Source organism: Oncorhynchus gorbuscha, linkage group LG15 (assembly GCF_021184085.1).
Source record: "Oncorhynchus gorbuscha isolate QuinsamMale2020 ecotype Even-year linkage group LG15, OgorEven_v1.0, whole genome shotgun sequence".
NCBI classification, from domain to species: Eukaryota; Metazoa; Chordata; class Actinopteri; order Salmoniformes; family Salmonidae; genus Oncorhynchus; species Oncorhynchus gorbuscha.
The window spans coordinates 53,088,757-53,232,935 of record NC_060187.1 but is presented as its reverse complement, the minus strand read 5'-3'; the positions used below and the strand labels follow the sequence as shown (position 1 = coordinate 53,232,935).

General features: G+C 43.1%; 2 protein-coding genes and 1 long non-coding RNA gene across 7 annotated transcripts in view; 2 read left to right on the top strand and 1 right to left on the bottom strand.

The window, feature by feature from the left end:
• Positions 1-549, top strand: part of LOC123997615 (alpha-N-acetylgalactosaminidase-like) — a 4,561-nt gene extending 4,012 nt beyond the window's left edge. The window contains exon 9 of the mRNA XM_046302022.1: positions 1-549. This exon is cut by the window's left edge and continues 22 nt beyond it. Coding sequence (XP_046157978.1) covers positions 1-203 — 203 coding nt within the window. The 3' untranslated portion in view covers positions 204-549.
• Positions 550-36,519: 35,970 nt separating this feature from the next.
• LOC123998229 lies at positions 36,520-105,022 on the top strand. Its single transcript, XR_006832237.1, has 3 exons — positions 36,520-36,677; positions 90,762-90,991; positions 104,983-105,022. It is a non-coding gene; the product is annotated as an uncharacterized LOC123998229 (long non-coding RNA).
• A 14,526-nt stretch (positions 105,023-119,548) lies between these two features.
• Positions 119,549-138,023, bottom strand: LOC123997489 (vascular endothelial growth factor A-A-like). 5 transcript variants are annotated; one of them, XM_046301780.1, is made up of 7 exons: positions 137,351-138,023; positions 136,082-136,124; positions 131,387-131,583; positions 130,738-130,814; positions 130,196-130,228; positions 124,158-124,289; positions 119,549-121,203 (listed from the first exon to the last, which is right to left on the bottom strand). In XM_046301780.1, the coding sequence occupies exons 1-7, from the start codon at positions 137,417-137,419 to the stop codon at positions 121,182-121,184; spliced, it is 573 nt and encodes a 190-aa protein (XP_046157736.1). In that variant the 5' UTR covers positions 137,420-138,023; the 3' UTR covers positions 119,549-121,181. The 5 variants fall into 5 exon arrangements, 3 of the variants coding, with proteins under 3 accessions (XP_046157736.1, XP_046157737.1, XP_046157735.1); XR_006832124.1 differs by lacking the exon at positions 119,549-121,203 and adding an exon at positions 125,528-125,801 and having other exon boundaries at positions 124,153-124,289; XR_006832123.1 differs by lacking the exon at positions 119,549-121,203 and adding an exon at positions 125,537-125,801 and having other exon boundaries at positions 124,153-124,289.
• Between the last annotated feature and the right edge of the window lie 6,156 nt (positions 138,024-144,179).

The following is a 144,179-nucleotide window of genomic DNA, read 5'->3' as shown; positions in this document are numbered from 1 at the left end:
AAACATTGAGTGGACTGTCTGCCACCACAGAGTTCACCGTCTCCATCAACCCCTCAGGAGTCGTCATGTGGTACGTCTATCCCAAAATGCACTACGAGCATCCGCAGGATGATGGTAGATACCCCTACATCCGACAGAAATACAGGATGTCCTCCTCGCTCCGCTTCCACAAGCCGAGGGTTGTGCCTCCTAGTCTGCTCTGAGGGGACTTGAAGTAAGCGAGCAGGAGGGCGAATCTGTTGTTTTAAGAAGTCCTCCATAAATCCAGATCCAATCAAAGATATTTGAATCAGGAAGAATATTGATATTTATTTTTGCGCTGTTGTGTTTAACCCATATGTAATCTTGGTAACTCAGAACTTAAATTGTGCGCCAGCTACTTGGTTAAGGTCTTGGGATAGACGAAAGAGAAAAGATACTAGAACCAGTGGCGGAAACAGGTCGGCAGCTTCATCAACGTCTCTGTCTGCAACATTTTATGTTATGTGGTCTGCCCACGAGAGATTAAACCATGTGTAATGTTTGAACATTTATAAAAAGTAGATTTTGTATTTTGTTGTGTGACTTTATTCTAACAGGAAGGAGCGGTTCATATCTTGCCTACGTTTAAAAAATAATAATAATAAGAAGAAAGTGGTGCAATAAGGTGCAGAATTGAGACTGCATAGAGTAAGAAGATGAACCAAACATGCCATTTAAGACTTCAATGTTTGCACTTTCAGTCATGCAATGGTGCATATGGTTTGGAGCTGTGTCAAAAGAGGAAGTGTGCCCATAGCAGTCATTCCCCCTTTCCACCACTGAGTGGCAGTGTAGACAGCTGTCCACAACAACCATTAGTGGGTTTCCTTTACCCTTGAAACACCAGCATGTCTATATCACAGTAGATTAGGTTGCACAAGGAAATGAGGTGTTGTGCTCCAGATTAGGCCAGGCATGTTTATTTGGTGATGGGATAAACTGCTGGTGATGTCTCAGTATGGAGAGATGAGATTGCTTCCCAGTCAATGCCGGTCTGATAGGGCTTCTGGATAAGCAATACGGTGTGTCTTGTTGTTGGTATAACCTCTAGGTAGGTATGCCTTATGTCAGTTCTGTGAAGGTGGCACACATGCACACACACACATCTACCCGGTATAGCCAGAAGAGGAAGGGCCACCCCTCTGAGATGGGTTTGATTAAACATGATCAAACCTGCACATCAAATCACATGAACATATGCACATGTTATGCAAGGGACACCAATTCACTTATCTATACCTCTGAGGCTCTCACACACAGACATGTTATACCAAAACATCACACATCCTTACTCATCTCCAGTCCACATACAAAAACTATTTAGCCTGTTCCTCTCTCTTCCAAATGGTCCTCTTCTTTCCTTCCCCTGGCCTCCCTCTGTTTCGGGCGAACATGTAAGGAGGGACTATCAAGGCTGGCAGGAGTCCTGACATCCTCTCCTGGTACAGAGCATCTCTGTCCACAGTGCTTTGTCTGTGTAATTTTGTGTATGTTATTTTCCATGTGCCCATAGCAGAACAAAATGTTTCACTGTGGGTGCATGAGTGTGTCTCATGTCATGCCATGTCGTTATGTTCCATTCTGTCTATATGACACTGAAATTAGCAGGTTTATGTGTTGGCTGTGCTACACTGCAGTCCAGATCTCAGAGAAGGCCTTCAAACTGTCCTCTATACATTATCACAGACGTTATCCTAAATTCTAGAGGCAAGCCGTGTTTTTGGGCAGTAATAAGCAATTTAACCACTTTACCCATACCCTAAGCCTAAACCTAGCCGTAACCTTAATCCTAATTGTAACAGAATTCTTGTGCCTCATTTTGAGCTAATTTCAGTCACTTCCAGGTCTGCAATAATGGTGAACGGGAGAGGTGGCAGGAGGAAGAGGCAAACTAGCCAACCAGAGCTCAGATCTTAGCATGTTGTGGCAAGTTTGTAAGTCTACTCTATGTTTTACCTCCATATATTCCTCCATTTGCCCTCCATTCCTCCACAGAAATCCTCCTGAACTCTCATACTGTCCTCCATACATTACCACAGAAATCCTCCTGAACTTGGAAGAAAGTCACAACAGCCAGGTCACACAGCAAATGCCTCTCAGTAGGACAGCGTCTCCCGGGCTGCTGTGCAGTAATGGCATCCACTGCTAGCCCCATCCGCAGCCCCACGCATCCCCAGTGCTCAGCCCGGTCTTTATTGTGTCGTAAAACAGGAGGCATGCGGTGCCCAGGTCTCATAGAGGATGTCACATTGGTGTTCCTATGCAGCCCTGTGATGTGGGCTCTATGGATGCTCAGTTCTCATATACAGTTATCAGCCTGTCGCACAGCAGTATTAGATCTTTGAGGTCCTCGTGGAACCGAATTAAAACCAGAAAGAAGGAGAACTCTAAATTGCGTCATCCAGTGGTCACGTGGCCAACAAAATGGGCTCACGTACAAGAGACACATGCAACAATTACAGTGCTGCATTCAGAAGCTTTTGGATTCATAATTAGATCATGTGTTTTGCTGATATAGGATGGAAAGAGTGAGCATAATATGCGGTAGGGGACTATGTGAACTGCTTTGTTTTGGTGAAATGGGCCGGTCCCTCCTGCTCCATCTATGACAGCGAACAGATGAAGGGGCCGATTGTCATTCTGTTGCGGAACCCATCGGAGCTTGGCAAGGGCAGCTGCTCCACAAACTCTGTGGTCGACTTTGACTTTGAGGTACCCATTGTATTTGGTGTCATCTGTTCATCTGAGTTCAATGTTTCCGAAATGCTGTATTGTAAATGTCATCAAGGGAAGCAATGATACACCATACACACATACACATGCTCAGCCACGCACGCACACACACACACGCACGCACACACACACACACACACACACACACACACACACACACACACACACACACACACACACACACACACACACACACACACACACACACACACACACACACACACACACACACACACACACACACACACACACACACACACACACACACACACACACACACACACAATGACACTGGTGATGTTTGTCATGTGTCTGATTAGGGCCCATGTGGGAATCAAACCCCTCCGCACTCTTCCGATGTCCGGAATCTCGTCTCACAAATCCAACACTTGCCCCATTGTTACACTGTCTCATTAGGCTAGTGTAGAGAGAGAGAGAGAATTGTGGTGAGCGAGACAGGCTGGTATTGAGAAATGTATCCCTGACTGTACTCACGTAGACACTGTCTCTCTTTCTTCCTCTGACTCTCTCTCTCTCCTCTCTATTTCTCTCTTACTCTTTCTCCCACTTTCTCTCTCACTCTCTCCACCATCCTCACCTGCTGCATTGCTGTGAGGAGATGGCTTTATCCTGCACACTGCTTCCTTTGAAGAAAAGCCTCTCTTTCTTTCCTCTGTCTGTTTCTTCCTCAGGGAGCTGCAGGTGGATGAAATAGGCCATGCCCGTTAAGAGAGGAATGGTTGAAAAGTGAGAGTGACTGATAGAGCTGAAGCAGCCCACAGTCACATCACAATGATGGCTGACATGGTGGAAAAGATATACAAAAATAGCCCGCTATCCCAACCACCATTTTCTAGCCACAACACAGCACCTGATGTAAACACCTACATCATAGCACCTACAATCACAGAGGAGTCATTTTGCACTTTTCAAATATAGCCTAGTCTTCCAAAGCAGCTGAGTCAGACTAGAAACCACATATATAATTTGAAGAGAGATGAGCCAGTCTAGTTGTCTCCTCACATCTCCACCCCATCTTCTTGTCCGGCTGCTTCTTCCCACAGATATCTGACACCTCGGCGGTTCTCAGCCTTATTGTGGCGTCCTGGCCTGCTTTCATTTATGGCCTCTGAAGGGAAGTCATCTGTTCAAATAAACCTGGAGACTGTTCTGCAAATAGGATTCAGGTGTTTCTTAAACGTTCTGTTTAAATAAAAAATGGAATTCGTACAGGCTGCTAGGTAAACCTGCTGCTGTTTAAGCTGTGGTCACTGAAAAGGGGTGCGTGGGTGTGTTTATGTGTGCCCCGTGTGTACCTGTGAGTGTGCGTGCATGTGCTAAATGACAGCCTTAAGTAGTTTAGAAGAGTGGGTGCTTTTCATAAGGCAATATTCCCTAGGGGAAATAAAAATGCCAGGGTAGAGCGCATCCCTAAAACCCCAAAGCATTCAAATGTATAATCTCTTGTAGCTTGACCCCACTGCTCTTCTACCCTGTTTCCTCTTGGCCTACATCCAATTTTAATATAAGCCAAAGACAATACTCTGTACAGTGCTCTCCATTGTGAATTATACTTCTCCTCTCATGTGGTTTAAAATATTTCTAAAGATTTCTTTTACTAGGCAAGTCAGTTAAGAACAAATTCTCATTTTCAATGATGGCCTAGGAACAGTGGGTTAAATGCCTGTTCAGTAGCAGAACTAACAGATTTGTACCCTGGCAGCTCGGGGATTACAAACTTGCAACCTTTACGGTTACTAGTCCAACACTCTAACCACTAGGCTACCCTCCCACCCCGCAGAATGCTGGGCTAAGACCTTTATGGAACCAAATTCCACAGATTACATACATGAGGGAAAATGTCTTCCAACTGTGTGATCTCAAGTTATTTTTCTGAAGAGATCCATAGAGCATATCCATTGAAAACCCAGGTCAGTGCATATATCCTTTGAGGTTGTAGTACAGAGAACGTCCTATAGGGCGCAGTGTTGCTTGGTCAACAGGGAGGTTGGAAAAGCAAAATCGATGAGGAGACTAGACCCAAACCCATGTGCCTTTTATGAGAAGGACATTGTGTTAGTGCAATGCTATTTGTTTTAGTGCTCATGCATTGTATGGCCGCTCTAATGCTTTTCTGCCTCTGTGTGCGCTTTGGGCTTGAATACTGATTACTGGATCACTGTATTCTGATCCCAAAACTTCTTGCGGGAGATTAACCTGGGTGATCTTCGCATCGGCACTAATCCAGCCCATCATTATGACTTACTGCCCTTAATACGGCCTCCGCACCTTCCATCCCCTCTGCTCTCTCACCCCACTGACCACAGTCTGAGGGCAGGGTAGGGATGTGCCAGGGATGGGGCCATGGGTCACACTCACCATGAAAAAATAGTACCAGCAAGATGAAAGAATCTCACGCTTGTTTCCTAGAACCCAGTGCTGTGGGGCTGACATACAACTTAACATACAGTTTCACGCAGGCTTACATGGGATCTAATACTGACCCCACTGCTCTTCTACACTGTTTCCCCTCATATCTGTCTCCTCTTGGCCTACAGTCAAGTCTATCCCTGTCAATAAAACAATACAAATACCTAAGGAGAGTAGATTTCCACTACCACTCTCCTTTAAAATAAAAAGTTGACAGAAGCTGTTCTTGTGGCCTGGTTGTTGGCATTTACGTGTTTAGATATTGACGTCATGCTGGAGGTGTTGTGGAATTTCTGGTTCCTATTTTGTGACAAATGCTTGCCAAGACTCCGGGTCCCTCACCATTATGACCAGGCCTGGTGGCACTGGTGCCACCCTGTCCTGGCACTAGAGCCACTGCAAATGGGATCCAGTGACGCAGATTGACACTCTGGACCCGACTGCCGGCACGTACAACCAAACCAATTAACAACCTCAAATGACCCATTATATAATCAATTGCAACACACAATACAGTCCTCCCGCTGAGGTGGACCAAACTCAATCACACAGCCACAATAAATACCATGTAATAACTCCATTACATTTAACCTCTGGTGAAGCAGGATGTCACTCTGTGGGTGGCCTGGATATCCTTGAGCTGCTGGCAGTGGCAGTGGTTGGAGGAAGTAGTTGATCATATACACATCAGCATACAGTCCAGTAAGTATTCTCTGTTTTTATGAATGGGTCTCTGGGTTTGCCCAGCAGTGGCTGCTCTTGACCTGTGAGGACAGACTTGGTTAACCCTCGCACCACTCCACCCCACCCACCCCCCCCCCCTCTCTTTCACACCCCAGCCAATCCTAATCCCTGGGCTTGTGCCCAGGTGTATACATGGCCGGCTGCACGTTGCAGCAGTTTAAGTCCCTTGGTGGCAGAGGGCCAGCCTGTCAGCTGCCTTCTGGCAGGAGAGAGTAGGTCAAAGTCAGAGCCACCTGCCAGTAACCAGCTCAGAGAGCAGCAGGCTAGAAAATCAAACCACACAGAACCTGCTTGGTAACCCTAGCCTAGAGCATGCTAACAAAGTAGGGCATACAGTAGCATGCTAGCAAAGTAACATAGCACATGCCAGCAAAGCATCATAATGTAGATCAGGCGGCATAGAGTGCACTAGGCAAACATGTCCACATTGGCACGATGTGGGTCCAATGTGGGCTGAAATATTGGCCCATGTAGGCTGCAAACATTGGTTGTTGCTATCCTACATATATTGTTTTACATAATATGCACGTATTTATAGTACATTTGGAATGTATTCATACCCCTAGACTTCTTTATCATGTCTCCTCCCCTTCAATGGATCATAGTTTTCACCTGGATTCACCTGGTCAGTCTATGTCACGGGAAAGAGCAGGTGTCCTTAATGTTCTGTACACTCAGTGTATATGCAGTGCATTCGGGAAGTATTCAGACCCCTTTACTTTTCTCACATTTTGTTACCCTACAGCCTTATTCTAAAATGAATTCAATATTTTTTTCTCAACAATCTACACACAATACCCCATAATGATGAAGTAAAACAGTTTTCTGGAAATGTTTGCAAACCTTTGCTATGAGACTCAAAATTGAGCTCAGGTGCATCCTGTTTTCATTGTTTATCCTTGAGATGTTTCTACAACTTGATTGGAGTCCACCTGTGGTAAATTCAATTGATTGGGCATGATTTGGAAAGACGCAAACCTGTCGATATAAGGTCCCACAGTTGACAGTGCAATCAGAACAAAAACCAAGCCATGAGGTCGAAGGAATTGTCTGTAGATCTCCGAGACAGGATTGTGTCGAGGCACAGATCTGGCGAAGGGTACCAAAAAATGTCTTCAGCATTGAAGGTCCCCAAGAACACAGTGGCCTCCATCACTCTTAAATGGAATAAGTTTGAAACCACCAAGACTCCGCCAATATTTCTACAGCTGGCCACCCGGCCAAACTGAGCAATCGGGGGCGAAGGGACTTGGTCAGGGAGGTGACCAAGAATCCGATGGTCACTCTGACAGAGCTCCAGGGGTCATCTTTGGAGATGGGAAAACCTTCCAGAAGGACAACCATCTCTGCAGCACTCCACCAATCAGGCCTTTATGGTAGACTGGCCAAACAGAAGCCCCTCCTCAGTAAAAGGCGCATGATAGCCCGCTTGGAATTTGCCAAAAGGCACCTAAATTCTATGGTCTGATGAAACCAAGATTGAAATCTTTGGCCTGAGTGCCAAGCATCACGTCTGGAGGAAACCTGGCACCATCCCTATGGTGAAGCATGGTAGTGGCAGCATGCTGTGGGGATGTTTTTCAGTGGCAGGGACTGGGAGACTAGTCAGGATCGAGACAAAGATTAACGGAGCAAAGTACAGAGAGAATTTGATGAAAACCTGCTCCAGAGCGCACAGAAACTCAGACTGTGGTGAACGTTCACCCTCCAACAGGACAATGACCCTAAGCACGGTATGGGATAGCCCATGTTGGGCTTGGTGTGGGCTGGCCTGTGTTGTTGTTGTAGGCCAACCCATGTTGGACTGGTGTGGTGGTGGCCCGTGTTGGGTTGGTGTGGGCTAGCCTATGTTGGGTTGGTGTAGGCTAGCCTGTGTTGGGTTGGTGTGGGTAGCCTGCCAGGCAGGTAGAGACAGCAAGGGCGGTTCGTTGCTCCAGAGCCTTTCCGTTCACACACCCCGGCCAGACTACACTCAATCATATGACCCACTGAAGATATGAGTCTTCAGTAAAGATTTAAAGGTTGAGACCGAGTTTGCGTCTCTCATATGGGTAGGCAGACCATTCCATAAAAATGGAGCTCTATAGGTGAAAGCCCTGCCTCCAGCTGTTTGCTTAGAAATTCTAGGGACAATTAGGAGGCCTGGGTCTTGTGACCGTAGTGTACGTGTAGGTATGTACGGCAGGACCAAATCAGAGAGATAGGTAGGAGCAAGCCCATGTAATGCTTTGTAGGTTTGCAGTAAAAACTTGAAATCAGCCCTTGCCTTGACAGGAAGCCAGTGTAGGGAGGCTAGCACTGGAGTAATATGATCAAATTTTGGGGTTCTAGTCAGGATTCTAGCAGCCGTATTTAGCACTAACTGAAATAAATTTAGTGCTTTATCCGGGTAGCCGGAAAGTAGAGCATTGCAGTAGTCTAACCTAGAAGTAACAAAAGCATGGATTAGCCTGTGTTGGGCTGGTGTAGGCTAGCCCATGTTGGCCTGATGGGGGATTGGTGTGGGCTAACCCATGTCGGGCTGGTATGGGATTGTTGTGATCGTAGGAGCCCACTGTTGGGCAAATGTGGAATTGCTGTGGGCTAGCCCATGCCCACCATGTACTCCTGTGAGCCTACAAAGTAAATTAATGAATGGTTGAATGTTTGAATGGTGAAATGCTGCAATTGCTTCCACTTCTTTAGATCCAATCGTTATTTTGTCACGTCATCCCTAAGAGCATAATAATGGGTTGGCCAGCCCACACCAAGCCCAACAAGGGCTAGTCCATGCCCACCATGCCCACTCACAACGGGCCAATGGGGTTATGTTTGCTGGGTGGCCTATACTAGCAAAGCAGCATAGATCATAATAGCAATGCAGCATAGAGCAAGCTAACGAGCAGTGCACATTTGAGTTTTGTCTCATATCTGGTTATTATTATGCTCTTAGGGATGACGTGACAAAATAACGATTGGATCTAAAGAAGTGGAAGCAATTGCAGCATTTCACCATTCAAACATTCAACCATTCATAACATTACTTTGTAGGCTCACAGGAGTACATACAGTATGTTGATATGCTGCTTGGAAGTTAAAGTACGGCTATGGAACAGACCTTGAACTTACTGTATTATGTCATCCACCGTCAGACTGAGACTGGGACATCAGGTTCCAGCTGGCAATGAAGGAAGGGTGTGGACATGAAGGGCCGATAGTTGCGGCTTCCAGATTTCACACTGAATTCCCATGACCAGGAAGTAAGGTGATGTGACACAATAAGGAATCCGAAAGAACTGGAGCAAAAATAATTTTGATGATGACCAGACAATCAGATTGTACACTTATGGTTTCTGGGCTAGTGTGTCCTAGGTCAGAGTAGTGGGCGTACTTTTGTGCACAGAGTCCGGGGTAGACTTTTGGGGAGAGGGGGTGCGAGGCCTATTAGTCCAGAGGACGTGCAGTGCTGCACTGCTGCCACCCGAAATATTGTACGCTTCATGCTCCACCTAGCTTCAATACCACAATCATCCCCTTGTTTAGTAGAAATGTTCAGTGGTCAGCTTCTACAGGGGCTTTCCTTATCAATCACTTCATACTTTGCAATGCTTCGCAAATACATTGTAGGTACAGTACCAGTCAAAAGTTCGGACACACATACTCATTTAAGAGTCTTTCGTTAATTTGACTATTTTCTACATTGTACGAAAATAGTGAAGACATCAAAACTATGAAATAACACATATGGAATCATGTAGTAACCAGGAAAGTGTAAACAAATCCAGATATATTTTATATTTCAGATTATTCAAAGTAACCATTGGTACGATGACAGCTTTGCACACTCTTGGCATTCTCTCGAAAAGCTTAATGAGGTAGTCACCTGGAAGGCATTTCAATTAACAGGTGTGCCTTGTCAAAAGTTAATTTGTGCAATTTCTTTCTTTCTTAATGCATTTGAGCCAATCAGTTGTGTTGTGACAAGGTAGTGGTGGTATACAGAAGATAGCCCTATTTGGTAAAAGACCAAGTACATATTACGGCAAGAACCGCTCAAAGAAAGAAATTACAGTCCATCATTACTTTAAGACATGAAGGTCAGTCAATCTGGAAAATTTCAAGAACTTTGAAAGTTTCTTCATGTGCAGTCGCTTAAACTATCAAGCGCTATGATGTAACTGGCTTTCATGAGGAACGCCACAGGAAAGGAAGACCCAGAGATACCTTTGCTGCAGAGGATACGTTCTTTAGAGTTAACTGCACCTCATATTGCAGCCCAAATAAATGCTTCAGAGAGCTCAAGTAACAGACACATCTCATCGTCAACTGTTCAGAGGGGACTGCGTGAATCAGGCCTTCATGGTCAAATTTCTGCAAAGAAACCACTACTAAAGGACACCAATAATAAGAAGAGACTTGGTTGGGCCAAGACACACAGGAAATGGACATTAGACTGGTGGAAATCTGTCCAAATTTGAGATTTCTGGTTCCAACCGCCGAGTCTTTGTGAGACACAGAGTAGGTGAATGGATGTGTGGTTCCCACAATGAAGCATGGAGGAGGAGGTGTGTTGGTGTGGGGGTGCTTTGCTGGTGACACTGTCTGTGATTTATTTAGAATTCAAGGCACTCTTAACCAGTATGGCTACCACAGCATTCTGCAGCAATATGCCATCACATCTGGTTTGCGCTGAGTAGGACAATCATTTATTTTTCAACAGGAAAATGACCCAAAACACACCTCCAGGCTGTGTAAGGGCTATTCGACCAAGGAGGGTGATGGAGTGCTGCATCTGTATGTATCTACAATGAGTGTACAAAACATTAGGAACACCTTCCTCATATTGCGGTGCACCCTCTTTTGACCTCAGAACAGCCTCAATTCATCTGGGCATGGATTTTGCATTGTAGATTTGTGGTAGTAGGGTAGTGGCCTGAAGGCACACACTTAATGTGTTGTGAAAAGTTTCATGAAATGTGATGTCATATTTTGTATTTTATATAACTGCCTTCCTGGGACCCCTGTAACATTGCCTTGGCAGCAGCTATAGGGATCCATAATGTGGATCCATAATAAATACAAGGTGTCGAAAGCATTCCACAGGGATGCTGGCTAATGTTGAATGCTTCCCACAGTTGTCAAGTTGGCTTGATGTCCTTTGGGTGGTGGACCATTCTTGATACACAAGGGAAACTATTGCTAGCATGAAAAACCCAGCAGCTTTGCAGCTCTTGACACTCTCAAACTGATGTGCCTGGCACCTTCCATCATACCCCATTCAAATGCACTTATTTTGTCTGGCCCATTCAGCCTCTGAATGGCACACATACACAATCCATGTCTCAATGTTCTCAAGGCTTCAAAACCATTCTTTAACCTGTCTCTTCCCCTTCATCTACACTGATTGAGGTGACATCAATAAGGGATCATAGCTTACACATGGATTCACCTGGTCCTTCTGTCATGTTCCTAATATTTTATACACTCAGTGTAATTCACATCCCAAATGGTAGAATGAAGTCAAAATAAGGAATACAGCTTTAAGGTTACCTTCTCCCCAAGCTGCCTCCACTACTGTTCCTCTCTCTCTCCTCTCACTCCCCTCTCTTTTTTCTCTCTCTGTCCTCTCCACAGCTTGATAAGATTATCCTCCTGGTCGAGGCTGGTTTATACTTCCAACCTGTAATGGGCTCCCATAACACTAATGAAAACTGCTTTGTCACACTGCCCTCGCCACTGCTGGCTGATATGACCAAACTGTTGTGTGCACCCTCGTCACTGATCATTGTTAGAGTAGAATAGACCTACAGTAACTGTATACTGTTATCTCTGCTCATGGCTCTGCCAACAGCCATAAAGTATCTATGGGCAACCTATCTATGACTTATTTTAAATGACGTTATAGTGAATGGAGTTACAAACTCATCGGAATCCTGAACTGTTAATTTGATCACCGATATTGGATGTGATTCCTATTTGCTAGCCAGGATGATTGATACTGGTAAATTGATAATGGTAAGAGTGTTGAAAAACAGCTTCTATCTCGAGGCCATCAGACTGTTAAATAGCCATCACTAGCACATTAGAGGCTGCTGCCTATATACATAGACCTGAAATCAGTGGCCACTTTAATAAATGGAACACTAGTCACTTTAATGGTGTTTACATATCTTGCATTACTCATCTCATATGTATATGCTGTATTCTATACTATGCTACATTATCTTAGTCTATGCCACTCTGACATTACTCGTCCTTATATTCTTAATTCCATTCCTTTACTTAGATTTGTGTGTATTGGGTATGTGTTGTGACATTGTTAGATATTACTTGTTAGATATTACTGAACTGTCGGAGCTAGAAACACAATCATTTCGCTACACCTGCAATAACATCTGCTAAACACGTGTATGTGACCAATAACGTTTGATTTGATTTGAGTCTAATGCCATGAACATCAATTATGCCATGCCCAATGCCATCAGAGTGCTGATGCTAATGCTGTGAGAGGACAGTGGACTTGGCCGCTCATATCATATATTTAAAAGAGTCAGTGGCTATGATTCCTATTCCCTGGCAGTGCAAACCTCCTTGGTAGTAGTGGTAAATTGATGGGTTGTCAGAGTTGTGTGTATAGGTGGCAGGGAAGTCAGGCACAGGAGAGTCAAACAGACCGTAAATGGAGTCTTTTAATAAGTCCACTTAACATGCTCCAACACGTACATACATAAACGAACATGGGTACGAGGACCCATCATGCACCTATACAACATAAAACAATCTCTGACAAAGACATGAGGGGAAACAGAGGATTAAATATGGGATTGAAAACAGGTGTGTGGGAAGACAAGACTCTTAACTCTCAAACTGATGTGCCTGGCACCTTCCATCATACCCCATTCAAATGCACTTATTTTGTCTGGCCCATTCAGCCTCTGAATGGCACACAAACACAATCCATGTCTCAATGTTCTCAAGGCTTCAAAACCATTCTTTAACCTGTCTCTTCCCCTTCATCTACACTGATTGAGGTGACATCAATAAGGGATCATAGCTTACACATGGATTCACCTGGTCCGTCTGTCATGTTCCTAATATTTGGATCAATGATGGCTAGAAGGCCGGTGACGTCGACCGCCGAGCACCGCCCGAACAAGGAGAGGCAACGACTTTGGCAGAAGTCATGACATGGGTGGAGAGGACGGTTCAAATTCAGGTCCAGACAAGAGTCCCTATGTCAGAGGAATTACATAGGAATCAACTATAAAGTGCCAAATGATATCAGAGTGCTGATCACAGAGTTCTGATGCTAGTGCTGTAAGGTTCAGTGGAATGACGGTCGACTCGGATGCTCAGGTCCCTAGTGATTGCCCCCTCAGGTCATCACAGTGATGAATCATTCTAACAGAGCTTTGCCACGTTGACATTTGTGTCCTACTGCAGCTTTTACGTGTGTGTGTTTATCAAGTTATACTGTAGCGTTTATACATCTTTGATGCATCCAGTAAAAAGAACAGCTGATGTGATAAGAACATCTGATGCTAAACGGCTGCATACCAAATGGCATGTGTGGGGCCCGATGTGTGTGTGTGTGCATATGTTGAGTGTGCGTATATACGTGTGAGTGTGATTTAATGCTTCCACATTGCTTCTGTCACAGGCCACACACATACCTCTCCTGACTCATCACTTCTCCTTTTCGTGTAGAGGTCAAGTGACCTTACTGACGTCCGTCTGTCTGACGCCCAGTGACCACAAGTGCCACTGTAAAACAGGAACTAATCTAAAAGACGTCAGGGATCAACCACTATTCATAAAGAACAAGTGAGATCATACCAATAAAATGTCTCATACACTTCCTAAAGGCATCCTAGCTACATTGAACATGTTCAGAATAGAAAATGGGAGAAAAGAAAGATCCCAGTGAGCATTATTGTTTCCTCTCAGTCAATTCACTCATTGTAAGGGTTATGTCATCAGCCTTCCCCAGGGAGCAGCAATTATTTCAGGGGCACAATGACTTCACTTTGAGCTCAGAGATAAAGAGGGAATCCACTATACATCATAAACCCCTCTTTTAGGAATGGGTATACGCTTGTGGATTGACTCATGTTTACAGGGGCTTCCGAGTGGTGCAGGGGTCTAAAGGCTCTGCATCTCAGTGCCAGAGGCGTCACCACAGACCCTGGTTAAATTCCAGGCTGTATCACAACCGGCTGTGATTGGGAGTCCCATAGGGCGGTGCACAATTGGCCCAGTGTCATTCTGGTTAGGGTTTGACCGAGGTAGGCCATCATTGTAAATAATCATTTGTTCTGAATTAACTGTCTTGCCTAGTTAAATAAAGGTTCAATAAAAAAAACAGCCAAAGGTCTTGGTTGACTTGATGGCTGTCATAGAAACAAAAGGACAGAGGCCAACGCTTCTCACAATAATATAGTCAATATTGGAAAGTTGGCCGTTCTGCCAAATGGGAGACAGTCCACTTTACAGACCGAGATAAACAGTTACCAATTAAGCTATGGTCACACACAGAAACAAATACTGTAAAACAGTTACATACATCAAACAGTTGATGTATACAGTATAATGAGGGGAACAAAAAGGCATTTTTGGCTCCTGGTTATGTGATCTTTTTTGTCTGAACGCTGACATGGTTCCTCTTGTTTATAAGACGGATTTAAACATTCTAAAATACAGCAATGTCATTGAAAAAGCGCGTTTGATATTTGTGTGATATTTAGCTACACATTTGTAAACTAATTCACAGACACTTACACACTCACTCAAATATGCACGTGAATGTCCTCGTTCACCACAATTGTATTTGCAACGCGAGATTGTCGTGCTTTGGCGCTTGGATACCAAGATACTGACAAGTGTTGATCACTTTTCAACTTTTCACCTGAGCGTCCCTGTTGCTTGAAAGGTCAGCAGACATGGTAACAAGTCCAGTTGACACACAAAAAGGTCATCAGTTAATGAGAAGTTTGATTCTAATTGGTCAACCTTCCCCAATAGTGGCAGTTGGAAAGGTCAGTGATTGGTTAAGAGGAGAAGTATAACACAAAGAGAATTAAACCTCCTGTAACTGTGGCAGGCTGGGATGCAGGGCAGAATATTGTTCGGCGAGAGACCCTTTGGATACCCTCTAGTGTCACATAGTGCAGGGGTCAAAGACCAAACATTGTCCTAACCCTCTATCAACCCCCCAGCTCACATTTCTGGCAGGGCTCTGAGATCAAGGCCAATGGTTTAAAGGCAGAGGATATCAACTTCATGAGGACTGATATGGGTGATAAATGACTGGAGAGGGAAACAAGCTCTGTTTTCCTCCATGCTCCCAGTCACGGGATTGAGAACCATTATGACCACCTTTTAATGATCGCATTATTAGGGGTCAGCAGGATGGCCTCTGAGACCCGAGGGGTTGGAGATTTTAGATTGCTGATTTGTACATGTGTAAATAAATACTAACACAACCTAACTTTCAAACACATACACACTATAGCTCATGAATTCATGTTGACATAATAGAGAATGTGTGCACAAACACCATTACGAATTATCTTTACGATGTCTCACACTTGACTCTCCTAAAGCCTAAAGTTCAAGGCCAGGCATGACCAGAACATGACCTGGGCAGTGTTGACAGTCAGAACTAGCAGAAATGCTGAAAATGCCCAGGCAGGATCAGGAGAGCCTGTCCGAAGTAAGCACATGAACACCTATGATATGCACCACCATCTATACTATAGCAGACATAATGTGGCTCAAAGGTTAGACATAAGAGGGGTCAAGGACCCTCAAGCCAGGATAAGAGGCTTAAGAGTCATTCAAAATCAGGGAAGCTCACAGTCTGATCCACTGGTCCTAAGGCTGCACGATAGGGCCATAAAATCTAATTGCCATTTTTGTACCAAATTCTGCCAATGCGATTTTACTTGTGATTATAGATAAAAACCCTTGGGTAAACTGTTGGAATCATAGAAATTGAATGATCATTCTAATTTCATAGTTGGAATACAGTGGGCACTTGGAATGCAGTTTTGTTCGTCATGCCAAACAAAACTGCATTCCAAGTGTTCACAGTATTCAAACTACTGTATTATGTAAGAAACAAAGTGGAAAGCTGCGTCGTTCTTATTTGGAAAAATCTGTTCAGCATCGTTCACAGCCTCTTAAGCTTTAGCCCCGCCCATCTTTTTAAGGTGTGATCCGAATGTACTAACAACAGCAGTCAAGCACCCAAGCTAAATTGCTAGCTACTTCCAGACATCTATGTGAGAGAACAGCTCACTGAACATTACTCACCCTAGCAGAGCTGGTTAGGCTCCAGAGCGTTGATGACTGTGCAGTCAGATTGTTCATTCGTTACTGACACCGGCCATATTCAACAGGTGTTGATCATTCATAAGTTATTCTATGCTCTCTGGCAGAGATCACAACTTATTTATCTCATGATCACAACATAACAAAAGTTGTTTTGTCGAGATCACAAGATATCAAAAGTACCACTTATCATCCATTCATTTGTTCAGATGCACAATAACCACTTAATCAAGGAGCCCTGTGGCTGCGTTGATTGCAATGCGGGGCATTTAAGCCCTGAATGATACCTGACAGCCTGTTCACCCACTCTGTAAATGTAAATATTATCCATAAAACATGAAGTGTCTTTTACAATTATACACATATCAGTTATGCAAGATAACAACCAGAATAGATAACAAGCTAGCTGGCTAGCTAAGAAAACTACCTAGCTAACTAGCTAGCTAGCTCGCTCACAAGACTAGCCAAGCTAGCTACGTTGATGCTCGCATGCGATTGGCTGTGGTCATGTCAGGCATCTTTCAAGGCTTAAATGTGTCACCTCTGCTTCCGCTCCCCCGGTGCTTGAGGGCGCCAGGCTGCCCTGCATCACGCACTCCTTCCATCCATTAAGCACACCTGCCTTCCCTCGTCACGCGCATCAGTGATATTGGACTCAACTGGACCCACTCATCATCTGTTTATTTCCTCCCCTATATTTGTTAGTTCCCTTGCTCTGTTCCCCGCTGCTGCATTGATTGTCTTTTGTTTGTGTTACCTGTTTTCTGACGCTGTTCCTGTCTCGTTCCATGTCCGTTCTACATTAAATGTTTTATGCCCCGTACCTGCTTCATCTCTCCAGCGTCAACTCATGTGACAGAATGCAGCAGAAGCCATCACACAAAGCATCGGGTAGTACTGGCGTTCCGGTTGGTATGGTGGCATCGGCTCTGGGTCGCCAACGACGGAACCGGGGGTGCCTAGCCAGCTCGTCGGGCTTCCACGCCCTAGCTGGCTCGAGAGGTTTCCTTGCATCGGTTGGTTCGATGGCTTCCCATCCCACGTCACACTCCACCAGATCTTCGGACTCCCTCTCTGCAGCGGGATCGACAGGCGTCTTGCCTCAGTCGGATCGTTGGGCTTCCACGCCCCAACCGGCTTGCCCAGTGCCCATGTCTCGGCCGGTTTGCCCAGGTGGGAAGCTGGGTGAAGCCCCTAGAGGGGTGGTATTGTCACGTCTGCTCCCGCTCTCCCCCCCGGCGCTGTATCTAGTTTTGTCCCGTGAAATAAATATTGTGGATCTAAATGTTTTTCTTCATAATCCTGGACTTTCGGGCCACCATTTTATTATGTTTGCAATCACAACAATTAATCTGCTCAGACCACAACCAAGGATGATCATAAGCTGTGTTATAATTTTCTAACAACCCAAAGATTCCTAGATGCCCTCCCAGACTACCGCCACCTACCCAAGGACGTTAACCACCTATCCGAGGATCTAAATGTAACCTTGCGTAATACCCTAGATCAGGGCTTCCCAACCATCTTCCTGGAGATCTACTGTCCTGTAGGTTTTCAGTCCAACCCTAATTTTGCATAAATTCTGATTCAGCTAGTTAAGGTCTTGTTGAGCAGCTAATTAGTAGAACTTGGTGTGTTAAACTAGGGTTGGACTGAAACCCACAAGACGGTAGATCTCCAGGAAGAGGGTTGGGCAGTCCTGCCCTAGATGCAGTCGCACCTCGAAAAACAAAAAACCTTTGTCACAAGAAAGTAGCTCCCTGGAACACAGAAAATATCCGAGCCCTGAAGCAAGCTTCCAGGAAATTGGAAAGGAAATGTCGCTCCACCAAACTGGAAGACTTCCGACTAGCTTGGAAAGACAGTCCCGCGCAATATCGAAGAGCCCTCACTGCTGCTAATTTAGCCTACTTTTCCAACCTAATTGAGGAGAATTAAAACAATCCCACATTTATTTTGATACTGTTGCAAAGCCAACTAAAAAGCAGCATTCCCCAAGTGGGTATGGCCTAATGATTATTAGAAAGCAAATTACGGACTCCTCCTTTACTCTGGGTATTTCTTCAAAACTCAGTTGTTCTGAGTTTGCACAGAACTGCCACAAGCTAGGATCAATGGAGACACTCAAGTTTTCTCCTCATAAGGATACCCCTGTTTTACTGCCCCTTCTGGAGGAATTGGGTACCCATATAAAACAGGATACATTTTTGTCAAAAGTTGCTAATATATGCATATAAAAAAATATTATCGAATAGAAAACACTCTAAAGCTTCTAAAACCGTTTAAATTTTGTCTCTATGTAAAGCAGAAGTGTCAGGGCATGCATTCTCCCAAAATCTCTCTTGTCATGGAAAAAGTTGCCCCAACTTTGACGTCATCTTAAACGCACTTCCCAAACAGTTAGTAGCTCTGAGAACAGTTCCTACGTGTTCAGCGCGAAGCCTGCTTTCTATGGGGCTTGTCATTGTGTGAATCGTGCGCTCACGAGACGTTGAGCGTGCCGAAAGGTCTCGGTCACGCCAAAAAAAAGTGCACCTCTATGCGCGCTCTGCACATTTTCTCTCTTTTCTTCAGGATCAATGACAAGACGTGTGTGTTTCGCTTCGTCCTCACAATTGCTGTACACCTTTATAACATGTTAAAGCTTAATTATGAACATAGTTTGACAAGTTTGCTCGACATATAATATATAATTTCGACGTTTTGGTGCGCATCTACTTGAATTTAGCCTACATTTTGACCGAAATTAGGCTATTTTGAGAACCGAAAGACGCATACTTGAAAACTAAAGGCTGTCTTTGGTAAGTATAATTCCTTCCAGGTCTTTTGATGGAAGAACAGCAAAGGTAAGGGAATATTTATGTGTTAATTTTGGGTTTCTGTCGACTCCAAGATAGAGGAGTCATTATGCTAATGTGGGAGCGCCGACTCCCTATTATAGCCTAGTAAACGCAAACTGTAACGTTAAAAATAAATGTAATACAGCGATTGCATTTAGAATAAGTGTATCTACCTATACATATGTAAAACATGCATATTTAGTCAAAGTTTCCTTGTTAGCTGACGTTATCTGCCGGAGCTATTTAATTTCTCCTGACATTTTAGTAGCATTTTTTGAACGATGCATCATTGTAAACAGAGATTTATGGATATATATAGCATATTATTGAAAAAAAATGAATGTACTGTGTAACATGTTATATTACTGTCATCTGATGAAGATTTCAAAAGGTTAGTGAAATGATTTTTTTTTTAATCCTGCGTTTGTTGATTGCATATTTTTTCCTACTTGGCTATGCTAATGAGCTATGTCTGCGGTGGTGGTTTGACATAAATATGTGCTATGTTTTCGCCGTAAAACATTTTAGAAATCTGACTTGCTGGGTAGATAAACAACTTGTTTATCTTTCATTTGAGCTATTTTCCTTGTTAATGTGTGGAGGTTAAATATTTTTTGGAATATTTCTTGCGTTCCCTGCGCCACATTCCAGCTGGGGGGGTGGGGGCCCGTTCCCAAATGGGAACTGGTGTCTCCAACAGGATCCTGTATCTCTTGACACATTCATGAAAATAGTCATGCCTTTTAAACCTTCCAGCTGTCTACTGGACCCTATTCCAATTAAACTACTAAAATAGCTACTTCCTGTGTTTGGCACTCCTATGTTGAACATAATATATGGCTCTCTATCCTCTGGATGTGGACCAAACTCACTAAAAGTGTCAGTAATAAAGCCTCTCCTGAAAAAGCCAAACCTTGACCCAGAATTCTTTAACTATTGGCCCATGATGAATCTCCCATTCCTCTTGAACTAGAACTCACTGCCTTCCTGAAGACAAATAATGTGTATGAAACGCTCCAATCTGGTTTTAGACCACATCATAGTACTAAGACTGCACTCGGGAAGGTGGTAAATTACATTTGAATGATGTCAGACCAAGGCTCTGCATCTGTCCTCGTGGTACTAGACCGTAGTGCCGCTTTTGATACCATCGATCACAACATTCTTTTGGATAGAGTGAAAACCCTAACTGATCTACAAGGACAAGTTCTTGCCTGGTTTAGATCTTATCTATCAGAAAGATATCAGTTTGTCTCTGTAGATGGTTTGTTCTCTGACAAATCAATGGTAAGTTTGTGTCCCTCAAGGTTCTGTTTTTGGACTACCTTTTTTTCACTATATATTCTAACTCTTGGTGATGTCACTTTCACTGCTATGTGGACGACACACAGCTGTACAATTCGATGAAACATGGTGAAGCCCGAAAATTGCCTATCCTGGAAGCCTGTGTTTCAGACATCAGGAAGAGATGATAGTTCTAGGTCCCAAGAAACAAAGAGATCTGCTGCTTGATCTGACAATTCATCTTGAGGGTTGTACAGTCGTCTCAAATAAAACTGTGAAGGACCTCATGTTACTCTGGACTCTGATCTCTCTTTTGACTAACATATCAAGAATATTTCAAGGGCAGCTTTTTTTCATCTTCGTAACGTTGCAAAAATCTAAAACTGTTCCAAAATGATGCAGAAAAACTAATCCATGCTTTGTCACTTTTTAAATTAGACTACTACAAGGCTCTACTCTCTGGCTACCTGCTAAATGACTTAAATGTAAATGTAAATGTAATAAAGCACCAAATAAACTTCAGTTAGTGCTAAATACGGCTGCTAGAATCTTGACTAGAACCTCAAAAATGTATCACATTGCTCCAGTACTAGCCTCTGGCTGGCTTCATCTTAAGGCTCGGGCTGAATTCAAGGTTTTACTGCTAACCTACAAAGCATTACATGGACTTGCTCATATCTCTCAGATTTGATCCTGCTGTACATACAGTGGGGCAAAAAAGTATTTAGTCAGCCACCAATTGTGCAAGTTCTCCCACTTAAAAAGATGAGAGAGGCTTGTATTTTTTTTAATCTTAGGTACACTTCAACTATGACAGACAAAATGAGAAAAAAAATCCAGAAAATCACATTGTAGGATTTTTAATGAATTTATTTGCAAATTATGGTGGAAAATAAGTATTTGGTCAATAATAAAGTTTATCTCAATACTTTGTTCTATACCCTTTGTTGGCAATGACAGAGGTCAAACATTTTCTGTAAGTCTTCACAAGGTTTTCACACACTGTTGCTGGTATTTTGGCCCATTCCTCTATGCAGATCTCCTCTAGAGCAGTGATGTTTTGGGGCTGTTGCTGGGCAACACGGACTTTCAACTCTCAAAGAAAATTACAGGCCTCTCTCATCTTTTTAAGTGGGAGAACTTGCACAATTGGTGGCTGACTAAATATTTTTTGCCCCACTGTGCCTACATGTACACTACGGTCACAAGATGCAGGCCTCCTTATTGCCCCTAGAATTTTTAAGCAAACAGCTGGATACAGGGTTTTCTCCTATAGAGCAGACTTTTTCTTGAATGGTCTGCCTATCCATGTGAAAGTCTAATTGAGTATAGTCTGGCCCAGGGGTGCGAGAGTGAGCGGCAAGGCACAGGAGTGACGAAACGCCCCTGCTGTCTCTGCCTGGCCGGCTCCCCTCTCTCCACTGGGATTCTCTGCCTCTGACCTTATTACGGGGGCTGAGTCACTGGCTTACTGGTGCTCTTCCATGACATCCCTAGGAGGGTTGTGTCACGTCATGCCTGGCTTTTTCCAATATACTTGACTTGAGTGGGTTGAGTCACTGACGTGATCTTCCTGTTCGGTTTTGCACACCCTTGGGTTTGTGTGGTGGAGGAGATCTTCATGGGCAATACTTAGCCTTGTCTCAGGGTAGTAAGTTGGTGGTCTGTTGATATCCCTCTAGTTGTGTGGGGCCTGTGATTTGGGAAAGTATGTGGGGTTACAGTATATCCAATTCTCCTGTCTTATCTGGCATCCTGTGTGAAATTACTGTAAATAGTATGTGCCAAGAGCATTAGTGCCAGTGAGGTCGGGCACTGATTTTGGGCGATTAGGTCTGGCCTGCAGTCTGCGTTCCAATTCATCAGAGGGCTCTGTGCAGGCCAGTCAAGTTCCTCCACACCGATCATGACAAACCAGTTCTGTATGGACCTCACTTTGTTCACGGGGGCATTGTCATACTGTAACAGGAAAGTGCCTTCCCCAAACTGTTGCCACAGAGTTGGAAGCACAGAATCATCTAGAATGTCATTGTATGCTGTAGCGTTAATATTTCCTTTCACCACGATAAACAGCCCCAGACCATTAATCCTCCCCCACCAAACTTTACAGTTGGCACTATGCCTTGGCGCAGGTAGCGTTCTCCTGGGATCCGCCAAACCCAGATTCGTCAGATCTTTGTTCGTCTGCTCGGACATGGAAACCCATCTCATGAAGCTGCTGACGAACAGTTATTTTGCTGACATTGCTTCCAGAGTCAGTTTGGAAGTTTGGAACTGGGTGTTGCAACCGAGGACAGACTATTATTACGCACTATGCGCTTTAGCACTCAGTGATCCTGTTCTGTGAGCGTGTGAGCTTGTGTGGCCAACCACTTCGCAGCTGAACTGTTATTGCTCCTAGATGTTCGCACGTCACAATAACAGCACTCACAGTTGACTGGGGCAGCTCTAGCAGGGCAGAAATTTGATGAACTTACTTGTTGGAAAGGTGGCATCCTATAACGGTGCCACATTGAAAGTCACTGAGCTCTTCAGTAATCATATTCCACTGCAAATATTTGACTATGGAGATTACATGGCTGTGTGCTCGATTTTATACACCTGTCAGCAACAGGTGTGGCAGAAATAGCCAAATCCATTCATTTGAAGGGATGTACACATACTTTCATATATACAGTGTATATACAGTGCATTCGGAAAGTATTCAGACCCCTTGACTTTTTCCACATTTTGTTATGTTACAGCCTTATTCTAAAATGTATTAAATTGTTTTTTTCTCTCCCCATCAATCTACACACAATACCCAGTGGTCTAAAGTACATAAGTAAAAAAAAATACTTAAGTTGTTTTTCTGAGAATCTATACGTTACTATTTATATTTTTGACTACTTTTACTTCACAACATTCCTATAGATAGTTATGTACTTTTTACTCCATACATTTCCCTGACACCCAAAAGTACTAGTTAGAATTTGAATGCTTAGCAGTAAAGGAAAAAGTTCAAATTCACACACTTATCAATAGAACGTCCCTGGTCATCCCTACTGCCTGGTGGACTCACTAAACATGAATGCTTCCTTTGTAAATTATGTCTGAGTGTTGGAGTGTTCCCATGGCTGTCAAAAAAAGTAATAACAGAACAGCGCAAACTGGCTCTAACCAGAATAGAAAGAGGAGTGGGAGGCCCCGGTGCACAACTGAGCAAGAGGACAAGTACGTTGGAGTGTCTACTTTGAGAAATTGGAGACCTCACAAGTCCTCAACTGGCAGCTTCATCTCAATGTCAACAGTGAAGAGGCGACTCCGGGATGCTGGCCTGTTCCTCTGTCCAGTGTCTGTTCTTTTGCCCATCTTAATATTTTATTCTTATTGACCAGTCTGAGACATGGCTTTTTCTTTGCAAGGCCACGATCCCGGAGTAATACACAGCATTGTACGAGATTTTCAGTTTCTTGGCAGTTTATCACATGGAATAGCCTTCATTTCTCAGAACAAGAATTGACTGATGAGTTTCAGAAGAAAGTTCTTTGTTTCTGGCCATTTTGAGCATGTAATCGAACCCACAAATGCTGATGCTCCAGATACTCAACTAGTCTAAAGAAGGCCAGTTTTATTGCTTCTTTAATCAGAACAACAGTTTTAAGCTGAGCTAACACAATTGAAAAAGGGGTTTCTAATGATCAATTAGCCTTTTAAAATGAAAAACTTGGATTAGCTAACACAACGTGCCTTTGGAAAACAGGAGTGATGGTTGCTGATAATGGGCCTGTGTACGCCTATGTAGATATTCCATAAAACAAATTGGCTGTTTCCAGCTACAATAGTCATTTACAACATGAACAATGTCTACACTGTATTTCTGATAATTGTGACGTTATTTTAATGGACAAAAAAAATTGCTTTTCTTTCAAAACAAGGACATTTCTAAGTGACCCCAAACTTTTGAACAGTAGTGTATATCTTTTTTTTATTTCATTATACATTTGCAAACATTTCGAAAAACCTATTTTTGCTTAGTCATTATGGGGTACTGTGTGTAGATTGATGTGGAAAAAGTTAAGGGTCTGAATATTTTCCAAATGCACTTAAGATAAAGATTTCCCCTGATATTGACTATTTTCGCCCAGTGCACGTTCTCCAATAGAACGGAGGGTAGAGGCAGTTTATCCACTCTACAGTGTAGTCTCGTCAGGTATGCCGCACGCCAACCTCGAAAAAGGAAGAGACTCATTGAAGTACAAATCCCCATCCAAATCAAGGTTAGTGATCACTGTTCTGATGTCCAGAAGCTCTTTTCGGTCACATGAAATTATGCCGGAAACATTATGTAGAAGAAAAGTTAAGACCAGCCCAAAATAACCACACAAAATAGCACAATTGGTCAGCCCCATTCTAGATACCATCTTGCAGAAGGGCAGCGTCTAACTAGATATGTGAGAAGGTGGTGTCTATCCATAACTGAAACTCCAAACCCACCTACAATTCAACCCGAGTCAAATTCTGCCTCTATACAAGTAATTTACTTTACATTTAGAGCTAGATTCAATCGGTAGCGTGGAAGATCTGCGTTGCAGCCCGATTGACATTTAAAGGCACCTTTACCGCGGAGACTGCATTCACGATAAACTCTGCATATGTTGGCTCAATCGGAAATTACTTTTAAATGTCAACTGCGCTTACAACACAGATCTTCCGACCCTACGGATTGAATCGAACCCTTAGTTTAGTATTTACTTTATCTATGTTACATATTTTCGGAAAACTGTACATCAAACCTTTATTTCAAACTATGTCTATCTAGTGTTTCACTTAACGTGTGGAATCTGACTGTAGAATGTAATGAATGAATGAGGTAGTCAGACCTTTATTCTATTCTCTGTCTAAACACCTAAACTGGCAAACAAGAGGCCTCTACTAACCCTTTTTTAATGTTAGAAATGAACATATTTAAAAATGTTGTATTTTCCTCATGAACCAAAAAGTTAACACAAACTCAGATGTTTACCATGATTTGAACCTGAGTCACACTGAGGATGAGGTTGAATCATGAGATCATGAGACGGAGCAGATGACACAACAAGACGTCTTGACTTGCAGGTGGTCATGTTATGTATGTCCCACATGATTTTAGACAAATGGGGGAAAAAATGGGGGAAAACTTTGACAAGTTCAGAAATGTCAAATCATTTTCTGATCATTCAGTTTTCCATTCATGTTTGCCGTTTCTCTCCAGACACTTGATAAGGGAACTGCAGCGATCTGCTCTGGCAAATTATAGAGGCTGTTTAGCGGAAGAAATAGCTCTGAAAGGGAACATTTCAAGGTTGTTGAAAAATTATTGATGCGATTCTGCTCACTGAGGAATTCAGCCTTGAGGTTATCCCATCTATGGTGTATAACACATTGGTCACCCCATGTTCCACTGGAAAGATTGAGAATAAGTCCGTTTGAGAAAAGATTTCTGCTTTTAAACTTAATTTCTAGGCTAATGGGCTCAACTTGAAGAACAAATGTTAGATACGATCTGTACTAACAAACTCATGCCGAATAAGTTCTTATGTGGATTTCATTCGATTTAGGGAAATTTGATCGAATATTCAATTGAAGTCAGAAGTTTACATACACTTGGGTTGGAGTCATTAAAACTTTCAACCACTCCGCAAATTTCTTGGTAACAAACTATAGTTTTGGCAAGTCGGTAGGGACATCTACTTTGTGCATGACACAAGTAATTTTTCAAACAATTGTTTACAGACAGATTATTTCACTTATAATTCACTGCATCACAATTCCAGTGGGTCAGAAGTTTACATTCACTAAATTGACTTTGCCTTTAAACAGCTTGAAAAATTCCAGGAAATGATGTCATGGCTTTAGAAGCTTCTGATAGGCTAACTTACATAATTTGAGTCAATTGGAGGTGTACCTGTGGATGTATTTCAAGGCCTACCTTCAAACTCAGTGCCTCTGCTTGACATTATGGGAAAATCAAAAAAAATCCAAACGCCTGAAGGTACAACGTTCATCTGTACAAACAATAGTATGCAAGTATAAACACCATGGGACCACGCAGCCGTCATACCGCTCAGGAAGGAGACACGTACTGTCTCCTAGAGATGAACGTACTTTGGTGCGAAAAGTGCAAATCAATCCCAGAACAACAGCAAAGGACCCTGTGAAGATTCTGGAGGAAACAGGTACAAAATAATCTATATCCAAAGTAAAATGAGTCCTATTTCGACATAACCTGAAAGGCTACTCAGCAAGGAAGAAGCCACTGCAGCAAAACCGCCACAGCCACACAAAAAAGCCAGACTATGGTTGCAACTGCACACGGGGACAAAGATTGTACTGTTTGGAGAAATGTCCTCTGGTCTGATGAAAGAAAAATAGAAGTGTTTGGCCATGATGACCATCGTTATGTTTGGAGGAAAAAGGGGGAGGCTTGCAAGCCGAAGAACACTATCCCAACTGTGAAGCACGGGGGTGGCAGCATCATGTTGTGGGGGTGCTTTGCTGAAGGAGGGAGTGGTGCACTTCACAAACTAGATGGCATCATGAGGAAGAAAACTTATGTGGATATATTGAAGCAACATCTCAAGACATCAGTCAGGAAGTTATAGAAAATGTGTGGGCAGAACTGAAAAAGTGTGTGCGAGTAAGGAGGCCTACAAACCTGACTCAGTTACACCTGCTCTGTCAGGAGGAATGGGCTAAAATTCACCCAACTTATTGTGGGAAGGTTGTAGAATGCTACCTGAAACATTTGACAAGTTAAACAATATAAAGGCAATGCCACCAAGGACTAATTGAGTGTATGCAAACTTCTGACCTACTGGGAATGTCATGAAAGAAATAAAAGCTGAAATAAATCATTCTCTCTACTATTATTATGAAATTTCACATTCTTAAAATAAAGTTGTGATAAACTGACAGGGAATTTTTACGATGATTAACTTGTCAGGAATTGTGAAAAACGGAGTTTAAATGTATTTGGCTAAGGTGTATGTAAACTTCCGACTTCAACTGTATCTCTTATTCTCACTCTCTCTCTTTGTGCTCTCTCTGCTTTCTCCTCTGTGAAACTGAAGCAAAGCTTCACTGTATCTGTGTGAATGGTTTGTCAGTTATTTGGACGAAACTCTAGCCTGTGCTGGATTACCTGCTGATGAAATTGTGTTCATACTCCAAAATCCTGTAGACGACCCCCACATGCACAGGATCTCTGGACAATTACCCCCCCCCCCCATCCTTTATCCCTCTGACCTCCCTGTCTGGACTGTAAACTCACTCATATCATTGGGATTCGACTCTCCTCCAGTTGCTGCTCGTTTTCTCACAAGCCCACTGAAAAGTCTTATTAGTTATCTTATATACATACATAATTCACACCAACCATATTATCTGTCTGGAGGTGAAGTTTTATGTATGTTTCTTCTTAGAGACTGAATGAAGGCTTTGTGTTTCTCATCATGGCTCTGTCGTTGTAGTATTGTCAGCCAACTCCCAAGAGAGCTTTGTTGCCATGCTGTCCTTAGATATGACAATATGTTATTGTACATAGTTTTTTCTTTAGCCACTGTAAGGGCCATGATTGGAGTGAAACAATATAACAGTGGTTTTCAATGAGTTCTGGTTATTTGCCAGTGTTCCATTGCATGTCGCGACATTGCACTGATGAATCTGTCCAACTAGAACATTGACTCTGGTTCTGGAGCAGACCAAACACCTTAACCAGACTGGTCACAGCAACAGAGAATACTTCTTTACAGCATTCATATGATGGGGTTAAACCTGCTATGTGTGTCATCAATTAAATCAATTAAGTAAGGTTCTAAAGGTAAATCCTTCTTTTTTTCCCAGAGTGAGTTAACCTCGGGACCAGTAGGAGGAGCTGTGGTCCCACTGAATGTTGTTGCTGTAGTCACCATAGTTCCCACTGCTATGCACTTAGTTGTGACCCTCGAGGGAATGGACAAAATAGGCTCTATGACTGTAATGAAATGCTGCATGACACCAACCAATCCATAGGAACTTCTTAAAGAAAGTAGGTCAGTCTGATCGTAAAATGTAGGTGCCACCTGGATTCTTTTGTAATTGTACAGGTCCATTCGGAAAGCATTCAGACCCCTTCATATTTTCAACAGTTTGTTACATTATTCTAAAACTTATTACACTTATTCTAAAATTGATTATATTGTTTTGTTCCCTCATCAATCTACACACAATACCCCAAAATGACAAATCAATAAAGGCAATTTAGACATTTTTTACAAATGTATTAAAAATAAAAAATATAATATCACATTTACATAAGTATTCAGACCCTTTACTCAGTACTTTGTTGAAGCACCTTTAGCAGTGATTACAGCCTCGAGTCTTCTTCGGTATGATGCTACAAGCTTGCCACACCTGTATTTGGGGAGTTTCTCCCATTCTTCTCTGCAGATCCTCTCAAGCTCTGTCAGGTTGGATGAGAGTGTTGCTGCACACCTATATTCAGGTCTCTCCAGAGATGTTAGATCGAGTTCAAGTCCGGGCTCTGTCTGGGCCACTCAAGGACATTCAGAGACTTGTCCCGAAGCCACTCCTACATTGTCTTGACTGTGTGCTTAGGGTCTTTGTCCTGTTGGAAGGTGAACCTTCGCTCCCGTTTGCTGTGAATGCACTTTCAACTGTGGGACCTTTTATAGACAGGTGTGTGTCTTTCCAAATCATGTCCAATCAATTGAATTTACCACAGGTGGACTCCAATCAAGTTGTAGAAACATCTCAGGGATGATCAGTGGAAACAGGATGCACCTGAGCTCAATATAGAGTCTCATGGCAAAGGGTCTGAATACTTATGTAAATAAGTTCAAGTTTTTTTTAAATGATAAATTAGCAAGAAAATTTAAAATCTTGTTTTCGCTTTGTCATCATGGAGTATTGTGTGTAGATTGATGAGGATTTTTTTTATTTAATCTATTTTAGAATAAGGCTGTGATGTAACAAAATGTGTAAAAAGTCAAAGGGTCTGAATACTTTCCGAATGCACTGTATATGAAAAACCAATATGGGACTTAGTATTGCACTGTTGGCGGACATATCTTGTAAGGTAGATTTGGATGTTTTCCGGGATACCACTGTTAATGGCCAATGATGTTATTGTCAGTGCTTTTAAATAACAGCCATAATGATCAGGTGCTGATAGGACTTTTAACTCAGGTCCTATTTAAAGGTCAGAGCCTCTGCCCCACAAGGGCTCTATCTGTGCACTGGGTCATTGGTTTCCACAGAAGCGAGAAAACGATGCCAATGGAGGGGTGCCAATTGTAGTGTCCACATTTTAGCCTCATGAGATAAATATCATATGCATTGTGTTATAATGTATGCACTAATTCATAGAATGGCTTAATTTGCCCATTCATTAAAATAGTGACCTTGTAGAAATATTATTTTCGGGCACATACACATAGGGGAGTTGGTTGTCACACTTTTGACTAATTAGTGTATTTCTCAGTACCAGTATATCTTACAAGACTATTTTCAATATTAGGAGAAGAAGATCTGAGGTTGAAATAGGGACCCTTTAAATCCTCATATATAATTCCAATATCGAGTTATAAGCCATTAAACACATTCTGTCAACTTAAGACAACCAGCCCCATCCCCTGTCTATTCCACAAATTACCACCGACTAAATCTTTAATGTTAAAATGCTTATTTACAGTTTCATCTGACTGTGCAATCCACTGTCTCATCAGCACAGCCAGGCAATTTATGAACTTGACCTCCATTATAAAAAGCATCTAGACATTATCTCACATTTCTTTAGACTAACATTTCGTTTTTGACAGTGGACATTTGCATAAACCTTGCTGTCTGTCTCTCCGACATTTGCAACCTCGCTTCAATATTCAAATTCAATCTCCAGCTGTCGCATAGTAATTAATGTGTCGCGAGTCGGGACGAGACAGACAGGCAGACAGCTTTTCTCAGCCAGTCAAAATCACGAATCAGCATCCTTTTTATGGATACAGTGCATTCGGAAAGTATTCAGACCAATTGACTTTTCCACATTTTGTTACGTTATAGACTTATTCTAAAATTGATGAAATTGTTTCCCCCCCTCCTCATCAGTCTACACACAATACCCCGTAATGACAGAGCAAAAAGAGGTTTTGAGACATTTTTGCAAATTTCTTTTAAAAGAATTTAAGAAAAGAAATATTACATTTACATACGTATTCAGACCCTTTACTCAATACTTTGTTGGAGCACATTTGGCAGGGAGTATAGCCTTGAGTCTTCTTGAGTAAGACGCTACAAGCTTGGCACACCTGTATCTCTCCAGAGATGTTCGATCGGGTTCAAGGACATTCAGCGACTTGTCCCAAAGCCACTCCTGCATTGTCTTGGCTGTGGGCTAAGGGTCGTTGTCCTGTTGGATGGTGAACCTTCACTCCAGTCTGAGGTCCTGAGCACTCTGGAGCAGGTTTTCATCAATGATCTCTCTGTACATTGCTCTGTTCATCTTTCCTCAAGCCTAACTAGTCTCCCAGTCCCTTTAGCTGAAAAATATCCCCAAAGGATGATGCTGTCAACACCATGCTTCACCGTAGGGATGGTGCCAGGTTTCCTCCAGACGTGATACTTGGCATTCAGGCTAAACAGTTTCATCTTGGTTTCATCAGACCAGAGAATCTTGTTTCTCATGGTCTGAACGTCTTTAGGTACCTTTTGGAAAACTCCAAGCGGGCTGTCATGCGCCTTTTATTGAGGAGTGGCTTCCGTCTGGCAACTCTACCATAAAGACCTGATTGGTGGAGTGCTGCGGAGATTGTCCTTCTGGAAGGTTCTCCTATCTCAACGAAGGAACTCTAGAGCTCTGTCAGAGTGACCATCGGGTTCTTGGTCACCTTCCTGACCAAGGTCCTTCTCCCCCGAATTTTCAGTTTGGCCAGGCGGTCAGCTCTAGGAAGTGTCTTGGTGGTTCCTAAATTCTTCCATTTAAGAATGATGGAGGCCACTGGGTTGACATGCACTGTCAACTGTGGAACCTTATATAGACAGGTATTTGCCTTTCCAAATCATGTTAAATCAATTGAATTGACCACAAGTGGACTCCAATCAAGCTGTAGAAAAATCTCAAGGATGATCAATGGAAACAGGATGCACCTGAGCTCAATTTGGAGTCTCATTGCAAACATTTAAAACATATTTTCGCTTTGTCATCAAGGAGTATTGTGTGTAGATTGCTGATGAAAAAAATATATTTAATCAATTTCAGAATAAGGCTGGAACTTAACAATATGTGGAAAATGTCAAGGGGTCTGAATAATTTCCAAAGGAACTATATATACAAATAAAATCAATAGAAAACAGGTAGTGCAGCTAGTTTACAGTCTTTCCAGCTTCAGTTTGAAGTTATTGCGTTAGCTGTTTTGTTGACTAGTTCTTCTGAACAACAGTGTACTGACGAGGGAGTATATGTTCCAGGTGAAATCACACATCATTCGCTCATTGTTATGGATGTATCCAAATAAATGTCACTAAAAAACTGTTTAAACAATTGCAAATGCAGACACTTTGTTGTTTTTCTGTTTGACGTGACTTTAAGTTAGCCATAGTTGGCTAGCTAGCAACCAAGGAATAAGGACACTGCCAGCCAGTATGGCAATTGAACATTTAGAACAAACAACTGAGTTGCGTCCATAGATACAGAGCAAAAATAACGACCGATCCGATAGTACGAATGACCAGCAGGCTTGTGTAGCAACCCTAGATTCGTGTCAGGACTACATCTCATGGAAGGATGAAATAATATGAATTAATTAATCAAAATAACGTTTTTAATTAAAATACGTAAATCATTATGTGAATATGTTGGTAAGCCATTGTATAAAAGTGATAATGCCCTCGAAGGCGGTGTTTGGAGGATATGTTGGCACTGTTTGCTAGCCCGAGATGAACAACACCACTGCCAATATGTCCTCCAAACACCGGCTTAGAGGGAATTATCACTGAAGTATGGGGTTGGTTGTCACAGTGTTTTCCATTTGTTTTTCAGCAACAATTTAAACAATTTACAAAGTTTTTGAAAAAGTAAAGCCTTTATTTGAGAAAAAAGTAAAACCTTTATTTCAACAGTATTTATATCTAACATAATAAAAAATAAATAAGTCTAAATAAATTCAACATATTTGCTTTGATGCAGTTCTTACGCCACTAAAATGGACATATAAATGCTTAATAAAATAAACAACAGTTCTCATCTGATATTTGGATGAAAATGAAATGTTTTGATAAAGTGGAAAAAAGTATCTGTAAACATTTGTGTTAAGCATATTTTTTGGGAGGGGGGGACAATGAATGCTTTTTCAAACAGGAACAGGTGTGTGCGCATGTGTGTGTGTGTGTGTGTGTGTGTGTGTGTGTGTGTGTGTGTGTGTGTGTGTGTGTGTGTGTGTGTGTGTGTGTGTGTGTGTGTGTGTGTGTGTGTGTGTGTGTGTGTGTGTGTGTGTGTGTGTGTGTGTGTGAGTGAGTGAGTGAGTGAGTGAGTGAGTGGTGAGTGAGTGAGTGAGTGAGTGAGTGGTGAGTGAGTGAGTGAGTGAGTGAGTGAGTGAGTGAGTGAGTGAGTGAGTGAGTGAGTGAGTGAGTGAGTGAGTGAGTGAGTGAGTGAGTGAGTGAGTGAGTGAGAGAGAGAGAGAGAGAGAGAGAGAGAGAGAGAGAGAGAGAGAGAGAGAGAGAGAGAGAGAGAGAGAGAGAGAGAGAGAGAGAGAGAGAGAGAGAGAGAGAGAGAGAGAGAGAGAGAGAGAGAGAGAGAGAGAGAGAGAGAGAGAGAGAGAGAGAGACTCACAGTTTTGACAAGCAGGTCCGGACCAGACCAAATCTGAATCAATTATAGATGTCTATGTTTCACAAGTTTGGACAGCACAGTATATGGTATAGTTCAGTAAAGTAAATTAAATAAAAATACTGTGTATTCAGTAGAGTAGAGTACTGTAAAGTAGAGTATAGTTCAGTTCAATACAGTATAGTACAGTAAAGCACAGTATGATACAGTAAAGTAGAGTATAGTTCAGTTCAGTACTGCACAGTAGAGTAGAGTACAGCACTGTAGGGTAGAGTAAAATGTACTGCACTCTACTATGCTCTAAGCCCTACCAAGCAAAAAGCAAAAAAAACTGCTCATTTGGTCGAAAATGAGTTCATGTCGTTTTTGCTACAATAAATACATGCTTAATCATGTGGACAAGTATCCTGCCTATATTGTATTGTGTTTTGGAGATAATGGGGGGTCATGTTAGCAGTAACTGCATAAAGTTACTGTTTAACCAAGGTAAATAAAAGCAATTTTTCTCAGTTCCACACAATGAGCAGTTACTGACTTTTAGATTTTTAGGGCATATATAGTATAAATATAGTAACTATAATCTACTGAATTCAACTGTACCTTACCGCACTGTACTGCAATGTACTGTACTGTACTGTACTGTTCTTTGTCCTACTGTACTGCACTGTACTGTACACTTTACAGTATTCTGTACTAACTGTGCTGTGCTGTACTGTGCTGTCCAAACTTGTAAAACATAGACATCCTCTAGGCGTCTTTTCAACGTCATTAACTTACTTTGTTCCAATGGGGATGATAATATTCCTCTCAATGTTTTGTGATCTTGACCTATAATTGACCACATGGATGACCTCTCATACGGAGGACAATCATTTTTATCTTGACATTTATTACACAACAACCAACCCATGCAACAACCAACCCCAGTCTCCCCTACACTGGACTGGATTCAGAGTTCACATGACTTCTGCTGGACTGACGTGGACAACTGCTGTGGAGTCAGTGGGTGTGTGTTACATTGTGACTCTTCCAGAGAGATTGTGGGTGGGTGTGCGTGCATGTGTGTGTGAGTTCTCTTGTGGCATGGTGTGAGGTCTGTAGCATTTGACTTTGATGGGTTTATGCTAGTGCTTGTGTGTGCTAGTGTGTGTTTGTGTGTACGTACGTGTGTGCGAGCGTGCAAATGGGTGATTGTGAAGACGACAACGTGAGGTCATTGGGTCATATGAGGACATAGACAGGGGGTGTGGTTGGTGTTGGTAGGTTGATGGAAAGTACACATTCCGATCCTCTTCCCACCATGCAGTGACACACCCATAGAATGTAAACTTCACCATAATAACCAGCACTTTTAACAAACTCATGAAAGCAGTAGCCAGGTGAATGACAGTACTCATATCAACCTAGACTCACAAAGTGAAGCACATATTGAATGCTGCTTTACCTAAATTATTTTTGTAAAGTTGGAAACAATAAATGTTTAACTTTGTGAGTTAAATCAAATGTTCTATTTATAAATGAACCAGCAATGATTTACTGAGACATGCTCCTTCCTGGTAAGAATGGTATTGTATGAGTCCATTTTCATCTTTTGATTGATTAAAAACGGCACCTAATACCCCGTGGTGCCAAGGTCAAAAGATTAATACATTAAATAACATAACCAACAAAGGTTGGTGTTTGATTGTAATGTATTACGCTGAGTACAATCAAGCTCGTTGGGCGTTGTTTTCGCTCGTTCGCGTTTGTGATTTCTTACCGTCCGGGTAACAAGAACACCAAGCCTGATGTTTCTGTTTAGTTCTTCTGTGGTTACTGATCCCGAGGGGGATTCTTCCTTATGGGCGTGTTGTCGGGTTAACAGTCTGGGAAAGACAGGTTGAAGCACAACTGGCCCCCTGAGGGACTTCCAGATCTGTCACAGTCAGGATCTGCCTTTGCAACATGTGCAGCAAGGTCCAATTATAAAAGCTGCACAAAAAGGCCCAAAAAGCCAAAGCATAAAAAAAACTTTGGTAAAACAAAATACATTTTTATTTGTTATTTATTTGTCCCCCTATCCATCCAGTGGGGATATGTAGGACATATGTAGGGTGTCAAACACCTCAGCATGATAAGACAAAAGACACAGGAAACAGGTTTTACCTCACACATCACATCATGTACTATACCATGCCAACATACGCACAATGTATTTTCTTCTGCCTTTCCTCTATAGTGCACGAAAAGGCTAAATGTTGCAGTCAAGCCATTTGTCACACTCCATATGCAAAAAGGCCATTTCCCAGCTTGGAATAGTAGGAGAGGAAAGACAAAAGTGCAGAGCAGTCAAATGGTACGAGTCCCCCCAAAGATGCACCCTTCGCAAGTGCTTCAATGCAAGCAATCCCCCTCTGAATGCCTGTAATTGCATGTAAAAAAAGCTTGTTTACAGCTTTGTTGCGTGGCTCATATATCTGACCAAGAAGTAATGTTACGTGGCTCATATATCTGACCAAGAAGTAATGTTACGTGGCTCATATATTTGACCAAGAACATTTGGCAGGCTTGGATGGTGCCTGGCTGAGGTTGGCGTGCGACACGGGTGACAGCTCCCACCTCTTCCAGCTGAGCGGTCTGTCATTACCCTTTTCTGGAAAACAGGCATTTTCCCCAAATCCATGCTTTCATTTTTTTCTTCTTGTAATAAAACGTGTCGCCCACGTAAATGCACGCAGACATATATAGACTTAACTACATGTTTGCACTTTTAGCGATTCATGGGTCCTACTTTAGACATAGTCTCTGAGATCGTGGGGAGCTGTGAGGGACAGAGAGAGAAATACAGGCAGACACCAGAGACCAATAAAACCTAAGACTATACCACATTCAGCATGACAATCTATATAATTTGTGCACAACAGTATGCATGTTTTATGTGTGTTTGAGTTATGTGTGCATGGGCTTTTAAAGTGGAACTGGCAGCATCTTAGCAACATGAAATCTTTTAAAAATCTGTTCATATACAGTACACTCACAGGAAGAATGGGAAACTTGAAAAAAAAATCTGACAAGTGAGCACTTTGATATGGTCATTTTCACATTTTCATAAATTCCTAGAATGTTTGGGATTTACGTAAACTAAGGCATTTGTGAAAATTCTATAGCAATATGTTTGGACAAATTGCAGTAAATTATAAAACCTAATAAAAACATCTCTCTTGTCCAGGACCAGAGTCCACGCAGACCACTGCACCATAGCCAATCAGAACTACAGTAGACCTTTATGCAAACAAGCCATTTGCCACACATGCCTGCCATCATTCACTTTGAACTGGACTGTGTGTTTACAGGTAGTTGCAACAGCGGGATTTTATCTTATTAGAATGCATTCGCCAAAAGCCACAAAATACAGCTGAACGGATTTCTACAAATACCACAGGAGTCTCTTGCATTTGGGAACTTTACAGTCCTATTGGTCAAACAACCATGAAACGGTAGGCTCTCTTCTCCCTCAGTTATGCACACCAACAACAACCAGATCAATAACTAATGCTAGCCAGAGCAAGATGTGCTGAAATCTAGCAAAGGAACATTAGATAAACCCTCTCAAACTTTTTCAGCTAGTTGTCCATCAAAATTGCACTGATAAACGATTGGGAATTGTACTGTAGCCTACTCATCCTTCTGCAGCTTGCCTGCCAATGTATGCTTGTCCCAACCAAGCACTCAAGCTAACTGGCTAAAGTTGGCAAGCTTGCTAGCTAGCTACTTCCAGACACAAATGAGAGAACACCTCACTGGTGGTTGGTTAGACTGTTTACATGTTATCTAGAGCGTTCATGACTAACTATAACTTTTTTTGCCTACGTTTACTGACACCAGTCATATTCAGTGAGTGTTGTGCGTTCGTAAATTCCTCAGATATTCTGCTTTGAAATCAGAGTAGCTAGCTAGATAGCCAGAGTGAATTTGCCAAAGCGAAAGAGATATGCTAGCTAACAGATAACAGTTGTTTAAGTTCTTGCTAGCTAACCAAATGACACCTGCATCTAGCTGTTTATAGCCACCAAAAAATGACATGAGGGGTAAAAGTCAGTCAGTCAGTCACTCACTCACCCACTCCTCCAATGACATGACTGGATACTGGACATTCTGACGGGCCACCCCCAGGTGGCAACATATTCACCACGCTGACCCACAACATGTGTGCCCCTCGGGGTGCATGCTCAGTCCCCTCCTGTACTCCCTGTTCATTCATGACTGCATGGCCAGTCACGACTCCAACACCATCATTAAGTTTGCCGATGACACAACAGTGGTAGGCCTGATCACCGGCAACAACGAGACAGCCTATAGGAAGGAGGTCAGAGACATGGCCATGTGGTGCCAGGACAACAACCTCTCCCTCAACGTGATCAAGACAAAGGAGATGATTGTGGACTATAGGAAAAGGAGGACCGAGCACTCCCCCATTCTCATCGATGGGGCTGTAGTGGAGCAAGTTGAGAGCTTCAAATTCCTTGGTGTCCACATCACCAACAAACTAACATGGTCCAAGCATACCAAGACAGTAGTGAAGAGGGCATGACAAGACCTATTCCCCCTTAGGAGACTGAAAAGATTTGGCATGGGTCCTCAGATCCTCAAAAGGTTCTACAGCTGCACCATCGAGAGCATCCTGACTGGTTGCATCACTGCCTGGTATGGAAACTGCTCGTCCTCCGACCCCAAGGCACCACAGAGGGTAGTGTACGCAGTGCATCGCTGGGGCCAAGCTTCCTGCCATCCAGGAGCTCTATACCACGCAGTGTCAGAGGAAGGCCCTAACAATGGTCAAAGACTCCAGCCACCCTCTTCGTAGACTGTTCTCTCTGCTACCGCATTGCAAGCGGTACCGGAGCACCAAGTCTAGGTCCAAGAGGCTTCTAAACAGCTTCTACCCCCAAGCCTTAAGACTTCTAAACATCTAATCAAATGGCTACCCAGACTATTTGCATCTGCCCTACCCTTTTTACGCCGCTGCTACTCTCTGTTATTATCTATGTATAGTCACTTTAATAACTCTACCTACATGTACATATTACCTCAATTACCTCGACTAACCGGTGCCCCCACACATTGACTCTGTACCGGTACCCCCTGTATATTGTCTTGCTATTTGTATTTGTATTTAGCAGCAGCTACTCTTCCTGGGGTAGAGCAAAATTAAGGCAGTTTATAAAATTTAAAACAAATTACAATACACTCACAGATTTCACAACACACTGTGTGCCCTCAGGCCCATACTCCACCACTACCACACACTGTAACTACAGTACTATATCCATGTGTATGTATAGTGCATATGTTATCGTGTGTATGCATGTGTCTGTGCCAATGTTTGTGCTGCTTCACAGTCCCTGCTGTTCCATAAGGTGTTTTTATCTGTTTTTTAAACTAATTTTACTGCTGGCATGAGTTACTTGATGTGGAACATAGTTCCATGTAGTCATGGCTCTATGTAGTACTGTGTGCCTCACATAGTCTGTTCTGGACTGTGAAGAGATCTCTTGTAGCATGTCTTGTGGGGTATGCATGGGTGTCCGAGCTGTGTGCCAGTAGTTTAGACAGACAGCTCGGTGCATTCAACATGTCAATACCTCTCATAAATCGAAGTAGCGATGAAGTCAATCTCTCCTCCACTTTCAGCCAGGAGAGATTGACATGCATATTATTAATATTAGCTCTCTGTGTACATCCAAGAACCAGCCATGCTGCCCTGTTCTGAGCCAATTGCAATTTTCCTAAGTCCTTTTTTGTGGCACCTTACCACACGACTGAACAGTAGTCGAGGTACGACAAAACTAGGGCCTGTAGGACCTGCCTTGTTGATAGTGTTGTTAAGAAGGTAGAGCATTGCTTTGTTATAGACAGACTTCTCCACATCTTAGCTACTTCTACATCAATATGTTTTGACCATGACAGTTTACAATCTAGGCTTACTTCAAGCAGTTTCACCATCTCAACTTGCTCAATTTCCACATGATTTATTCCAAGATTTAGTTGAGGTTTAGGGTTTAGTGAGTGTTTTGTTCCAAATACAATGCTTTAGTTTTAGAAATATTTAGGGCTAACTTATTCCTTGCAAGGGGCCTAAACAGCTACTCTGGGAAATTCCTGATTCTAACTGGATTTTACTGCTGCTCTTTAACTACTTCTTACTTTTATTTCTTATTCGTATTTTTTAAACTGCATTGTTGGTTAGGGGCTTGTAAGTAAGCATTTCATTGTAAGGTTGTATTCACCACATGTGACTAATACAGTTTGATTTGATTTTGATTTGACAACCTTTTAGCAGCTAGCTAGCTAGCTCTCTAGTTAACATTAGGCTCCATGTTTTTAGCTCGCTACATAGATAGACATGATAGCCTATTAGCCACGTTATGATGGACTTGTGATCATTGCCCTTCCTAGTCTGATTGTATTGACATTCCCAGCCTCATTTACATTTGTCAGTTTTTGTCTAAAATATTGAGTCATTGAAAGTGAAACAGTGCATCCCGAATGGGGGCAGCAAACAATGTACCAGGTCGGCTGTGATTTACAACCTGATAGCAATAGCTTTTGGACCACCGGGAAATGTATTGGTGAATTACATTAATCATGCAATGAACTGCATCCATCTATTTTGCCAGCAATGCGTTAGTGTACAGTCGTGGCCAAAAGTTTTGAGAATGACACAAATATACATTTTCACAAAGTTTGCTGCCTCAGTGTCTTTAGATATTTTTGTCAGATATTACTATGGAATACTGAAGTATAATTACAAGCATTTCATAAGTGTCAAAAGCTTTTATTGACAATTACATGAAGTTGATGGAAAGAGTACATTTTTGCATTGTTGACCCTTCTTTTTTAAGACCTCTGCAATCCGCCCTGGCATGCTGTCAATTCATTTCTGGGCCACATCCAGGGCTTGATGGCAGCCCATTCTTGCATAATCAATGCTTGGAGTGTGTCAGAATTTGTGGGTTTTTGTTTGTCCACCCGCCTCTTGAGGATTGACCACAAGTTCTCAATGGGATTAAGGTCTGGGGAGTTTCCTGGCCATGGACCCAAAATATCAATGTTTTGTTCCTCGAGCCACTTAGTTATCACTTTTGCCTTACTGCCAGGTGCTCCATCATACTGGAAAAGGCATTGTTCATCACCAAACTGTTCCTGGGTGGTTGGGAGAAGTTATTCTCGGAGGATGTGTTGGTACCATTCTTTATTCATGGCTGTGTTCTTAGGCAAAATTGTGAGTGAGTCCACTCCCTTGGCTGAGAAGCAACCTCAGATATGAATGGTCTCAGGATGCTTTACTATTGGCATGACACAGGACTGATGGTAGCGCTCACCTTGTCTTCTCCGGACAAGCTTTTTTCCAGATGCCCCAAACAATCAGAAAGGGGATTCATCAGAGAAAAGGACTTTACCCCAGTCCTCAGCAGTCCAATCCCTGTACCGTTTGCAGAATATCCGTATGTTTTTTATGGAGAGAAGTGACTTCTTTGCTGCCATTCTTGACACCAGCCCATCCTCCAAAGGTCTTCGCATCACTGTGCGAGCAGATGCACTCACACCTGCCTGCTGCCATTCCTGAGCAAGCTCTGTACTGGTGGGGTCCCGATCCCACAGCGGAATCCAATTTAGGAGATGGTCCTGGCGCTTGCTGGACTTTCTTGGGCACCCTGAAGCCTTCTTCACAGCAATTAAACCCCTCTCCTTGAAGTTCTTGATGATCCGATAAATGGTTGATTTAGGTGCAATCTTACTGGCAGCAATACTGCCTGTGAAGCCCTTTTTGTGCAAAGCCATGATGACGACACGTGTTTCCTTGCAGGTAACCATGGTTTACAGAGGAAGAACAATGATTCCAATCACCATCCTCCTTTTGAAGCTTCCAGTCTGTTATTCGAACTCAATCAGCATGACAGAGTGATCTCCAGGCTTGTCCTTGTCAACACTCACACCTGTGTTAACATGATGTCAGCTGGTCCTTTTGTGGCAGGGCTGAAATGCAGTGAACATTTGTTGGGGGGGGGGGGATTCAGTTCATTTGCATGGCAAAGAGGGACTTTACAATTAATTGCAATTCATCTGATCACGCTTCATAACATTCTGGAGTATTTGCAAATTGCCATCATACAAACTGAGGCAGCAGACTTAGTGAAAATTAATATTTGTGTCATTCTCAAAACTTTTGGCCACAACTGTACGTCATAGAATGTTGAGTCAAATATAACCTATTTTAAAACCTCTTATCAAGTTGGTTTTGTAGCATAAACTGGGATTTTTTTACATTTCTTGCTGATATTATGATTGTCTGTTAGTTCCATAAATGCAAAGTAGTTCAAATGCTGTCAATTCCACTTTTTACAGCGAATGCTGTAGTCTCTGCAATGACACAGTGAAATTGTGAGTAACATAATTGATCCTATCCTCTGGATGTTTTTGGTTAGGGAGCATGGGTATTTAGACCACAGATTGCAGCCACAGTCAAACTCCAGCATGTCTCTCACATTCCCAAACTTAAAGTCTTCACAGAGCTGATAGTTATACCACCCACCTTGAATTCCCATATGGACACTAGCTACATGCCAGGTTAAAGCCTGGACCTGAGCCTGCACTGTCCCTGTCTTTCTCAACGTACCATGATTCCTTCTCCTTGGAATCCTGAGATACTAAACCTCCTCTTTTCCCATACGATCACTATAGTATTACTATCTCCGTATATTATCTTACCCCCACACCAAAACCCATTCCCCACCACTGTATGTTTTGTGTAATCTCGGAAACTCAGATACAAAATCTTGCATAACTGTTAAGATACATATATGTTATGTACGTCTGTTGTGTAATGCACTTAAATTCCCCCCTCCCGGGATGATGGCCATTTTGTACAGTGTGGCCAGTGATCCCAATGATGATACTGCACAGAGAGAGAAGATTGATAACTGTGTAAAACTCCAGTGGTGAAAACAAAGAATTTACATCACAGCTCACATTTTACACTCCCTAGGGGGATGTGATGAGAGTGGTTTTGACTGGGGCTTGTCAGGGGTCAAACTAGGCTTCACTAAATGCTATTATAGGTTCATGGCTGAAATGTACTCATATGCCTGACGGGTATGTTTTTCAGTGATCACCATCATCATCTCTTCAAGTTCCTGGAACAGTACTCATGACCAGACATTTCCAGTGAATCTCACAATGCTGTATAATAAAGAATTGCCAGAGAATCTACCACAGAATCATGTCCATAGTGATAAAAAAACCATTGTGGTGTACACTACATTTAATTAGCACAATTTATGAAATTGGATTATTGGATTATCGAATCCAATAATCTATGTCCTGCCAGCCACACCTCCCCATATTGAGATTCCTCTCATTTTAGCAACCACAATATGGAACCCATGTATGGTCATCTTTCTCAGCTCCCAATCTCACCATTCAGTGTGACACCACTTTCCATCTGAATTACTCCTACCCTTTTTTCTCCCCATCTCTCCATCTGTCCCAAAAGTAACAGTGTTGTGTACTCTAGCAGTGTCATCCCATGGAGCAAACAGGACTCATCTTTAATGGGAACCATTAGTCTTCCTGGATCAACATGAGGTGCACATCTACCTTCACATCGTCCCTGACAGCATTTCCTGTCTCGCCGGGCCTCAGGCATAATCAGGAGTAAATGAGACGTGGTTGATTCTGGAGACAGGCCGTCTCTACGCTATTGCAGATAGGGATAAAGGGAGCATTACCCCTACCACTCCTCCTTCACATGTTCAGCAGCTTACCCAGAGAGAGAGTGGAGTCTAGGGTATGACGGTTTGTTGTCAGTGTCCTGTTATCTATTTTTGGGGTCTGTGATACGTCTGTCTCAAGTGCATCGTTGGCTCTACTTTACAGGACGTTCATACATCAAAGGATAGTAATTAATCTTACTTTTACCATCTTTATGGCACACACTTTGTTGACTAATGCACTCCTTGCTAGTATGCAGGAGTTTATTTTTGATTAATTACCAAGTAAATTTCCCAAGGAAACTTTGTAACATGCAATACTACACGCAATCACCCAGACAGAAAAATAAACAAAGCAACACATTTGAAAGTGATATTGGTTCTGTAAACAAACACCAAGCACGAGAGACATGGTGCCATAAGTGTTTGTTGCTAAAGGATCTCTGCTGACTTTGGTGAGCAGGTCACTGCATAAATCAAATCAAATCAAATCAAATTTTATTTGTCACATACACATGGTTAGCAGATGTTAAATGCGAGTGTAGCGAAATTCTTGTGCTTCTAGTTCCGACAATGCAGTGATAACCAACAAGTAATCTAACTAACAATTCCAAAACTACTGTCTTATACACAGTGTAAGGGGATAAGGAACATGTACATAAGGATATATGAATGAGTGATGGTACAGAGCAGCATACAGTAGATGGTATCGAGTACAGTATATACATATGAGATGAGTGTGTAGACAAAGTAAACAAAGTGGCATAGTTAAAGTGGCTAGTGATACATGTGTTACATAAGGATGCAGTCGATGATGTAGAGTACAGTATATACATATGCATATGAGATGAATAATGTAGGGTAAGTAACATTATATACGGTAGCATTGTTTAAAGTGGCTAGTGATATATTTACATCATTTCCCATCAATTCCCATTATTAAAATGGCTGGAGTTGGGTCAGTGTCAATGACAGTGTGTTGGCAGCAGCCACTCAATGTTAGTGGTGGCTGTTTAACAGTCTGATGGCCTTGAGATAGAAGCTGTTTTTCAGTCTCTCGGTCCCAGCTTTGATGCACCTGTACTGACCTCGCCTTCTGGATGATAGCGGGGTGAACAGGCAGTGGTTCGGGTGGTTGATGTCCTTGATGATCTTTATGGCCTTCCTGTAACAACGGGTGGTGTAGGTGGGCAGGTAGTTTGCCCCCGGTGATGCGTTGTGCAGGCTTCACTACCCTCTGGAGAGCCTTACGGTTGAGGGCGGAGCAGTTGCCGTACCAGGCGGTGATACAGCCCGCCAGGATGCTCTCGATTGTGCATCTGTAGAAGTTTGTGAGTGCTTTTGGTGACAAGCCGAATTTCTTCAGCCTCCTGAGGTTGAATAGGCGCTGCTGCGCCTTCTTCACGACGCTGTCAGTGTGAGTGGACCAATTCAGTTTGTCTGTGATGTGTATGCCGAGGAACTTAAAACTAGCTACCCTCTCCACTACTGTTCCATCGATGTGGATAGGGGGGTGTTCCCTCTGCTGTTTCCTGAAGTCCACAATCATCTCCTTAGTTTTGTTGACGTTGAGTGTGAGGTTATTTTCCTGACACCACACTCCGAGGGCCCTCACCTCCTCCCTGTAGACCGTCTCGTCGTTGTTGGTAATCAAGCCTACCACTGTTGTGTCGTCCGCAAACTTGATGATTGAGTTGGAGGCGTGCGTGGCCACGCAGTCGTGGGTGAACAGGGAGTACAGGAGAGGGCTCAGAACGCACCCTTGTGGGGCCCCGTGTTGAGGATCAGCGGGGAGGAGATGTTGTTGCCTACCCTCACCACCTGGGGGCGGCCCGTCAGGAAGTCCAGTACCCAGTTGCACAGGGCGGGGTCGAGACCCAGGGTCTCGAGCTTGATGACGAGCTTGGAGGGTACTATGGTGTTGAATGCCGAGCTGTAGTCGATGAACAGCATTCTCACATAGGTATTCCTCTTGTCCAGGTGGGTTAGGGCAGTGTGCAGTGTGGTTGAGATTGCATCGTCTGTGGACCTATTTGGGCGGTAAGCAAATTGGAGTGGGTCTAGGGTGTCAGGTAGGGTGGAGGTGATATGGTCCTTGACTAGTCTCTCAAAGCACTTCATGGTGACGGAAGTGAGTGCTACGGGGCGGTAGTCGTTTAGCTCAGTTACCTTAGCTTTCTTGGGAACAGGAACAATGGTGGCCCTCTTGAAGCATGTGGGAACAGCAGACTGGTATAGGGATTGATTGAATATGTCCGTAAACACACCGGCCAGCTGGTCTGCGCATGCTCTGAGGGCGCGGCTGGGGATGCCGTCTGGGCCTGCAGCCTTGCGAGGGTTAACACGTTTAAATGTCTTACTCACCTCGGCTGCAGTGAAGGAGAGACCGCATGTTTCCGTTGCAGGCCGTGTCAGTGGCACTGTATTGTCCTCAAAGCGGGCAAAAAAGTTATTTAGTCTGCCTGGGAGCAAGACATCCTGGTCCGTGACTGGGCTGGATTTCATCTTGTAGTCCGTGATTGACTGTAGACCCTGCCACATGCCTCTTGTGTCTGAGCCATTAAATTGGATTCCACTTTGTCTCTGTACTGACGCTTAGCTTGTTTAATAGCCTTGCGGAGGGAATAGCTGCACTGTTTGTATTCAGTCATGTTGCCAGACACCTTGCCCTGATTAAAAGCAGTGGTTCGCGCTTTCAGTTTCACGCGAATGCTGCCATCAATCCATGGTTTCTGGTTAGGGAATGTTTTTATCGTTGCTATGGGAACGACATATTCGACGCAAGTTCTAATGAACTCGCACACCGAATCAGCGTATTCGTCAATATTCCCATCTGACGCAAGACTATATTCTCCACAGAAACAAACAGCATGGGGAGCAGTGAGACATCCCTTCAGTCACCTACAGTATTGCCCCTTTGTTTTTACATTTGATTTCAACTCTTGCTAACATATTGTTTAGCTTGCATTCACTGGGAATTCACATTTTTTTTCTGTAGTATTCACTACAATGAATACTGTACTGTACTGTACTGTACTGTACTGTACTGTACTGTACTGTACTGTACTGTACTGTACTGTACTGTACTGTACTGTACTGTACTATATAATTCACTGTAGTGTTTTTGTGGGCATGACAGTACTACACTACAGTATTCACTGTAATGTTTTTGCAGACATGACTGTAGCATACTATAATATTCACAGTAGTGTTTATGTGGACTTTACTGTAGTATACTGTAGTATTTTTGCGGACATGACCGCACTACACTATCAATCAAATCGAATTGTATTGGTCACATGATTGTGTTTAGCAGATGTTATTGCGAGTGTGCTTGTGCCTATAAACTCAGCAAAAAAAAACGTCCTCTCACTGTCAACTGCGTTTATTTTCAGCAAACTTAACGTGTAAATATTTTTATGATCATAACAAGATTCAACAACTGAGACATAAACTGAACAAGTTCCACAGACATGTGACTAACAGAAATGGAATAACAAAGGGGGGTCAGAAGCAAAAGTAACAGTCAGTATCTGGTGTGGCCACCAGCTGCATTAAGTACTGCAGTGCATCTCCTCCTCATGGACTGCACCAGATTAGCCAGTTCTTTCTGTGAGATTTTACCCCAATCGTACACCAAGGCACCAGCAAGTTCCCAGACATTTCTGGGGGGAATGGCCCTAGCCCTCACCCTCCGATCCAACAGGTCCCAGGTGTGCTCAATGGGATTGAGATCCGGGCTCTTCGCTGCCCATGGCAGAACACTGACATTCCTGTCTTGCAGAAAATCACGCTCAGAACGAGCAGTATGGCTGGTGGCATTGTCATGCTGGAGGGTCACATGAGGAAGGGTACCACATGAGGGAGGAGGATGTCTTCCCTGTAACACATAGCGTTGAGATTGCCTACAATTACAACAACTCAGTCCGATGATGCTGTGACACACCGCCCCAGATCATGACAGACCCTCCACCTCCAAATCGATCCCGCTCCAGAGTACAGACCTCAGTGTAACGCTCATTCCTTTGACGATAAACGCAAATCCGACCATTACCCCTGATGAGACAAAACCGCAACTTGTCAGTGAAGAGCACTTTTTGCCAGTCCTGTCTGGTCCAGCGATGGTGGGTTTGTGCCCATAGGCAACATTGTTGCCGGTGATGTCTGGTGAGGACCTGCCTTGCAACAGGCCTACAAGCCCTCTGTCCAGCCTCTCTCAGCCTATTGCAGACAGTCTGAGAACTGATGTTGGGATTGTGCGTTCCTGGTGTAACTCGGGCAGTTGTTGTTGCCATCCTGTACCTGTCCTGCAGCTGTGATGTTCGCATGTTCCGATCCTGTGCAGGTGTGGTTACACGTGGTCTGCCACTGTGAGGACGATCAGTTGTCTGTCCTGTCTCCCAGTAGCACTGTCTTAGGCGTCTCACAGTAAGGACATTGCAATTTATTGCCTTGGCCACATCTGCAGTCCTCATGCCTCCTTGCAGCATGCCTAAGACACGTTCACGCAGATGAGCAGGGACCCTGGGCATCTTTCATTTGGTGTTTTTCATAGTCAGTAGAAAGGCCTCTTTAGTGTCCTAAGTTTTCATCAATGTGACCTTTAATTGCCTACCGTATGTAAGCTGTTAGTGTCTTAATGACCGTTCCACAGGTGCATGTTCATTAATTGTTAATGGTTCATTGAACAAGCATGGAAAACAGTGTTTAAAACCCTTTACAATGAAGATCTGTGAAGTTATTTGGATTTTTACAAATTATCTTTGAAAGACAGGGTCATGAAAAAGGGACTTTTCTTTTTTTGCTGGTTTTAGTTCCGACGGTGCAGCAATATCTAACATTTACATTACATTTACATTTAAGTCATTTAGCAGACGCTCTTATCCAGAGCGACTTACAAATTGGTGCATTCACCTTATGACATCCAGTGGAACAGCCACTTTACAATAGTGCATCTAAATCTTTTAAGGGGGGGGGGGGGGAGAAGGATTACTTTATCCTATCCTAGGTATTCCTTAAAGAGGTGGGGTTTCAGGTGTCTCCGGAAGGTGGTGATTGACTCCGCTGTCCTGGCGTCGTGAGGGAGTTTGTTCCACCATTGGGGGGCCAGAGCAGCGAACAGTTTTGACTGGGCTGAGCGGGAACTGTACTTCCTCAGTGGTAGGGAGGCGAGCAGGCCAGAGGTGGATGAACGCAGTGCCCTTGTTTGGGTGTAGGGCCTGATCAGAGCCTGGAGGTACTGAGGTGCCGTTCCCCTCACAGCTCCATAGGCAAGCACCATGGTCTTGTAGCAGATGCAACAAGTAATATCTAACAATTTCACAAGAAATACCTAATACCCACAAATCTAAGTTAAGCAATGGAATTAAGAATATATATATATATATGGATGAGCAATGTCAGAGTGACATAGACTAAGATACAGTATATAGTATAGAATACAGTATATACATATGACATGAGTAATGCAAGATATGTAAACATTATTATAGTATTCACTGTAGTGTTTTTGCAGACTTTACTGTAGTATTCACAGTAAAATCCGCAAAAACATTTCAGTAAATACTGCAGTATACTGCAGTTATATCCTAAAAAACACTACAGTGAATACTACAGTAAAGTCCGCAAAAGCACTACAGTGAATACCATAGTATATCATAGTCATGGCCGCAAAAACACTACAGTGAATACTACAGTTATGTCCGTAAAACAACTACAGTGAATACTGTACAATACAGTCATGTCTGCAGAAACACTACAGTGAATACTACAATAAAGTCTGCAAACACACTACAGTTAATATTATAGTGTAGTACGATCATGTCCGCAAAAACACTACAGTGAATACTATATTATACTAAAGTAATGTCTGCAAAAGCACTACAGTGAATACTACAGTATACAACAGTCATGTTCTGCAAAAACACTATGGTGAATATTATAGTATACTACAGTAAATGTCCGCAAAATAATTACAGTGAATACTATAGTATACCAAAGTAATTTCCGCAAAAACACTACAGTGAATACTGTATAGTATAGTCATGTCCACCGAAACACTACAGTGAATATGACAGTAAAGTCCGCAAAAACATTTCAGTTAACATTGTAAACTACAGTAATGTCTGCAGAAACACTACAGTGAATAATACAGAAAGGTCTGCAAAAACACAACAGTGAATACTACAGTTATGTCCGTAAAACAACTACAGTGAATACTGTACAATACAGTCATGTCTGCAGAAACACTACAGTGAATACTACAATAAAGTCTGCAAACACACTACAGTGAATATTATAGTGTAGTACGATCATGTCCGCAAAAACACTACAGTGAATACTATATTATACTAAAGTAATGTCTGCAAAAGCACTACAGTGAATACTACAGTATACAACAGTCATGTTCTGCAAAAACACTATGGTGAATATTATAGTATACTACAGTAAATGTCCGCAAAATAATTACAGTGAATACTATAGTATACCAAAGTAATTTCCGCAAAACACTACAGTGAATACTGTATAGTATAGTCATGTCCACCGAAACACTACAGTGAATATGACAGTAAAGTCCGCAAAAACATTTCAGTAAACATTGTAAACTACAGTAATGTCTGCAGAAACACTACAGTGAATACTACAGAAAGGTCTGCAAAAACACAACAGTGAATGCTATAGTGTAGTATGATCATGTCTGCAAAAACGCTTGAGTGAATATTATAGTATACTACATTTATGTCTGCATAAACACTACAGTGAATGCTATATTATACTAAAGCAATGTCCTCAAAAACACTACAGTGATTACTGTAAACTACAGCCATGTCCGCAGAAACACTACAGTGAAATCTACAGTAATGTCCGCAAAAACACAAAAGTGAATACTACACTATACTACAGTCATGGCAGCAAAACACTACAGTGATTCAACAGTAAAGTCCACAAAAACTACAGTGAATACTATAGTGTAGTACAGTTATGTCCACAAAAACACTACAGTGAGTATTATAGTATACCACAGTAATATTCTGCAAAAACAATACAGTGAATACTGCAGTATACTACAGTCATGTTCTGCAAACAAACTGCAGTAAATATTATAGTATACTACAGTAATGCCCATTTTCTTTTACAGTGAATACTATAGTATACTAAAGTTATCGGCAAAAACACTAGAGTGAATACTGTATACTATAGTCATGTCCGCCAAAACACTGCAGTGAATACGACAGTATACTATAGTCATGTACACAAAAACATTACAGTATACTGCAGCAAAGTCTGCAAAAACACTACAGTGAATACGACAGTACACTACAGTCATGTCTGCAAAAACACTATAGCGATTATTATAGTATACTACATTCATGTCTGCAAAAATACTAGAGTGAATACTGTATACTATGGTCATGTCTGCAAAAACACTAAAGTGAATACTATAGTGTAGTACGGTCATGTCCGCAAAAACACTAAAGTGAATATTATAGTTGACTACACCCATGTCTGCAAAAACACTACAGTGAATACTAAGTACACTACAGTCATGTTCGCAAAAAATCTACAGTGAATACTATATTATACTATAGTAATGTACACAAAAACATTACAGTATACTACAGCAAAGTCTGCAAAAACATTACAGTGAGTATTCTAGTATTCTTCAGTCATGTTCGCAAAAACATTACAATGAATACTGCAGTAAAGTCCGCAAAAACATTACGGCGAATATTATAGTATACTACACTCATGTCTGCGAAAACACAACATTGAATACTATAGTGTACTATAGTCATGCTCACAAAAACACTACTGTAAATACTATATTTTACTATAGTCATGTACGCAAAAGCATTACTACAGTAGACTAAAGCAAATTCTGTACAAACACTACAGTAAAGTCCGCAAAAATACTACAGTGAGTACTATAGTATACTTCAGTCATGTCTGCAAAAACACTACAGGGAATACTGCAGTAAAGTCCACAAAAACACTACAGTGAATACTATGGTATACTACAGTCATGTCTGCAAAAACACTACAATGAATACCATAGTGTAGAACGGTCATGTCCCCAAAAACACTGATTGAAAAAGAGGTCCTTTCAACGGATTTTGGATTATGACAAAATATGCCATCTTTCCCAGGCTTCTCAATCTAGTCATGAAAAACATATCTATATCTGGTTGTAATTTGATTATCAGGGCAGTCTCTCCTGAGACCTATAGACTGTGATGTAAGGGAGTGTCTGCCTTAGCGTTAATGAATTATTTGTTAGGGATAGGGTCTAGTTTCCTGAATTTCTGCCTGACTGACGTGCCCAAATCATTGGTAGCATTGGATCGAAAAGACTTTGAAGTTTCTAAAACTGTTAACATAATGTCTGAGACTATAACAGGCAGGCGAAGATTCCAAGAAAATCCAACCAGAAATAATAATTTTTTGAGGTCCCAGGCTCTTATAATGGAAACCTATTGTTTCTATTTAAATCTCCCTGTCACGTTCTGACCTTAATTTCCTTTGATTTGTCGTTATTTAGTATGGTCAGGGCGTGAGTTGGGGTGGGCAGTCTGTTTGTTTTTCTATGATTTTGGGATTTCTATGTTTCGGCCTAGTATGGTTCTCAATCAGAGGCAGGTGTCATTAGTTGTCTCTCATTGAGAATCATACTTAGGTAGCCTGGGTTTCACTGTTTGTTTGTGGGTGATTGTCTATGTTAGTTGCTTGTGTCAGCACAGTTCTCATTATAGCTTCACGGTCGTTATTCGTTTATTGTTCTGTATAGTTTGTATTCAGTGTTCACTGCTTTCTTTAATTAAAAAATCATCATGAACACATACCACGCTGCATTTTGGTCGGCTCCTTACGACGATCGTGACACTCCCAGATTGCAATTCCTATGGCTTCCACTAGATGTCAACAGTCTTTATTCAAGGTTTCAAGCAAATATTTTGAGTTTTGGTGAGCACCGGAACAATATCAGTCTTTCAGCGTGCGAGAGAGAGGGCACATGCTTACTAATTTTCCTTTCCTATTAAACATACTACTTTCCGTATGAAATGTTATAGTTTATTTACATTTTAGAGTACCTGAGGATTGAATAGAAACGTCGTTTGACTTGTTTGGTTGTTTAGTTTAGCGGTAGCTTTTGGACTCCTTTGTCTGCATGTTGAATGAGTGGATTACTGAAATTGATGGCGCCAACTATACTGACTTTTTGGGATATAAAGAAGGATTTATCTAACAAAACGACCATTCATGTTGTAGATGGGACCCTTGGGATTGCAAAAAGAGGAAGATCTTTAATCACAATTTGGGATTTTATGAAGCCTGTGCTGGTTGAAAAATCTGTTGATATGGGGCTCCGTCCTCAGACAATTGCATGGTATGCCTATTTTAAATCGGGCAACGAAGTTAGATTAACAAGACTTTAAACCTGTTAAGCCTACCCCCTACTTTTTCGAATATTCTGTTAAAAATCGCGCAACATTTCAGCATCCTGCTACTCATGCCAGGAATATAGTATATGCATATGATTAGTATATGTGGATAGAAAACACTCTGACGTTTCTAAAACTGGTTAAATCATGGCTGTGACTATAACATAACCTGTGTTTAATCGAAAAGCGGAAGAAAAACTGATCACCAAAATCTGGAAAATATATCAATGCGCCACTTGCATGTATTGTCTATTGGAAAGCAAATTACATGGGGCTGAGATTGCAAGTCCTACAGCTTCCACACGATGTCGCCAGTCTTGTCAATTGCCTGGGCTTTGTTTCTTGGTCAAACGAGTAAGAGAGAGCCCATTCCTTCTGGTCTCCGACAGGATGTTTTGGATGAGAAAATTCCGAACATGATTTCAAGACGTGGAGCTATTGAATACACATCGCCCCTTGATCAATTTGATAGATTTTAACGTTTACTAATACCTAAAGTTGGATTACAAAAGTATTTCGAAGTGTTTTGTGAAAGTTTATCATCGACTTTTTTAATTTAAAAAAATGACGTTGCGTTTTAAAACGCTGTTTTTTCCTGGATCACACACTCTTCATAGATCGATATTTAGGTTATATATGGACCGATTTAATCGGAAAAAAAAGACCCAATAGTGATGTTTATGGGACATCTAGGAGTGCCAACAAAGAAGATCGTCAAAGGTAATGAATGTTTTATATTTTATTTCTGCGTTTTGTGTAGCGCCGGCTATGCTAATTATTTTGTTTACGTCCCCTTCAGGTATTTTGGGGTGTTGCATGCTATCAGAAAATAGCTTCTCATGCTTTCGCCGAAAAGCATTTTAAAAATCTGACTTGTTGGCTGGATTCACAACGAGTGTAGCTTTAATTCAGTACCCTGCATGTGTGTTTTAATGAACGTTTGAGTTTTAACGAGTGCTATTAGCATTTAGCGTAGCACATTTGCATTTCCAGATGGCTAGATGGGACGCCTGCGTGTCGGGTGGAGTTAAGAGGTTAAGCTTTTCAATTATATAAGAATGTTCATGAATGTTTAATATTACGATTATTTATTTGAATTGCGCACCCTCCAATTTCACCGGATGTTGTTGGCTGGTGTCCCGCTAGTAGGACACCTATCCCTAGAGAGCATACGAGGCCTCTGGGTGTGTCTATGTGGGACAAATATACCCAGGGGACACAAGGGGGGAGGACATACAAGTGATCGGGGGAAGGATAGTTTATCTCTCTTTGGCAACTCAGCCTCAGGCCTGAAAATGTACCCCACCTGATGACATTTACACCATCCCTCCACCCTTCCACACCCACTCCAGTCAGGTTGTCCATTTCATCATCAGGTGTTTCATGGAACATAGCATCATACAGTGGGGCAAAAAAGTAATTAGTCAGCCACCAATTGTGCAAGCGTTTTCTGTAAGTCTTCACAAGGTTTTCACACACTGTTGCTGGTATTTTGGCCCATTCCTCCATGCAGATCTCCTCTAGAGCAGTGATGTTTTGGGGCTGTTGCTGGGCAACACGGACTTTCAACTCCCTCCAAAGATTTTCTATGGGGTTGAGATCTGGAGACTGGCTAGGCCACTCCAAGACCTTGAAATGCTTCTTACGAAGCCATTCCTTCGTTGCCCGGGCGGTGTGTTTGGGATCATTGTCATGCTGAAAGACCCAGCCACGTTTCATCTTCAATGCCCTTGCTGATGGAAGGTTTTCACTCAAAATCTCACGATACATGGCCCCATTCATTCTTTCCTTTACACGGATCAGTCGTCCTGGACCCTTTGCAGAAAAACAGCCCCAAAGCATGATGTTTCCACCCCCATGCTTCACAGTAACTATGGTGTTCTTTGGATGCAACTCAGCATTCTTTGTCCTCCAAACACGACGAGTTGAGTTTTTACCAAAAAGTTCTATTTTGGTTTCATCTGATCATATGACATTCTCCCAATCTTCTTCTGGATCATCCAAATGTTCTCTAGCAAACTTCAGATGGGCCTGGACATGTACTGGCTTAAGCAGGGGGACACGTCTGGCACTGCAGGATTTGAGTCCCTGGCGGCGTAGTGTGTTACTGATGGTAGGTTTGGTTACTTTGGTCCCAGCTCTCTGCAGGTCATTCACTAGGTCCCCCCGTGTGGTTCTGGGATTTTTGCTCACAGTTCTTGTGATCATTTTGACGCCACGGGGTGAGATCTTGCTTGGAGCCCCTGATCGAGGGAGATTATCAGTGGTCTCGTATGTCTTCCATTTCCTAATAATTGCTCCCACAGTTGATTTCTTCAAACCAAGCTGCTTACCTATTGCAGATTCAGTCTTCCCATCCTGGTGCAGGTCTACAATTTTGTTTCTGGTGTCCCTTGACAGCTCTTTGGTCTTGGCCATAGTGGAGTTTGGAGTGTGACTGTTTGAGGTTGTGGACAGGTGTCTTTTAGACTGATAACAAGTTCAAACAGGTGCCATTAATACAGGTAACGAGTGGAGGACAGAGGAGCCTCTTAAAGAAGAAGTTACAGGTCTGTGAGAGCCAGAAATCTTGCTTGTTTGTAGGTGACCAAATATGACTTATTTTCCACCATAATTTGCAAATAAATTCATAAAAAATCCTACAATATTATTTTCTGGATTTTTTTTTCTCATTTTGTCTGTCATAGTTGAAGTGTACCTATGATGAAAATTACAGGCCACTCTCATCTTTTTAAGTGGGAGAACTTGCACAATTGGTGGCTGACTAAATTATTTTTTGCCCCACTGTATGCATGCGTGTATCGTTTCATATGCACATATAGTTTCATAGAAATATGGAAGATGGAATGTACGTGCTGAGTGAAAGCACAGGAGAAGACAGCATATAAGCTAAGAGTGACATAAAGTCTGAACATCTGATAGAGGACCAAGTCTATTTTTGAGGGAGTTTGAACGGACTTCCAAGTGCTTTTCAGACCGTGAATCAGTTAAACTTCAATCAACTGAAACATGTCTTAGAACTGTAGCTTGGTCAGACGGCTGCCCCTTCAGTTCCTGTGACTTCGGAAACACCTGCAGGCAAAGCTGCAGCAGCTGTGAGACGTGACACAGGTCATGAACAGAACATGCAGGTCACACAGGGAACAGGATTTCAGTTAAAAGTGCAACCATTTGTCACGTCCTCCCCAGAGATGGACGCGGCAAAGTGATGACTGGCCAATGAATATCACACAGAGGTTAGTGTACTTGTGAAAATAAGAAAGGTTAAGGATGAACATTATAAAGGGGGGTTGAGAGCGAAAGAAGGAAAGGGCAAAGAGAACGAGAGAACATGAGAGTGGGGTAAGTGAGAGTGGGGTAAGAGAGAAAGGAGGGGAGAATAGGGTGAGAGAGGCTTGAGTTTCCTGCCTGTTTTGGACTACTGCCAAACTTGACCTCCGCTTGGTTTATTCTACTTGGATGTACTATTTTTGACTCTCCCACGGCCCGATGAAGCGCTTGCCTCCCTCCTGGTCTCCACCAGCCTCCACCAGCCTATACTGGAAACTAAATCCCCTCCAAAGTGCTATACTCCTGGCTATCATGGTAACTTGGCCTCTTCTTGCTGTTGTTATACTGGCAAGTTTTATGCCTTGGTTGTGTTTATTGTGGGTCCTAGTACTGGCTGCTTTCTAGACTGTGGTTGGGATCTGGCTTGCTGCCTATAACTGTGGTGATCCTGCAAACTCTGTGATTTAATCTAACTATAGCACTGTGTGGATTGATTGACTTTTAGCTGATTTCTAGCCAACCCATTTTATTTGTGTGGATTTTAATTGACTTATTCCTAATTGGCTTCCACCACTTTCTGCCATATGGGAAAACTGATGTTTTCCAGATTGACTTCTACCACCTTCAGAGACTATGGTGAACATTTACTTTCATCCCATGTAGGAGATGCACCTACTTTGTACAGTTCCTGGGTAATATTAACTGTCAGACCACTTGACTTTTTCCACATTTTGTTACGTTATAGCCTTATTCTAAAATTGATTAAGTTAAATGTTTCTCTCATCAATCAACACACAATACCCCACAATGACAAAGCAAAAACAGGTTTTTAGAAATCTTTGCAAATTTATAAAAAATGTAAAATAGAAATACCTTATTTACATAAGTATTTAGACCCTTGGAGTCCACCTGTGGTAAATTCAATTGATTGGACATTATTTGGAAATGCACACCTGTCTATATAAGGTCCCACAGATGACAGTGCATGTCAGAGCAAAAGCCAAGCCATGAGGTTGAAGGAATTGTCCGTAGAGCTCTGAGACAGGATTTAGGATCTGGAGTGGGCGCACGCTGTCTGGGAGAGGGATGGTCTAGAAGTGCAGTCATATGAGCGCTTCACTCAACTCTTCCGTGCCGTTTTTGACCACCCTACAGAGGGCTGAGAGGGAGGTGAGCATCTCCTTTGTCTATGCCAGGGGTCCAGAACAGCGTCTGAGTATGCTCTGGTTTTCCAGACGGTGGCTGCGTCCACTGGCTGGAACGACCAAGCCCTGTTGACGGTTTTCCGCAGCTGGCTAGGGGCGGACGTCCAGACTGAGCTGGTCTGTCGTGATGAGGATCTCACGCTGGACCAGCACATCGCCATCCACCTGGATAATCACCTGCGTGCCCATCATCGCCCATCCAGGGGGTCCGGGTCTCTCCTGGAACCTCTAGCGAGACTGAGCCCATGGAGGTGGGCACGATGCACCTTCCCCCAGAGGAATGTCAATGTCGTAGTCAACAGGGTCTCTGCTCTTACTGCGGGGAGTCGGACCATCCCTGGAACACCTTTCCCAGAAGGAGAATCGGAGGAGGAAGTGACAGGCCGAGGAGCACTCCTGCACCTTCCCAGGTAGGCATGGATGTGCCTTGCTCCTCTCTGTCCACCCAGCCCGTCCTCCTTCCTGTCACCTTTCCTTGACTATCCTGGCCCCCCACTGAGTCCTGCCCTAGTGGACTCAGGTTCTGCAGGCAATTATCTAGACCGGTCAGTGGCATTATCATTACGCATTCCTCTAATTCGTTTATAACCTCCTATCCCAGTCCATGCCCTAGACAAATGTCCCCTAGGAACAGGACTGGTGTGCCAGACCACGATTCCCATTTCCCTCACAGTTGCCTACAACCACCATGAACGCATCACTTTTCTCATCTTAGACTCTCCTGCACACCCTGTAGTTTTAGGTTTCCCCTGGTTACGGTTGCATAACCAAGGATATCGTGGACAGAGATGAGGTTGTTGGGTTGGTCGCAGGAGTGTAATGGGAGGTGTCTCTCTGTCTATCTGTGCCATCTCCGTGGAAAGTCCGGACTAGGCTACCCACGTCCCTATCCCGGAGGAATACCGGGAACTACAGGTGGCATTTTTGAAGACTCGTGCTGCCTGGTTCTACCCTCCCGTGGGGGCACATCTACCTTCTCTCGCATGCTGAGACCGAAGCCTTGGAGGTCTATGTCCAGGAGGTGCTGGCTCAAGGATTCCTCTGTCCGTCCACCTCTCCGGCCTCCTCCAGCTTACCCTCTCCTACCGGCCGGGATCTAAGAACGTCAAGACCGATGCGTTGTTTCGGGTGCATGACACAGAGGATCGGAGGGAGAAACACCAGTCTCAACGTCAACAGTGAAGAGAGAACTCCGGGGTGCTGACCTTCTAGGTAGAGTTCCTCTGTCCAATGTCTATGTTCTTTTGCCCATCTTGATATTTTCTTTTTATTGGCCAGGCTTTTTCTTTGTAACTCTGCCTAGAAGGCCAGCATCCCAGAGTCCCCTCTTCACTGTTGACGTTGAGACTGGTGTTTTGCGGGTACAATTGAATGAAGCTGCCAGTTTAGGACTCATGGGGCATCTGTTTCTCAAACTAGACACTCTAATGTACTTGTCCTCTTGCTCAGTTGTGCACCGGGGCCTCCCATGCCTCTTTCTAGGTGTGCTTGGACAATTTTTGTTTGTTGGTGTATGGACACCAAGGATCTTGAGGCTCTCAACCTACTCCTGTTACGTCCGTTGTTAGAAGGAGTCCAAGGTGCAGCGAGGTAGGCATACATTGTACTTTTATTTTAAATGACACCAAATAAAAAATGCAAAATGAACGTAAAGCTATATGCAGTGCAGAAAGCAACTACACACAAACAAGATCCCACAACTGAAGGTGGGAAAAAGGGCTGCCTAAGTATGATCCCCAATCAGAGAGACAGCTGCCTCTGATTGGGAACCATACCCGGCCAACAAAGAAATAGACAAACGAGAATGCCCACCCAAATCACACCCTGACCTACCCAAATAGAAAAATTAAAAGGCTCTCTAAGGTCAGGGCGTGACAGCTCCACTACATCCCCGTTGGTGAGAATGGGGGCGTGCTTGGTCCTACTCTCTGTTATTATCTATGCATAGTCACTTTAATAACTCCACCTACAGTTGAAGTTGGATGTTTACATACACTTAGGTTGGAGTCATTAAAACTAGTTTTTCAACCACTCCACAAGTCGGTGAGGACATCTGCTTTGTGCATGACACAAGTAATTTTTCCAACAATTGTTTACAGACAGATTATTTCACTTATAATTCACTGTACCACAATTCCAGTTGGTCAGAAGTTTACAAACACTAAGTTGACTGTGCCTTTAAACAGTTTGTAAAATTCCAGAAAATTATGTCACTGCTTTAGACGCTTCTAATGGACATAATTTGAGTCAATTGTAGGTGTACGTGTGGATGTATTTCAAGGCCTACCTTCAAACTCAGTGCCTCTTTGCTTGACATCATGGGAAAATCAAAAGAATTCTGCTAAGACCTCAGAAAATGTCTTGTAGACCTCCACAAGTCTGGTTCTTCATTGGGAGCAATTTCCAAAGGCCTGAAGGTACCATGTTCATCTGCACAAACAATAGTACGCAAGTATAAACACCATGGAACCACGAAGCCGTCATACCACTCAGGAAGGAGACAGGTTCTGTCTCCTAGAGATGAACGTACTTTGGTGCGAAAAGTGCGAACAACAGCAAAGGACCTTGTGAAGATGCTGGAAGAAACAGGTACCATATCTATATCCACAGTTAAACAGGTCCTATATCGACATAACCTGAAAGGCCGCTCAGCATGGAAGAAGCCACTGCTCCAAAACAGCCATAAAAAAGCCAGACTACCGCACGTCACAAAATAGATGGCATCACGAGGAAAGAGAATTATGTGGATATATTGAAGCAACATCTCAAGACATCAGTCAGAAAGTTCAAGCTTGGTCACAAATGGGTCTTCCAAATTGATGACCCCAAACATACTTCCAAAGTTGTGGCAAAATGGCTTAAGGACAACAAAGTCAAGGTATTGGAGTGGCCATCACAAAGCCCTGACCTCAATCCCATAAAAAAAGTGTGGGCAGAACTGAAAAAGTGTGTGCGAGCAAGGAGGCCTACAATCCTGACTCAGTTACACCAGCTCTGTCAGGAGGAATGGACCAAAATTCACCCAACATATTGTGGGAAGGTTGTGGAAGGCTACCCGAAACGTATGACCCAAGTTGAACCATTTAAAGGCAATGCTACCAAATATTAATTGAGTGTATGTAAACTTCTGACCCACTGGGAATGTGATGAAATAATTAAAAGCTGAAATAAATCATTCTCTCTACTATTATTCTGACATTTCAAATTCTTAAAATGAAGTGTTGATCCTAACTGACCAAAGACAGGGAAGTTTTACTAGGATTAAATGTCAGGAATTGTGAAAAACTGAGTTTAAATGTATTTGGCTAAAGTTTATGTAAACTTCCGACTTCAACTGTACATTTACATATTACCTCAATTACCTCGACTAACCGGTGCCCCTGTAGCAGTGTGATGTTGTTCCCCTAGATTATGCACCAAGTTGCACTCAAGGACCAATTCAAATAGGCCAGGTCGAGGGGATGTTAATTATTTGATAATAATAATAATAATTCAGTGTGTTTTTTAAATGTAATTACAGCTGCATAGCTAATGTTATTCTTTGGTGTACAAACACTTTTTCATATCAATATTGTACATACACGTGATTGTAAAAGTTTGGTATATTTTGGTTTGGCCCATCGCGGGTTATCTGAATTTCCGTACCCCCTTATTGTTCTCTTATGCCTGACCTTCGGCATAGCAAGCTATGTTGTCCTTGGCTCCGAAATCGTTCAATATAAAACTGTGGTAATGTTACACAATGTGCTGTTATGCAACCATATGTTTGTTACAATGTGGACAATATTAAGATTTATGTTAACAAGTTTCACCGAGCTCGCTAGGGTACGTATTGTAACTTGTGAGTACTTGGGACAGTGTTTGAGTGAGTGTTCATGTGCTTGCGCAGGTGCCTGAGAGCTATGACTGCGCCAAGGTCTAAAATATTGTGTGTCTCTTTGTGTTCAGGTATGTATTTTATTTGGTCTGAATTATGTTCTATTATGTTCTTGTATTGTATGGTGTGCTGTTGTGCACTAAATGTGTGCATGCAGCACCTGTTATTTATTTTTAGCGCTCTCTTTGCCTGACCTTCGGCATAGCAAGGTGTCTGAGAGCTATGACTGTGCCAAGGGCTAAAATATTGTGTGTTGTCTCTTTGTGTGCAGGGCAAATAAAAATAATTCAACCAGCAGACCTCCAGTTGTGGCAGTGTCCTAATCAAAAGTACACAACGCAGAATGAACCATGCTATACGCACATTGACTCTACCTGTTGTTCATGACCTTGTCAATCCTTTAGACACTAAAATGAACTGTGCTGCTTTGTTTGTGGACCTGTCAAAAGCTTTTGATACTGTTGATCATGCAATTTATTTACAAGTTGTCCTCCATAGGCCTGAGCTCTGATGCCTGTTCATGGTTTTATGATGATCTTAGAGACAGAACTCAGGTCATCGTGATTGAAGGGGTTAAGCCTGAATTTCTTGAAGTACATAAAGGTGTACCACAGGGGTTGGTTTTGGGACCTGTTTCTTCAAGATTTATATAAACATTTTTGGTCAGTCTTTTAAAAATGTTAAATTCAATCAATATGAGGATGATACTATTATGTATGCTAATGCCCCGGCTCCCGAGTGGCCAGCGGTCTAAGGCACTGCATCTCAGGGCCAGAGGCGTCACTACAGACCCTGGTTTGATTCCTGACCGTATCACAACCGGCCGTGATTGGGAATCCCATAGGGCGGCACATAACGGCCCAGTGTCGTCCTGGTTAGTGTTTGGCCGGGGTAGGCCATCATTGTAAAGAAGAACTTGTTCTGACTGACTTGCCTAGTTAAATAAAGGTTAAATAAAATAACATTTAAATAAAGACTGTTGATCTGGTTGTGTCAAAACTACAGTCACATTTTATATTTATGCAGGAATCCCTTGCTGATTTAAAACTTGCGTTTAATATGGGCAAAACAAAATGCATGTTGTTTTTAAACTCTCGTAAGAATTTTTCAGATGAATTCACTCATTAGAAAGTGTTCCTGCATATAAATACTTAGGCATTTGGACTGATATGGATGAAATATATAGTGCCTTTCTCTAAACAGTAAGAAGCAAATTATTCAGTCAACCTTTTAATCTGTTGTTGATGATGGTGCTATTATTTATGAAAAGTGCAGCTTCCACTTAAAACCTTTAGATGCCATCTACCATAGTGCCCTTCGTTTTGTTACAGGTGATAGTTTTGATACTCATCACTGCATCCTGTATCAAAAGTTTGGCTGGACTTCGTGAAAGACCCGTAGATCTCTACATTACTCCTACTTTGTTTACAAGGCCCTACTTCATAAACTTCCATCTTATATAACGTCTCTATTGAAGTATAGACACCTGAGTTGCCTGAGGCTCCCTGGGTCTTTATCGAGCAAGGTAAATCTGCTTTAAGTTTTAATGCACTGTATTGCTGGAACAAAATGTAAAATATATTTAATCTTGATGTTCATGTACCGTTCAGAAATGTTTTACTATTGGGGACTTATGTGTGAAGGAATGTAACTGTTTTCTTAATTTGTGCTTCCCATGACTGTGATTTGTATTTTCATATATATACACACACACACACACGTGTGTGTGTGTGTGTGTGTGTGTGTGTGTGTGTGTGTGTGTGTGTGTGTGTGTGTGTGTGTGTGTGTGTGTGTGTGTGTGTGTGTGTGTGTGTGTGTGTGTGTGTGTGTGTGTGTGTGTGTGTGTGTGTGTGTGTGTGTGTGTGTATGTAAGCAGGTTCACACTGAGCACATGTGACAGACGTGACAGAGTCTGGAGACGCCGTGGAGAACGTTCTGCTGCCTGCAACATCCTCCAGCATGACCGGTTTGGCAATGGGTCAGTCATGGTGTGGGGTGGCAATTCTTTGGGGGGCCTCACAGCCCTCCATGTGCTCGCCAGAGGTAGCCTGACTGCCCTTAGGTACCGAGATGAGATCCTTAGACCCCTTGTGAGACCATATGCTGGTGCGGTTGGCCCTGGGTTCCTCCTAATGCAAGACAATGCTAGACCTTATGTGGAGTGTGTCAGCAGTTCCTGCAAGAGGAATGCATTGATGCTATGGACTGGCCCGCCCGTTCCCCAGACCTGAATCCAATTGACATCTGGGACATCATGTCTCGCTCCATCCACCAACCACCATCCAGTTGCACCACAGACTGTCCAGGAGTTGGCGGATGCTTTAGTCCAGGTCTGGGAGGAGATCCCTCAGGAGACCATCTGCCACCTCATCAGGAGCATGCCCAGGAGTTGTAGGGAGGTCATACAGGCACGTGGAGGCCACACACACTACTGAGCCTCATTTTGACTTGTTTTAAGGACATTACATCAACGTTCGATCAGCCTGTAGTGTGGTTTTCCACTTTAATTATGAGAGTGACTCCAAATCCAGACCTCCATGGGCTGATAAATTTGATTTCCATTGATCATTTTTGTGTGATTTTGTTGTCAGCACATTCAACTATGTAAAGAAAAAAGTATTTAATAAGAATATTTCATTAATTCAGACCTAGGATGTGTTATTTTAGTGTTCCCTTTATTTTTTGAGCAGTGTATATACAAAAGTATGTGGACACCAATTCAAATGAGTGAATTCGGCTATTTCAGCCACACCCGTTGCTGAGAGGTTTATTAAATCGAGCACACAGACATACAATCTCCATAGACAAATATTGGCAGTATAATGACCTTACTGAACGCCCCACAAGGTCACAGAATGGGAGCGTCGAGTGCTGAAGCAAGTAACGCGTAAAAAATAGTCTATCCTCTTTTGCAAAACTCACTACATAGTTTCAAACTGCCTCTGGAAGCAAAATCAGCACAATAATTGTTCACCGGGAGCTTCATCAAATGGGTTTCCACAGCTAAGATCCTCAAGCGCAATGCCAAGAGTTGACTTAAGTATTGTGTAGAGCTCGTCGCCATTGGACTCTGGACCAGTGTAAACACATTCTCTGTAGTGATGAATCACGTTTCACCATCTGGCAGTCTGACATACCAATCTGAGTTTGCCGGATGCCAGGAGAACGCAATGCATAGTGCCAACGTTAAAGTCTAGTGCAGGAGGAATAATGATCTGGGGCTGTTTTTCATGGTTCGGGCTAGGCCCTTAAGTTCCAGTGAAGGGAAATCTTAATGCTACAGCAGTGATTCACAACCTTTTTCGGTTCCTGTACCACCAACTGAATTGTGCTCTGCCCAGACTATCCAAAGTATATGCATTTTACCGGTAGGTCTATGGTCTCATGATTCTTCTCAAGTACCCCTTGATCCTAGCACCCCTGGATGGGAACCACTGTGCTACAACATAAAATTACATTCTAGACTATTCTCTGCTTCCAACTTTGTGGCAGTTTGTGGAAGGCCCTTTCCTGTTTGAGTATGACAATTCCCCCATGCACAAAGCGAGGTCCATACAGAAATGGTTTGTCGAGATCATTGTGGAAGAACTTGACAGAACTTGCACAGGGCAGGCCAGTCATATATATTATGGCGTACAGCAGGTCAGCCACCAGGGGGAGACTCGTCGAGGCTTGGAGACAGACGGACTATACATCACGGGGCTATGGCTCCATCTGCTGGACGTGCCAGGTCTTGACGGGCTCTCCGCCCAGGACTAATTGGGGCTGATTGGGGAGTTTGTGAGTAATCAAGGGCTGATTAATCACCAGCTGTACAAGCCCCATAAAGCTGCCAGAAGGGCAGCACACAGGAGAGGACTTGAAACTGAGCTAATCATACTCTGTCTGTGTCTGATCTGTGTAAACGTCTTGACCAAACCCCCTGGTCTGTCACAAGTTGTGGAGAATATGGGCAATCTGATAACGTGGTCAGATCAGGGTTGATGTTTACGTAGCATCAGCATGGATGAGTAGATAGCTTGACAGGCGGTTCAGGCACAAGCACAACAGGCGGTTCAGGAATGAACGCTGGAGGAACAGCGATTACAAAATGTCCACTTTGTTGAGGAAATCAGGAGCTGCAAGGAGGAGCGTCTCCTGAATCACATCCAAACCAGTTTTTACTCAAAGTAACGGAAGACAATTACGTCGAAACCTACCTCTGTACGTTTGGACGGACAGCTCTACGGGAAGGATGGCCTAGGCCGAATTGGGCCAGTCTGCTGGCCCCGTTCCTCGGGGAATGCCCAAAGGTGTATTGGGACCTGGGCAACGAACAGGCAGCTAATTACGACGGACTCAAATGGGAGATACTCAGCCGCCAAGTGTACAGCCTGGCCCATCAGGCTCAACAGTTCCATGACTGGAGGTTTGTGGCTGATGCATCCCCCCGAACACAGATGAGTGACCTACTGTGCATCACCAGGGCATGGCTCCTAACCGACGTATCAACCCTCTCCATCCTCGACAAAGTGGTCCTGGATCACTTCTTACGGGCGCTACCCCACAACATGAAGAGGGCAGCGAGTCTATGCACGCCCCAGACATTGGAGGGCCTCCTGGAAGCAGTGGAGATGTATCAGAACACGCAGGCCCTGCTGAGTGGGAGCCGGGATGAGTCGGCGACCCATCCGAGGGGACGGAAGGACAGCCCTACCGCGACGTACCCCAAACCGACAGTCGGCAGGGCCAAAGGACCACAAACCCGTGGAGAAACGGCTGGGGTAGGGCCGACTCGTCACCGACAACCCCAGGTAGATGGAGACCAAAGGAGGTGTTTTGAGTGTGGCGCCCGGGGGCACAATGCCTGGAATTGCTCGAGAGTAGTCGATCAGCTAGCCATCAGCTAGGCCCGGAGGCAAGGTGGGTCATGCCGTGAGCTATATCACCTTCTGTTGGGCGCACCCCGAATCAACTGCACCCACGGTCCCGGTGAAGGTTGACGTACACGACACAGAAGCGCTATTAGACTCCGGAAGTATGATTACGCTCGTAACCACGAGCCTGCTGAACCAGGAGACTGAAAGGTAGGGAGATTTTCATTTCCTGTGTTCACGGTGACACAAAGCGATATCTAACCGTATGGACCAACATCGTGACGCCACAAGGGAGCTGCCAGATGACGGTGGATGCAGTGCCAGAGTTGCTGGTACCTCTCCTAGTGGGATGGGATTGTTCGCTGTTCACGGCCCAATGGGGGCACGAGTTGAGGAAGAAGGTACGAGCTGGCCGAAGAAGAGAGCGAGGACGACCAATAGCCTGTGCGACCCAGAAGCAACCGGTTAACCAGCATGTGTCTACGGCTCTGGAGTCGGATTCGGAGGGGGCGCCGGAACCCGAACCCCCTGGGGAATCCCTGGATGAGGAGCCCAGCCTCCCCATCCTCGATTTTGAGGGGCCAGTCGAGACCCAACTGAGGGGACAATTTGGGATGGCCCAGTGGGAGGGTCCAAACTTGAAAGCCGCCACAGCCCAAGTGATAGTGGTGGATGGACAGGAACTTCCGGGGGTGAGTGACAGGCGATACCCCCATTTCCAAATCAAAATAACCTTTTGTATCAAGTGTCGCGCCAACAGGGGGAACTTCGAGAGGTATTGTTGCTGCCCTGACGGTACGTGGGAACCATTCTTTAGCTGGCCCACAACCAACTATTGGGGGCACACCTGGGAATGGAGAAGACCCGAGAATGGATCACCGTCCGGTTCCACTGGCCCGGGATGAGGATGGCCATGGCCATGGCCATCAACTCACGGTCCCAAAAGCCCACTTCCAAAGCCCATTGGTCACCCTACGATCATCAAGGTGCCCTTTGAACGCATCGCCATGGACATAGTGGGACCCCTCGTAAAAACAGCACGAGGACACCGGTACATGCTGGTGATAGTAGATTATGTCACCCGGTGTCCCATGGCCATTCCCCTACGGGAGGCGGTATCCAAGAGAATTGCCCTGGAGCTGTTCCACCTCTTTAGCCAGGTGGGCATCCCGAACCAGATCTTGACAGACCAAGGTACGGAGTTTATGTCCCGCCTCATGAAGGAGTTGTGTGCCCTCCTGCAGATCAAGCAGATCCGGACCTCCGTTTTCCACCCTCAGACGGATGGGCTCATCGAGCTTTAATAAAACGCTCAAACAGATGCTGTGGAAAGTCATCGAGCAGGACAGGAAGAACTGGGACCAGCTACTACCCCACCTATAATGTTTCAATCTGAGAAGTACCCCAAACCTCCTCTGGATTTTCCCTGTTCGAACTCCTCTATTGGAGGAGGCCACGCAGCCTACTGGACCTAGCAAAGGAGGTGTAGGAAGCCCAACCGACTCCATTACGCAGCATGGTAGAGCACGTGGAGACGATGAGGGAGCTGATGACAGCAATATGGCCCATCGTGAGGAAACATATGGGGAAGGTCCAATGCGCCCAAGCCCAGTTCTACAATCGGGGAGCCCAGCCCCGAGAAATCCAGGTGGGAGACAGGGTGCTGGTCTTAATCCCCATGGCCGAAAGTAAGTTCCTGGCAACATGGCACGGACCCTACGAGGTGGTCGAGAAGAAGGGACCTGTCAATTAATGCATACGGCAACCGGGGAGACAGATACCTCAACAGATTTACCACGTGAACCTGTTGAAGAAGTGGCATGAGAGGACAGCCTTAGCCGTGTTATGGTCGGGACCCAGGATGCCAACGGGACCGGTGGTGGTCCCGAGCAATGAGGACCTCGACCCGGCCCAGAAGCAAGAGCTCAGGGAGCTTGTCGATTGGAACACAGCGGTGTTCTCCGAGAAGCCAGGCCGCATGACCCTCACATCCGTACCCGGCCCGGCAAAATGTTAAGAAAGAGGCCATATCGGATTCCGGAGGCCCGATGGAAGGCCGTGAAACAGGAGGTGGATGCGGGTCGTTGTAGAGTCCCACAGTGCATGATGCAGCCCCATCGTGTTGGTGCCCAAACCGGACGGTAGCCTCCGCTTCTCTAATGATTTCCGGGGGGTGAACGAAAGATCAGCTTGTTCAATGTATCTTACATGCCGATGGTGGACAAGCTCATCGACCGTTTGGTAAAGGCCCAGTACATCAGCACCCTTGACCTGACCAAAGGATATTGTCAGGTACAGTTGGCAGCCTCCTCCCGGGAGAAGACGGCGTTTTCCACACCAGACGTGTTGTATCAGTACCGGGTGCTCCCGTTCGGTCTCCACGGAGCCCCGCCCACATTTCAGTGGCTGAGGAACAAAGTACTTCCACCCCACCAGCAGTATGCAGCGGCCTATTTGGATGACATCATCATCCACAGCCAAGTTTGGGAAGAGCACTTGACGCGCCTCCAGGCGGTGCTGGACGCGCTCAGACAAGCCGGGTTGACCGCAAACCCCAAGAAGTGCAAACTAGGTTTCGAGGAGGTGGAGTACCTGGGGTATTTGATTGGACGGGAGAACATCAAGCCCCAGGAGAGGAAGGTTCACGAGATACGTGACTGACCCGTTCCACGCACCAAGACACAGGTCAAGTCCTTCCTGGGACTGGCAGGATACTACAACCGATTTATCCCCAACTTTGCGGCTATAGCTTCCCCCCTCACCGATCTAACCAGGGCCCGCCTCCTGAAAACAGTGAAATGGACGAATGAGACAGAATCGGCGTTCAGTCATCTGAAGGAAGCTCTGTGCTCCCATCCGATTCTAATAACGCCCAATTTCCAGGTGCCGATGGTGGTCCAGACAGATCCGTGTGATACGGGACAAGGCGCCGTTCTGTCCCAGATACACGATGGGAAGGAGCACCCCATCATGTACATTAGCAGAAAGTTGGTTCCTAGAGACAAAAAGTACTCCATTGTTGAGAAAGAGTGTCTAGCGGTGAAGTGGGCGCTAAACACTCTCAAGTATTACCTGTTGGGTACCCACTTCACCCTGGTCACGGACCATGATCCCCTGGTCTGGATGGCCAGGGTAAAGGACACAAACGATCAGGATACCAGGTGGTTTGTGTCCCTTCAACGCTTCTCTTTTTCTGATGTGCACAGGTCAGGGGCGTGGCATGGAAACGCCTGGCACCTATTACCATACCCCGTTCAAAGGCACTTAAATGTTTTGTCTTGTCCATTTACCCTCTGAATGGCACACATACACAATCCATGTCTCAATTGTCTCAAGGCTTAAAAATCCTTCTTTAACCTGTCTCCTCCCCTTCATCAACACGGATTGAAATGGATTTAACACGTGACATCAATAAGGGATCATAACTTTCACCTGCATTCACCTGGTCAGTCTATGTCATGGAAAGAGTACGTGTTCCTAATGTTTTGTATAGTCAGTGTATATTTGTGTTGTATGATACAGGACGCATTTGAAAAAGAGTCCCCTGCCTTGAAGCTCAGCAGAGACGCTTGCTATAAATGGAAGGAAGCCTTCCTCTGACCAGCTTTTCAGTTGACAGACCAGATCCCGGCCAAGGTGTAATGGCAAATCAGCAAAGCCAACACCACCTGCCTTGGCTGCTTCTGGGGAATAAACACCTCCAAAGAACCCCCTTTTCACCCCCTCTATTGATTTTCCTGATTGCTTATAATAGCGTATAACCTTCAGGGTGAGTAGGGGGAGTTTAGACCCTGTGCTCTGCTGGATACTTGGCACTTCCATGGGGAACTGGCTGCACCTCAACCAGGCCTTATCCAAGTGACATTCCCTTGGATAGATACAGAACGAGCAGAATGGAGCTATGCTTGTGGAAATGAAAGGAGGGGGATTGTATGTTTGTGTTTTTGTGCATATGCATTTGTGTGTGTGCATGCATGTGTAATTTGGAAGATACGGCGAGTCTGTTTGCAAATGGGGTATGTTTGAGAAAAGTATCTTACGTGCGTTTGAGAATGTTTATGTAAGAGATAGAAACAGAGAGAGGGGAATGTACAGTACATGTTTATGAGCTGTGTGTGTGAGTGCGCTCGCTCTTGTGAGAGAGAGCCGCTAAGTTGGCAAACAGGCTTCCCTGTGTTTATTTGCACACATCAGAGATGTTTTCCATGATCAGCTGACCAGTGACCTCACAGGGTATGTCAGTTCCATGCTGTATTGAGAAGGTGACCTTGCCCTCATTGTCTATAACCATCTCTGGGAGGGTATCTTGAGGTCAGACCACACCAGCGGGAGCTCTTGGACTGCTCTGCCTCCCGCTCTGATAAGGTACACTCCCACAATACAGCTGCAAAAACCCAACCTTGCCCAAAAGCACCTCTCATGGTGCCAGAGATGCAGAGTGGCCAGTGTTCACAATATACACAACTTCATACAGTATAGTCATTTATAATTTGCTTCAATCGACTGTATACGAAGTGACTTAGTTATGTCTTAACGTGTGGCTCATGTAGTAATAAATGCCCATACATATTTTTTTGTGTTTGAGTGTGTACCACATGTGATGCTTGATGCTGTTTATATTTCTACAATAGTATATTGAAGCAGGGTCACAGTGACATGCTTCTGTTGCACAATCTACTACACGTGTTGCTTTTTTGCCATCCTCCCTCCTACTCCCCTATTCTGCAAACAGCATATCTAACTTAACTGATGTATATACATCAGTCAGTGCATAATAGCAGTAAATACCACCCCTTCCCAGTGACAGTCTTATCCAACCAGATGACAACATGTAGTGTGTGTGTTGTATAAGAGCACTTAGACAGCAGACACAAGGTCAGTCTAAGGGAGGCTTCTTTCACTCAGGAAACAAATAAGGCTTTGACATTATCTGGACAGGATGAATGACCAAGTCACTGGGTATTTGATCATTCAAGCATTTACAGTGTGTGTGAATATAGAAACTGACCCATAGACATTGGGGTGAAGTGACATTCTGGTCGAGTCAAACCTGAACACACTCTTCTGCAGGGCAACAACAGCATCTGACAACTCCTCACAAATTGTTCCCACTATGGCTCAAGATCTTCATGATAAATCTTGGCAACAGACCTAGTAAATGGGTGAGGGAGTGTTCGCCACAGTAACTTTAACTGGGGCAATATTTAGATGTATAATTCAGGTGTGTACTGTTATGGAGATTGGTGATGACATTAACTATGAATGAATCTAAATATGCCCAATCTGTGTACTATTCATGGTGACATCATAACACTGCATGAAAATATGCATGTGGTTGTGGTCCCGTGTGCAATGCCTGGCTATTATGGAAGCAACAGCAATGGCTCACCACATTGATTTCTTTCTACTCTCCAACTGCAAAGGTGACTCTAGAAGATTCCTTCCATTCCTGAGTGTAGTCCAGAACGCATGAAGTCCAGTGGCAACACGGTGCGTTCCTCTTTTAGCAGGCACAGCCCACACTACTTGCCCCATGATCCTTTAACCCCCTGTTTCCACTCACTCTCCTATAACACTCTACCTTTTAGGCCTTCAGAACCTCTGCTGATGTGATGGTCACCAAACCTGTTGAATATCAGCATATGCTCTCTATGGATCTGAGAATAGGAAAAGAATAGGATAAACAATGTAGAACATACAGAACGATCAGAATATAGCAGAATATAGGTACAGGAGAGCAAAGAACATGTACTATGTATAAGAGCTGGTGGAGCTGAGGAAAATGCAATGGGTTGGGAAACATCGTTTGGAGCTGTGACTGGACTATTGTAAGCTTCTGGGACAGAGAGAAAGGAGCAGTATCATAAACGGTGTCCCTTCACAATCTGGCTCGTGGTACACAAGGTGTCTCAGAGGGCCTTGGCTGGAGTCCAGATTTAATCCATATTTCATTCCTGAGTGAATCATAGGCTTCTTTTAAAACCCAGATGAGTTTTCTTATTGGGTGGTGAACCTGGCTGATTAAGGCCTGCTGACATCAGCATAAATAGAGCGAGGGTGATACAGATGTAGGATCTTAATTTGATCACCCTGTTGTATGAGAAGTTTCCTGCAATGCAGGAGGTATAAAAAGGCTTCTGAAGTTTGTAATTTACACTTTGAAATTTCAGACTTGATTTTCCATTATGAAAAATATATAAACCACTACAAAAATGTCCATTAAGTATAATCCACATAATAATTCACATTTCCTGTTACTGAATGATTATTTTCCTGCTGTATCAAACTGGCTCAAATTAAGAACCCAGATCTCGTACTCTCTCATTGGGTTGGAAATATCTTGCCATTGCGTAATGGGTAGACAGGGAGGTCGCAAGAGGAGTAAGTTAAGAGGGGGGTATCCTTCAAGACACCCCTACTCCCAGTCGTCAAGTCAACACATGGAACAAAATAAGCCCTTGACGATCAAAGCATATTCAGGTTATCACATCCATCCAACCCATACTGTGGCCAGAGGCCCAGGACTCTCAATGTCAACTTTAATCACCAGCAGTGCAAATGTGATTCCTCCTGTGTCCTGCTGGTGCTCCAGGACAGCCAGGCAGGGTGTCAGTTCTGGGGGAGGTTGTGTGGTGGTGAGTGCATCTTGTGACTGCTGCTCTTTGCCTGCACCAGGTGAAGATGGCTATTAATAAGACGTTCCTATGCTTGGTCCTACGCTCCGTGGGGCTTAATTTAGACCTGCCAGAGAACATTGATAGAGTGTCAACTCGTCAGAGCCTCCTTATGCAGTTATCTCACATTTCACACCAAGAGAGACTCTTCTAGAGTTATGTGTGGGAGATTGGACTTAGAGTGAGTAGGCCTAAGTGAGAGAGGGAGTGAGATAAAGAGAGCGGGATATAGAGGTAGACAGGTAGAGAATGAGATAGAGAGGGAGTGAGAGTGTGTGAGAGAGAGGGTGGGACAGACAAAGAGATAAAGGGACAGAGAGAGATGTATAAAATATATAAATGATTGCAATCTGCTACTGTTCAGTGCACCTCCCCTCAGCTTTGAGGCACTTGGAGGTGATGTAAATAAGACTGGGCTGACCCCAGAGAGGAGTCTCTCCCTGAGAGGGAGGCTGAGTCAGAAGGATCACTCCCCTCCCATAGTTCAGACTGGGAGGTCGTTTCCACATATACGACAGCTGGGCCTGACATCATGGTCACATGCTCCTCATCGACTACACAGGCAGCTGCTCTGGCAAACTGAGCAAGCCAGGCGGTCCATCCTGCCAGCTGAGCTGTCGTACAACCTGTGGATCCATATGTTCATAAAGGCATATTTACATGTATAAATGCACACATACTGAGCTCGAGATGTGGGCAGAACCTTGCTTGTTTGAATAGTTATTTCATTACTGAATATTGGAGTCTGGCTTTATGTTTACATTTTGGATGCATCTAAGATTCAAACAATCCGCTCATAGAAATTCAACATGCCCAAATATTTATCTGATTGTAAAACTTCCAGCCTGACCTTTCTGAGGGAAAAGAATCTTTCAAGTCTGTTTTTCGTAGGAACATTACAAACTGGAACCTGATCAAATGCAAAAATCCACAAGAAGCTGAGACTGATATGTGGAAATCTTAAACCAAGCTGAACTCGGCCTACAGTGAGATCAAACTGTTTTTCATGCACATTGTGAAATCAACCATTTACAAACTATAAAATATATCTCCATGTTAAAACGATTTATGTCGGGCCTTCCATGTGGCGCAGCGGTCTGAGGCACTGCATTGCTGTGCTAGAGGGTTCGATCCCGGGCTGTATCACAACCGGCCGTGATCGGGAGTCCCATAGGGTGGCGCACAATTGGTCCAGGGTCGTCCGGGTTAGGAGAGGGTTTGGCCGGGGGGCTTTACTTGTCTCATCGCGCTCTAGCGATTCCTTATGGCCGGCCGGGCACCTGCAGGTTGACCTCAGTAGTCAGATGAACGTTGTGCGGTTTGGCTGGTCATGTGTCTGGAGGATGCATGATTCAACCTTCACTTCGCCTCACCTAAAAGCTCCGACACACCGACAGGATTGTCAAACATTTGTCTGTCTACAGTGCTTAGCACCTCCGAACAGAGTGTCGGTAGTCAATCGATTTTGTGTTCACAAAGCAAAGACATTGGAAGTCGTCAGCCTCCGTGCGTATTGCTAATAGTCTAGATTGCAAGCTCTCTGCGCTAATGTTGTTATTTTGTAGAAAAGCCCTTGTTGATACTAGCCAGATGGCCACATCTAGATAACTACCTAGCAATATGATGAAGAAACAATGTAATTCACTCTCCACATTCCCATACTGCCACTGCCAGTGCCAGCCCATAACCAAAATGATTAGATAGCTAGGTAACTTTAGCATATTTGCTAGGTAGAACAACATAACTAGCTAGCTAAAGACACTGCACTAATTCGGCAGCTATCACAGGCAGCTGTTTCATGGAAACTAGCTAATCCATTGTGATTTCAGTATAATGTCAATACTAACTACAGTGGTTAGCTAGCTTGGAGGAAGTGTTTAGTGTTGTATGCATTGCATCTGCGTACTTAACTAGCTACCATCCCATAGCCTACATTGCATATGAAGTGTGACTGGCTCATCTGTGGGTGTATGGAGAAAATTCCCTTTAAAAAAAAATTGTTGGCTTCATGCTCTCTGATTGGCTTAAAGTCAAGTTGTTGGCCACTGACAAGCATTACGATTTTACAAGTAGAATCGGTGGGTTTGTTGCTGCCGGGTCTGCACGCAGAAGATATTCTAGCAAGAGAAGGATATGTACCTATCGGCAGTCTATTGGCAGTGAGATTCTCAGTGTCTTTCATGCTTTAGGCTCCCACAGTCATTTCCAGGCCTGTCTGGCATGTTTTATTGTTTTTCTAGACAACCTGTGTAGTCAGAAGCTTCTGAATTACACATTTTAGTTTGACCAATATTTCTCATGTGTCTGTAGTACGGCTCCCTAATGCAGGATATACGGTAAGTTCCCCCATAACTCATTGCCATCCCTGCCCCTTATTAACCATCCAAAGCTTTTCAGAAATTTGCAACACAGTCTGCTTGTGTTTATTGGGAAGCAACTCTGATAAGTAGGTCAGTCCATCAGGAATAGAAAATCCAGTTTGATATTTTGCCATGTCTCTTATCTATTTGTTATAAAACCATTCTTTACCCCGGGTATCACATTTTTTTGATTTCCTTTTTATTCTGTTTAGACGTGGCAGCATAAATGCATGTTGCTTTCGTGTTGCTTTCGTCTCTCTCCTCACCCCAATCTGGGCTGGAACCAGTGACATCCTGAACATATCAACAACTGCCTCCCTTGAAGTATCGTTACATATTTCTCCACAAAAGACGTGGCCCTTGCAGAGCAAAGGAAACAACAATTTCAAGGTCTCAGAGCGAGTGACGTCATGATTGAAACGCTACTAACGAGTTGCAATATGCTGTCTCTTTTCTGACAAAAAAATTGTCGTTTACAGGGGTTAGTTACAGTTCAAGTTGGAAGTTTACATACACTTTGGTTGGAGTCATTAAAACTCGTATTTCAACCACTCCACAAATTTCTTGTAAACAAACTATAGTTTTGGCAAGTCGGTTGGGACATCTACTTTGGGAAATTTTTCCAACAATTGTTCCCAGACAGATTATTTAACTTATATTCCACTCTATCACATTTCCAGTGGGTCAGAAGTTTGCATACACTAAGTTGGCTGTGCCTTTAAACAGCTTGGAAAAGTCCAGAAAATGATGTCATGGCTTTAGAAGCTTCTGATAGGCTAATTGACATCATTTGAGTCAATTGGAGGTGTACCTGTGGATGCATTTCAAGGCCTACCTTCACACTCAGTGCCTCTTTTCTTGACATCATTGGAAAATCAAAAGAAATAAGTCAAGACCTCAGAAAAAATATTATACACGTCCACAACTCTGGTTCATCCTTGGGAGCAATTTCCAAACATCTGAAGGTACCACGTTCATCTGTACAAACAATAGTACGCAAGTATAAACACCATGGGAACACACAGCCGTCATACCCCTAGAGATTAACGTACTTTGGTGCGAAAAGTGCAAATCAATCCCAGAACAAAAGCAAAGGACCTTGTGAAGATGCTGGAGGAAACAGGTACAAAAGTATCTATATCCACAGTAAAACGAGTCCTATATCGACATAACTTGAAAAGCGGCTCAGCAAGGAAGAAGCCACTGCTCCAAAACCGTCATGAAAAAGCCAGAATATGTTTTGCAACTTGCACATGGGAACAAAGATGGTACTTTTTGGAGAAATGTCCTCTGGGCTGATGAAACAAAAATAGAACTGTTTGGCCATAATGACCATTGTTATGTTTGGAGGAAAAGTTGGGAGGCTTTCAAGCCAAAGAACATTATCCCAACCGTGAAGCACAGGGGTGGCAGCATCATGTTATGGGGGTGCTTTGCTGCAGGAGGGACTGGTGCACTTCACAAAATAGATGACATCATGAGGATGGAAAAGTATGTGGATATACGGAAGCAACATCTCAAGACATCAGTCAGGAAGTTAAAGCTTGGTCACAAATGAGTCTTCCAAATGGACAATGACCCCAAACATACTTCCAAAGTTGTGGCAAAATGGCTTAAGGACAACAAAGTCAAGGTATTGGAGTGGCCATCACAAAGCCCTGACCTCAATCCCATAACAAAAATGTGAGGAATGGTCCAAAATTCACCCAACATATTGTGTGGAAGCTTGTGCAAGGCTTCCCAAAACGTTTGACCCAAGTTAAACAATTTAAAGGCAATGCTACCAAATATTAATTGAGTGTATGTAAACGTCTGACCCACTGGGAATGTGATGAAAGAAATAAAAGCTGAATTATATAATTCTCTCTACTATTTTTCTGACATTTCACATTCTTAAAATAAAGTGGTGATCCTAACTGACCTAAGACCTATTTTTACTCGGATTAAATGTCAGGAATTGTGAAAAGCTGAGTTTAAATGTTTTTGGCCAAGGAGTATGTAAACTTTCGACTTCAACTGTATATTAAAGCTTCTTTTCAATCAAATGTCACATTACTGAATACCTTGAGATTGTTTCCATGGTTGATTAAAAGTAATTCCGAATTGTGTTGACTTGTTTACCAGTTCCCATGACAACTCAGGACATTAGCTCAAAAGCCATCAGCAATGACACACGGTGGCACCAAAAGAAGCCATCCAATACCAAGAACTTGTTTATGTTTGAAAATGACTTTGAGAGGAAGGGACTGCCTCGCTGGTTAATTTGAGCTGTCTTACCCTGAACTTGTTAACTTCTTCAGTGGATATTTAGCATATCATCATGATATGTAAGATGCATAGCCTTTAACATTAAGTTGTGGCTATATTCAATTTGCATCGCAGAAGTTAGTGTGATTTAAAGGCAATGTTCTTGCTTTAGCAGAGACTGCATTCATGGTAAACGATGCATATGTTGGCTCAATTGGAAATTACCTTTACATTTCTAGTGCAGAAAGATTGAATAGAGCCCTTAATGTTACCTTATATGGAGCAATCATAGGTTGGCACTGCAAAATATAAATATTTTTTTCCATGATTGACACAGACTACAAATGCCAATGTGTTCAATGACAATGTGTTTCCATGAACAATGGGCCAATGTTCCGAAGAACATAAATATCCATGTGATTTTCTGCTTCTATGTTGTGAATATTTAAGGGAAACTATTAACGGAAAACATGACAGAACCACATAGCTCATTTCACACACCTAGGCAGAGCAGGCTAAACAACACATAACCATTAACAAATAGGCTGTACAGTCTGTTCTCATTCTCTCCTTCTGTAGCCAGACGCATTGACTTGGACTTGGATCCTGAAAGGCGGGTGGCACTTCCGGTCACTGGGTTAAGTTCAGATAGCCGGATGAACACAGGATGTCTCAAAGCCCACCGTGCTATACTCGTGTGACGTAGGTTACTTTCTCGTGTCATAAGAACTCAATCACCAATCATTCTAATGTCCTGTCTCAGCCTGAAACCATTCGAATGTTGACGCCTGTCAAGTCTACAGGCGTCAAGTCTACAGATATAAGGGGAGGAGACTTTGTGTGAAGGGTGTCTACGTTATGCTACCTCCATTTAGAATAAATCATTAAAACAGTGTATTTTTCCAAAAAGCATTAGTTACAGTGTGTAGAATAATACTTTCTGTATGGCCTTTACTAGTACTTGGCATCATGAAATCAATGTGGATTATTTTTCTCAATTTGACATTTTGTAACTGGGATATGAGAATTCTTAAGTCGAAAGTGTGCGTGGGGTCTCTTTCCATTTGTGTTGCCTTCAGTTGTTTATGCACAAGGCAGATGGATAGGGAACAAATAATCTGTTCAGTTCTTTCAGTAATGTATTTTGTTATTGTTCATTAAACCACATTTTATTGTGTTATATTCTATAGTGTCAAATTCCACACTGAAGAAAATCAGACACATGGAACAGTTTCAAAATGATCCAGAGACTGTGACGTACTGTACTGAACACACAGCCAAGACAGTGTGCACACATTCAGTCCAGGGCTGTTCATGCAAGTCGGACCCTAGGGGCGATATCTCCCTATTAAATACATGAAGAGTTAATCCTATCCACCCTGAGTTGTTGGCATATCATCAGCTGGATTCTTGACAGCGTGAATAGCTGCAAATGCAGAAAGTTGAGTATGGGAACCAAAAAATCTCATTAAGTTTAATCTGACTCATAAGAGCTTTTCACTCTCTCTACTTTCATGTGATATCGAGACTTGTGGGGATACACATATATGAATTACTTTCACAAGTGGAAACATGCATACTTCACTCCAATGCTGTGTATGATTCTATAAGGGTTTGTTTAATTTCTTATTTGCAAACTAAGTTTAGATAGCTACTTAGTAATTTGAGGGCTGACTGTTCTCATAAAAGTTTGTGTAGTGCAAAAATAAATTAAGGATCTAGCTATGATGGTGTCATGACGTTGCCCTCTTTGGGTACAGCGAGCACCCTCTCCCCCTCTCTGCTTCTACAACCAGGCTGCTGTGGTCAGAGAGGTCGTAAATTCCTAGGGAAAACCCTGCATCATGGCCACACAGTACAGAGACAGAGTGAAGTTTCTTAGAGAACAAAATAATTTCTTCCACCTCACAGAACTTGAGGTCCGAACAACATTTATGTTCCGGAGAAGGTATAAAAGATCGGTGAAGAATCCAGCTATGAACTGGTCCGTTTGTTACATTTTGGTGAAGCTCATGGGAGATGGTGCGGTCACATTACCATAACGCTATTTATATAATAGCCTCAGATATGAGGTTTACATCTAATTGTTGTATAAGATGAATGAGTGAGGAAGATACTGTTTGTAAAATTGTGTAATATGATTTTGGACTGTTTTAATGAAGCAAACTCCAATTCCCTTTTGAGTTTAACTAAATCAGAGGACCGCCCATGAGCCCAGTTAGGATCGGGCATCCTGGGACAGGCCCTTTTCTGCAACTCCTGAATATAACCCCAACTTTGAGAAATTCCCACTAGACTAGGTTTTTCTCCATTACGAGAGGACAAAGGTTGCAGACCATTGCTGAATCTTTTAAACATACGTTGTTAAACTCTTAGACTATCGATACCGACAGAATAAGAACAAGTCTTTGATATTAATTACTAGTCTGCAGATAGGAATTCGGTATCATTGAACGCAAAAGAACGACAACCGCCGAAACATCCATTCTACAACAACATGAATGAATGTCACTCTGAACTACCCACGACAGAGAGAGAGAGAGAGGACGGAAACTCTCCAACAGAAACTAACTTTTCAACAGCGATCAAGACAACACACTGAGAGAAAATATATATATTGATTGCAATTGTTCCCGAATGAGTGAGCGTTCATGTGCAAAGGATTAGCATTTCAATTGTTATAATTATCAACTCTGTAGTGACTTCTCAGTCGACCCCCACTTCCCTGTTGTACAACAAGCCGCCATGCCGGTTTAGCCCACTAGGGCACATTCCCCGATCATTTCTTGTAACCATATTTACTTTATTTATTTACATATTTCTGTGATTGTTTAGTTAGTTAATAAATAAATTATTTAAGACAATTGATGTATGGATGACTCATAGTGAAGACTGGGTTTGCAGATAACCAACAATTTACGACGTTTGGAATTAGACTGACATGAGGTAAAATAAATAATGAATTAATTCAAAGACTAATTGATCAGATATAAAATATCTGAGAAGTTATATTAGGAAATTATAACTTTGTAATCTGAATATTTTCCTTGGTGCCCCGACTTCCTAGTTAATTAGAATTACATGATTAATCAGTTTAATCGCGTAATAATAATTACAGAGCATCTTTGATAAAAACTAAGTCTTCAGTTAATGATAGTAAAGACACGACAGTGGTAATTCATGTAAATCCGACTACAGCAGTATTGCTTGTCAATGTGCTAGCTAACAGCAACAAGCCCAGACAAGCTAGCTAAACGTGATCAGCTGGTATTTGCATAATAACGGCATCACCATTCTAATCGAGCTGGCACCAGTTGTTATGCAGGTGAGTGAGGACCCAAAAGCGACTTAACAGAAACTGAGTTTATTCAAGTCCAAACAGAAAATAACAAATCCTGAATCCTTAACAGGAAATGTCCAAACGGGGATAACAGAAATCCTCTAGTTTGTAGAGGGGAATAACAGGATAAGCGACCACAGACTGCAGGTCCCTTCGGGTAGGCGCAGGCCGTAGCTGACAGAGACACCTGCTCACACGCAGCATCTGATGAAGGCAAAACACGACAGGACGGAACAAGAACACAGCACAGCAAACAAGGATCCGACAAGGACAGAAGCAGAAACAGAGAGAGAAATAGAGACTTAATCAGAGGGCAAAATAGGGGACAGGTGTGAAAGAGTAAACGAGGTCGTTAGGAGAATGAGGAACAGCTGGGAGCAGGAACGGAACGATAGAGAGAGAGAGGGATAGAGAGAGGGAAAGAAACCTAATAAGACCAGCAGGGGGAAACGAATAGAAGAGAAAGCACAGGGACAAGACATGACAATATATGACAATACATGACAGTACCCCCCCACTCACCGAGCGCCTCCTGGCACACTCGAGGAGGAACCCTGGCGGCAACGGAGGAAATCATCGATCAACGAACGGTCCAGCACGTCCCGAGATGGAACCCAACTCCTCTCCTCAGGACCGTACCCCTCCCAATCCACTAAGTACTGGTGACCACGTCCCCGAGAACGCATGTCCATAATCTTCCGGACCCTGTAGATAGGTGCGCCCTCGACAAGGACGGGGGGGGGGACGAACGGGGTGCGAAGAAAAGGCTTGACACAGGAGACATGGAAGACTGGGTGGACGCGACGAAGATGTCGCGGAAGAAGAAGTCGTACTGCGACAGGATTAACGACCTGAGAAATACAGAACGGACCAATGAACCGCGGGGTCAACTTGCGAGAAGCTGTCGTAAGGGGAAGGTTACGAGTGGAAAGCCATACTCTCTGACCGCGACAATACCTAGGACTCTTAGTCCTACGCTTATTGGCGGCTCTAACAGTCTGCGCCCTATAACGGCAAAGTGCAGACCTGACCCTCCTCCAGGTGCGCTCACAACGTTGGACAAAAGCCTGAGCGGAGGGAACGCTGGACTCGGCGAGCTGGGACGAGAACAGAGGGGGCTGGTACCCAAGGCTACTCTGAAAAGGAGATAGCCCGGTCGCAGACGAAGGAAGCGAGTTGTGAGCGTATTCTGCCCAGGAGAGCTGTTCTGCCCAAGACGCAGGGTTTCGAAAAGAAAGACTGCGTAAGATGCGACCAATAGTCTGATTGGCCCGTTCTGCTTGACCGTTAGACTGGGGATGAAAACCGGAAGAGAGACTGACGGAAGCCCCAATCAAACGACAAAACTCCCTCCAAAACTGAGACGTGAATTGCGGACCTCTGTCCGAAACGGCGTCTAACGGAGGGCCATGAATTCTGAACACATTCTCAATGATGATTTGTGCCGTCTCTTTAGCGGAAGGAAGCTTAGCGAGGGGAATAAAATGAGCCGCCTTAGAGAACCTATCGACAACCGTTAGAATAACAGTCTTCCCCGCTGACGAAGGCAGACCGGTAATAAAGTCTAAGGCGATGTGAGACCATGGTCGAGAAGGAATGGGAAGCGGTCTGAGACGACCGGCAGGAGGAGAGTTACCTGACTTAGTCTGCGCGCAGTCCGAACAAGCAGCCACGAAACGGCGCATGTCACGCTCCTGAGTAGGCCACCAAAACCGCTGGCGAATAGAAGCAAGCGTACCCCGAACGCCGGGGTGGCCAGCTAACTTGGCAGAGTGAGCCCACTGAAGAACGGCCAGATGAGTAGAAACGGGAACGAAAAGAAGATTACTAGGACAAGCGCGCGGCGACGGAGTGTGAGTGAGTGCTTGCTTTACCTGTCTCTCAATTCCCCAGACAGTCAACCCGACAACACGCCCTTCAGGGAGAATCCCCTCGGGGTCGGTAGAGGCTACAGAAGAACTGAAGAGACGGGATAAAGCATCAGGCTTGGTGTTCTTAGTGCCCGGACGATAAGAAATCACGAACTCGAAACGAGCGAAAAACAATGCCCAACGAGCCTGACGCGCATTGAGTCGTTTGGCAGAACGGATGTACTCAAGGTTCTTATGGTCAGTCCAAACGACAAAAGGAACGGTCGCCCCCTCCAACCACTGTCGCCATTCGCCTAAGGCTAAGCGGATGGCGAGCAGTTCGCGGTTTCCCACATCATAGTTACGTTCCGACGGCGACAGGCGATGAGAAAAATACGCGCAAGGATGGACCTTATCGTCAGAATGGGAGCGCTGGGACAGAATGGCTCCCACGCCCACCTTTGACGCGTCAACCTCGACAATGAATTGTTTAGTGACGTCAGGAGTAACAAGGATAGGAGTGGATGTAAAACGCTTCTTGAGGAGATCAAAAGCTCCCTGGGCGGAAACGGACCACTTAAAGCACGTCTTGACAGAAGTAAGGGCTGTGAGAGGAGCTGCCACTTGACCGAAATTACGAATGAAACGCCGATAGAAATTTGCGAAACCGAGAAAGCGCTGCAACTCGACACGTGACTTAGGGACGGGCCAATCGCTGACAGCATGGACCTTAGCGGGATCCATCTGAATGCCTTCAGCGGAAATAACAGAACCGAGAAATGTGACGGAGGAGACATGAAAAGCGCACTTCTCAGCCTTCACATAAAGACAATTCTCTAAAAGGCGCTGGAGAACACGTCGAACGTGCTGAACATGAATCTGGAGTGACGGTGAAAAAAATCAGGATATCGTCAAGGTAAACGAAAACAAAGATGTTCAGCATGTCTCTCAGTACATCATTCACTAATGCCTGAAAGACAGCTGGAGCATTAGCGAGACCGAACGGCAGAACCCGGTATTCAAAATGCCCTAACGGAGTGTTAAACGCCGTTTTCCACTCGTCCCCCTCCCTGATGCGCACAAGATGGTAAGCGTTACGAAGGTCCAACTTAGTAAAGAACCTGGCTCCCTGCAGAATCTCGAAGGCTGACGACATAAGGGGAAGCGGATAACGATTCTTAACCGTTATGTCATTCAGCCCTCGATAATCCACGCAGGGGCGCAGGGTACCATCCTTTTTCTTAACAAAAAAAACCCCCGCTCTGGCGGGAGAGGAAGAAGGCACAACGGTACATGACACCAGTTGTGAAACTGGCCCTTATTTTAAGTGCCAGTGGAAATGGGGCTTAATTGACAACTAAATTCAGTTAAGATTTTTTTTGTGAGCTCAATGTGCACATTGTGCAGTTTCTCAAGAGATAAATCAGATCAAGCCCAAACTGTGCAATGTATTAGGGATTTGTAGTTCCAATAGGTCAATATTCTACATAGTTCAACGCAGGAAACTTTGTAATTAACTACAATGATGATAATCCATTGCCCGCCTACTTGTCCGGTGTGAAAACAGCCCCAGAACATTATTCCTCCTCCACCAAACTTTACAGTTGGCACTATGCATTAGGCAGGTAGCGTTATTCTGAATCTCCTGATTCATCACTCCAGCTTTACACCATTCCAGCCAAGGCTTGGCAATGTGCATGGTGATCGTAGGTGTGTGTGCAACTTCTCAGCCATGGAAACCCATTTCATGAAGCTCCCAACGAACAGTTCTTGTGCTGAAACTCGGTAGTGAGTGTTGCAACTGAGGACAGACAATTGTTATGCACTACATGCTTCAGCACTTGGCCGTCCCATTCTGTGAGCTTATGTTGACACTCCACTTCACAATAACAGCACTTACAGTAGACCGGGTGCAGCTCTAGCAGGGCAGGAAAGGTGGCATCCTATGACGGTGCCACGTTGAAAGTCACTGAGTTCTTCAGTAAGGCTATTCTACTGCCAATGTTTGTCAATGGAGATTGCATGGCTGTGTGCTCGATGTTATAAACCTGTCAGCAACGGATGTAGCTGAAATAGCCGAAACAACTCATTTGAAGGGGTGTCCATATAATTTTCTATGTGTGTAGTGTACCTGCCAACCCTGAGACTACGGGGCACCCAAACACAAGCCACATGAATTCTAAACCCCCCACCTACCCCTCCTTCCCAGATACACAATCACAGACACACATTCACCGCAGTATATCTTCCATCTTCGCTGACTATTAAAGGTGACTAAAAACTTGGCAGCCTGTCACTCAACTCAATGTACGTCAGTGTGTGTGTGCCTACCTACCAACAGGTCACATTTCTGTCAGTCTGTCTGGCAAATAGCCCACATATCTGTGTTGTTAATTTCCAGAGAAACACACAAACATACCCTTTTTGAGTGGTTTCCTGAATGTTTGATCTGTTCCCTGGACCATGACCTCGGCCATAAAGCAAGTCAGTTAAATATCATTATGCCGTTATGCAAACACAAACTACAGCAATACAGGATTTCAGACAGGCAGTGCTTGGTGTAGCATGAATTCAAATATTGTACCTGCTTAGACAATAGATAGAGAAACGGTTTATACAGTTTCTTTGTTCCTACCTGGAAATGCACTTGATTTAGGAATAAATCCAAAAGAATCAATGAGCAAATAGGTAATGTAGCTGATTAACCTGTCCACTTGTTTTCTCTTTTCACACCTGTCCCTCAATATTTATTCCCTGATGTTTCTGAGATGAAATAAGGAATCCTAGAAGGTATCACGTTTGTTTTCTTGACTGACATTGCAATATAATGAGGGTGATTACATTACTCCACTCCCATACATTAAACTCTTCTTTAAGAAGATTATAAAATGTATTAATGTAGTATTTTGGAGAATTATATTTCTACATTACTCATGGTTAACCTATTTGTACCCTGCTTACAGGGACATTAAATCCTATTTGAATCTTTAATCCACAAATTATGCTGACACATAACATTGGCAGTACAATACAGTGTTTCTCAACCATGTATGTACCAGTGACTGCTGAGACAGGGTCCTCCTCCTCTTTTTTAACCATCTCATGTTTAAAACAAATACAATATGTAAAAACACCACTGGAGATACAACTGACAACTATATATCTATGCCCCTGCTCTAGCCATTTTGTTTGCTTCCCTGTTGTGCTGCATACCTGTCTCAGCATCTCCTCTACTGTCACTGTCTGTTTGCTTAAGCCTTATAGGCATACATTATAAAAGCTAACCTAACGACTTAGGCTATGTTTAAGCAATAAGGCCCGAGGGGCTGTGGTATATGGCCAATATACCACAATTAAGGTCTGTTCTTATGCAGAATGCAATGCGGAGGGCCTGGATGCTATCAGGAATCAAGGTAAGGCCCAGACGCAGACTGTCAAGGTACAGGAGTGCAGGCGGACTAAGAAGCAGGGACAAGCAGGGTTCAGTAATCAAGAGGTGGAGCATGGCAGGCAGAGTCAGGGAGAGAGGGCAGGTGGGCGGGTAACGGGGTAAGGACAGGCAAAGGTCAAAACAAAGAGCAAAGAGGGGCTGGGTAATGACGCTGGGGCTGGGAAAGGTGCTGACAGGTCAAACGCTGGTAAGCTTGAACAAACAAGACGAACTGGCAACAAACATACAGAGAACACAGGTATAAATACACAGGGGATAATTGTGAAGATGGTTGACACCTGGAGGTGGGTGAAGACAAGCACAAGGACAGGTGAAACAGATCATGGCGTGACAGATACAACCCTTAGCCGTGGAATATTCGCAATGTAACACAAACCCCCCAGGTGCCTTACTGCTATTATAAACTGTTTACTAATGTAATTAGAGCAGTAAAAATACATATTTTGTTATACCTGTGGTAAACGGTCTGATATAGCACAGCTTTCAGCCAATCAGCATTCAGGGTCTCGAACCACCCAGTTTATAATGCAAATTAGTGCCTGTCAAATGAGTTCCCCTGAAACACCTACCCTAATTAAGGGTTAATTACTATATTACCATATATTTGTGCTGTTTCACAAAGGTTCTGAAACTATATATATTTTACAAAACAGTATATTTTACATTAGTGCTCTTGTTATTTTTAATCCCACCCTTCAGCTCCACTCAGCCCATCCCATCGATCTCTGAACACCATCCAGTTTTGATTTGTATTTGGCAATGGGGTTATGGTATGGGCAGGCATAAGCTATGAACAACGAACACAATTGCATTCTCTCTATTGCAATTTGAATGCACAGAGATACCGTGACGAGATCCTGAGGCCCATTGTCGTGCCATTCATCTGCCGCCGTCTCCTCATGGTTCAGCACAGTTATTGGAAGCTGAAAATGTCCCAGTTATTTCATGGCCTGCATACTCACCAGACGTCACCCATTTTGCATTTTTGGGATGCTCTGGATTGACACGTATGGCAGCGTGTTCCAGTTCCCGCCAATGTCCAGCAACTTCGCACAGCCATTGAAGAGGAGTGGGACAACATTCCACAGGTCACAATCAACTGCCTGATCAACTATGTGAAGGAGATGTGTCGTGCTACATGAGGCAAATGGTGGTCACACCAGAAACTGACTGGTTTTCTGATCCACCCCACCTACATTTTTTAAGGTATCTGTGAACAGATGCATATCTGTATTCCCAATCATGTGAAATTCATAGATTAGGGCCTAATTTATTTATTTCAATTGACTGATTTCCTTAAATGAACTGTAACTCAGTATAATCTGTGAAATTGTCGTATGTTGCATTTATATTTTTGTTCAGTGTAATTAGCTGGATGGCTATAGACATTAGCCCTAAATCATTACCAGTAGTGCAGACCAATTTATTGGATGCCTATTACAGTTCCCCAAAGCGCAAGAAGTATGAATGCTTCTGTGGAGGCCGCATTGCAGTAAACACTGTACCGCTACTGCAGAGTGACAACACAGAGAATTTTACCAATTTTGGGAGGCGCACAGCTTAGCTGTAAGGAGCTAATTTTGTGGAGAAAAGACGTTCAGGTACCAGGGAGAAAATGCAATAACCCCCCCCCCAGAAACGGCTAAGATTTTCTGTGCAAAATATTGAAATTATATCAGTTTGACCGATTGTAATGAAATAGACAACTGTGAAAATGTCCAAACATGTTTCTAATTGTCACACCCTGATCTGTTTTTCCTGTTCTTGTGATTGTCTCCACACCCCCAGGTGTCGCTTATTTTCCCCAGTGTATTTATCCCTGTGTTTCCTGTCTCTCTGTGCCAGTTCGTCTTGTATGTTCAAGTCAACCAGTGTGTTTTTCCCATGCGCCTGCTGTTCTATTCTCTTTTACTAGTCCTCCCAGTTTCTACCTTTGCATGTTTTTCTGGACTCCATTCCTGCCTGCCTGATCTGGTGCAACCAATTACCTTCAGAAGTCACATAAATAGTTCAATAAAGTCCACCTGTGTAAGATCTAAGTGTCACATGATCTGTCACATGATCTCAGTATATATGGACCTGTTCTGAAAGGCCCCAGAGTCTGCAACACCACCAAGGAAGCGGCACCGCCAAGGAAGCAGCACTATGAAGACCAAGGAGCTCTCCAAACAGGTCAGGGTCAAAGTCATGGAGAAGTACAGATCAGATTTGGGTTACAAAAAAATATCTGAAACTATGAACATCCCACAGTGCACCATTAAATCCGTTATTAAAAAATGGAAAGAATATGGCACCACAACAAATCTGCCGAGAGAGGGCTGCCCACCAAAACTCAGAGAGGCAAGAAAGAGACCAAAGACAACCTTGAAGGAGCTGAAAAGCTCCACAGCGGGGATTGGAATATCTGTCCATAGGACAATTTTAAGCTGTACACTCTACAGAGCTGGGCTTTACAGAAGAGTGTCCAGAAAAAAAGCCATTGCTTAAAGAAAAAAATAAACAAGCATGTTTGGTGTTTGCCAAAAGGCATGTGGGAGACTCCCCAAACATATGGAAGAAGGTACTCTGGTCAGATGAGACTAAAATTGAGCTTTTGGGCCATCAAGAAAAATGCTATGTCTGGCACAAACCCAACACCTCTCATCACCCCCCGAGAACACCCCATCCCCACAGTGAAGCATGGTGGTGACAGCATGCTGTGGGGATGTTGTTTATCGGCAGGGACTGGGAAACTGGTTAGAATTGAAGGAATGATGGATGGGGCTAAATACAGGGAAATCCTTGAGGGAAACCTGTTTAAGTCTTCCAGAGATTTGAGACGGGGACGGAGGTTCACCTTCCAGCAGGATAATGACCCTAAGCATACTGCTAATGCAACACTCGAGTGGTTTAAGGGGAAACATATAAATGTCTTGGAATGGCCTAGTCAAAGCCCAGACCTCAATCCAATTGAGAATCTGTGGTATGACTTAAAGATTGCTGTATACTTGCAGAACCCATCCAACTTGAAGGAGCTGGAACAGTTTATCCTTGGAGAATGGACAAAAATCCCAGTGGCTAGATGTGCCAAGCTTATAGAGACATACCAAGAGACTTGCAGCTGTAATTGCTGCAGAAGGTGGCTCTACAAAGTATTGACTTTGGGGGGGGGGGGGGGTTGAATAGTTATGCACGCTCAAATTTTTCAGTTTTTGTCTTATATCTTGTTTGTTCCCAATAAAAAATATTTTACATCTTCAAAGTGGTAGCATGCTGTGTAAATCAAATGATACTACCTCCCAAAAATATATATTTTAATTCCAGGTTGTAAGGCAACACAATAGAAAAAATGCCAAGGGGGGTGAATACTTTCACAAGTTACTGTAGCTGTGGGAAGTAGGGGTGCTGAAAAATCTGATTAAAAATATATTAATTATCAAATCAATCAAACAAACTTTTTTCACAAAAGTAGTGCACTGGGCCTTTACTAGTATTAGCAGACCAATATAGATGTCTGTAATGCCAGCAACCTTTTTTTCAGCATCCCAGTTTTGGTATAAAAGGTAGTTATGAACAGTATAATTAGTAAAGTATAATTAAGAACAGTATCTTGCAAGATTCAATAATTGGAATTGTAAGAGGTGTTGCTCTGTCCCCTTTTCTGTGATTGTCATTCTAATGGTGTCCAGAAATAACAAAACCTTGTCCTCAAATATTTAAATAAATTGGTGCAAAGTTATGGGCAGACACAAAACATCCACATCAAATATGTTTCTTGATCAAATAACATTGTTGTATTAATATACCATCCTTACAAACCACTTAATATAAATGTATATTACTGGTCATCTAAGTTTGTACCTGTAGACTTTCCATCACCATGAAGAAAAACAATGCACAATACAGTAATTGAGTACAGTGAGATGTCAAGTAGTTTTTGATGATGTGGTTAATTTGGTAGAGCATGGTGTTGCAATGCTACGGTTGTGGGTTTGATTCCCACTGGGGACCCGTATGAGAAAAAAATGTATACTACTGTACGTTGCTTTGGATAAGTGCGTCTACTAAAATGGAAAATCAATGACTAGACCATTTCAGTTTTCACATAGAAATAAGTTGCATTTGCAAATTATTTAAAGAAACTGGAAAACATACATCAAGCAAGTGTTTTATTTTCCCAAGTATAATCAGACTAATTGTTTTGTACAGATAATTATCAGATTCAAGTTACAAATGCTGGTAAACACATTTAGTTCACAAAAGTAGTGCAATTGACCTCTACTAGTCCTGTATTAGTGGACCAATATAGAAGTCTTCAGCGCAGGCAAATTATATTTATATTTTTCTTTCCCCCCACCCTCTTGCCAAAAAAATCCCAGCATCCCCAAACTACTTCCCACGTCTCTGTTCACATGGATTGGGTTTAATCTAGAAGACATATTTTGATTGAATGCATTCAGATGTGCAATTAACTAGGTATTCCATTTCCCTCTCTCTATCTCTCTATCTATCTCTCTCTCTATCCACGTTCCCCCACACCCTTTCAGTAGTAGAGTCAAAAATTCTGATTATATTTTTCCCCTCCTCACTGTGTCTCATATGTCTTTCCCAGTTGTGTAAAGTACTACTTAAGTACTTTTTTGAGTATCTGTACTTTACTTTTACTTTTACTTCACTACATTCCTAAAGAAAATCATGTCTTTTTTACTCCATACATTTTCTCTGACACCCAGAAGCACTCGTTACATTTTGAATGCTTAGCAGAACAGGGAAATGGTCCAATTCATACACTTTTCAAGAGAACATCCCTGGTCATCCCCACTGCCTCTGATCTGTCGGACTCACTAAAGACAAATGCTTTATTTGTAAATTATGTCTGAGCATTGGAGTGTGCCTTTGGCTATATCCATAAATATAAAAAAACAGGACAATTGTGCCATCTGGTTGGTTTGATCTAAGGAATAAAAAATTATTTAAACTTTTTACTTTTGATACTTAAGTATATTTTAGCAACTACATTTACTTTTGATGCTTTAATATATTTAAAACCACATACTTTTAGACTTTTACTCAAGTAGTATTTTACTGGGTGACTTTTACTTTTACTTGAGTCATTTTCTATTAAGGTACATTATCTTTACTTTTACTCAAGAATGATCATTTAGTACTTTTCCCACCACTGGTCTTTCCTCCCCTCTCTCTCTCTCTCTCTCTGTGTGTGACTGGGTGACTGTGACTAACCGTCTGGCTGTTTGTTATCAGGCTGATCCACGGCATCCATGGGGGGACAGATTGGCAGAGCTACAGGGCAGCAGCTGAGCAGACAGGGGTAGCTGATCACTCCTTGATACACTGGCTCACAGCACTCACGTGCAATGCTTTCAATTGCCCTGTAAAAGATGCAGCAGCAGCTTCATAGTAATACAGATGTGGGATCTTAAATTGATCACTCTGTTGTTGCTGAGAATCTTCCTGAGCCATAGGAAATGCAGGTGAGTGTCATGATTACATACAGTGCCTTGCGCGAAAGTATTCGGCCCCCTTGAACTTTGCGACCTTTTGCCACATTTCAGGCTTCAAACATAAAGATATAAAACTGTATTTTGTTGTGAAGAATCAACAACAAGTGGGACACAATCATGAAGTGGAACGACATTTATTGGATATTTCAAACTTTTTTAACAAATCAAAAACTGAAAAATTGGGCGTGCAAAATTATTCAGCCACCTTAAGTTAATACATTTTAGCGCCACCTTTTGCTGCGATTACAGCTGTAAGTCGCTTGGGGTATGTCTGTATCAGTTTTGCACATCGAGAGACTGACATTTTTTCCCATTCCTCCTTGCAAAACAGCTCGAGCTCAGTGAGGTTGGATGGAGAGCATTTGTGAACTGCAGTTTTCAGTTCTTTCCACAGATTCTCGATTGGATTCAGGTCTGGACTTTGACTTGGCCATTCTAACACCTGGATATGTTTATTTTTGAACCATTCCATTGTAGATTTTGCTTTATGTTTTGGATCATTGTCTTGTTGGAAGACAAATCTCCGTCCCAGTCTCAGGTCTTTTGCAGACTCCATCAGGTTTTCTTCCAGAATGGTCCTGTATTTGGCTCCATCCATCTTCCCAAAAAATTTTAACCATCTTCCCTGTCCCCGCTGAAGAAAAGCAGGCCCAAACCATGATGCTGCCACCACCATGTTTGACAGTGGGGATGGTGTGTTCAGGGTGATGTCCTGTGTTGCTTTTACGCCAAACATAACGTTTTGCATTGTTGCCAAAATGTTCAATTTTGGTTTCATCTGACCAGAGCACTTTCTTCCACATGTTTGGTGTGTCTCCCAGGTGGCTTGTGGCAAACTTTAAACGACACTTTTTATGGATATCTTTAAGAAATGGCTTTCTTCTTGCCACTCTTCCATAAAGGCCAGATTTGTGCAATATACGACTGATTGTTGTCCTATGGACAGAGTCTCCCACCTCAGCTGTAGATCTCTGCAGTTCATCCAGAGTGATCATGGGCCTCTTGGCTGCATCTCTGATCAGTCTTCTCCTTGTATGAGCTGAAAGTTTAGAGGGACGGCCAGGTCTTGGTAGATTTGCAGTGGTCTGATACTCCTTCGATTTCAATATTATCGCTTGCACAGTGCTCCTTGGGATGTTTAAAGCTTGGGAAATATTTTTGTATCCAAATCCGGCTTTAAACTTCTTCACAACAGTATCTCGGACCTGCCTGGTGTGTTCCTTGTTCTTCATGATGTCTCTGCGCTTTTAACGAACCTCTGAGACTATCACAGTGCAAGGTGCATTTATACGGAGACTCGATTACACACAGGTGGATTGTATTTATCATCATTAGTCATTTAGGTCAACATTAGATCATTCAGAGATCCTCACTGAACTTCTGGAGAGAGTTTGCTGCACTGAAAGTAAACGGGCTGAATAATTTTGCACGCCCAATTTTGCAGTTTTTGATTTGTTAAAAAAAGTTTGAAATATCCAATAAATGTTGTTCCACTTCATGATTGTGTCCCACTTGTTGTTGATTCTTCACAAAAAAATACAGTTTTATATCTTTATGTTTGAAGCCTGAAATGTGGCAAAAGGTCGCAAAGTTCAAGGGGGCCGAATACTTTCGCAAGGCACTGTATGTCTCTCTTTTACGCCTGGGAATACTTGGGAACAGATTTACAAAATTAAAATCACTTGGAGCTGATTTTGACAATCTTTTATCTCCCAAAAATATATACATTTTGGGGATCAGAAAACGTAGGGGGCCAAATTCGAAAGCGGCCCACTAGTTGCGGACCCCTGTCCTAAGGGGACAGCCCAAAAAAGTGGGAACTGATCATAGATGGATAGAGGACTCTAGTGACCAAAAGCCTGTTTTAGCATGGGCAGCGCCATTGAGGACTTTCACCATTTTGAAGTAGTCAACTAGATGGGACTTCCTATGGATTAAGGAAGGATCACATAATTCCATCCAGGTCACCAGGAGGTATCAGCCAATGAATTAAACTTGCGAGGAAACATTCCATAACTGCAGGTGGCAATACATCGCCAACCTTGGCATTATACCTGTTCAAACAACACAATCTAGGTGGCAGTTTTATTTTATTTATTTTTATTTCACCTTTATTTAACCAGGTAGGCTAGTTGAGAACAAGTTCTCATTTGCAACTGCGACCTGGCCAAGATAAAGCATAGCAGTGTGAACAGACAACACAGAGTTACACATGGAATAAACAATTAACAAGTCAATAACACAGTAGAAAAAAATGGGCAGTCTATATACAATGTGTGCAAAAGGCATGAGGAGGTAGGCGAATAATACAATTTTGCAGATTAACACTGGAGTGATAAATGATCAGATGGTCATGTACAGGTAGAGATATTGGTGTGCAAAAGAGCAGAAAAATAAATAAATAAAAACAGTATAAAAACAATATGGGAATGAGGTAGGTGAAAATGGGTGGGCTATTTTCCTATAGACTATGTACAGCTGCAGCGATCGGTTAGCTGCTCGGATAGCTGATGTTTGAAGTTGGTGAGGGAGATAAAAGTCTCCAACTTCAGCGATTGCAAAACAGCTCGTTCCAGTCACAGGCAGCAGAGTACTGGAACGAAAGGCGGCCAAATGATGTGTTGGCTTTAGGGATGATCAGTGAGATACACCTGCTGGAGCGCGTGCTACGGATGGGTGTTGCCATCGTGACCAGTGAACTGAGATAAGGCGGAGCTTTACCTAGCATGGACTTGTAGATGACCTGGAGCCAGTGGGTCTGGCGACGAATATGTAGTGAGGGCCAGCCGACTAGAGCATACAAGTCGCAGTGGTGGGTGGTATAAGGTGCTTTAGTGACAAAACGGATGGCACTGTGATAGACTGCATCCAGTTTGCTGAGTAGAGTGTTGGAAGCCATTGTGTGTGCCTTTCAGTTTGTTTTCCAACTCATAAATGTAGTAGAAGAAGAAAATTGACTATTTCAAAATGGAGATGGCCTTAATTGCGCTGCTCATGCTCTCACAGACATCATAATGGGACAGATGTCTATCTTATGTCTATGGGCCTGATTCATGGAGTCATTGCTAATATTTATGCTGTGTTATCAGTCCACATCTAGCCTTGTAACTCCCCCTCTGCTCTGTCATCATCACCTGCTCCTGCTTACATAAACCACGACAGCTGTGCTTAACCATTCTCACTGACTTTTACCCTATTACTCAATGGCTGTCCTTCATTACGGAGGCTCTGTTTGTGTATCTCCACACACCACTTGTTTGCATAGCCGGCTGTTTGATCCAATACACAAGTGTGACACATGGGAAGATTATATTGTTTTTCCTAAAGGGGGGGGGAGAGAAAGAGAGAGAGAGAGAGCCAAAGGACTGATTTGGTTGAAACAATGCTACCGTTTGAAGGGTTGGCAGAGATGGGCACTGGCAGGCACTGGCCATGCCCAAGTCCTGTGAATAAGCGCCAGGCCAGACACGCCCACAAGGATACCATGAGTCAGGAGACCAGTCCAATGTGTCAATGTTTTGACTTGTGTGGCGGTTTGCAATGACATTACAGAGATAACATTTCGACCTGGGATCGAACCCCTAACCTTCCAATTTCAGGGCAGACTGTTTAACCACAAGGTCACTGAATGTTTTCTGCAAAAAAATAATACTGCTCATTTAAAACGTATCCGAAGGAGGGAGGATAGAGGAATGCCTAGCGATGGAGTTCAGTATATCTGTGTAAAGAGGACAGTATGTTATCTTCAGAGAAAAGCAACCAGAAACCAAGAACAGATAACGCCTTTCTGTGACTCTGGGATTATAACTACCTATTTACTCATACTATTTAATTGGTTGGTGATAAAAAAAATTACAAACCTATCGGGTGGGCCCTGCATGATACTGTAGTATCACTTAACCTTTTGAAATTACAGGGCAGAAGTTGATGTACAGTATATAACCGGGAATAGCTATAAACCCATGTGGTGAAATAGTTCAGGTGCTTGCTATAAGCAATATGGTGTAACTGCAGACCGCAATTAGGGGTGTTTTTTGAGGGTTATGGTGTTTCCAGTAAACGTTGGTGTGTGGTGTCAATGACACCTTGAATGGGTTGATCACTGAGGTCATTGACATGGGCATGATTCCAGAATCATCACTGTAAACTGGTTTTGATTTCTATGTTTTTATCGGTGGCGTGATCATCATGACATCATTTACAGAGCTATTTAGCTATTTAGTCACTTTCAGATGAGGCGTGGCTCTAGAGTTACTGTCATTATTATTGGCTAATTACATTTTACAACCTGGATTTAACTGCTGTAGGCTAGTTGGTAGTGGAATGACAGGGAGACAGACACACAGACGTGAGAATCCGTCTCATTTGTGGCACAGGATATTGTTGGAGAGTCATGCATTCGTACTTTCCATTTCTAAACCACCATGCCTTCATGCATGTGAGTCTGTCTGTTTGTCTGTCTCTCTGTCTGTCTGTCCATTCATCTGTTTTCTAAGTGGATAGGTGTGTTACGCAAGCCTAGTGTCACGTTCTGACCATCGTTCGTATGTGTTTTCCTGGTTTTAGTGTTGGTCAGGACGTGAGCTGGGTGGGCATTCTATGTTGTGTGTCTGGTTTGTCTATTTCTATGTTTGGCCTGATATGGTTCTCAATCAGAGGCAGGTGGTAGTCATTGTCTCTGATTGGGAACCATATTTAGGTAGCCTGTTTTGTGTTGGGTCAGCCAGGATCCGCCATTCAGCCAGGATCCGCCAGTCAGCCAGGATCCGCCAGTCAGCCAGGATCTGCCAGATCTGTCAGTCAGCCAGGATCTGCCAGTCAGCCAGGATCTGCCAGTGCCGTCAGAATGCCAGGATCCGCTAGTCAGCCAGGATCTGCCAGAACTGCCAGTCAGCCAGGATCCACCAGAACTGCCAGTCAGCCAGGATCCGCCAGTCTGCCAGGATCTTCCAGATCCGCCATTCAGCCAGGACCCGCCATTCAGCCAGGATCCGCCAGGATCTGCCAGAACCGCCAGTCAGCCAGGATCTGCCGGAACCGCCAGTCAACCAGGATCTGCCGGAACCACCAGTCAGCCAGGATCTGCCAGAACCACCAGCCAGCCAGGATCTGCTAGATTCATCAACCTTCCTGAGCTGCCTCTCAGTCCTGAGCTTCCCCTCAGTCGCGAGCTTCCCCTCAGTCCTGAGCTACCCCTCAGTCCCGAGCTACCCCTCAGTCCCGAGCTGCCCCTCAGTCCAGTGGGGCCAGTTGTTAGGTTTCCTAGGCCAAGGTTAGCGGCGAGGGTCGCCACTCAAGGGACGCTAAGGAGGTGGACTAAGACAATTATGGAGTGGGGTCCACGTCCAGCGCCAGAGCCGCCACCACGGACAGATGCCCACCCAGACCCTCCCCTATAGGTTTAGATTGTGCGTTCGGAGTCCGCACCTTGGGGGGGTTCTGTCACGTTCTGACCATCGTTCGTATGTGTTTTCCTTGTTTTAGTGTTGGTCAGGACGTGAGCTGGGTGGGCATTCTATGTTGTGTGTCTGGTTTGTCTATTTCTATGTTTGGCCTGATATGGTTCTCAATCAGAGGCAGGTGTTAGTCATTGTCTCTGATTGGGAACCATATTTAGGTAGCCTGTTTTGTGGGCGATTGTTCCTGTCTTTGTGTTTGTGGCACCAGATAGGACTGTTTTGTTTTTTTCACGGTTCTTGTTTTGTAGATTGTTGTACTTTCATCTTTATTAAAGATGCACAAAACCAACCACGCTGCATTTTGGTCCGCCTCTCTTTCCCCAGAAGAAAACCATTACAACCAGAACTAGTGTATTGCTATACTAGGGCTGGATTCAATCTGTATTGTGGAAGTATCGCAGAAGATATATGTTATAGCTCAATTTAAATTTAAAGGCAATGTTCCGGCATTCGCAGAGACTGCATTCACGGTAAATGCTGCATATCTTCCACAATACTTGCATGATACAGATTGAATCCAGCCCTAAGCCAATGTAAACGTGATCAAAATGGGAAGTGGTAAATAAATGAATGACTAACATACTGGCAAAACTCGTCATCATTAAGATTCACAGTTGTGCAAACATTTACTTTTGTTACAGTGCTATTATGCCGATTGTTCGCTTCTTAGTGTTTTTGTGTGTAAATGCACACATTGGCTTTTATAAACCAACAGTCTAGCTTGTTAGTTAACTAGCTAGCTAACTTAGATGGTGACTTTCCTTGGGCTTAGCTGTCATGTTTGTCATTTATTATCATGTCTTGTCCCTGTGCTCCCCATTCTATTCGTTTCCCTCTGCTGGTCTTATTTGGTTCTTTCCCTCTTTCTATCCCTCTCTCCCTCCCCTCTCACTCTCTCGCTCTCTCTTCTCTCTATCGTTCCGTTCCTGCTCCCAGCTGTTCCTATTCCCCTAATCATCATTTAGTCTTCCCACACCTGTTCCCGATCCTTTCCCCTGATTAGAGTCCCTATTTATTCCTTTGTGTTCCGTTCCTGTCCCGTCGGTTCCTTGTTTAGTATTCACCATGCTGTGATTGCGTTTCGCCCTGTCCTGTCGTGTTTTTGCTGTGATTGTGTATCGCCCTGTCTGTCGTGTTTTTTGCCTTCATCAGATGCTGCGTGTGAGCAGGTGTCTCTGTCAACTACGGCCTGCGCCTACCCGAAGCGACCTGCAGTCTGTGGCCGCTTCTCCTGTTATTCCCCTACAGACTAGAGGATTTTGTTATTCCCTGTTTGGACTTGAATAAACTCTGTTTCTGTTAAGTCGCTTTTGGGTCCTCTTTCACCTGCATGACAGACTTGGCCATTCTAAGGAATGGACCCAGTTTATTTTCAGAACCATTCCATTGTAGATTTTGCTTTAGATTTTGGATCATTGTCTTGTTGCAGACAGAGAGGAATTGTCCCTGTCTCATGCTTTGAGAACCTCCATCAGGTTTCCAGAATGGTCTGGACAGTTCCAGATCCATCTTCCCACCTGTTACATCCTGGCCTGCCGAGCCTCCAGAACCTAGGTTAAAACCCACCTTGCTACCCGGGCAGCCCACTGAGTGGCTCCTTTCTCACGCAGTGTGAGATTGTGTTCTCTCCAACCCATAACATTTCAGAGAAAATGTTCAATTTTGTTTCATCTACGAGCATTTCTTCCACTGTACTGGCCGGGCCCGAGAATGGGGCACAGCTATCTGGGAGGCAAGGGCTGATTGCTTTAAGAAAGTTCCAGAACTTTCCAAAAGGAGATGATTTGTTTTTGACCGACTGATTTTTGGTGGACAGGCTTCTCAGGGATCCCTGGCTTCCTTATGCCAAGGTGAACGGTCCATAACTTGGATTATTCTATTGAGTTTCCTTGTTGCTGCCTCTAGTGAGTGGAACGAGCCAGGTCGCTAGATTTGCAGTTTCTGAGGGACTCCACGCAGTGGTTAAGGATGAGATTCACAGTGCTCCTTGGGCTGTTCCTTCAGCTTGTGGACTCTTTGATTGTATCCCATCCGCTTTAGAACGACAACAGATCTCGGACCGGGCCTGGAAGAGAGCTTGTTCAACGGTGTTTCCCTGCTTTTAACGAACCTCTGAGACCATCTCCCTCCTCTGGCTTTGAGACTGAGCCCATGCAGCTGGGAGGGATTGTATTTATCATCATTAGTCAGAGGGAACGGAGGATCATTCAGAGATCCTCCTGTGCCTCTATTGAGGAGTTGCTGGACATTTTGTTAATTTTTCATGTCCAGTAAAGCCAGAGCTCATCTGTAAGCGGAGGGCTACAGGTGAGCGCAACTACTCAAGTCTCTCCATCAAAATCCTGTACTACTTTTGTCGGTCCATCTACGCTGGACCGGTTTTATATCTTTATGTTTGATAGACTCTGGGGCTGAGGGTTGTTTCATGGACGAAGCATGGGTTCGGAAACATGACATTCCTTTCAGAGAGTGGGAGAACTTGGGAACATGATTCGCCTTAGATTAAAGTCATCTTCCCAGTATCAGATTTGAGACACTACCTTTATCCCTCACAGTATCTATAACACAGTGAGACTATTTCTTTTTTGATTTTCCGTCCCACCGTTTACACCTGTTGTTTTGGGTCATCCCTGGCTAGTATGTCATAATCCTTCTATTAATTGGTCTAGTAATTCTATCCTATCCTGGAACGTTTCTTGTCATGTGAAGTGTTTAATGTCTGCCATCCCTCCCGTTTCTTCTGTCCCTACTTCTCAGGAGGAACCAGGAGGATTTGACAGGAGTGCCGGAGGAATATCATGATCTGCAGGTGGTACATCTTCAAGTGGGTCCCGAGCCAAACCTTCCTCCTCACCGGTGGCGTATGATTGTAGTATTTTTGATCTCCTTTTATTTAACCTCCTCGAGGTAGACTATACTCTCTGTCGGCTGGCCAAGATAAAGGCAGTGTCGACAGAGTTACACATTTGTCTGTTCTCAATGACGCAGGTAAAATAGTGCCTATACTTGTGCTCCGAGGAGGTAGGCGGGGTTCAATTTTTTGTTAAGAAGAAGGAGTGATACTCTGCGCCCTGATGGATTGTACAGGGCTGAATGACAAACGGTTAAGAAAATAAATAAATCCCTTATGTCATCAGTATTCGAGATTCTGCAGGGAGCCAGGTGGTTTACTAAGTTGGACCTTCGTAACGCTTACCATCTCGTAGCTGCATCAGAGAGGGGGAAGTGGTGAGGGCGTTTAACACTTCCGTTAGGGCATTTTGAGTACCGGGTTCTGCGTACGGTCTCGCCAATGCGCCAGCTGTTTTTCAGGCATTAGTTAATGATGTTCTGAGAGACATGCTGAACATTTTTGTTTTTGTCTATCTTGAGATATCCTGATTTTTTCTAGCATGGACTTCGAGATTCATGTTCAGCACGTTCGACGTGTTCTACAGCGCTAGAGCAGAGAATTGTCTCTACGTAAAGGCTGAGAAGTGCTCTTTTCATGTCTCCTCCGTTGCTTTTCTCGGTTCCGTTATTTCCGCTGAAGGCATTCAGATGGATTCCCTAAGGTAAAGCTGTCAGTGATTGGCCCGTTCAAAAGGTCACGATGGTTAGTTGCAGCGCTTAGGTTTCGCAATTTCTAATCGGACAGATTCATTCGTATGTCTATGGGTCAAGATTGCTGCCCCTCTCACAGCTCTTACTTCTGTCAAGACGTGTTTTAAGTGGTCCGGTTCCGCCCATCAGCTTTTGATCTTCTAAAAGAACGTTTTACGTCCGCTCCTATCCTAACCATTACTCACTGACGTCACTAGACAATTCATTGTCGAGGGTTGACGTATTCAGAGGTAGGCGTGGGAGCCATTCTATCCCAGCGCTTCCAGTCTGACGATGGGAAGGTTCATATTGCTTATTTTTCTAAATCGCCTGTCGCCATCTGAGCGCAAAGGACTGATGTGGGTAACAATGCTACGCCATCCGCTTAGCCCTAGGCAGAATGGGACAGTGGCAGGGGGGCATGCCCAAGTCCTTTGAATCGTTTGGACAGACCATAAGAACCTTGAGTACCATCCGTGAGTCAGGAGACGACTTAATGTGTCAATGTTTTCGTTGGGCGTTGTTTTTCGATAACGTTTCGAGTTTGTGATTTCTAACCGTCCGGTAGCAAGAACACCAAGCCTGATGCCTTATTCTGTTTAGTTCTTCTGTGGCATTTCTACTGATCCCGAGGGGATTCTTCCTTATGGGAGTGTTATCTGGGTTAACAGTCTGGGGAATTGAAAGACAAAGCAAGCACTCACCACACAGATAACGCCTTTCTGTGACTCTGTCCTAGTAACCTCCTTTTCTCATACTTCCTGTTTCCACTCGTCTGGCTGTTCTTCAGTGGGCTCACTCTGCCAAGTTAGCTGGTCATCCCGGTGTTCGAGGCACTCTTGCGTCTATTCCCAGCGTTTTGTGTGGCCGACTCAGGAGCGTGAACTGCAGACCGCAATTCGTGGCTGCTTGTTGAGGGACTGCGCGCAGACTAAACGGGTGTGTGGTCTCCTCCTGCCGGTCGTTGATCAGAGGTCATTGCTCCCCATTCCAGAATCTCGACCATGGTCTCACATTGCCTTAGACTTTTATCGGTCTGCCATGACATTGTCTGCGGGGAAGACTGTGATTCTGTCACGGTTGTCAGATAGGTTCTCTAAGTTACTGTCACATTTCATTCCCCTGGATTAAACTTCCTTCCGCTAAGGAGACGGACAAATCATTATTGAGAATGTATTCAGAATTCATGGCCTCATTAGACGCAGGTTTCAGACAGAGGCCCGCAATTCACGTCCAGTTCTTTTGGAGGGAGTTCTGTCGTTTGATTGGTCTGTCTGTCCATTCAGTCTCTCTTCCGGGTTTCATCCCCAGTCTAACGGTCAAGACCAGAGAGGGCCAATCAGAGTGATTGGTCAGGCATACTACGCAGCCTTTCTTTCAGAAACCCTATTTCGTCTTGGGCAGAACAGCTCCCCTGGGCAGAATACGCTCTGATTGGGAACCATATTTAGGTAGCCTGTTTTGTCTGCTAGCCGGGTTATCGCCGTTTCAGAGTAGTCTGGGTTACCAGCCTCCTCTGTTCTCATCCCAGCTTGCCAGTCCAGCGTTCCCTCCGCTCATCAGCGTTTGTCCAACCGTGAGCGCACCAGGAGGGTGAGGTCTGCACTTTGCCGTTACAGGGCACAGACGGTGAGAGCCGCCAGTAAACCAGGATTAAGAGTCCAAGGTATTCTTCCAGATCCGCCAGAGAGTGTGGCTTTCCAGGATCCGCCAACCTTCCTCTTACGACAGCTTCCGGAGTTGACTCCGCGGTTCATTGGTCCGTTCCGTGTCTCCCAGGATCTGTCAATCCTGTCGCTGTGCCGACCACCAGCCAGCCAGGATCTTCTTCCGCGACATCTTCCTCGCGTCCATCCAGTCTTCCATGTCTCCTGTGTTAAGCTTCCCCTCAGTCCTGAGCACCCCGTTCAGTCTTCCCTCCCCCTCCCGAGCTGCCCTTGTCCAGAGCGCACCTATTTACAAGGTACATAAGATCATGGACATGCGTTCTCAAGGGGACGGGGTGGACTAAGACAATACTTAGTGGATTGGGAGGGTTACGTCCTGAGGAGAGGAGTTGGGTTCCGTCTCGGGACGTGCTGGAGATTGTTCACTCATCGATGATTTCCTCCGTTGACCCGCCAGGTTTTCCTTGTTTTAGTGCGCCAGGAGGAGCTGTGGTGGGGGGTATGTTCATGTGTCTGTCATTTATTATCATGTCTTGTCCCTGTGTTCCCCATTCTAGGCAGGTGTTTCCCTCTGCTGGTCTTATTTGGTTCTTTTTGTCTTTCCTGTCTTTCTCTCCCCTGGCACCTCACTCTCTTGCTCTCTCTTCTCTCTATCGTTCCGTTCCTGTTTTCCCAGCTGTTCCTTTATTCCCCTAATCATCATTTAGTCTTCCCACACCTGTTCCCAGATCCTTACCCTGATTAGAGTCCCTATTTATTCCTTTGTGTTCCGTTCCTGTATTGTCGGTTCCTTGTTTAGTATTCACCATGCTGTGATTGCAGAGACTGCCCTGTCATATCTTTTTTGCTGTGATTGTCATCGCCCTGTCCTGTCGTGTTTTTGCCTTCATCAAATGGGAAGTGGTAAGCAAATGAATGTCAACTACTGGCTGCGCCGTCATCATTAAGATTCACCTGCAGTCTGTGGCAAACATTTACTTTTGTTATTCCCCTATTATGCAGACTTGAGGATTTCTAGTTTTTTGTGTTTGCACACTTGAATAAACTCTGTTTCTGTTAAGTCGCTTTTGGGTCCTCTTTCACCTGCATGACATTAGCCAAATGAGAATGTTCTAAGTCTCAAGGTCTGTTTCGGAGGTCTAGTGCAAAGGGTCTTCGTGAAGAAACTTTGAGCTAATGGCTATTTTCTCCCCTGTGTATTCGTAGTACAGTCACTTACAGCCAGGCAGTTCCAATAACTATAGTGAGCAGACCAAGACATTTGTCAATACTGTATGTAAACAGCCCACATGAACAAATACTACAGTTTACTATAGAATACTATTGTACTTACTGTAGAATTCTGTAGCAAACTGTAGTATACTGAATAATACTATAGTATACACTGTAGTATACCTCAATCATGTGTAGTACTTACTATAAAATGTTGTAGTATACTGTATAACACTATAGTAAATGATACAGTATACTACATAGCACAAAAACACTACAGTAAATACTACAGTAATGTTTGCAAAATTGCTAGTCCGCAAAAAATACTACAGTATTTAATGTGGATATACCCTGCCCATTCCCCTCTCTATATTCCAATTTGTGCCACCCATAAGTGAGAAACCTACATACCAAGTATAGACAATATATTGTGCTCCCTACAGGATATTAAAAGAGCAGAAGCTCTGATGTGTCCATTCAGACCACAGTCCTACATATCCTAAATGCTCTTTGAATATTTTGCCCAGTAGGTCTCCTCAAGGACAAAGTTCTCACTGCTATGTCAAAGATAATAAACACTACAGTAAATTCTACAATATACAGTCTGCAAAAACACTACAGTAATTACTATAGTATATAGTTACTACAGTTTTTTTCCCATACTACAGTATTTATACTACACTTTTTCCATTCACTCACTACGTTGTGTCATGTCCCAACAGATTATGTATTTTTTATGACTCTTTTCGGTGGAAATCCCCACGGAATTCTCAAAGGAGATTGTTTCCTGAAGCAGGAGTCTGGAATGCAGCAAACAAGTCTGGGCTCCCATTGGAATGTACACCTACTCCCATTTATATGCACACGCAGACACAAGCGTGTACACACACATATACACACACTTGAAAACAGGTGGACACAAATGCATGTGTAGGAACACACACACACACACACACACACACACACACACACACACACACACACACACACACACACACACACACACACACACACACACACACACACACACACACACACACACACACACACACACACACACACACACACACACACACACACACACACTTCCTCTTTGCATATTCCTCTTTGTCTTTCTCTGTGCGTGTGAAATTGCAAACGCATCGTGTAAAATTGCCCACACAAAAAAATAGAACTGGGTCAAATGTATAAACAACTCCAGCAGAGAGCATAAGATGAGTGTGTTCACATGAGCAGATACAAGACGCCCACCTCCCCGCCACGCTAACCCCCTAAACACCTCTCATCCCACATGTATTTAAACAACAGTTCCAGTGGGTATACACAGGTAGCCATTAATGCTCAATTTTTTTTTACAGCAACACTGTTCAGGGCCCAGCCTCATACTTCTCATGATCATAAATACATCAGACGTGTTGATGTTCTAGGGGAACTAAGCCACAGACAGATAGCAGCAAAGAGACACCAGTTAAGAAAGAAACCGGTCACGTCACCCTAACCCCCCACAGGGGCCTACCCATAATCTTACCATGCTCCATATATCACAATATGCTTTACTGTGGGATGAGGTCACTTTGCCGAAATGCACCCTGCTTTGTATTGTTCTTCCCACTGGATGTTTCCCTCAGAGCCCCTGGGGCATACTGGGAATAGAAATGAAGTAGCTGAGCTGCCCATAATTCTCAGGCATCCTGACTCAACAAGGGGTCTACTGCATTTCAGCCGTTCCAGAAAGAGATTCTCAAGAGTGGAGACTGAGCGAGTAGAAGGCAGCGAGAGAGAGAGAGAGAGAGAGAGAGAGAGAGAGAGAGAGAGAGAGAGAGAGAGAGAGAGAGAGAGAGAGAGAGAGAGAGAGAGAGAGGCCTGATTTTTTTTCACTCCCTGATCAGTCTCTTTGTGCTTGTCTCCACCCTCCTCCAGGTGTCACCCATCTTCCCCATTATCCCGTGTAGTTATATCTGTGGCCAGTTTGTTTTGTTTCGTCAGGCCTACCAGCGGTTTTCCTTCTGCTCCTGTCTCTCATTTTGTTCCTGTTTCCTAGTTTTCCCGGTGTTGACCTCTCTGCCTGCCCTGTCCCTGAGCCTGCCTGTCGTCTTGTACCTTTGCCCCACTACTCTGGATTACCGACCTCTGCCTGACCTGACCCTGAGCCCCCCTGCTGTTCCTGTGTCTTACACCCTCTCTGGATTATAGACCCCTGCCTGCCTTGACCTGTCGTTTGCCTGCCCCTGTTGTAATAAACATTATTACTTCGGCAGTCTGCATTTGGGTCTTACCTTAAACATGATATACTTGGGTGAAACAGAGCAAGGAAGATAAATTAGTGTAAGAAAGATTAAAAAGATAGACTACTAGGTCAAATCAAATCAAATTTTATTTGTCACATACACATGGATAGCAGATGTTAATGTGAGTGTAGCAAAATGCTTGAGCTTCTAGTTCCAACCATGCAGTAATATCTAACAAGTAATTTCACCTAACAATTTCACAACAACTACATTATACACACAAGTGTAAAGGAATGAATAAGAATATGTACAGAAAAATATATGAATGAGTGATGGCCGAATGGCATAGGCAAGATGCAAAAAAGATGGTATAGAGTACAATATATACATATGAGATTAGTAATGTAGGGTATGTAAACATTATATAAAGTGGCACTGTTTAAGTGGCTAGTGATACATTTATTACATCAATTTTTCCATTATTAAAGTAGCTGCTGCGCCTACTACACCATGCTGTCTGTGTGGGCAGACCATTTCAATTTGTCCGTGATGTGTATGCCGAGAAACTTAAAACTTTCCACTTTCTCCACTACTGTCCCGTCGATGTGGATAGGGGGCTGCTCCCTCTGCTGTTTACCGAAGTCCACGATCCTCTCCTTTGTTTTGTTGACATTGACTGTGAGGTTATTTTCCTGACACCACACTCAGAGGGCCCTCACCTCCTCCCTGTAGGCCGTCTCGTCATTATTGGTAATCAAGCCTTCCACTGTAGTGTCGTCTGCAAACTTGATGATTGAGTTGGAGCCGTGCATGGCCACGCAGTCATGTGTGAACAGGGAGTACAGGAGAGGGCTGAGAACGCACCCCTGTGGGGCCCCAGTCTTGAGGATCAGTGGGGTGGAGATGTTGTTACCTACCCTCACCACCTGGGGGCGGCCCGTCAGGAAGTCCAGAACCCAGTTGCACAGGGAGGGGTCGAGACCCAGCTTAATGACGAGTTTGGAGGGTACTATGTTGTTAAATGCTGAGCTGTCGTCGATGAACAGCATTATTACATAGGTTTTCCTCTTGTCCAGATGGGTTAGGGCAGTGTGCAGTGTGATTGTGATTGCGTCGTCTGTGGACCTATTGGGGCGGTAAGCAAATTGGAGTGGGTCTAAGGTGTCAGGTAGGGTGGAGATGATGTGGTCCTTGACTAGTCTCTCAAAGCACCTCATGATGACGGAAGTGAGTGCTATGGGGCGGTAGTCATGTAGCTCAGTTACCTTAGCTTTCTTGGGAACAGGAACAATGGTGGCCCTCTTTAAGCATGTGGGAACAGCAGACTGGGATAAGTATTGATTGAATATGTCCGTAAACACACCAGCCAGCTGGTCTGCGCATGCTCTGAGGACGCGGCCCGGGGATGCCGTCTGGGCCTTTAGCCTTGCGAGGGGTAACATGTTTACATTTTTTACTCACGTTGGCTGCAGTGAAGGAGAGCCCGCAGGTTTTGGTAGTGGGCCGTGTCAGTAGCACTGAAGTGTCCTCAAAGTGAGCAAAGAAGTTGTTTCCTTTGTCTGGTAGCAAGACATTGTGGTCCGCGACGGGGCTGGTTTTTCTTTTGTAGTCCATGATCGAATGTAGACCCTGCCACATACCTCTCGTGTCTGAGCCATTGAATTGTGACTCTACTTTGTCTCTATACTGACACCTAGCTTGTTTGATTGCCTTGCGGAGGGAATAGCTACACTGTTTGTATTCGGTCATGTTTTCCGTTCACCTTGCTCTGATTTGCACTTTCAGTTTTACACGAATGCTGCCATTAATCCACGGTTTCTGGTTGGGGAATGTTTTAATAGACTCTGTGGGTACAACATCACAGATGCACTTGCTAATAAACTCGCTCACTGAATCAGCGTATTCATCAATGTTGTTGTTCGACGCAATGCAGAACATATCCCAGTCCACGTGATCGAAGCAATGTTGAAGCGTGGAATCCGATTGGCCGGACCTGAGCAAACCTGAGCACAGGTGCTTCCTGTTTTAGTTTCTGTCTATAGGCTGGGAGCAACAAAATGGAGTCGTGGTCAGCTTTTCCGAAAGGAGGGCAGGGGAGGGCTCTATACGCATCGCGGAAGTTAGAATAACAATGATCCAGGGTTTTGCCAGTTCAAGTCGCGCAATCGATATGCTGGTAAAATTTAGGGAGACTTGTTTTCAGATTAGTCTTGTTAAAATCCCCAGCTACAATAAATGTTGCCTCAGGATATGTTGTTTCCAGTATACATAGTCAAATTAAGTTCTTTTAGGGTGTAACACTCGACGTCAGTGGAAGGAAGAGTGGACCAAAGCGCAGCGTGGAAAGTGTTCATGATATTTATTTTCAAGAAAAACAAAAGCGAACAGTTCCATCAGGCACAGACACTAAACAGAAAATAACACCCCACAAAACCCAAACAGAAAATCACAACTTATATATGATCCCCAATCAGAGACAACGATAGACAGCTGCCTCTGACTGGGAACCACACTCGGCAAAACAACAAACAAATAGAAAACATAGATTTTCCAACCCGAGTCATACCCTGAACTAACCAAACATAGAAAATAAATAATGATCTCTAAGGTCAGGGCGTGACAGTACCCCCCCCCCCCCTCCAAAGGTGCGGACTCCGGAACAAACCTGAACATATAGGGGAGTGTCCAGGTGGGCATCTACTCTTGGTGGGGGCTCCAGTGCGGGACGCAGACCCCGCTCCGCTTTAGGGTCCCCCGACTTCGGTGGCGCCTCCGGTGCAGGGATCATCGCCGGGACCTCCAGACCGTAGATCGTCGCTGCAAGCTCTTGACTGGGGACCGTCGCTGGAGGCTTCTTACGTGGAGTCAGAACAGGTCTCACCGGACTGAGGCAACCTACTGGAAGCCTGGTACGTGGAGCTGCCACAACGCGTCCTGGCTGGATACCCACTTTAGCTCGGTGAGTGTGGAGAGCTGGCACAGGACGCACTGGGCTAAGAAGGCGCACTGGAGGCATAGTGCGTATAGCTGGCGCAGGATATACTGGGCCATGGAGGCGCACTGGAGGTCTGGGGCGTAGAGCTGGCACAACGCGTCCTGGCTGAATACTCACTCTAGCATGGCAACTGCGGGGAGCTTGCACAGAGCGCACCGGGCTGTGGATGCGCACTGAAGGCACGGTGCGCAGAACCGGGAAAAAGTGGCACTTGAACCGTGACCAACTCCTCATTGTATTTACCCCTTAGTTCCGCTCGCCAACCCGTGTGCCTCCCCCCAAAAACATTTTTTGGGGCTGCCTCTCGTGCTTCCGTCTTTGAGCTAACTCTTCGTATAGTTGCCGTTCCACTCTCGCTGCCTCCATCTGCTCCCTTGGACGGCGATAATCCCCGGCCCGTGTCCAGGGTCCTCCCCCTCCAGGATTTCCTCCTATGTCCAGTTCTCCTGGCCACGCTGCTTGGTCCTTTTTTGGTGGGGTGTTCTGTAACGCCTCTCGTCGAAAGGAGTGGACCAAAGCGCAGTGTGGAAAGTGTTCATGATATTTATTTTCAAGAAACACACACACACACACAAAAAACTAAAGCGAACAGTTCCTTCAGGCACAGACACTAAACAGAAAATAACACCCCACAAAACCCAAACGGAAAATCACACTTTATATATGATCCCCAATCAGAGACAACGATAGACAGCTGCCTTCCCACCTGAGTCACACCCTGACCTAACCAAACATAGAGAATAAATAAGGATCTCTAAGGTCAGGGCGTGACACAGGGCTGTCGATGTGTCTGCATGGGGGGAAATATATACGACTGTAATTATGATGGAAAATTATTATCTTGGTAGATAATGCGGTCAGCATTTGATTGTGAGGAACTCTAAGTCAGGTGAACAAAAGGACTTGAGTTCCTGTATGTTGTTGTGATCACACCACGTCTCGTTAATCATAAGGCATACAACCCCCGCCCTTCTTCTTACCGGAGAGATGCTTGCTTCTGTCGGTGCGATGCGTGAAGAAACCAGGTGACTGTACAGACTCCGATAGCGTGTCTCAAGTGAGCCATGTTTCCGTGAAACAAAGAACGTTACAGTCTCTGATGTCTCTCTGGAAGGAAACCCTTGCTCGGATTTCGTCAAGAGACTGGACATTGGCGAGTAGTATGCTCGGGAGCGGTGCGCAATGTGCCCGTCTACGGAGCCTGACCAGAAGACCGCTCTGTCTGCCCCTTCTGCTGCGCCATTGTTTTGGGTCGCTGACTGGGATCCGATCCATTGTCCTGGGTAATGTACCAAACAGAGGATCTGCTTCGGGAAAGTCATATTCCTGGTCGTAATGTTGGTTATACTCTTTAACTGTCTTATATTATACAGATTTAACATTTGTAAAACTTCTGAGCCCTCTTTTTTTGGAGTGGGTAAATTGAAAAGGATGAACAATGAGCGTGTGCACCCTGGACCTATAGCACCCTGTCTGGCTGCCTCCTCATCTGTCACAATTATTCTTTCTATTCTATTATTCTATTCTTCACAACCAATATACATCACTTTATCTTTTTAATTAATGGCACAAACACATATACAGATACTCAGACACAAAGGGCAAAGTTTTTAAAGAGAAACCGTTAACAGACTTCATTAGCACTCTTGGATACTAGTATTGTAATCTACATTGGTTTAGCTAATTAGGGTCAGTAAGGGCACAACAGTGGTCAATAGAGGTGCTTTACTGTCCAGACACTTGGAAGTGGTTAACAAGATACTGTCTGGTCTGGGTGACACTTGAAAACCATTACCACAGTGGCCCTTGTACAATCATCATGTGAGATAGAATAAGCTATTATAAACTATTTGGGAGATGTCATTTGACATTTGAAAGCGGGCAGACATCTGCATCCAGACTGAAAGAAGCAACACTGCAATACTAAACCTCAGCAATTTCCCAACCAGTGACTTTCCACTTAAATAATTACTCAGGCATATCAGGGGCAGAGTTACACCACACAGGCAGGACGGAATGGAAAATGCCGTCTGTAATCTCTTTCACACTCTTGCTCTCTCCCTGGGAGTTGTGTGTGTGTGTGTGTGTGTGTGTGTGTGTGTGTGTGTGTGTGTGTGTGTGTGTGTGTGTGTGTGTGTGTGTGTGTGTGTGTGTGTGTGTGTGTGTGTGTGTGTGTGTGTGTGTGTGTGTGTGTGTGTGTGTGTGTGTGTGTGTGTGCGTGCGCGCAGCCTTGAAGCTGGTAGACATTAACCTCATAGCGAGACAGCGCCAGCCTGACATATGAAGGGTAAAAGTTGAACATGTGTGACCGTCCTCCCAGACATGTTTACCAGGATGCCCTCAAAATATGGTATTGGAACTGACCCTGTATATACAGTACCTTCAGAAAGTATTCATGACCCTTGTTTTATTCCACATTTTGTTGTGTTACAGCCTGTTTTTAAAATGTATGAAATTAAGATTTTTCTCACCTACACAAAATATCCCATAACAACAAAGTGACAAAATGTATTGAAAATTAAACACAGAAATATTGAATTTATGAACGTGTTCATACCCCTGAGTCAATACATGTTAGAAACAATTTTGGCAGGGTCTTAACCTTTATTTAACTAGGCAAGTCAGTTTTTCCAGGTTTTGCTCTAGGGTTTTGCTTGAAAATATGGATAGTGGTACTCAGTAATGTGTTGAAATGGAATTGCCCCAAACATAACACTTTGCATTCAGGACAAAAAATGTATTTGCCACAGTTTTTGCAGTATTACTTTCCTGCCTTGTTGCAAACAGGGTGTATGTTTTGTAATATGTGTATTCTATACAGACTTCCTTCTTTTCACTGAGTATTGTGGAGTAACTACAATGTTGTTGATCCATCCTCAGTTTTCTCCTATCACAGACAAAACACTCTGCAACTGTTTTAAAGTCACCATTGGGCTCATGGTGAAATCTCTGAGCTGTTTCCTTCCTCTCCAGCAACTGAGTTAGGAAGGTTGCCTGTATCTTTGTAGTAATTGGGTGTATTGATACACCATCCAAAGTGTGATTAATAACTTTACCATCCTCAAAGGGATATTCAATGTGTTATTTTGTTTAAAAAAAACTAATTTAAAAAAGGTTCCCTTCTTTGCGATGCATTGGAAAACCTTCCTGGTCATTGTAGTTGAATCTGTGAATGAATTTCACTGCTTGACTGAGGGACCTACAGATAATTATTATCATGGCTCACATCAATACCATCATTGCAGAAACCCTAGACTGAATCCAATTCGCATACCGCCCAAACAGATGACGCAATCTCAATCGCACTCCACACTGCCCTTTCCCACCTGAACAAAAGGAACACCTATGTGAGAATGTTGTTCCTTGACTACAGTGCAGCATTCAACACCATAGTTCCCACAAAGCTCATAACTAAGCTAAGGACCCTGGGACTAAACACCTCCCTTTGCAACTGGATCCTGGACTTCCTTACGGGCCGCCCCCAGGTGGAGCGTGCTTAATCCCTTCCTGTACTCCCATTTCACCCACGACTGCGTGGCCAAGCATGACTCCAACACCATCATTAAGTGTCCTGAAGACACAACGGTGGTGGGCCTGATCACCGACAACGATGAGACAGCCTATAGGGAGGAGGTCAGAGACCTGGCAGTCTGGTGCCAGCACAAGAACCTTTCGCCCAATGTGAGCAAGACAAAGGAGCTGATCGTGGACTACAGGACAAGGAGGGCCGAGCAGGGCCCCATTCACATCGACAGGGCTGTAGTGGAGCAGGTCGAGAAGTTCCTTGGTGTCAACATCACCAACAAACTATCATGGTCCAAACACAAGAAGACAGCCATGAAGAGGGAACGACAAAGCCTTTACCCCCTCAGGAGACTGAAAAGATTTGGCATGGGTCCCCAGATCCTCAAAAAGTTCTACAGCTGCAGCAGCTAGGGCATCCTGACCAGTTGAATCACCGCCTGGTATTGCAACTGCTCGGCATATGACTGTAAGGCGCTACAGATGGTAATGCGTATGGCCCAGTACATCACTGGGAACAAGCTTCTTTCCATTCAAGACCTACAGTGCCCTCCGCTAATATTGGCACCCTTGGTAAATATGAGCAAAACGGCTGTGAAAAAAGTGTCTTTGCTATTTATCCTCTTGGTCTTTCATTCAAAATATTCCTAAAAATCGAAACTTTAATTGAAGTAATATGATTGAAAAAAAAAATGTGGGAGAAATTAAATAAATATTATTCCCCAAAACATGTGTGGCACAATTATTGTCACCCCTAGAAATTATTATGAGTCAAATCTAACTGAAGTATATTCCCATTCATATTTTATTTTACATTTTTAAGTTCACCTGAGTGATTACGAATTCTCAAGTTCTAAGCCATGACTTCCTGTTTCACTGGGGTATAAATATGAGGTGACACACATGCCAAGTTCCCATAGTCATCCATCACAATCGGAAAGACCCGAGAATGCAATTATGATGTGCGACAAAGGTTGTTGAGCTGCACAAATCAGGAAATGGCTATAGGAAAATAATGTTTGAAATAACGTTCGAAAATACCAATTTCCACTATCAGGGCTTTAATTAAGAAGTTTAAAGCATCTGGAGATGTTAACAATCGGCCCTGGAACAGGATGTGTGTTTATTTCAACCCCACGCACAGTGAGGATGGTTCGAGTGGCAAAAAAATCTCCAATGATCACAGATGGAGAATTGCAGACCTGGGATGATAAAGTCTTCAAAACTATGATCAGACACCACCTACATAACTACAAGTTGTCTGGGAGGGTTGCAATACAAAAGTCTTTGCTGTCATCAAACAACAAACTCAAGCGCCAAACGTTACTGGAACTTTCAATGGGTTCTAGGGTCAGATGAGACCAAAAGAGAGCTTTTTGGAAACAAGGTGGGTTTGGCATAGACAGAAAGATAGCAATGCAGAAAAGTACCTAATCTCCACTGTGAAGTATGGTGTTGGATCTTGGATGTTGTGGGGCTGTTTTTCTTCCAAAGTCCCTGGACAACTTGTTACATGGTATCATAGACTGGGCCGTGGTTGGCTCTTCCAGCAGGACAATGATCCAAAGCACACCTCAAAATCAACGCAAAAAAATGATTCACTGACCTCAGAATCAAGGTTTTGTCATGGCCATCACAGATCCCTGAGATCTCCAGATCCCCCATAGAAAACCGGTGGGATGAGCTGAAGAGGAGAGTCCACATTTGTGGACCCTGGAATCTGATGGATCTGGAGAGATTCTGTATGGAGGAATGGTCTCAGATCCCTTGCCACGTGTTCTCCAACCTCATTACGCATTACAGGAGAAGACTCAGAGCTGTTTAACTTGGCAAAGTATTGAATTACTTTATTATCTATGCATTGTTACTTTACCCCTACCTACATGTACAAATTACCTTGACTAACCTGCATTGTTGGTTAAGGGCTTGTAAGTTACCATTTCACGGTAAGGTCTACCTACACCTGTTGTATTCGGCATACGTGACAAATAACATTGGATTTGATTTGAAGGTACTTTTGTGCCTAACCAAAGAAAGGGGTTAAATATGTGTAAAAAAAATATATAATTCAAGCTGTAACACAACAAAATGTTAAAAATGTCAAGGGGTATGAACATTTTCTAAAGGCACTGTGACTTTCTTCTCGTGATCTTCTTATTTTTTTATTTATTGTGTATTTTTGTTTTAACTTATGTTATTTTTAGTAAGACATTGTTATTGATTTCTGAATTGTTGGGTTTCGAGGTAGCAAGAAAAGGATGTGACTGTACTTGTGCACGTGACATTAAAACTTGAACTACCCTATGCTTTAACTAACTGACAACAGCAATCAGCTGTTGATTGCATCATCTCTCACTCTCCATCCTTCAAAGTCACTCTCATTTATAGCTATAAGCCTCTCATTATCACACAATAACCTCTCTCTGTTTCTCGTTCTCACACACACACACACACACACACACACACACACACACACACACACACACACACACACACACACACACACACACACACACACACACACACACACACAACACACACACACACACACACACACACACACACACACACACACACACACACACACACACACACACACACACACACACACACACACACACACACACACACACACACACACACACACACACACACACACACAGCATCTGAGTGTGGTAGCGGGTGAGACTGGTGACGTAGTGTGGATCTGGTGGTGTGGGCAGTATCCACTGCCTGTAGCAGAAGACCAAGATTATTTTCTAAGTGTGTTATGTGGTGAGCCTGGTGAAGTTGTGGAGTTGGGCGTGTCTAGGTATCCATTTGCCTGTAGCAGAATCCCTTGAACTGAACTCTGATCAGAAGCACATTGTCCTAGTCCTAGTGACAGCATGTTAACTGAATACAGCACAGTGGGACTCTTAAAGATACAGTACATAGTGACATGTATTCAGGGGAGGGAGTGCTTAGCCTGTGAAAATATACTTTAAAATACTGTTATGAAAAGCCCAAATCATTTAAAAATATATACACAATTGTCATCCAATTGTCATCCTTTTTTGTTATCTAATGTTTTTTTCAAAATTATTCTGAAATACAAAACCTTTTCTGAAACTGCATCACCAGGAAAGGCGCCAAGATATGCATGCCTTCCCAATGTCCATTCATCCATTAAAATTGTTGAAGCGTGCGGCCGATCCTGACTCCAATGACTGTTAATGGACAGGGTCAGCATAGGCCATGCTGCTTTGCCGAGCTGACATTTGTTGCATTGAGCGAATTCCATATTTTGCACATGCATATTGCCTAAACGTGTTATGTGGGTATTGCCTGGGGAAGTTGTGCAAAACTGTTTTTTAGCCTGTGAATCTAGGTTATTCTTTGTTCCTGTTTTAATTTGTCTGTGCTGATTCTTTGCTCACTCTGCGGAAGGTTAGCCGGTGTTAGAAATAACCCAGCGGTTAAATTGGTTACACACAATTGTTCACTCTGTCATTGAAATTGGTAATTTTTTTCTTATCTAATGGCGTGTCTACCTAATTTGGCGCTCGCATCCCTTGAACTGAACAAACTTGAAGCTAGCTAGCTAGCAAAAACAACCTGACAGTATAGCATACTGCACCTCAAACAATTTTCCTAGTTAGAATAATGTAATGCGCCGTTTGGAACTTTGGAGGGTGCAAAGAGTGGAACGCCAACTACAATGAAAATGTATGATTCGGATGAAATTTGTCCATATATTGGTATTTTAGTGCCACCTATCAGTTGTAACTGTGGATACTACATTGGTCTATGGCTGAGCTGAGTTGAGCAGTGTATCATTTTGTCAGATGACATGAAATATGTCGCCATCAGAAGCTATCAAATGTGTTTCTTGGCTACATTGGTGTTTACATTGGTTGTTGGCGCTATCTGTTGTATGGTGAATTTGGGCTTCATCAAGGTTTATTTTTGAGTAAATCTGGCTTTCATAACAGCCAGTTCTTACCCAGCCACCAAACCTGGTTTCACACGTTCTCACACACACACACACACACACACACACACACACACACACACACACACACACACACACACACACACACACACACACACACACACACACACACACACACACACACACACACACACACACACACACACACACATCTGGTGGTGTGGGCACACTGTAGCACACATGCACACATAGCCTGTGAAAATATACTTTAAAATACTGTTATGGCCCAAATCATTTAAAAATATATACACAATTGTCATCCAATTGTCATCCTTTTGCTCCTCACCAGGAAAGGCGCCAAGATATACTGCCCTTCATTTTCTATTCATTTCAATAGTCCTCACTACAGTCATTCAAAATACAGAAGGGAATTTAAAAAGGTAGCCCGAGCTATACAACCTCTTCTCTATTAATTCAACACAAATTTTTTGAGCAGGTTGCTGGTGTTGCATTATAGAAGGTACACTTTTATTCCACCTAATTTATTCACTTTGTCCTGTATGTGTGATTTGAATAGCAAATTCCCAGTGGTATTTCCCTAATTAGACTGCCAAAACCTTTCAAAATCTTTCTGTGCACACAGGTCAGTCTGACAGGCTTGGTCATTTGGGTTTCTCCCTCACATTATTTCAGGAGGACTCCATGAGATGAACACACACACAAGCATACAAGCACAATCACGCATGCACGCACAGGCACAAACAGCCATACACGTACAAACACTCATGCACGCACACACACACACACACACACACACACACACACACACACACACACACACACACACACACACACACACACACACACACACACACACACACACACACACACACACACACACACACACACACACACACACACACACACACACACACACACACACACACACACACACGCACACACACACATTTTTTAAAAATTAAGAGAGAGGTAGAGATTTAATGTTAGCAACAGCAGCTTATAGTTGCTAAAGCTGCACTTTAAGTCCAGCGCAACACTAGCCCTTGAAGTTAATTCCTCTCTAATCACAAATTAAATCATTTACAACATTCTTCTGAGAATTTAGCCCAACAACGTCCCTGGTTTTGGAGGAAGTGTTCTGTCTCATTTATGGTACTAAATCTGATATTTAGAAGTGTTTCAGCCATGTTTTATGGCATTAATCTCGGTTATTCTTTGTTAGGTGTTACTATAATTTGTAACTGTGATCTGGATGTCAGTCAAACAGCTGGATTGGCACTGCGCGGAAGGGTAGCCTAGTGGTTAGAATGTTGGACTAGTAACCCGAAAGGTTGCAAGTTCGTAATCCCCGAGCTGACAAGGTACAAATCTGTCGTTCTGCCCCTGAACAAGGCAGTTAACCCACTGTTCCTAAACTGTCATTGAAAATAAGAATTTGTTCTTAACTGACTTGCCTAGTTAAATAAAGGTACAATTTTGAAAAAATGATGATCTCTGGGCAGCAATTCAAGTCAATGTTACTGGGACTCTACAGCGCGATAACACGCTCCTGTAATCACCTGTCCATTCAACAACCGGAGTAAGGTTCACTAGACCCTAAATCATTTGAGCTATGTCAAGTGAACCTGAATTACATTTGTGAAAAGACAACAAACCAATCCAGAGTGTTGTGTTAAAATAATGAAATCCCTGATCCAAATCAACCCTCGTAAAACAGATCCTACAAAATGACTGTATATCAGTGGTAAACAGCCAGCTGGCTGAATCCATATAAAAAGACCCAACCCATTACATTCAAACCTGTATGAAATTGATAACACTGAACAGTCCACAGAAATGTGATCAAATAATCACTCATGGCTTTATCGATAATCTGCAAAGCTGAAACATTATTGACCGCTGACTCAACAGGACCTTTATTAAACATGCCCCTACACTGTATCATGTACTTCCTCCATATTCTTTTCAGTTAAGTCCATTTCACTGGAAAAGGGAATATTTTTGTTCCTGGCAGACAACACCCACAAACAACAGAAACTCCCTTCATGTAGGCCTTATGATGCAATACTAGGGTGAGTGAGGCACTTGTGAAACAATAGATGAAACCACACTTTCTATGGAATCAAGTTGAAACTTCCTTTTACGTATACAAAGTGAAAATGATCCAGAACCTTGTGGTTAGCCATTACCTGAACGTTATCTGAATGTTATTCAAATACAGGCCTCATCAGGCATTTCCTGGAGTTGGTGGGTCAGCGTTTCCATGTTGTCCATGTCGGGACTAAGCAATTTCTTAGTACCAGTGTGCAGTTTACTTTACTAAATGTGATTAATGACCTACAGTAGTACACAGGCATGCTGACGCTGACCAACTCAAGAGGAAGAAGGAAGAGATGGAGGGAGGAGGATGAATAAGAGGAAGATGTCAAATAAAATACAATACAATAGGCTCCCTCCTTCCTCCGTCCTCCTGCTCTCTCTGGGGTTTATTTTAAGAGAGAGCCACTGCTAATCTTTTCTTAGTGGAGGTAGAATGCATGAAATTACATAACCACATAGCAATTTGTACTTTTGGATTCTAATTAGAGAGGTTCGGTTTAAAAATCACAAACCACTCATGACAAAAAAACTCCACTGTTTCAGAGATTCTTTGTGAACAATTTGGGTAAATTATTTGAAATATGGCACAAAGTCAATGCTTGGTTTATTTTCTTCTCCTCTGTTGTTCATTGTAAGTTGTGTTGAGGTGTTGACCACTTAACCAAGGGCTATAGTGCTGCAGCGTGATTGTAATGTGAAGGTAATGTTTACAAGAACTGCATTTACGGTAAACACTGCATATGTTGGCTCAATCGGAAATGACCTTTACATTTCAATCACGCTATAGCACGGGACTTCTGCGATGCGGATTGAATCGAACCCCAAGTGAATCTAGCACTTTTATATGTACATCTGCCATTCATGTACTGTTAAGTATGAATAGATCAAAACCTTTTGCGGCTTCTTTTGTTAAAATGTTAATTTTATGGTTTAAGCACCAGTTGGACCTACTTTGATCATGCAAAGGACCATGAGACCTATGGTTCCATTTGGGGCATTGTGGGAAAAATGTAAACTTCCAGGAACTGTATTGCACTTTGTACTGCACTTTGTATTGCATCAGTGCTTAATGTAATGTAATTTCTGAATCTTTATGAATGTAGGCCTACATACAGGTAACTGCCAAAATAATGGAAACACTTGAGTACAGTAAATGAGGAATACAAAGTATATTGAAAGCAGGTGCTTTCACACAGGTGTGGTTTCTGAGTTAATTAAGCAATTAGCATCCCATTATGCTTAGGGTCATGCTGGGCAGACCATAATTTCAGCCATTATTTTGGAAACCATGGCTATCTCCCCATAGGATGACAATGCCCCCATCCACAGGTCACTGAATGGTTTGATGAGCATGAAAACGATGTAATGGTTGTCTCAGTCACCAGGTCTCAACTCAATTGAATACTTATGGGAGATTCTGGAGCGGCACCTGAGACAGCGTTTTCCACCACCATCAATCAAACACCAAACGATGGGATTTTGCGTGTAAGAATGGTGTTGCATCCCTCCAATAGAGTTCCAGACAACTTTAGCATCTATGCCAGGGTGCATTGAAGCTGTTCTGGCTTGTGGTGGCCCAACGCTCTATTAAGACACTTTATGTTGGTGTTTCCTTTATTTCGTCAGATACCTGTATGTTGCGTTGCGTGTATTTTAATGTAGTCTTGTACTCTTATGATGTCTTATCAATTGGCTTAGGAAGGATTAATAAAGTAGGATTGTGTTGTATTGTTACTTGTTCAAATTATTTTTAGATTCATCAAAATGTCAGAGGTAATTTCAAAACAGTTGAAGATAGGCTTCCAAAGAGATCTGCATTTTCTGTTTAATAAAAAACAATATATTTTCTAAATAAATATAGTTAATAGTTACACTAAAAACAAAAAATTATGTTACTATTGTAAAATGGATAATTTTACAGCACCAATAAATATATTAATGTGAAAATATACTAAAAATGTGTCTGTACATGATACAACAAACAAAAAAGTATTTCTGACACTGAAATACAAATAGAATGTTTCTTTTTTTCATAAAAGGGTAGAGAGCATCATCTCCTTCTACTGCTCCTGGTTCCCCACTATGTCAAGTCCTGTTCTGGCCAAACTGGGCTGGCCAGAGTCTCAGTCTCTCACTGTGGAGTTTGCCCAAGATGACCACGGTCAGTGAGACGCCCTCAGTCCTCCTCATGACGTGTCTTCGGGCACTCAAGTACAAAAACACATGTCCCGACTCGAGCTTAAAACTGCAACGTTGGCTGTGTGTCTTTTTACAAACATGTTTGTGGCGGGGTTCGTTTGTAACAAAATCAAGACACATGCTCCCAGCCCCTCTAGCCCAACAAAACATACAATATCTCATTTTCAGGAATGTTGAAGTTTTATCTTTCTGTTCTTTTTTTCCTTCTTTAAAAAAAGAAAAAAAGAAATACGTCTACAGTTTTCAATGTTTTCCATGGCCAAATAGATTGGTGATAACATTGCCAAGTGAAGAAGTAAAATCAATATCAACCATAACACTGTATATAAATATATAAATTAAATGCACAGAATACTGAAAATATTCTAGCATTATAAATTAGATGTAGTGTACTAGACAAAGGGATATTAGGTAAGTATATACAGATCGTTATTTTTTCTATAATGGACTATTCTTTAATGTGTGTGTGCAATTATATCTTTGGAAAACAAATGAAGACATTAAACAAAGCAAATAGAGATCATTGATTTTGATAGTGGTGAGTTAAATGCCACTGTTCCTTGGCGGAAGATGGAATCAAGTTCAGTATTCTCTCGTCTCCATATATACCTACATTTAATATCCCTTTAGAAGTATTCTCACACCGAGTCCTATCTGGTGTTAGTCGATACAGTGGTGACAAAAACTTCACCCCGTAGAGGAAGTAGTTCTGCTTTCTGACAGTTCTCTAGACCTTCAGAGGTCCGATGAGAAACATGTTCCCGTTGCACCTCTCAGTGAAGTTATGGTCACAATTTCGCTTAATTTTTATATAGATATATTTAAGATACTCATATCCACAGCAGACCAAGATCCAGTGAAGTGTTAAATAAAATAAAATGTATTCTGACAAACTCTCAGTCCTGTCCACGTTCAAACACCCTGGCAACTAAACATTTGTCCAATTCACACGCCAGACAGTGGCGCATTCGTTCACTTTATAATGTTTCATTTTTCATAGCAGCAATACACATCGTCATTGTCCTTTTAGAATATATATATATATATATATATATATATATATTATCTTAGAAATATACAACAGCATGTTGTTATCTCAGTCTCTCTCCATCGTTCTCGATTGCTCGTTCTTTCTTGCGTTGTAATTTTCTGTCCATCCAGGGAATGCGTCCTCAGGTTTCAAAGTGCTGTGCCAAGAAAATATTCCTTCATTTCATTGTCCCACTCTCCCCCTCCTCATCTCATCTCCTTGGTTTGTCACATCTGTGGATGACAAGACATGACAGACAGTAGGTTAAAAGATGGGCAACAAATCCTCCTCCCAGCAGGGGTGTAGCCTTGAGCAAATCACATCACTGCAAATGTGGAAAACTCCTGCAGCCCCTCCCTCTTCCTCCCCTGACCCATGACCAATTGGAATCATGTCGCTGGTCACCCCACTCATGTGTGGCTCTCTAAATCCAGCACACGGTGTGGGGGGCCCCTAAGGTTCAAAGGTGAGGATATATATAGTAGGGTCAAGGGAGGTCATCAACACAGGGCCTTGTGGGAGTTTCCCCGGAAGCAGTCGGATCTCCATTGGACCACTGACTGAATACAGACGTTATTTGCAACCAATGGAGATGGAGTTTTAATCCCCGATTAGTAATTGCGTTTAGGGCTTCGCCTCGTAGGATTTATGAGTAGGACCATTAGAAACGAGCAGCATGGACACTAGCTCTACATTCACTCAATTAAGAGCCTGTTCGTTCACAGTTATGAACCAAGGGAAACACTTTCCCTTTGAGTGTTAGTGTCATGCATGAGTTAGTTCTTTCTTGAGTCCTGTACTGTGCTGACTTATAAACATGTCTGTCCAATTTGTGTGATCAAGACTGGTCGAAGTTAAAAACAACAATGGATGCTAAAATTCCCCTCCTACGCAGGTGGTTATATATATATATATATATCCATGTAGTGATGGGAAAAAGATAAGGAGACTATGTTGGGAGATGATAAGTAGGATGGTAAGTGTGGGTCAGAATAAATGGGCATTACTACAGACTGACCCAATATAGTGCGGACTATCTCACACACATAAAACCCAACCCCCTACACACATCTTGCTTGGTGCTAGAATTTAGTATATACAGTGGGGCAAAAAAGTATTTAGTCAGCCACCAATTGTGCAAGTTCTCCCACTTAAAAAGATGAGAGAGGCCTGTAATTTTCATCATAGGTACACTTCAACTATGACAGACAAAATTAGAAAAAAAATCCAGAAAATCACATTGTAGGATTTTTAATGAATTGATTTGCAAATTATGGTGGAAAATAAGTATTTGGTCACCTACAAACAAGCAAGATTTCTGGCTCTCACAGACCTGTAACTTATTCTTTAAGAGGCTCCTCTGTCCTCCACTCGTTGCCTGTTTTAATGGCACATGTTTGAACTTGTTATCCATATAAAAGACACCTGTCCACAACCTCAAACAGTCACACTACAAACTCCACTATGGCCAAGACCAAAGAGCTGTCAAAGGACACCAGAAACAAAATTGTAGACCTGCACCTGGCTGGGAAGACTGAATCTGCAATAGGTAAGCAGCTTGGTTTGAAGAAATCAACTGTGGGAGCAATTATTAGGAAATAGAAGACATACAAAGACCACTGATAATCTCCCTCGATCTGGGGCTCCACGCAAGATCTCACCCCGTGGGGTCAAAATGATCACAAGAACGGTGAGCAAAAATCCCAGAACCACACGGGGGGGGACCTAGTGAATGACCTGCAGAGAGCTGGGACCAAAGTAACAAAGCCTACCATCAGTAAAACACTACGCCGCCAGGGACTCAAATCCTGCAGTGCCAGACGTGTCCCCCTGCTTAAGCCAGTACATGTTCAGGCCCGTCTGAAGTTTGCTAGAGAGCATTTGGATGATCCAGAAGAAGATTGGGAGAATGTCATATGGTCAGATGAAACCAGAATATAACTTTTTGGTAAAAACTCAACTCGTCGTGTTTGAAGGACAAAGAATGCTGAGTTGCATCAAAAGAACACCATACCTATTGTGAAGCATGGGGGTGGAAACATCATGCTTTGGGGCTGTTTTTCTGCAAAGGGACCAGGACGACTGATCCGTGTAAAGGAAAGAATGAATGGGGCCATGTATCGTGAGATTTTGAGTGAAAACCTCCTTCCATCAGCAAGGGCATTGAAGATTAAACGTGGCTGGGTCTTTCATTTACATTACATTTACATTTAAGTCATTTAGCAGACGCTCTTATCCAGAGCGACCAGCATGACAATGATCCCAAACACACCACCACAACGAAGGAGTGGCTTCGTAAGAAGCATTTCAAGGTCCTGGAGTGGCCTAGCCAGTCTCCAGATCTCAACCCCATAGAAAATCTTTGGAGGAAGTTGAAAGTCTGTGTTGCCCAGCAACAGCCCCAAAACATCACTGCTCTAGAGGAGATCTGCATGGAGGAATGGGCCAAAATACCAGCAACAGTGTGTGAAAACCTTGTCAAACGTATTCTGTAAGTCTTCACCTCTGTCATTGCCAAACAAAGGGTATATAACAAAGTATTGAGATAAACTTTTGTTGTTGACCAAATACTTATTTTCCACCATAATTTGCAAATAAATCCATTAAAAATCCTACAATGTGATTTTCTGGATTTTTTTTCTCATTTTGTCTGTCATAGTTGAAGTGTACCTATGATGAAAATTACAGGCCTCTCATCTTTTTAAGTGGGAGAACTTGCGCAATTGGTGGCTGACTAAATACTTTTTTGCCCCACTGTATAATATAGATACTGCATTAATATAAAGGGAATCTAAAGCGAGAAATGGGCTGTTTTTTGTGTATTGTCTAGTTTAAGTGTCTACCATGCAAAGGGAATACACTATACTAGCTAGCTATAATATACTACCTTCATAGAACACACAATTTTAGAGTCACAGTTCTAACATCAAGGATGATGTTAAGAAGAGTATCAGAATATTACGCACGACAACAAACAATATAAACACACTTACAAGCAAACATAGTCCCACACAATTCTCTATACAAACAAAAACATATTCTATAAGCAAGTGAGAAGCATGCATTTCTCAGCAGGAGAAGAAAATGAAGCTAATGACAGAAGTGCAAACAGGTGGATGGATGTAGATGTGGGTGAATGGAGTATAGATCAAGTCACGTTGTTTATCATAATGTTTCGTAAACAAACCTGCAAGTTCTTTCGTTTAACTCAAGTTGTCTTGACTTGCAGTCTAATTGTGTGAATTTGCAGGAACATTTACAGGTGAGAGGGTCCTGCACAAACAAGCGCTTTCTTCTCTCTGAGCAAGGCTCACAGTGGCTGCAAGGGAAGCAAAAAGGGAGAGAGAGAGAGAGGTCTAAGCTATAGAGCGTATCCAGCTATAGAGCCCCCGACCCAACACACCAACATTGGACGAACATTTGAGCAACATTAGCTCAATACTTCTGCAGCCGCTGGGTGGTGTGAAGGTTGTTTGAGGTTGTGGAGCATTGTGATCGGGTTAGAAAGAGAGCACATGTAAAGACTTTTCTACACACGTGCCTCATCATGCTTGCATACACTCACACACTCTTTCATTCATCCTCTCTAATGGCACGACAAGCACATGTGTGATTGGGTATATGAAAAGCAACATTGAATGAGAACATTTGCACTTATCATGTAGACACACACACACACATACACACGAACAACCACACACACAGACACACAAAACAGGTGCATGTGATAAGGTAAAGGCCACAGCAGAAACAAAGACATAGCATTTGCTTCCCGATCCATCCAATGACATGCTCACAAGGGAGCAGCCATCTTTAAAAACCCTCCCTCCCTAAATCCGCCTATATTTCCCACTACAATTACCCTACAGACATGCTCACATGATTGCCAGAAATTAATGGGATGTTAGGATGACATTAGAATGATGGCTTGGCTGAGTAAGCACAGGCTCAAGCACAATGTAAGGATTATAAAATACAGATCAAAGACAATCTAATCGTATTATTTTCACTAGCCTAGTTTAAAGTCAAAGTAGATGCCATCGCTGGTGCTTAAAGATGCAGTATCTTTTATGGAGTTGAACATGTGAGACAAAACAATGACAGAGACAGGGGAGTGCTGTGATGCACCAGACGAGATGAAGCTACGCTTTGTTACAGACAATTCAGTTGGCAGTATTTCTACTAGCTCTGTGAGGTTAGATCACGTCTGCGTCACGTTCAAGACCTTCCCGTCTAAAAGCATGAACAAAGCAGCCCTTTTCGGGGTTACCACTCAAGGTGACAATAACTCTTATCAAACATAAACTGAGCCAAGCCTGTCTGTACTTAAAGTAACCAAACCAATTGGCACTATTGTGGTAGAAATTTAAGACAATAGTGTTGGTTCCACCTATCCACCAATCTGCTAAAACAAAAGGCAACAGAGAAACAGAGAACAAACTCCTAGCAGCATGTAGCCTCAACATGGCATCGACCCTGCTGCCATGGATTAGTGAGGGGGTGGTAGACAGCCATGCTTCATACAGACATCATCATTACCTGACAGTTCTCACTCACGTTACTCACATTACTGCCCTCGCCACAGACTTAAGTGGTGCATACGCCAGACAAAAAAAAGGTTTCTTTAAAAAAATGGAGCCTCCTCATGCCAAACAAAAAGAGGTTTGCATTTTACAAGATACAAACAAGTTCCTCCAAAATCAAGCCAACCGTCAAGAGAGACATAGTGCCCATGTGCAGACACGCCACAGAAGAGGCGCTGGCATAGGCCTCAGACCTCATTGTGCCAGTGTCTCTCTCTTTCTTTCTCTTTCTCTTTTGGTCATTACCCCTAGAAAATAGAGAACAGGGCAAAAGAGAAAAGACACCTAAGTGGAGGCAGGGACAATCGTACAGAGTTCAATCAATAGAGGTTAGGCCAAAGAGGAGACAATCAATCAAGTCGGGCATCTCCCGTCTAATCCGTGCTCAGCTATAATGCAATTTACAGTAGGCCTAGCCCCTAAATGTGAACACTATTAAGCCATACAATTACTTAGAACAATGTGGACTGCAAATGGGTAAAAGTTAACATATTTAGCAAAGATGGGTCTTCATTTTGTTATTTAAGCCACTTAACCTATAGCGCTACCGCCTGCTCTTATATTTACCATTCCGTTAGGTTTGTTAAAATAGAGCCCCAAGTATGTGTCTAGAGCAGTGGTTCCCAAACTTTTTATAGTCCCGAACCCTTTCAAACATTCTACCTCCAGCTGCGTACCGTACCCCCTCTAGCACCTGGGTCAGCACACTCTCAAATGTTGTTTTTTTGTCATCATTGTAAGCCTGCCACACACACACTATACGATACATTTATTAAACATAATAATGGGAAGTGGGAAGTGACAAAGAGCTCTTATAAGATTAGGGCACAAATAATAATATAATATTAATCAATAATTTTGCTCTTTATTTAACCATCTTACATATAAAACCTTAATTGTTCATAGAAAATTGTGAAAAAAAATCACCACCGGTTAATGAGAAGGGTGTGCTTGAAAGGATGCACATAACTCTGCAATGTTGGGTTGTATTGGAGAGAGTCTCAGTCATTTTCCACACACAGTCTGGGCCTGTGTTTAGTTTTCATGCTAGTGAGGGCCGAGAATCCACTCTCACATAGGTACGTGGTTGCAAACGGCATCAGTGTCTTAACAGTGTGATTTTCCAAAGCCAGGATACTCTGAGTGTAGCCCAATCCAGAAATCTGGCAGTGGCTTCTGATTAAATTCAATATTCACATAACTACTTGTTGCAATTTCAATGAGGCTCTCTTGTTCAGATATCGGTAAGTGGACTGGATGCAGGGCATGAAAGGGATAACGAATCCAGTTGTTTGTGTCATCCGTTTCGGGAAAGTACCTGCGTAATTGCGCACCCAACTCACTCAGGTGCTTCGCTATATCATATTTGACATTGTCTGCAAACTTGAGTTAATTTGCACACAAAAAAAATCATACATTGATGGAAAGACTTGTGTGTGGTCCTTGTTAATGTAGACAGAGAAGAGCTCCAACTTCTTAATCATAGCATCAATTTTGTCCTGCACATTGAATATAGTTGTGGAGAGTCCCTGTAATACTAGATTCAGAACATTCAGGCGAGAAAAAACATCACCCAGATAGGCCAGTCGTGTGAGAAACTCGTCATCATGCAAGCGGTCAAACAAGTAAAAATGATGGTCATTAAAGAAAACTTTAAGCTCGTCTCTCAATTTAAAAAACGTGTCAATATTTTGCCCCTCGATAACCAGCACACTTCTGTATATTGTAAAAGCATTACATGCTCGCTGCCCATTTCATTGGATAATGCAGAAAATACACGAGAGTTCAGAGGCCTTGCTTTAACAAAGTTAACCATTTTCACTGTCGTGTCCAAAACGTCTTTGAAGCTGTCAGGAATTCCCTTGGCAGCAAGAGCCTCTAGGTGGATGCTGCAGTGTACCCAAATGACATCGGGAGCAACTGCTTGCACGCACGTTACCACTCAACTATGTCTCTCTGTCATGGTTTTTGCGCCATCAGTACAGATACCAACACATCTTGACCACCAAAGTCCATTTGATGCCACAAAGCTGTCCAGTACTTTAAAAACATCCTCTCCTGTTGTCCTGGTTTCCAGTGGTTTACAGAAGAGGATGTTTTCCTTAATTGACCCCCATAAACAAAACGAACAAATACCAGGAGCTGTGACAGGCCCGCCACGTCGGTTGACTCATCCAGCTGTAACGCATAGAATTCACTGGCTTGTATGTGAAGCAGTAATTGTTTCAAAACATCTACTGCCATGTCACTGATGCGTCGTGAAACAGTGTTGTTTGATGAAGACATTGTCTGTATAGTTTTTTTGTTGCCTTTTCCCCCAGCATTGTCCCAGCCATAGGAAGAATTAAGTCCTCCACAATAGTATGGGACTTGCCTGTCCTAGCCACTCGGTAGCTCACCATATATAAGACGCTTCTAGACCCTTCTTATGAATGGTATCTGTTGCTTTTATACATGTCTTACTACTAGATTCTCGCTAAAAAAATTGCATATTTTGCTTCTAAATGTTTCATTGAGTTGTGAGATAGTACTTTTGCACATATAACACACTGTGGCTGAGGACAGGCACTACTCCCAATATAAGTGAACACCAAATCAATGTAGTTCTCATCATATTTGCACCTCTTCGATGGTCCAACATCCCTGTCTGTTGTTCAGTGCTTTGACAGGTAAAACTGTCAATGTCCATGCTAGCTGGGCTAACAATAAATGTAGAATTACTGATGCTAGCATTAGATGTGCTCGTGGAAGCAGAACAACTTGTGTCGTCGAGAGGTGTAGTACTACTGGTTGTAGCAGTAGAGCTGGTATGTGTCTCTATGGACGAGGGCCATACCTTTTTTTTAACCATTTATCAATTTTCGAGCAAAAGGAATGAGCAGCAGCTACGTTTGGCTACATGCGGACCGTTAGTGGAATTCCCATGAGAGAGTAAAGGTTAATGTGATTAGATGTTCATTATTTGACTAGGCTACATATATTTGACATTGTGTTGTTATTTCATTGACCACTAGATGGTTTCATTTTATTTTTGACAGTGAAACGAGGCTACTCAGACGAGAAAAAAATGTATAGCCCCGTTGGAAAATATAAATGGACTGTTTGAAAATGTGAAGAATAAAACAAATAAAATAATAATCATAACAAAAAAAAAATCTTTGTTGTGCCCCAGACGGCATTGCGCGTGTAACCCAGTTTGGGAATACCTGGTCTTTAGCATTATGTACAGTATGCATTTGAGTGAATGACTGAGGGTGTGTCTGAGCTCATGAATGGCCTGTCTTTTCCCTGCACTCCACCCTGGCCTGGCTAGGGTGAGCTGTCTGCCTACGTCCTGGGTGGCAGGCAGAGGTGTGTGTGGCACAACGCGGGGACAAGGCTCAGCTCAGCCTCATGACAAATGGATTTGATTTAGCCCTCTCAGGTAGCTAACATGATCCCATCTCTCCTCCACTGATCCATGGGGCTTTAACCCTGCGTGGTTCTTATCCAATTAAAGCAAGGGAGGTCCTCTGACGTGCCAGCTGCAGCTTAGGTGGCAAAAGACATGTACACACACACACACACGTCTCACACACACACACCCCTGCATCAACACTGACCGTCAGTCTGTTTCCCTCCCTCCACGCTGCCTGTAACTAACCACGTCCACTGTGTCTCTGTCTCCAGGCTCATCCATTATTTAGAACTTTAAAAATAAAAATGGGTTAACTGAATGACACCTGTTGCAATGATTACAGTGTGGAAGTAGCCACTAGGGCCGAGGGTCAGGCATGAACAACTGGAGCTAAGAAAAAGGCTGCTGGACAGCCCGGTCAGTGACGGGTGGTCTGGCGCTAGCTAACTATCTCAACCCAACTCTTACAGCCACATAGTATAGCACTAAACCAACCGCCATAAAACAAACAGACCCTGGGAGGAAGACAAACTGAAACAAACCCCGTACATAAAAATAAAAGATCTTATCAGCACCAGTAAAGATAGAGAAGAGAGGCTGTTTTTTTCCCCATAAGGTGTGCTGCTAGTCATCTAACTCCCACAAGGTGTGAAGGGAACATGGAGAACTAGGCATCCCCCTCCCTCGCTATGTTAAAAAGAGAGAGACAGGGCTATGTGGTGTGGTGTAGGAGCCTATGAGGTGCTGATAATCCCAATCACTAGTAGAAGGCAACCTAACACTTCCTCTCACCACCCTTTAAAATGATCGACTCAGTCCTATCAGCAGGAGCATGGCAGCTGCTGACTTCTCAGTGCAGCAGGGGTAAAAGATACTGTAGCTTCACCATTACTATTAGCATTAGCATTAGCACTACCCCACATTGTTGTTGGTATCACAGTGTCCAGCTGGCTTCTTCTCATCTGCATGTTGCCAATCAACATGAGGAATACTGAATACATGAATACTTATTGGTTCGGGAGGATTAGGTCCTAGCCCTCTGTGTTAAGTTAAAGCATCTGTGGGAACGGGATGATGATTGGTTGGGAAACTGGTCAATCAAAATATTCAGATATTTTGGGGCTGGCAGATAGAGTTGTTTTGGCAGTTTGAATACCAGAGTGGAAGCCAAATTGAACACAGACACCTCCCTCCCCTCATCCCACAAATAACTCATAACAATAACAACGTAAAACATGTACTTACTTTTCTTTCTTTGCCTTAACTTCTGGCTTTGGTCTGAAATTAAGAGGAAAATAGAGAACAAAACCTTTAGCTTTATATTTAGCTTTTTATTAAAGGCCTAGTGCAGTCAAAAACATGATTTCCTATGTTTTATATATATTTCCACACTTTGAGGTTGGAATAATACTGTAAAAATGATGATTAATGCCCTTTTAGTGTAAGAGCTGTTTGAAAAGACCGACTGAAATGTCAGCCTGTTTTGGTGGGATGGAGTTTTGGCCTAAATAATTAGTTAATAGACCAATAAGAAAGAGATTTCAAAATCTCTATGCCAATAATAGCTCGTTTTCAGTTTCCCCCTCCCTACTCAGAGAGTAATAGCAAAATAATAAGCTATTTTTGTTTCTTTTTGAACATTTAAATTGAAAACAATCCCAGTAAGGTACTTAATTATTACCCAGAAATGATTTGATATAGAGATAAAAACAGCTGCATTGGACCTTTAACCAGTAAGCAAAAAAGTGAAGACTGAAATCATTATACACCTGAGAAAAGATTCTTACCTGCATTCACACTTTCGATGTTCTGTGAAACTTAACTGAAAATTATGCTGCGATACTCTCTGTTTCACTTGTATTACCTGTAGAGAAACATAAGATATGAAACATTACAATTCACATTGAAAAAGGGTCAATCCCCCAAAACAAATTCCTCTGCCGAAACATTACTACCTCAGAGATTCTTAGTGAGTGATTGCTCTGACCATTGACATAGTGGCCACAGTCTGACTACTAGCTGACCACAAGCTAACCAGTCGGTGAAGATAGGCCGACACCATAGCCAGGCAGGTGCTGTATCACATTCCTATATCTTATTCCTTTCCACCCTAGGCTCATGCCAACAGTAAGTCCTGACACCTGACCGTGGCCACATAAACAGGGGCGTAAACAGGGTGTGCAAGGGTAAACAAAATAGCTGACATGCTAGGCCCCTGCTGCTTCACTTTTTCCATGGTACAGAGAGAAAAGCAAAGCAAGAGAGAGAGAGAGAGACCTAGATAACCAGTGAGAAGAGGAATGGAAGAGAGAAAGGACACCGAGAGATACGGAAGAGAGAGGGGGTTGTAAGTGAACGGAGAGATGGAATGAGAGAGAGAGTGTTGAACAAGTCCCCTGTTCACCGGTCCCGGCGAGAATTGGAGTTAGCGCTTACCTCCATGGTAACATTTTTTGTTTCCGTGGGGACACACTCGAGCGCCTCATCGTTGCAGCATCCAGCGCAGCGCATGAGCACCACGCACGAGGGGATGTAGGTGTGCTCAATCTCATCTGGATACTCCTGGAAGATGTTCACCAGCATCTCCCGTGTCCGACACATGCTCTTGTTATACACGTCCATGAACGGGACCACTGCAGGAGGAAAGAGCAGAGGGAGAACATCAGTACTGCTTCCTTCTCATCCTCACTGTGCCATAGAGAACTGTCAGTAACAGTGAGATTCCTTGAGAAGAAGACAGCAACATCAGTGGCAACCCTACCACAAAACTGCTATACTGTAGAGTACAGCACATCCAACCTCTCCACATTGTAAAACTCTCCAATGCATTCTCTTTCATCCTTCTTTCCTCCCTCATTCCCCAGTTGTGTGCCTTTTTCTCCTTTATCCTAACTCTCCATGCCTCCTCTATTTCCTAGAATGCCCCTGTCATCTGCTCTGGTTCCGCTTGGCAGTGGAAGAGAGTACTTGTGTTGCCTTTGTGGTCGTCAAAAGGTACAAGCATTTGTTTCCTGAGTGGTTCCCATTACTAAAGCCAGCTAAGCAGATAAACAAAGCCACATATATGTGGCTTCAGATGCAACAAAGCAGACTATTGTGCTGACAAGGATCTTAATGTCCCCCAGCAAAACAAATCAAAATAGTGTCAAACCTGCGTATGTGCTCACAGCTGTCTAAAGCCCACCTAGGGCTGGGCGATATGGCCAAAATATTATATCACGGTAATTTTAAAAAAAATGGACGGTATGACGGTATTTTTTAGTTTTTGAATAATAAAAGTTCAACATATGCTTTATGAGTAGTGAGTGATTCTAGGGTGGCAACACATACATTCTCAGTGATTTCAATGAGTCTTTCTCCTTTGTTATTGTTTTATACTGTTCAATTCAACTTCAACCAAAACAAATTTCTGCACTTTTAACATTTCTGCATATTCCTGCACTCAGTTGCAGTGGTGGAAAAAGTACCCAATTGTCAATGACTCAAGTAAAAGTGAAAGTCACCCAGTAAAATACTACTTGAGTAAATGTCTAAAAGTATTTGGTTTTAAAAATAACTGAGTATCAAAAGTAAATGTAATTGATAAAATGTACTTAAGTATCAAAAGTAAGAGTAGAAATAATTTCAAACTCCTTATATTAAGCAAAACAGATGGACCATGTTCTTGTTTTTATTTTATTTACAGATAGCCAGGGGCACTCAAACTGTTGGACTCATGGAAATAGAATGACTATTCTAATTATAATAGTGGCCACTTTGAATAGTGTTGTTTGAGATGACAATGAATTAAAATGCCAGGGAGGAGTTATTGTGACAGGGTAGGAACTAAAGTGTTGATAAGTATTTCCTAGGGGACCCTATAAGCTTTGGCTACTTCATGTAGCTAATATATTCTTGCTTTGTATATTCCTCTTTGATTTAGAAGATACTGTTGCACAAACAACATGCTGATTTAGGTCTACACCATCACTGGTATTATCAGGCTGTATTAGCTAGCTACATTTGCTCTTACTCTACATTTATTAGCATTAGTGGCTAGCAATTAGCATCTCACAAGATTTAGGGCAACTTGTGAAGAAAAGACAAACTAGCTGTTTGCTGATGTAAGAAACACAAACTAATAGTATCATTATAGAACGCTAGTGGATTTATAATAAGACGCAAAGTGAAAAAAGCATTGTTGTCATTAACGTTGTTGCATGTGCTGCATCGACCATGCAGACTGAACTCAAGTGTCTCGTGGTTGATTAACCTCAAATGTGCTCCTTGAGTGACAGGGGGCGTGGCTAGGTCTGTGTGGAAAGTGGCGCAGAGAGAGATGACTCAAGTAGCAAGTAAACTATAAAAATTGACATGACACATAGCATATCACATTTAACAAACCAAACATTCAAATATGGGTATAGAAGGTAAAGTAAAAACCCAAACCGGTTCCTGCCCTAAAGCACCACACATTCAAACCCACACACAGGGACAATTACAACACATCCACGCGTTTAAGCTACATGATCTGAACTCATTCACACACCATATACATATAACCCACAATTCCTCAGATGCTGACTAAACCTACCTGTCTCCATCCGAGAATAATCACCCACCCTCCATCCTATGGACTGGTTTCCCAGCGACCCCGTCCCCCTCCTGACCCCCAGGTAATCCGAGGAGCCCATGACCTCAGGCTGTGCGGTGCCAGCGTTCACCTTTGACATGTGACCCCCGACAGCCCACCCCTTAACCAGTCGGCCTGGTCAGTTCCGGCCTAATGCTGCAACAACATCCTGACACACCACTGCCTGCCGTAGCTGGCTCTGTTACTCCTTCTCAAACCATGCACCGCTGCTGCTAGCCCCTGGATGACCTGCCTGGTCAGCAGATGCGGTGTCCACTACCTCCCCTTATCCCTCCCAGCACCTGCTCTCAAAGGAGAAGCCCAGGCCAGCCTGTAGGCCTGTGGGGAGAGAAAGGCTGTCTGTCTGTCTCACTGCCATAGTCTACAGCCCAAGGTCACCAGCCCAACACGTCTCCCTGTGCTGCTCTGGCTCTGCGGAGCCCCACAGTCTCCCTCTGCACAGCTGCTGCTTCACACTCTATCTAGCAGCGTTCTAGTACCTAGGCAACATTTGTTTTAATGTGATTGTGTGAGTATGTGTGTCTGTAAGCCCATTAGAGCAAGCTTGACGTCTTAGCCTACCTATGTCATGCACATTTTTTCTATGGTAGGCTATGCATCCCGTTTTGAAAAGGCAATGCGGTTTTGCCTCCCTGAATTATGTATATATAATTTCCATAATGTAATTGCATGCACAATCATTTTTGGTATGTCATTAAGCCATGCATCAATGTATGGAATTAGCTTATTATACAGCAAGACTCCAATACATTATATTTAGGTGACAAGTAATATTGCCTCTTCTGACCAAATTCACAAGCAACCACCACAGACACAAGCACATATATATAATGACACCTCCCCTTGACAGGAAATATTGAGGAAAATCTGAGGGAAAGCAGACATGTCAAGAATATGTATATTAGAATGAATGCAATATGCTGTGGTGCCAGATACATTCTTGTTATATCGATTACATATCCTATAGGATATATCTAAACCCATGCGTAAATCTGTGTGTGAGTGTTTTGAAATGGTAACTGTACCTTTCCATAGTTGGAAATATACTATTAAGTCTATTTGTTCTGTCTCCACAAATCTAAATATTATATATCGTATTTACAAATTCTAATTCTGTGTTTGACTATTCTCTAAAAAGTGACTTTTAAAACATTAATAACTTATCTATTTAGGGGAAATAAACCGTGTCGTTTTACTCAACACCTTGCTTTGTGTATGAGTATGTGAATCATAGATGGGGAGTGCTGGGCTGGACAGAGTTTGCTATACGCTCATTAAACTGAGGAAGCTAATCAACACAACAAGGTCCTCAGCCCTGGGGCTGTCCTCGCTATAGATCCCGTCTCATGTGTGAAAGAAAGGAGAAAAGACAACAACGAACAAGGTGAGGGATGTTGGAGACGCCATAAACCCTGGAAACTATGTGGAGTGCCTCCACTAAAGCAGTGTTTGAGACAGAGAGCAGTGACCCATCGCTGTGATGGCAGAATACTGGTACAATGTTATTGTGAATGGGGAACATGCATGCTTCTACTGGGGCAAAAAAGGATTAGCTGGTGCAGGGGAGATGAGATATAGAGGATATGGTTATTCTGTCTCTGCGTATTTTGAGATTGAGTGTGTCTTAGTGAGAGTATGTTTTGAGGGGAAGTATTGTTGACATGCGGGACTGTGTGTGTGTGAGAACTGAAGCGAGAGAGGGTGGAGGTTCTCTGCATCTCGCACTCTCTCTGTGTGTGTGCGTGCGAAATGAAGGTCAAAAGCCGCTCACAGGTGTCAGAGAAGAGGAATGGAGTCGCTGCCCTTGTGCTGCGAATAACAAACAACCACAATTCAATTCCTGTGTTTTCTCTGCTGAGGACGAGTCCCTGACCTATCACAGTGAGTAACCTGTCTGTGTCCACTATTGACTAACATGGCTAGCCTTGAACACAGCTAACAAGTGAAACACACTCTGTCACTGTCAATAAACAAACATAACCATGCATACAGACATGCTTTGTCCAATATAAACGATACAACCTGACCATGTGTTTGCCATGTTCCCAAATCACAAGAGGAGGAAGAAAAAGCCTAAATAAAACATGAATTCATGCAGTGGCCTTGTCTGTTAACATATAGAAGACTATTTGGATCAGACACACTTTTATGGTAATTCCAAAGTCCCAAGTAAAGCCTTTCACTCAGGGACTCACCACTAAGACTTCAATATAGTACCATGGGGTCCTATATGATACTCATATTCTCTCACTGATCGAGAGGGAGCATTGACACAATGTAAAGATTTTGTTATGACAATAGCCATGTGCAACAGCCAATTTGTCAAAAACGAATTTTCATTGAAGGCCTAAACTTCAAAGTCTGCTCTGGGAAAATCCAGATTCAGAATATGTCCACTAGGTGGCTATACACACACCAAATACCCCAATAAAGGTAAACACTGAGAATAAACTTCTACAATATTGCACTTGTAATACATTTGTACATTCGGCACTTACCGTCATGTTTACTCTTCTCCCCGTTCTTGGGTATGTGGGCTGTCTGTAAAAATGCAAACATGTAAGCCATTAGAGCAAGCTTAACGTTTTATCTTATGTCATGCATATGTTTTCTATGGTAGGCTATGCATCACGTTTTAAAAAGGCAATGCGATTTCCATAATGTATGGCATTAGCTTATTATACAGCAAGACTCCAATACATTCCCCTTTATTATGACAGCTAGCCTACTTCATTGAATATTTTCCCGCCTATGGGCAAGTGCAGAGAGAAAATGGCATCACAGCAGCGCTTCAGTCACGTTATCACCTGACGTAGACTGTCGCAACAGCTCTTCAATATTGCGTGAGAAAGAAGCCGATTTAATTTGATAGATGAAAGACAGTGAGGTGGGTTGCCCATTGTTGGCGTTTACTGGTTGTACTGATTATCATAAACATTTGAGCGAATGTTTTAATGAACCAGGCCTAATTTTAATAGAAACGGGCTATTATTAGCCTTGAGTACGGAGTGAAATACATGGTGACACTTTATACCCTCTGCGATCAACTAGGCTATTCGGTTAGGGGCCAACAGGTTTGCACTATCCTTGCGCTCTCAAGAGACGGGTCGTCTGGACTTTGCTTTTCATTACAGTAGACTAGTCTACAAACTAGAGCAAATACATTGCAAATATTGGAATCTGGACACACACATCAATTCAACCTCTATTCCACGTTGGTTCAATTGAAAGAACGTTGGTCCAACCCGTGTGTGCCCAGTAGGAATAGTGACATCACGTTGTCGTGATTTTATTCAATAGGAATCCAATTGAATTAAATCACGACAACATATTGTCGTGATTTTGGATTATGCTAGTGTAATGATGCAACTCATTTGACGTCACTCAAAATTCCGATTTAGCCTACTATTTTGTTGACATTAATGCCAGGTGCATTGTGCATTTTCAAAAGTTATAATAATAATACAAATAATAGCCTAATAATAATAGAAAATACAGCGTTAATTGGATAGGCCTATCTCACTTTTCCCTAAAAAGACCAAAATGTATGTCAAACGGCAAGATTAACAATTCAACAGTGACATAAACCTCTTTAGACCTATGATTCACAGAAAGTGAATACATTATAAGTGACCTACAGACCTAGCAGCAAGTGACGAGATTGAGCGACAAGGGCGATCACCTCATTAATGAAACATGAACAGCATTATATTCTTAATTCATCGGACGCATCTGATCCCCCTCTCCGATTTAAATATAATTCTCACCTTAACTGCATACAAATGAAGCTGAAGAAGCGCTGCAAATAATAATTGTACAAAACTGCCAATGTTCATGATTGTAATTCCGAAGGTGAGTTGGACAGTTGTACTAAAATTTCAGCTGTCGTTTGGATCAAACACAATAAAAATAAAAATAAATTCTTGATAATCTTGGTTATAGTACCAATCTAATCCATCCAAACATGGCAGATGTGCCACCTGAGAGGAATCCTTTCTTATTGTTTTGTATTGCAACCGCCTCTAAGGAATCTCAGAGAATAGCCCCAAAACAAAGGTAACATCCAAAATGCGTCGGTCATCCGAAGACTCTTCCAAGATTTCTATTCTACATCCACATTAGAAACCCCATAATGGACTGAACATCTCCGTCCTATTATCTGCTCACCAGGATGACAACTTTCACCAACTTCTGAATGCAACTTTACGCATTGCCTTCACCGTGTGAAAGCGGCGGCTGAATTATTACAAATTGATCAGAGTAGTGTCAACGTTTGCCGGTGCAAAGTGATCCGTTAGCATTTCTCCTTGAAACGGTCTCCCTTTCCTTGTCTTGATTTTTAAAATGTATTTTACTATGACTTTGTTTCTCTTCAAGGTTTGGACGTCCAGGCGCAGAATAGGGAGATCTTGTCACACACCTCCGTTTCTCGCTCGTGTAAGCGCGTTTACTGTTCTATGATCATGAGCTATTCCCTTTAGCAATCCGACGTGTCTACAGTATGATGACGCTTGCGCTCATTGGCTAGATCACCAATGTGGGCGGTACTGGTTGGCAGGCAAAGGGTGGTAGGCGCGCTCCCATAAAATATTTAACATTGATGTTCACATTGTGCGATTTGGTGAGTGTTTAAGTCACAACTTTGACGCAAAATATAATACATGACACGTTTAAAAAAGTAAGTATTAAATGTCCAATAGTTAGTTGTGTTGTTGGTGCCTTTCATGGTCTCTTTTTGCCTTTCTGGCTACAATGAATCATTCAAAAGCTGCAAATAATTGTTTTGCGATAGCCTTTACCATTTTGTGGAAATATTATAATTTACATACTTTTTATTTTGCAACCAAAGGTTTTGTATGTTATAAGTATTGGCAAGTGAGACAGTTACAGTTAAATAATGTGAAAATACCCAATTAGAATCAGGCTAGGCCAGGACTAGTGCAGGAATCGCTTTTCCACCTAAAGTTAACTTCCATCGCTTGGAGGTGGTGGTGCACACATATTTTTACTTCATCAGTTAAACAGAGATTATATCCTATATTGGACATTCAAGATGCCTGGATCTTTAAAAGAATACAGAGTACAGTAGGTGAGAATTTTCAGGTATGAAAGAGTGTAGAGGGACTTGTAATGGCCTGAGCTGTATAGTGTTTGCTTTTGTTAAATGACACACATGATGCAGAGTTCGAGAATCATAAAAGGGCTCATTCCATAGCCTCATTATCATAGCACTTTCTAGGTGCTGAAAGTTGCAAGAAATTGTCCTTATTAGAAAATTAGTCAAACTTTAATAGTGGGACTGCATGAGTCTGCATGAGTCACACACACACACACACACACACACACACACACACACACACACACACACACACACACACACACACACACACACACACACACACACACACACACACACACACACACACACACACACACACACACACACACACACACACACACACACACACAGAGAGAGAGAGGGATAGATAGAGAACCTCCACCATCTCTCGCTTCAGTTCAGACATCGTCCCACATCTCACTAATACTGCCCCTCAAAACACACTTTCTCTAGGACACACTCAATCTCAAAATACGCACAGAGACAGAATATCCATATCCTCTAAATCTCATCTCCCCTGCACCAACTACATCCCTTTGTGCCACAGTAGAAGGATGCATGTTCCCCATTCACTATAACATCGTACCAGAATTCTGCCATCACCGCGATGGGTCACTGCTCTCTCTCTCAAACACTGCTTTAGTGGAGGCACTCCACATAGTTTCCATGGTTTCTGGCATCTCCAACTTCCCTCACCTCATTCGTTGTTATCTTTTCTCCTTTCTTTCTCACATGAGTCAGGATCCATAGCGAGGACAGCCCCAGGGCTGAGGACCTTGTTGTGTTGATTAGCTTCCTGAGGCTTCTAAAGGAGTTTCAGTATCGATTTAATGAGCGTATAGCAAACTCTGTCCAGCCCAGCACTCCCCATCTATGATTCACATACTCATACACAAAGCAAGGTGTTGAGTAAAACAACACAGTTTATTTCTCCTACATGGATAAGTTATTCGTGTTTTAAAAGTAACCTTTTAGAGAATAGTCAAACACAGAATTAGAATTTGTAAATACAAAATATTATATTTAGATTTGTGGAGACAGAACAAATAGACTTAAGAGTATATTTCCAACTATGGAAAGGTACAGTTATTCAAAGTATGACTGGCATTCAAATGACTATTGTAGAGCATAGAAAGGTTTTGTGACTAATGTTTAATGAGCAAAGGGTGAGGCGACTGGAAATACTCCACATGCATACCATTTACAAACACTCACACACAGATTTTCCCATCTAGCATGTGTTTAGATATATATATATATATATATATATATATATATATATATATATATATATATATATATATATATATATATATATATATATATATATATATATATATCGATATAACAAGGGTGCATCTGGCACCACAGCATATTGCATTCATTCTAATATACATATTCTTGACATGTCTACTTTCCCTCAGATTTTCCTCAATATTTTCTGTGAAGGGAAGTTGTCATTGTATGTGCTTGTGTCTGTGGTGGCTACATGTGAATTTGGTCAGAAGAGGCTATATTACTTGTCACCTAAATAGAATCCCCCAAAAAGTGAAGTGTTATTTACTCTTCTATGGGATGATTATGGTTTGACCGGCAAGTCACAGGTGCTCATGTATTTCAACCTCTGTTCATTGCACTCATACTGTTAACCTGTAGAGGACACTGTGGAGTAATTTGACCCATCATTTATCAGTGAACTAATATGATTTTACAGCAGACAAGAACATATTTTCACTCAAAACGTGTCCATAGCAAGAAAAGGTACATTTTGCTCTGTTCACATGTTTGTGGGAATAATTATTTACAAGAAGTCAATCTTGTTCTCGCTTGCTCCCGCTCTCATGTCTATTTCAAACTCACCGCTCTCTGTAACCACACTATTTTATTGACATTATTGCCACGTCTCATATATGCTTAATCCACTATACAATTAGATGTTACACTTGCTGAGGGAATCGATGAAAAGTAACTTTCTATATGTCTTTGACAAGGAATTTGAGCCTTGACCCCGAAGTGTGTGGGCACATATTGTCCCATCTTAGATGTCTTGTCTAAAAGTCTCAGACCTGTTCTTTATCAAGATCTCTTCTCCCCTTTTATTTTCTGCTGTTGCTCCATTTATTATGTATTTGAGAGATTCGATAATCTATGAAATTGTACCAGAGTAAGACACGGATAAACTCATGTCTATGCTTATAGAAATCATAATATACAAGTAGTTTGGGTGTTAGGATGATATTAGAATTTTTTCTTCCCCCACCCAATGAATTGCATCAAAACCTCAGGTTGCCAAACTTTGTGAGCCTGAAGGTCAAAGCTGAACCACTTCACAACCCCAGGCCATAACCTCTGTCCTTAATCCTGAGAGCCGGTCGGAGGCCTATAAGACCTGTCACATGCTTTCTGCAAAAATATTTAGTCTGGACCCAACGTCCAGGGGAGTCACAATGATAACATGTGCATCCGCAGATCAAGACTAGGGCTGGGAAACCCATCACACCATGAGTGCAGGGGTAGGAGGAGAAGAGAGGGGGAGAGTAGATAAATGAGGCAAAGGGAGTCCCTCTTTGCTGTGATGTAACCTAAGCCGGAGGACGGCGAGGACCCATCGTGTCCACAGAGTGTCACTCCTTACGTTTGCAGAGCTTTGAATTTTAATTGAAAGATAACAAGCAGGTGCCTCCATAAGAGCCTCCCTGCTCTGTGCTGATTCTACAAAATCTCCTCAGAGTTTTAGGCCAAGAAACATAATGAGCTTTCTTCCTGTCCCATCAGCGATAACACCCACACCAAACACACACACACACAGACAGAGGTACATGTTTGTGCGTACACAATTCTGTCTGTTGGTTAAGCACACATGCTTCCTGATTAGTTTACATGTCACAGCAGGAGAGTGATATTCAGAATTTGGAGCTACCATTGTAAACCACTTGTAATTTAGACCTTCCTGAAACGTAATAATCAGAGGACCTCATCGGAGTCAGAGACTAAAAAAGCAGACTAAAAGAGAACTAAAAAAGCAGGACAGTGAATACCCACTACCCAAGATATCAATCAGGTAATGTCCATTGAAGAAAAACGCACAAAATTAACACTTCTAAAAAAAGAAAATCTACCCCACCTTCACCTTTTGTTTAACTACTAAACCCTAATATCAGGATTTTAACACCACAATAGCCACTTACATTTTTCAGAGACCTCAGCTCTTACATGCATCTCTTACCTCAGCTCTTACAGCACACTCGGATAATCAGAGAGGGGGCAAATTATTGTGGCCCTGGTGGCAAAAATAGCGGTTCCCAACCTTTTTTGGCACCACATACCAGGACCCGCACGACCAGAATATCGATTAGGCCTATAAGTTTAGTATAGCCACTTAATAATAACATTTTAGTTTAAGTAGGTCAAACTTGATGATATTATAAAAGCATAAAGTGCATATTTTTCTCTAATGACCATATAATGACAACATTGCAACTCACCATGTCGCTGAATCAGTGGGATCCTTGAGCTTGTTTCCCGGCAACAAGACTGTCCCGTCTAGGGGTGATGGGAGACAGTGACATGTTCCTTATGTCCAGTCTCTGTAATTTCGTTGTTTTTGCCGTCATTGCGGAAAACCCCGCTTTGCAGAGATAGGATGTTGGAAGCCACTTTATTGCAGCCACTTTATCTGCCAATTTAAAGACAGTTGTCATTCTCCCCTGAAGTGACAGATTGAGTTCGTTGAGCATGTTGAATATGTCGCACAGGTAAGCGAGTTTTGCGACTCATTCCTCGTCATTGAAATATTCTGCCAGTGGTGACTTTTTTTCCTGAAAGAAATCTCTACATTGGCTCTCATAGCTCAAACACTGGCAAGCGATCTCCCCTAGATATCCAGGGGGGAGATCTAAGAGAAGGCATTTGTGCTCTGCGTCCATTTCCTCACAAAGCTGCCCAAACAGATGTGAGTTAATGGCATGTGCTTTGATGTGATTGATAACTTTAATCTGTCAAAATGTTGATATTTTATAGTTTACTCGCCGTTAGTCAGCATCACCACACAAACTGTTATTCTGGGTGTGCGCCAGCTCGTGTTTTTTAAAATCAATTGATAAGTTTAATAACATCATTCAATTCAACTTGACATTTTTCGACTAGGCAGCATTTCTATGTGCATTGCACAGTGTGTAGTCTCACATTCAGGTGCAACCTCTTAACCCGGGTAGTGAAACCAGACAGCCGTCCAGTCAAGGCAGCTGCCCTATCTGTGCATACGCCAACACAGAACGACCAATCCAATTTTCCTGACTTGCAATCATCCAAAGACTTGAATAGTTCTGTGGCCGTTGTGTTAGTCGGCAGGGACAGCGCACACGACATATCCTCATGCACATCATCCTGAAATATATATCGCACATAAACAAGCAGTATTGCCTTGTTGTCGACAGATTCGTCAACCTGGATAGCATACAATGGTGACTCGTTAAGCATCTCTAACAATTGTGCCTCAACGTCCTCTGCTATATTTCATGATTTCGCCTAGTGACGGTGGTAGCCGAAAGAGGAACCTGTGCTATCTTTTTAGCTGCAGCCTCTCCTAAAAGTTCACGGCAAATGTCCTTAGCAGTAGGTAGAATCAACACCTCGCCAATAGTGAAATGCCTCTTGGCCTTAACAATACGGCTAGCCACTGAGTATGACGCTCTCAGTGCAGCCACGTTTGTTGATGCGGTGGCTTTCAAGACTTTCTTCTGTCCTTCTAGTTCACATTTTCTTCGCTCAAAGAATTCAACAGGTTTGTCTTTAAGTGCAGGGTGCTTGGATTCGATGTGCCGAAGCAGTTTTGAGGTCTTCATTGCCTCATTAGATAACTTATCTCCACATGCTACGCACAGGGGGCTTGGAGCATGCGAGTCACCTTTCACAATAAAGAAATATTTTAGTTAGGACTCATCATATTTTCTATTGAATGAGGCTTTTTTTCAGTCTCGGGCTTTGCTGTCTCTGCATTATCGACATTGTCGTTGGGCCTCTTATCTCCGATACCCTTTCTGAAGAAGCTCTCCAGCGACATTTGTTTGTTTTTATTCATGTTAGCTAACATAGCTAGCTAGTACAAAGTTGGCGGGCAACACAGCTCATGCAGACCGTGATGACCTCGCAGCGCGCATTACTCAAGTTCAAAATCTGTAAATTGTTGTGGGCGTGACAGAGATATTAGAGTGCACCAAGTTCAATATTACTACTGAACAAATAGCCATTAATTGTATATAATTATTATTTTATTTTACAGACAAAAAAGAAAAAAATCCTTTCCATGTGGCCTGGTAGCGAATGTGCTGCGGACCGGTGGTGGTCCGCGGCCTGGTGGTTGGGGACAGCTGGCATAAAATAATGAAAAGGTCTGACTGCACAGAGATGCTTGGGGAAATGGTCACAGCGGGGGACCAGCATGTGTGTGTTTCAGGGTAGGGGGGTGTATCTGAGCT

Bases quoted from the DNA above. Each gene is read 5' to 3' on its own strand.
- LOC123997489 (XM_046301779.1), bottom strand. From the start codon at position 137,419: ATGAACATTGGCAGTTTTGTACAATTATTATTTGCAGCGCTTCTTCAG. The intron at 131,584-136,081 runs GTAAGTGCCGAA...TTCCTCCTGCAG, and splicing joins GGAGAAGAGTAAACATGACG to TGGTCCCGTTCATGGACGTG. The intron at 130,815-131,386 runs GTAAGCGCTAAC...GTTTCTCTACAG, and splicing joins CAAAAAATGTTACCATGGAG to GTAATACAAGTGAAACAGAG.